Genomic DNA, 144,179 nt, shown 5'->3' with positions numbered 1-144,179 from the left:
ATTAAAAAGAAGCAGACAAGCAGCAGTTCTATAATCAATCCAATACACAAAAAACAGAAGTCAACACCCAAGAACAAAAGAAAAAGAAGCAGAACAATATTTCATTTTCTCTGCAAACTTCAAGATCAAATTTCTAGATTGCAAAGTTAAATCCAATCAACTAGAATTATTTATCTTGTTCTTGTGTAACAATCTAGCGGATCAAAATCCCTAGAACTTAATCTCAAATCGCCTTTAGCATTTGATCTTTTAATTACAAAAATAGAAAAAGTTCATGTCGAATTTATTCTAGATTTGTAATAATTGATTTGAGATTAATACCTTGTAATCGATACAGTTGTTGTAACACCTTTCAAGTTTAATAATATTTTTATTTAACTTGAATTTTGTTTCACATTTTTTATTCCGCATTTATTCGATTATTTGGTACTGTTTGTATTCAACCCCCCCTTCTACAAACAAATTGGGACCTAACAATAAGATTTTCCTTTCAAATTTTTTTATATAAACTAATACATTAAACACTTAATTTATAGGCACTCAACATATAGATCACCCACATTTATAATTCTACACAATTTAAATCTCAATTATAAACACACAATTATATATAGATAAGATTTAGAAATACCGGTCGTAAAAAAATCAAATTTTATTTTGGCTGCATTACAAATTTCTTAGACATGAAAATAATTTAGGAATAATTAAGCATACCTAACTCACTTACCAACCTAGAAAATGTGGACTCATCAAGTGGCTTGGTAAAGATGTCTGCAAGTTTCTTCTCACTTGGAATAAAATGATGTTCCACTGTACCATTCATGACGTTCTCGAATGAAGTGGTGCTTGATGTCAATGTGCTTGGTCCTTGAATGCTGCACATGATTTTCAGTAATAGCAATGACACTTGTGTTGTCACAGAAAATTGGGATCTTGTCCATATATAAACCATAGTCGAATAGTTAATTCTTCATCCATAAAATCTATGCACAACAACTACCAGCAACAATATATCCAGCCTCAGCTGTAGAAGTAGAAACTGAAGTTTATTTCTTACTGAACCAGGACACTAGCTTGTTTCTTAGAAATTGATAGGTTTATGTTGTACTTTTTTTGTCAATTTTATAACCTGCATAATCTGCATCTGAATAACCAATTAGATCAAAACCAGAATCTCTAGGATACCAAATGCCAAGTTTTGGTGTTCTTTTGAGATAAGTGAAAATTCTCTTAATAGTTTCTAAATGAGATTCTATAGGATCAGCTTGAAATAAAGCACAAAGACAAGTAGCAAACATTATATCTGGCCTACTAGCTGTTAAATTTTAAAGTGAGCCAACCATGCCTCTATAAGTTGAAATGTCCACAGACTTTTCAGTAGTGTTCAATTCAAGTTTAGTGGCAGTGGCCATGGGAGTTTTTCAGATGTGCAATCCATTAAGTCAAACTTCTTTAAAAGATCATAAATATATTTGGTTGACTAATGTATATTCCATCACTAACTTGCTTAACTTGTAAACCAAGAAAGTAAGTTAATTCTCCCATCATGCTCATTTCATATTTACTTTGCATCAATTTGGCACACTTTTTGCAAAGTTTCTCATCTATCATCTATATAAATCTGAACAAGTATACTAGAGCCATTAACATTTCTAAAGAAAAGAGTTTTGTCAATAGTACCTCTTATGAAGTGATTTTCTAAAAGAAACTTTGACAAAGTGTCATACCAAGATCTAGGTGCTTGCTTCAAACCACAAAGTGCTTTCAAAAGATAGTAGGCAAAATCTGGAAAGTTGGGGTCTTCAAAAATAAGGAGGCTGACTGACATAGACTTTTTCCTCCAAATCTCCATTCAGAAATGCACTTTTGACTTCCATTTGATAGACCTTAAAATTGGCATGGGCTTCATAGGCTAGAAAGATTCTAATGGTTTCAAGTCCTGTTGAAGGTATCATCAAAATATATTCCTTCTTGTTGACAATAGCCCTTGACAACCAATCTAGCTTTGTTCCTGACTACTATGCCATTTTCATCTATCTTGTTTCTGAATACCCATTTGGTGTCAATAGGACTCTTTCCTTTAGGTTTGGGTACTAGCTTCCCCACCTTATTCCTTTCAAATTGGTTTAGCTCTTCCTGTATAGCTAAAACCCAATCAGGATCCAACAAAGCTTCTTCTACCTTCTTTGGCTCTTCCTGTGACAGGAAACTGCTATATAGACATTCTTCTTGAGTTTCTTTTCTTGTTTGTACTCTTGAAGATGCATCACCAATAATTAGTTCAAATGGGTGATCTCTAGTCCATTTCCTTTATTGTGGTAGATTATCTCTAGATGAAGAGGCCTCAAAGTTATCTTGATGTGTGACTGAGTTTTGATAAGAAGAAAGTCCCCATGAGTTTGTGGATCTTTGACTTGAAGTTGGGGTCCTTTATGTGTGTGATCTATATTGACTTTCAACTCCTATTAATGGCTCAATGGATGTTGAATTTTATCTTTCAATAGATGATGCAGTTTGTCTCTCAATCGATGATGCATCTTGTCCTTCGATGGATGTAGAATTATGTGCTCCATTTGTTGCTGACTTTTCTGCATTATCCTTAGAGATTATTTCTTGATCACTCTCATCACTATCATCACAGTTCATTATAATATTGTCAAATTTGAGACTTTCATGGAAACCTGCATCTTGCAGTCCTTCAATCTTCTTATCATCAAACACAACATGTAATGATTCTATAACAATGTTGGTCCTTAGATTGTAGACTCTGTATGATATTGATAACACATTGATTGGTCCAAATAAGTCCATTTACAATAATTGTAGTGGTTCATCAATTGTAGATTCAAGCTTCCTTTTAAATGATGCCTTGATCTATTTTCCTTTCAGACAGGCATAACACAATCTATATTTTGAGAACTCAACTTGAGGAATGCCTCTTACAAGATCATTCTTGATTAATTCATTCATAGTCTTGAAGTTCAGATGGGACAATTTCTTGTTCCACAACCAACTTTCATCTTGACTTGCTTTGCTGAAAGGATAAGTGATTGAGTTTGCACTTAAAGAGTTGAAGTCATCTAGATACACATTTCCTTTTCTCACTCCAGTGAGAACCACTTTGTTGTTCTTTTTGTCTGTAATAACATAGGCTTTTGAATTGAATGTTAGTGAATTTCCCTTATCATAAAGCTGGATGACACTCAAAAGATTATGTTTGAGTCCATCCAGTAGGGAAACTTCTTCAATTATGAGATTATCTTTAGAAATCAAGCCATATCCCACAGTATAGCCTTTGCTATCATCTCCAAAAGTGATACTTGAGCCATCTCTCTCCTAAAATAATGTGAGCATGGTAGAATCTCTAGTCATGTGCATTGAGCAACCACTATCCAAATACCAAAGATTCTTTCTGTTTCCCTGCACACATCAAAATCAAATCAAGTTGATTTTAGTACCCAAGTTTCCTTGGGTCCTGCCTTATTAGCCTTCTCTTTAGGTTTCTTAGGCTTGTCCTCATTTGACTTAGGTGATTAAGATTCAACCTTGGTCATTAGAGTAGGGCTTTAAAAATCATTCATAATTGCAGAATTATCAGACACAGGTTGGTTAACATGAAATGGCATATTATTTGCAAACATGTTATTCCAGTATGGTATGCTAAATGGTATTTGAGGCATACTGAATGTAGCATAGTAAGGATTTTGTACAAATGGCATGTTAGCAAATTGTGCATTCAAATTTTATGTAGGCATAACATTCATAGGCATTATGGACATGTTGAGAAATGAGGGAGGTGCAGACATGGGTGCAGGCATAGCAGATTTGCAGTTAACAGACAAATGATTAACACTACCACACTTAACACAGATTTTTCTAGGTACATATTTATCATGTGTGTAGTTGTTACATTTGTTAATTCTTACTTTCCCATTCCTATTACTTTTCCTTTTGGAATCTGCCTTGACCTCAATTTTCTTCAATCTGTCACTCAGTTGCTTCATTGACAGATACCCCACATTCACTCTTTTGTTTTCTTTGACTTGACTTGATTCACCTGTAACAAAGTTCTTGGAAACTGATCCATATTTCTCATTGAGTTTGGATAGCCTAGCTTCGCTAATTGGTTTTCTTTCAATCGACGGATGTGGTTCCTTGTCTTTCGATGGATAATTCCTTTTATCTTTCGACGAATAATCTTCATTATCCGTTGAATCCACATCTGTTGAAAGTCATTCTATTAAACCATGATCCAGTTTCTCCTTGCTTTTTTTCCAGGATTCTTCACAGAATAATTATATACCTTGAACTTTAGCAATTTGGGTATGAACATCTCTTGATGACTTCCAGGCCTTGATTACTTCTTGCTCTCGTTCAAACTACTTTCTTAGAATCTCCTCTTTCTTTAAAGATTCATCCAGTTCCTCCTTAGCAATTCTACACTCTATTTTCAGTTTCTCAAACTCAATAAATTGAGTTTCTAACATAGTATTTCTTTCACTTAAAAACACATGATTTTCCTTAATTTTTGTGTTTTCTTTAGTGAGAGATTTAAGTGTAACACGCAAGGGATTTAGTTCTGTTGACATGTCATTTATAGCATCATTATACTCATCTTTAGAAAGGTGTGCTAGATTAGTAGTGATTACCTAATTGGTTGAAGAATTGACCTCTACTTCATCTGATTTGGTTATTAGAGCTAGATTGACATAGCTTATTTCTTCATCTTCATCTTCATCTACCCCATCAGCTGCCCAGTCATTTTCTTGAGTCAAGAAAGCCCTTTCCTTTTGTTTGAGCAATTCAAAGTACTTCTTTTTATAACCCACAGGCTCAAACTTCTTTCTTTCAGAATCAAGCTTTCTGCATTTACTTGCAAAATGACCACTCAAGCCACATTTGAATTTGGATTTATCCACCATGTTTCTATTTAGCTTGGCTGCTCTAAATTTTTTTTGAGTTTGAGCTTGGAAAACCTTCTTGATAGAAAAGCTAGATGTTCATCTATGTCCTTCATTTCATCCTAACTCAGATGATCTTCATGCTCAGCCACTAACCCTTTTCCTTTGCCTTCACAAACCCTAGATTTTGGTGCAGATTCCACAGATTCAACCTTCATCTCTTTCACTCTCTCTTGTTTAGCTACCAAGGCTATAGATCCTCCCTTCTTCCTTCCTTTCTCTATTTTCTCGTCTTGTTCCAACTCATGTTCATAAGTTTTTGGAATGCGATAAAGTCTTTCCAAAGTAAATTCCTTGTAATCTTGAGAATTTTTATGAGAGACAGTCATAGGCTTCCATTCATTTGGTAGAGATCTAAGGAATTTTAGGTTTGAATCTTTTGTCTGATAGACTCTTCTATACAGCTTTAGTGCATTTAGTAGTTTTTGAAATCTACTAAATATGTCACTCAAATATTCACTGTCTTCACAATAAAAGTGCTTATACTGCTGGATTAGAAGTTTGATCTTATTTTCCCTCACTTGTTCAGTTCCATCACATATGATTTGAATTGTATCCCGAATATCTTTAGCACTTTTGCAGTTGATGACATTGTCAAACATATCTCTATCAAGAACATTGAACAGAATGTTCATAGCCTTTTTGTCTTTGTGTACTTGCTCAATGTCTTCATCTGTCCATTCTGATTGTGGCTTTGGAAAAGTTTAGTCATTGCCTACAGCTCCTTCAGTATCTGTAGCAGCTCTTCCAGGAACATGAGGACCTTTCTCAATGTAATTAACATATCTTTCATCTTGAGAGAGAAGATGCAAGTGCATTTTCACCTTCCAATGGTGATAGTTGTCTTTATCCAGAAAGGGGATCTTCAATCCAACATCCTTCCTGCTCATATTGTTAGTTGTTTTGATCTTTAGACTCTTAGTGTGTCAAGAGCTTGCTCTGATACCAATTATTATTCCTAAATAATCTAACAAGTAGAATTACAGAAGGGGGATGAATGTAATTCTTGGTTTCTTTTCAATCATTAAAACTTCTTGAAAATATAAATATAACTGTGTATGAATATGCTAAGTGCGGATAAGAAATATTCAAGTTTTCAAATACAAAGTAAGTAAACAAAGATGTTTAAAAACTTTCTGGTGGATTTTTGTTTCCACCAGAGATATATATAAATGTAGAATATCTATGTGATGCTAGAAGCACAAAGTTGCTTACAAAAGTTTTTACAAACTTTAACTTGAGAGTACTAAAAGATACAGCTTACAAATGCTCTCTCATTCTAGCTTGTCTTTGACAGTGTCAATTAATTAAATAACTCTTTACTACACTTGGTTTACATATCACCAAGTTACATATGAAAAAGTCAAACTAATAAAACAAAGATGTCTAAGTCTAATCGCATTTTACTTCATTTCTCTATCCAATACAATCTAAATAAATATAGCATCTTTGAACGTCTCTGCTTTGTATGAAAATGGAAATGCTCCTTGATCTTCATAATCTTGGTTACAGGCTCCCATATTTCTTTTGTATACAATCTACCCATGTGAATGTCAAGTCACTATCAACTCCTATTTGAATTTATTATATGTCGAGACTCTGCTGGATCATCCGTCGAGACTCTATTGGATCATCCGTTGAATAAGACTTGGGTCATCCGCTGAAACCTTGTAGAAACATCCGTTGAAACTATTTCCATAGCAGTTGACTCAATTTCACTTATGCAAAATTATAAGGCATCTAATATTTATAAATAGCCAACCTATTTTGCATATCATACTAGAAGCCAACATGACTTAGAATATCCTGAAACTTATAATCCTTCAAGACATTATAAGATACATGAATGTTACAAAAACTTATTTAAACATAAGCTACTCTTTCAACGGATGACAAGTAAGATTATCCGTTGAAAGCTACAATTACACTTAATTAAATCTACTATGGTGTTTTGGTAAAATATCATCAAGTCTACAATATATTTCTAACAATGTTATCCTTGGAAGGACCGGTATACACACTCTCAAGGTAATTCCATTCTCTGATCTCTCAAAATTTAAATTTCTAACTTGGACTGGTGTTAGAGAGGAGATATGAGATTAGAAAGTCACTAGAAGTTGCTATGATGTAGAGAAAGTCCTACCTATTGAGGATACGAATGTAAGGATCGACGATGTTACTCGAGGAAAGCTGACTCATGATTTGGTTCCAGTACCGCTCATCCTAAAGCCATAGGAAGGCTCATAAAATGGGCTATTGAGCTCGGAGAATTTGCATTTAGTATAAACCTCAAAATGTAATTAAGGTACATGCACTGGCTGATTTTGCAGGTGAGTGCTCCATCAGCAACTAATAAATTGGGGGCAGGAAAATGAGTCATCTTGAGAAGTTAAGGTAAAGGAACAAGAAATTTCAAAGGAAGAATATTGGGTGCTCTTTTTTGATGGGGAATCAAAAACAAAATCAAGAGGAACTAGTGTTACAACCGGTATTCCATTTAATCTTTAACTGAGTATTTTATAATTGTACTGGAGTCATTTATAAAATTATATAGATATGTCCTTGTGTGATTGTATTGATGCATAATAATTGTGTTAAATTATTTAAGAATTTTGAAAGAGAGAAATGTATTATTTTCTCTTTTATGTGATTATTAGAGTTTATTTCTTATTTTGAGAAAAAATGTTTTAAAATATTTTTATCAATAGATTCCAAAAGTGATCTTATAAAATTTCTAAAAATTCTAAGCTATTTTATAATACCACTTTTATGGATTTATATTTTTATTCATAAAATTTATTCTTGTAATTAATTTGAATATTAATTATCAAATTACTCTATTACCCATGCATGCATTCAACTCTCTATTCAAAGACAATAGCACAATGGGAATTTCTAACCCCCTAACCACTTCTACACTAGCCAAATTACCTAGTTAACCTTGCATGCAATTTTCTACCTTCTTTTAGTGTAATTTCACTTCCTATTCTTAGTTTATTAACTTCCCAGAGATTTTGTGTTGAGAAGTTGATGTTAAATGGTCACATGTTTGTGTTCTTGCTTGACCTCAAGAGAACACCTTTGATTCTTATGAATTCAAAGGTTTCTCCATGAGATATATTACTTATGTGCTAGTAACATGTATTTTTGTAAAGGAAATTTGATAAAACTCTTTGCATGTTAGTGATCATTATTGATATAGCTATTTCTAGTCTTGCATGCTAGTTTTATAATGAGATTTTAATGAAAAACTATGATATTTTACTAGTTCATTCGAAAGCATAGATGTATGGTTTAAACTTTTAAATTTCAAATTTGTTTGTGCATATGAGGAGTTTTTACCATGTTTTTTTGCTAAAATTAGCTAAGGTAAGTTAATATGCATGACCATGATTGTTGGGTAAGTGGTAAAAGTTGAATTTATAAGGAGAAATCTCCCTTGTTTAGTTGAAATGTTGATGATTGATAAATTGCATAATTTTTGGTAATTTATTTGCATGAAGGTGTACTAGGGTATGAATGATCTCCACACTTTTTGAGGCATTATTTGAGGGTATTATTGAAGTAGGGTTTCTTGGTTAAAGGTTGAGTGCTTGGTTTTAAAGTGAGAGTTAAGGTGGAAGGGTTTAGGGTAGGACACTTTGATTTTTCAGATTTGCACACTATTCGTAGGTGAGTTTTGAATGGACATTTCTTAGGCCTTGGTAGGCCCTAGATACATAGAGTTGGGACTTGATATATATTTGAGTCCAGGGGCAATAGATTTAAGAATACCTACCGTTTAGTGAGGTGCACAAGCGGAAATACTAAATCTGCTAAAACAGGGGACATTTTAGGTTGGGTGTAGTTTTGAGGTCATAAAGTGATGTTATGTGTAGGCCCTCATTAGGCCTTTGATTAGTACTGATACTAGTAAGTATAGGGAAGGTTTTTAAGTCAAAATATATTGGTTAAGAGTTGGAGTCAACAATTAAAAGTAAGTCAAAAAATAGGGCAGTTTTTAAGGCACCAAACAGATTTGTGTCAACTTTGAGGGTAGGCTCAAGGAGGCCTAGGTTAGACCTTCAAATCATTACAAGTGCATAAGTTAGATTTAGGTCTTTCGAATCCAGTGGATTAGTTTTGGGAGAAAGACCTAGAGTAGAAGGGTTTCAAAGACCCTAAGTCGCACAAGGCGTCACCAAGGGAATGTAAATGAAAATGCTATGATTAGCATTTAGCTTTGTGAACCCTATGAGCGAAGCCTAGGTAGTCCTTAGTGTTTACAAGTAGAAAGAGGTCATTACAAGTATATGCACTTCGGGTTTTGAGACTAGTAAAGTTGCACTATGCTAGTCAATTGGTGGAGATTAAATGAGTGAGATCATTCAAATGTCCAATGATGCACCAAGTCTAGTTAATAAATTGCATATACTTAAGTGTGATTATGTGCTCCAAAGTATAAAAATGATAATATATAGTAATGTATGTCGATTTGAGGTCTTATACGAAAAAGGACACTAAATGCTACTTGGAGTCGAATTGTACATTAGCATTAGGGTCGATTGTTCTTATAAGAGTCTTTTATAATGAGAGTTATTATTATTATGTACGATCAAGTGAAGATAGGAAGCTTGCCATCAAGGTCGAGTAGTGCTCCCGGTTGCTCCTAAGCCAAGTCGAGTTCTAGATAAAGCCTTCTTTAAGGCAAGTGTCCCTACCTTCACATATCGTTCAAGTGATGGTTTATTTAAACTATATTATACAAGTGTCCTTGAACCTTCTTGTGATATATTGCAAGTTTATTCTGAAATTTTCTTAAGATTTATTGCAAGTGTCTCTCCCTTGTAAAATCTATTTTATGCAAGTACCTTAATCTTAAATTGAGTTGTTACAAATGATATATGCCATGCCTGCGATTATCGTAATTGTTCCTAGTTCATTTATGCACTAATAGAGATCATTCGCTTATCTACGTCTTGCCACAACTTGACTTAGTACCTATAATTGATATTCTTCGATTGCTTGTACCATACCAAAATACCTTTGTAAGCCCCAATATTTCAATTTCCATGATCATAAAACCCCTATTGATTTGATACTATATCCATATACCTCTGATACCATGAGATATCAATAATCCAACTTCATGCTTCTTCATTACTCTTTATTATCATACCCAAACTTTGTAACTAGATATATGCCATGTATTACCCAAAAAAATTGAGATCCCTATCTTGTTGATCATTGTTATGATTATTTTTCAATACTTCCTTCCTTGGTTGATAAACCATTGATAATCATCATTGATGACCCTGCTAGTGAGAAGATAATTCATTTCTGATAAGAGTTCCATAACTCCAATCCTTGACTGATAATATAAACTCTATTGTTTAGAATCTTTGTGATTTCTCCCTAGCATCAATTTTATAAAAGATAATTGCTTTTTAAAAAAAAAGAATGTTTTCTTGAGATTGGTGGATTGGACTAAGGCGCAAGTCCCTTTCAAACTTATTATATTAGGATTAAAAGTGACCTAGGGATCCCAACTAAAATTTGTTAGAACCTAGCGAGGTTCTGGATTACTTTGCGGCTGATCACCGGATGTAATCCGTAGCGTCATAAAATTGTTTTGAGCAATGATTTGGTTAAGAATGTTTTGACTTAAATAATGATGCCATCCACCCCAATTTCGGATTATAAATTGATATGTTGTTAATTTCTGTCTTATGATGATATCTTGCTGAGTGTTTGGCTCACTTCTTGCTATTTATCCATGTTATTACAGCTAGCGAGTATGGTTAGATTCAAGTAGACTGTTCGTAAGTCTACCGGTGGAGATGTTGAGGCTTATGTGAGAGATTAGGTAGTATAGTTGGCGTCTGTGTGAGGACCGGTAGTTATGTAAAAGTTGTAATAGTTGTAGTGTTGGACTGTTCAAACACTGAACCTTTGCGATCTTGGATTTTGTTGTAAACAGCCATTTGTAATGATTTTATATTTATCAGTTGTTATCTGTTAGTTATATTTTCAGGCTGTGACAGGTGTTGGTATCAGATCTAAGGTTTAGAGTCCCTGAACAGTCCACATAGCTTATAGGATATACATATATATAGGAAATACGAGAGTGTAAGTAGATATTGTTCGAGTAAGTCGTTAATATTCCCTTCGTATATATATAGTGTATTTTAGGATGAATGTATCATTCATCCTCATCCTTGGCGCCATCTCACACTATTGCTTTTTCCGTGTACGCTGACTTGAGGCTTCAGTTCGACAGGTTCCCAAGGAAGTACGACCGACTTATGGAGCGACTGGATGTACGTTTTCAAGATGATACTCGACTCAGAGAGGAACCTAAGGAATAGTTGATTGCGAGAATCGAGTCCTTGAGCCAGTTCGTTAACACTAAGCTCGGGGAGATTCCGGCTGACCGCGACCGCAACAGTTAGTATACCATCCAGATGGTAGCAGATGAACTTCAGGGAATTGTGAAGGTACTTCAAGGGGAGCAGTGGGAATAGATCCCGATAGCTCAAGATGATAACGAGGAGACTTAGGAAGATGACCATTAGGCCGAATTAGGAGCCATATTTCCTATTTCCTTTCTAATTGGCTATCCTTTATGTTGTTGTATCTCTTGAACTATGTAGTTTCCTTATTTCCTTTCAGAACTATGATGTTGTTGACTTTAAATTCAATCCTTATTTGGTTGCGTTGTAAGTTAAACTTTGTTTTAATGATTAATGCACTATCATTTCGTTCAATTATGCATCGCCTTTATTGCTAATAATCAAAAATCTGAATGCATGTGATCCCCTTAACTTCGTAACACCTTGACTTTGGAATAATTGCCATATTCATAACTATTTTTGATAAACCTTTTATTTTAGAATCATGCCACCTAAAAAGACGAAGCAAACCATTACTTCTTCTGCAACCGACCCCAATATCCTTTGAATATTGGAAACCCTGCAATAACAAACCAATGTAATTGCGCAATAACAACAAACTCTCCAACAAAAAAAACTTCGAAACGCAGAGAATCATGATCAATACCAACATCAACCAGACCCACCAATACCACCTCAACCAGTTGTCACCTTTAAATCTTTTTAAAATGTGAACCCTCCAGCTTTTCATGATACCACTGATCCAGTTGTAGCCAACACTTAGATAAGAGAAATGGAGAGATCTTTCGAGTTGGTTCGATTAGGGGAGGATTAGAAGACTGTATATGTCACATATTTTCTGAAAGGGGAAGTAATTTATTGGTGGGATTCAGTTAAAGCTTAAGAAGAGGTTCAACAAGTTACTTGGGAAATATTTAAGGAACTATTTTTAGAGAAGTATTATCCCAAGTGTACAGAGAAGAAAATGGAAATGAAGTTCCTAGAGTTGAAGCAAGGGAATATGAAAGTCTTGGAATATGAGAAGAAGTTTACAAAATTATCGAGGTTTGTGACCAAATGTATGGGTACCGAAGAAGAGAAGGCTCAAAGGTTCCAACAAGGGCTTAGATATTAGATCCGAGATAGGGTTTCAATGTTTGAGATTGATACATATGCAAGAGTAGTTCAGAAAATGGCCTCAATTGAAAATAACGGAGTACAATCCAGGAAGGAAAGAGATAACAAGAAGAGGAAAGTGTTCATCAAGGGGAAAGGTCAGAATCAGGGAGTTAGTCAAATAAGAATATAAAGAGAATTGGATTCCAGAAAGGGTGGAATGCATAGAAGAAATGGGAAGTGAATAAGAGGCAAGATAATAGAGGGAGCTATCAACAAAATTAAGGACATGCATGTGAGAATAAGTAGCCAAGAGTTAAATGCAAGCATTGTGAGAAGAAACATGTGGGAATTTGAAACAAGATTAATATGACATGTTATCGATGCAATTAGAAGGGGCACTTGGCAAATGAATGTAAAGCTCAAAAGACGTGTAATATCCCGGAAATATCGTGTAATTATTTTTATCAATAAATGATTGTTATGTGATTTTTTGGAGAATTATTTGATGATTAAAATTGATGTTTGGATGTTTATATTTGATATAATTAGGGTATTTTAATTTTTAATTGTCCAAAATAAAAAATAGATAATTTTGGTATTTTTCTAGTAATTTTTAGGTTGTTATATAATTTTATAAAGAAATATGGATTAATAAATATTTTCTGAGTAATTATAAAAACTATTTTATAAAACTGGGAATCGTCAACTACAACTGTTTTAGCATTTTTACAACACGAAAATCTACGGGAAACTCCTTCCTAACCTAATCTGATTATTCTGAACATTTTTCGTGTTTGGACTTTTTCGATCCGGAGTACGGTTTGACCCCGTACGACTCCTGACACAAAATTTTTGAACGATAGTCATTTCGGTAGATCAGTAAAACTCGTCTTCTCGAGAGACGGGATATTTTACATTATTTTCATATAAGGTATTTTATAAGAAGCTCAGTTTTGATAATTATCCAAATCTGGTATCAAATTATATCATTTTTATAGTTACTTATCGACAAAGTAATCTATTTTTGGATCCGATATATAAGGGTAATTATGAAACCATTAAATAAATAAAATATGTTATGATTCTATTAGCAGAGTGTAGTATTTATTATTAGCTGGGTGTGATTCTGTAGTGTTCGAGGATTAATTGTATTATTAAATGTTGAGTTGTATTGTTTTTTTTTTCACTTTTAAAAGTGATTTTATGGGAAATGTATTTTCATAGATATTGGAATTATCTTCAAAATTATTTTTATGACTTTATAATTTCAATAATTATTTATGGGAATTTATAAAATTTAGAAAACAATATGTCATCGATTATTTAACTCTAAATGATTTACCGATTGTATTTAAGTGTAAATTCAGTATTAAATGCCAGAATATCTCAAAAATCATGAAATTCATATTTCCTTAAGTTTGGAATATTTCGAGAATTTTAAAATTATTTCGGAAATTTTCCGAATTTTATTCACCCGCACGCCTGTTCGTTAAATTGTGAAATGCGGGTATGTTATGCGATTCAAAAACGATTTCAAAATTATGAAAATTTTATTTTACTAGTTTTTAGTTATTTCAAAAATTTTAAAACTCTTCTGATAATTTTTTGAGTTATTTTTACCTGTACATTTCCTCGTTTAATTGTGAATTGCGGAGTAAATTCAGGTTTGGGAAGAGAATAAATACAAATACAAAATAGATATATACAACTAAGTTTATCTCTTTGTTCCCCAATCTACACCCATCTCGTCTCTCGATCGTCTCTCTCATTCTCTTCTCTCTCCCGCTGCTCTCTCTCAATCAATCTTTCTTACCTTATTATCTCCATATTCTTCTCTCTCTCTCTTGTCCTTTCTTTCCCACCCGCCTCTGTTCCCCTTTTTATTCCCCCGTTTCCGTCGCCGCCCTTTCCATTTCCGGCGAGGGAGTTGTGGCACGTGGGGCGTGATATATGTGTGTGTGGGTTGCGTGTGTGCGTATCTGCGTGTTTGTGTGTGTCTTTGCGTGTAGGGAAGTGGGTGGTGTGGATTGTGTTGTTGGTGCCGCCTGTGTTTCCGATTCTGGTTGTTTTTTTTTCCGGCTGTTTCTTTTGTGCTGTTATCTGTTTGGGTCCGTTCGACTACTTTTAGGAATATTTTAATTATTTTCCGCAAAAATTCTCGGATTAATATTTGTGAAATAAAAATAAAACTCATTTTCGTGCGGGAAAAATTGTTTTAAGCGGTGGGATTCGCGTCGGAAACCCGAATTAATCAGGAACCCGCGAATTTTATCGCTGTCGACGATGAGCCATGGCGAATCGACGGTGGACGGTGATGATTTTAATTTGGGTCTTACATTTATAAATTAAATAAATTAGTTCATAAAATTAATTTTGAAATAAAAATGACTTAATTTTTATAGAAGTTATAAGTGGCGTTCGTGTTAGGTCACACACACTGTAGAGGGGGTGAATACAGTGTATAATACAATCAAATCGAACTTTAATATCTTAAGTAACAGAAAACAAACTTTATTGAAACAATAAAGTTTGTTACAGTATGGAACTGTTACCTCTCAGTGATGAACAAATATCACGAGAGCTGCTAGGGTTACAATGAATAATCTTCTTGAATATAATAACACTTATAGTGTAAACCCTATGTCTGTGTTTATATACTACACAGTTACAAGATAATCGCTAATTGATATGGAATATAATTCTGCTTCCTAAAATATATCAATCAGATATCTTTTCTTCCAAGTATTCCATTCTTTACGGAACTCCTTTTTCATGCATATCTCTTCTTATGTTTATCTCGATCTTCTTTCCTTTAATCAGCTATTGTCCTTATCTGAACGTCCTTCAACACTTAAGTTCTGATATCTAACTTCTGATGATTATCTCCTGATAATATAAGTACTGATATCCTTAAGTCCTGACTTCCAGTATAAGTACTGATTAATGGTTAAGTACTGATTTGTCCTGTTAAGTAAGATCTGAAATCTAAACATAAATCATATTAGCCATGACATTATCAAATATATCTAACAATCTCCCCCAACTTGTAAATTAGCTTAATATACAAGTTTAACAGATATTTGATGATGTCAAAAACATTAAGTACAAATGCATGAGAATTAGACCAGATAACTACAACTTACAGTCCTTAAAGCTTTACTAATATTTAACTTCTGATAACAACTTTAGTCTGTACAAATATCGGAATTTAAGCAGTTGTAGATCTTTGACTTGGCTTCATTATCTGATCTATCTGATGTCAGGAGTTGTTCTGAGATAGTTCTTCAACAAACATCTCTCAGCATATCTAAGTTCATCAATCATTCTCCTTTTGGCATCTTTAAGCTCTGCAGTATCTTCACCAATTTGAAAGATTGCAGCTCTGAGATCATTGATCTTTGCTTTTCTTATATCCTGATCCAGTCTGATCAAATAAGCTTTATCAGACTCAAGATTGAATTCCACAGCTTTGTACCCTAGAAAGGTAGTTATAATTTGAGCAGAATTGGGCTTCATTTCAACTATATCACCCTTATGATCTCTGTACTTTGGAACAAATGTGCTGTCAGACTTAACAGAATAAAGCCTTTTTTGTCTCTGAATCTGATCCTTCAAATAGTTTGCAGCAGTCCCTGTCAATCTGTCATCCACTTGAAGTAAGAATAATACATGCTCCAATTCTTCAAAATACTTCAATGGAATGGCATTTTGTCTTATATGATAAACCCTACCATCTGTCTTGAAATACAACAAGATGTATTCTTTCAAGTAGGTATGGTAAACCATTTGTATAGATTCCAGTTGATTCAATCTCTCAGGAGTTGCTCCAATACCTGGTTCACTCAAGGAAGTTGGATCATTGGTAGTGTTCTATATTCTTCTTTCATCAGCACTTCCCAATCCAGTTTTATCTCTTGCTTCCTTTCCAGTAACTATTCTTGCTTCAAAACCACTTGCAGCAGTCTTTAAAGATTGAGTCTGTTTTGCTTTAGTGAATCCTGGTAGGAGTGTCTTTGGTCTATCTTCTGATATCAAGTTAACTTGAGCTATGTCAGAGGTTACTTGCTTCTTCTGAATATCAAAACTTACAATTTCTTGACTCTGAACAACTTGAGCCATGTCAGAGGTTGTTTTAAGAACTTTTCTTGAAGTCAGAGTAAGATTATCCTTTTCATCAGTAATTTCTTCATTCTCAGGAGGCACATAAACCTTGATAGGTTCACCAACCTTTTCTTTACCCTTGGATCTTGGATCTATCTGCGGTTGTGATTTAGCCAATGTTGCTTCAGTATGTGTCCTTTCTTTGATCACAATGCCTTTGAGTTTTGGAAGTGGCTTTTTACCAGAAGCTTCAGATTTAGATGTGACTTTCTCTGATTTAAGTCTGGCTTCTTCTTCCATTAAACTCTCCAAGTCCATTCCTGGATTTTCCTGAAGAAATAACTGTCTTGACATTTCCTCATCAAGATCTAAAAGTTCATCATAACTTATCCTTTTACCAGTAGCAGAACTTATTCTTTTCCCAGTATCAGAACTTGTCCTGTGACTTGTGATTTCAGCTTGTCTTGATGTGAATCCTCTACCTTGACTATGACCTCTACCCATTCCAGGGTTTCCTTGATCATCTTTTCCATCATCCTTCCCTTTCAGTGTCTTGTCAGTCTTGCATTTGGACTTAATTACTTTCTCCCCCTTTTTGGCATCAGCAGGTAATAGAAGAGAGACAAGCAATTCCACTGAAGATTGGATTTCATTAAGTTGTGATTGCTGAGAAGCTTGATTTTTCAGAATATCACTTGTTGATGATCTTGAGTCTTCTCAATAGAAGTAATCCTGTCAAAGGTAGGTTGGAAGAACTTTTTATTATCAATTTTCCAAACTTCTCCTTGCTTAATAAATTCTTCCTGAATCTTGTGGAGCTCTGCACGAGTAGTTGAATGAAGACCTTGTAGATGCTTAGTACTCAATGCAGTGACTCTAAGCTGGGTTTTGAAATCATCAGAATTTAACATTTCATCAGCTTTAGTCAAGTGCTCAACAAGATGAATATCATTTGGAACACATGAAACTGAGTTCCATTCCTTAGTCCACTCCTGTCCTGCAGGAGTTTCACTCCAAGGCACTGGTGCTTCTCTGGTAACAAACTTTTGAACAAGTTCAGACTTAAGAATAGTTTGTTGAGGAGCATGTCCTGAAGGACCTGCTGCATCAGCATCTGCAGTTGGAGCAGCATCACCAGTATCTCCAGCATTTGCAGCATCAGAACTTAAAGAATCAGTATCTTTTGATAAGACAACAGTGTGTGTAGCAATGGAGGCTTCAGCATCCTCTAATTGCTGATCCGGTTCTAAGTTCTGATCAACAGCCATATCCTGATGCTCACCTAAAGTCTGATCATCAGCATCGTGATGCAGAGAAGGTGTTGTAGATAACTCTGGAGTTTGAACACCATCAGTAACAGGTGTTGTTGAAGGATTAGTTGTTGTTGGAGCTTCTAAGAGAATTACTTCAGGCATAACCAAGTTTTAAACATCAATATCAGCACTTGTGCCTGGATCAACAGGAGACACAGATGGTGTGTAGGCCTTTTCAGAAACAGCTTCCTTAGATGAAGTTGATGGAGAAGAAGTGACTGTAGCAAATTCCTTGTCTTGTGAGATCAGAGATTCCTGATCCCCTTCCTTAGCTGCTTCCTCTTCATCATCTGAAACTGGCCTGTTTGCCCTCTGTTTCTTGTAACTCTTTGTTGATTTGGATTCCTTGGGAGTTTCGGGAACTGTCATTTTTCTAAGCCATTTGAGAAGCCTAGATCCCCCAATTCCAGAATCCTTCTGAGAAGTCTCTTTCTCAGCTTCACTTACAACAGGTTCTGAAGAAGGAACCTGGTCCTCAGTATCAGATTCATCTCTCAAGGCAATCTTCCTTTTCTTCTGAAGTGTTTTAGGAACAGTCTTTGTCTTCTTAGATTTAGAAGATGAAGGCTTCACAGTAGGTGTTGAGGGATGAGGTTCTGATGGTTGAACATCAGGAAAAAGTGCAGTGTACTTAACAGGGTCATAGGTGATTAAGGCTTGTTTGACAGATAAAGGTATTAAGAGGGGTCTTAACACAGCCTTCTTATTATCAGTAGATAATAAGTCAGTGAAAGCTCTTTTAGCAATTCTGAAGGATGGAATTAAATCACCAAAATTTTGGGGCTGATTACAACAGAACTTATAAATAAGCTGACAAAATCTGGAAAAATATACAGTATTTCGATCTTCTGTCATCCTATCCCCAATAAAACCTAAGACAACACTTGCATAATCAAAATCAGTTTGATTTATAAGAGCATACCCGATTTGTTGGCTGAATATGGGAATTGCATCGAAATTTGAGCATTTATTGGCGAAAGCCTTGATAATGCAGTCAAAGAAGAAACTCCATTCCCTCCTCATGAAAGATCTCTTCAACTTTCCAAGTTTTGCCAATGTTCCCTCATATCCTAGACTGGCCATCATGTTTTGAAGAACTGGTTCGTCAATCGTAGAATAAACACAGTTCTCAGGTAGCTGCAGTGCTTGTCGAACCGTAGACAAAGTCACAACATACTCATTTTCCCCTGATGAAAAGATAATACTCGGGGACCCTTGAGCACCACCATCATCATATACTCCACTCCTCCAAAACTCCAGTACTTGAACTCCAGAGACTGATTCAGGCTCAGTTAAAGCGTACCCAATATCAGAATTAGTGAGAAAGTCCTGAATGAAATGAAGTTCAGAGGGTACCTCTGACGTGTTGAGTATAGCAGAGAAGTTATTAGGAACAAACTTTGCTCCATGGAAGATTATGTCCTTGGGTACCATTAAAATTTGAGAGAAATACGGTTGCCTGTATTGTGTTTGAAAAAATGTCTATATGAAAAATTGTCAGTAGATGAGAAAGGATGAAAGTAAAGAGAGAGAGATAAAAGAGAAAAGTAAATAAAAGATTTGACAATCTTTTCTCTCTGTTACTTATACACAAAAAGTAACCGTTGGGACACCTGTCAGACATGCAGTAATAACGGATAGTTACTGGGCTCGAGAAAACAGTAATCATTACTTACCCACTTGCCTGTTTTCAAGGAAAAACCGTTCCATTTACCCAGATATTCCATTAATCAAGGTGAAACAGTTTTAATTCAAAATTGAAACCGTTCCCACTTATTTAATTAATTTTCACTGCAACATTAATATTCTGAAAAGAAATCAAGTGAAAATGACCAAGATAAATCATATGAGTAAGTACTGATAAAGGAAAATCAGAACTTAAATTAAAACAGAATTTATATGGTCATCAGAATATGAATATCTATCAGGATTTATCAATGCATTATAAAGTATCTCAGAGACAAAACTTGAAACAAAAACAAATTTCATTAATATATCAAGTGAATACATTCATGAAATTGAAATTACATCAGTACTTGTACAAGATTTCCCTAAGCTACTAAACCTAACGTCAACAGCCTTTGTCCTAGCTCAAGAAGCAGGGCAAGGCTGATGATGAAGAAAAATAGGAAGAAGAAAATAAATCATTTCTTCTTCCTACTCTCGACAAACAGAATGGCGAGTCGGATGATTCACTCTTGCTGGCGGAGAGCTTCCAGCCTTTCCTCCTCCAATCGCTCCAGATGGCGATGGTAATCCATATAGAAGAACAGGAGGTGGGTCAGTACCTCCTGTGGGACAGAGTCCCATATCTCCTCAGGAATGGCCGTGACGTGCCATTCCTGCTGCCATTCAGCACAACTTAGTTCTGTATTAAATGTTTGGTAATTCAAAAACATGTTGTATCTGACCATTATGTTTTTGAAAGAAAAAGTATGAAGGTAAGTTTGTGAGAAAAAATTTGATGGGAAGGCTGATGTGAAGTGGTTGCTTATATAGGCAAGTGAATGCCAGGAGACGCAAAGGAATTTAATGCTTACAGGTAGAATTAATTCTACTTCGTCTCCCCACACTTGGAAAAAGAATAACATTCATTGGAAAGAGAAAACATGGTTTAATGTGCATAAGAAACAAGTAAAAGTAGACTGTTCAAGTACGAATACCATTAACCCTAACCATAGTGACTATTAATCTTCCACTTCAACATATTCTAGTTTGAACCGAGACTGTTATCAAATTTTATCCACAGATAAGTCAAGTAAAGAATTTAAACTGTAATATCAGAACTTAGACTTATATCAGAACTTAACAGTCATCAGAACATAATTTCTTAACTCGAAAAAGGAATGCCCATCTGAGTAAATCCTTATACAAGTTCTGAGTTATACTCTTCAGAACTTAATCTTCAGAATATGCAACCAGAACTTGTCCTCAAAATTAGTGCAAAATGACACAATGATTGGTTATCTAAAACAACATAGACCACCACAGTAATTTTCATCATTTAGATGGAGTGATTAGTCTGTGCATCAAGCTAAATAGCAGACAAAGAGTAAAGTCTGATTCACTTCAGTACATCTTAGAAATAAGGCATAACTAAAATTTTGCTAAAGAGCTGTCATTATCCTGAAACCTACTAATTAATGAGTTCATGCTTGAGTCCACCTCAACTGTTTTGTGTTAATTTTATGCATCTTTTTAAATTCTATTTTACAGTGGCTTCTCAGTGTAAGTGAGTCACGACTGCTTATCAGAATTTATGCTAGTATCAGAGTATTTCTCCAGTAATCATAGAGTGTGAAAAGTCACCAAGAAAATATTTTGCTTTTCTAATGCATATTTACTTAATATCAGCAATGCACTTGGGTCGTCCCTTCCACATTTTTACTCTAGATCTCAAAGGAGTACCTGATTTTATTCTTTGATCCTTTTGCTTTTTCTTTTGATAAGTGAGGTTTATCAGCACTTAGTACATTCAGCAGTTTTACTAGTATAAGAACTTAACAGATGAGTAGCATTATTCTAATTTGTGACTTAGTAATAAGATAAACAAAGTAAACTCAACTAAGCTCAATTATCAGAATTTGCTTGTGTCATAAGATTTCCACAGAAATAATTACTTCTTACATGGGATCATTTGTTTATTGAAGACTACTAGGTCAGTATCTAGCACAGTTATCCTATAGGATTGAATAGTTACTTAAATAGACATATCACTTATCAGAGTTTAGAAACATATATCAAACAACAATCAGTACTTAAATGCATATTTCAATTAATCACAGAATACACAAAGAGATTACATTCTGTAAATACTGATCATAAAGTCTGATGCATCAGAACAAAACTAGGCAGATTTAGAAAAAGAACCTGAAACCATTCCAAGTTCATTTACCAATCTTGTAAAAGTGGCTTCACACAGTGGTTTTGTGAAGATATCTGCTAGTTGTTGATCTATTGGAACAAAGTGCAATTCCACTGTACCTTCATCCACATGTTCCCTTATGAAGTGGTACCTGATGCTGATGTGCTTTGTCATAGAGTGTTGAACTGGATTACCTGTCATAGCAATAGCACTTTGATTATCACAGTAAATAGGGATTTTGAAATATGTTAACCCATAATCCAGTAACTGATTCTTCATCCAAAGAATCTATGCACAACAGCTTCCTGCAGCAATATTCTCTGCTTTTGCAGTTGATGTGGAAATTGACTTTTGTTTCTTGCTGAACCAAGAAACCAATCTGCTTCCAAGGAATTGGCAGCTTCCACTTGTGCTTTTCCTGTCAATTTTGGAACCTGCAAAATCTGCATCTGAGTAACCTATTAGTTTAAAATTTGATTCTCTAGGATACCACAATCCCAGATCAGTTATTCCTTTAAGATACTTAAAAATTCTTTTCACAGCTGTTAAGTGAGGTTCTCTTGGATCTGCTTGAAATCTTGCACAAAGACAGGTAGCATACATGATATCAGGTCTACTAGCAGTTAAATAGAGTAGAGAGCCAATCATACCTCTGTAATCAGTAATATCTACTGATTTACCAGTATCCTTATCCAGTTTTGTTGCAGTGGCCATGGGAGTGGATGCACTTGAACAATCTTGCATTCCAAATTTCTTCAGCAAGTTTCTGGTGTACTTAGTTTGACAAATAAAAGTGCCTTCTTCATTCGGCTTGACTTGAAGGCCCAAAAAATAGCTAAGTTCCCCCATCATATTCATCTGATATCTTGACTGCATCAGTTTGGCAAACTTCTTGCAAAGTCTGTCATTTGTAGACCCAAAAATGATATCATCAACATAAATCTGGACCAGAAGTAAGTCATTTCCATGGTTGAGGTAGAACAGTGTTTTGTCTATTGTTCCTCTGTTGAATCCACTTTCCAGAAGAAACTGAGCTAAAGTCTCATACCATGCTCTAGGAGCTTGCTTAAGTCCATAAAGTGCTTTATCAAGCCTGTACACATAATCTGGATGTTTGGAATCTACAAAACCTGGAGGCTGTTCAATATATACTTCCTCCTCCAATTCTCCATTGAGAAAAGCACTTTTCACATCCATTTGAAAGACAGTAAACTTTTTATGAGCAGCATAAGCCAAAAATATCCTTATGGCTTCTAACCTAGCAACTGGTGCAAATGTTTCATCATAATCAATTCCCTCATGTTGAGAATATCCTTTTGCAACCATCCTTGCCTAATTCCTTGTAATTATGCCATCACTGTCAGTTTTGTTTCTGAATACCCACTTTGTACCAATAACAGATCTATTCTTTGGTCTTGGCACTAGGGTCCAGACTTTGTTTCTTTCAAATTCATTTAACTCTTCCTGCATTGCTTGCACCCAATCAGCATCTTGAAGAGCTTCTTCCACTTTCTTTGGCTCAGTCTGAGAGAGAAAAGAATTGTAAAGACATTCATTTGAAGTACCTGTTCTAGTTCTGACACCTGCATCAGGATTTCCAATTATCAAATCAGGTGTATGTGATTTTGTCCACTTCCTTGCAGATGGAAGGTTTTCTCTAGAACTAGATGCTCCCCCATGATCCATGCTGTCTTCATTTTCATTTTCTGATGCTCCCCCTGAAACTATGCTCTCTGAGTTGGATTCTTCAGAATTTAGATTTTCAGCACTAGCAGAACTTGGCTTATCAGAACTTTGACGAATCAGAACTTGAAGAGCCAGATGTATGTTCTGATGTTTCTTGAGATGTGGTAAGATCTTGAGTATGCTCCCCCTGCATAGGTGCATCTTCCTTTGACGTAGTCACCACAGTTTCAATAACATCAGAGTTTAATCCATCAGAGTTTACAGTATCAGGACTTAGACTGTCAGGATTTTCAGTATCAGAATTTGAGTCTTCATTTTCAAATCTCAGCTGAACATGGTCAATGAAATCTTCAAGACCAGTAATCTTCTTGTCATCAAAAGAGACATTGATAGATTACATGACCACTTTTGTTCTCAAATTATAGACTATGAAGGCTTTTGTGGAAAGTGGATATCCAACAAAGATTCCTTCATCAGCTTTTAGATCAAACTTGGATAGCTGTTCAGGATGAGTCTTGAGAATAAAACACTTGCATCCAAATACATGAAAGTACTTCAGATTTGGCTTCTTTTTCTTCACCGTCTCATATGGTATTTTTCCATGCTTGTTAATGAGTGTTGAATTTTGAGTAAAACAAGCAGTCTGCACAGCTTCAGCCCAGAAATAGGTTGGAAGCTTTGCTTCTTCAAGAATTATACGTGCAGCTTCAATGAGAGTTCTATTCTTCCTTTCAACAACTCCATTTTGCTGTGGAGTTCCAGGAGCAGAAAATTCCTGCTTTATTCCATGATTTTTGCAGAACTCTTCCATTATCAAATTCTTGAACTCAGTGCCATTATCACTCCGTAAGATTTTCACAGAATCTTTGACCAATTTATCCAAATGTTTGACATGATCAATCAAGATAGATGCAGTTTCACTTTTTGTGTGCAAGAAATACACCCATGTGTATCTGGTGAACTCATCCACTATGACCAACGCATATCTCTTCTTTGCAATAGACATGACATTCACTGGACCAAATAGATCAACATGTAGTAGATGATAAGGCTCAAGAATTGATGATTCAGTCTTGCTCTTGAATGAAGATTTTCTTTGTTTGGCCTTCTGACAAGAATCACAAAGGCCATCAGGAGCAAATACTGACTTTGGCAGTCCTCTCACAAGATCTTTCTTGACCAGTTCATTTATATTGTTGAAATTTAAATGAGAGAGTTTCTTGTGCCAATTCCAGCTTTCTTCAATTGATGCTCTACTCATCAGACAGATTGCAGAACCATCAATACTTGTTGAAAGCTTAGCTTCATAAATGTTACCACGCCTGTATCCCTTCAGAACAACTTTGCCTTTAGATTTACTCACAATTTCATAGTGTTCTTCAAAGAAATCAACATGATAACCTCTGTCACAGATTTGACTTATACTCAGCAGATTGTGTTTAAGTCCTGAGACCAGAGCTACTTCTTTAATTATGACATTCCCAAGATTGATATTGCCATATCCCAATGTTTTTCCAATGTTGCCATCTCCATAAGAAATACTTGGGCCAGCTTTCTCCACAAAGTCTGATAGCAGGGACTTATTTCCAGTCATATGTCCTGAACATCCACTGTCCAGAACTAGAATATTTTTCCTGTTGCCCTGCAATCACAAAGAGCACTAATTATTAGTTTTAAGGACCCAGACTTGCTTGGATCCTTTGGTCTTATTAAGTTTGTTAACATTTACAGCGGATTTAGCATTAGAGTTTATGTTAACATTTTTCTTATCAGAACTTACACTATCAGACTTTGACTCATAATTTACACTAGAAGGAACAATGGAAACTTTCTTCAAAGAAGGTTTTATTTGATAATAATCATAGTACAAACTATGATATTCCTTACAAGTATAAATGGAATGCCATAAACTACCACAATGAAAACAAGGATTTTGTGGTTTGTATCTAACAGACTGACTCTTAACTCCTGATTTTGAAGGTAAGGAGTTAATATTCTTATTCTTCCTGCAAAAAGAAGCCAGATGGTTAGAACTTCCATAGTTATGACATGTTTTCCTAGGAGCATCAGGAACAGGTTTATAATCATTGCTTTTATTCACACCTTCCTTTCCATTCCTATTTTTCCTAGGTGATTTTACCTTGTTTGCTTTCTTAACATCTTTCAGCTTATGCTTAAGCTGCTTCTTTGTCATTAAGCCTATGTTTACTTCAGCTGTCTTTTCCTGTTTTAGTTTGTTAGAAGTTGATTCTTCTTTAACTTCTGATTTCTCATTTTCAGACTTTACAGTTACAAACTTAATAGGTTTTAACATTGGATTTTGCTTAACAACAGGCTTAATTTCTTCAGTTCCTTTATCATTCTTATCCTCTCCATAACCTAAGCCCTCTTTCCAGTTTCCACTACTTAGCAAATTTTGAGTTATTTTGCCAGAGTTAGTCCAAGTCCTGATAATCTCTCTTTCCTTTTCTAACTCAATTTTTAGAGATTCATTCATTTTTAGCACTTCATCCCTAACATAAAAAGCATCATCTCTATCCTTCTGAGTTTGATGGAACATGACTAACTCTTTTTCTAAGAAATCATTTCTGTTCTTAAAAGCAAGATTTTCAGAAGTTAATCTTTCACATGTTAAAGTTTGATCTCTATAACTAACAAACATGGTTTTAAGATATCTTCTCAACTCATTAATATCATCAGTATGAAAAGCATAAGTAGTCTGAGGTACCTTTGTTTCAGCAGCTTCAGAACTGCTCTCAGCACTTTCTTTATCAGCATTTGCCATCAATGCATAGTTCTCCTCACTTTCAGAGTCTGAGGTATCTGTCCAGCTTTTCTGCTTTGTGACAAGAGCCTTGCCTTTGTCACCTTTTACCTTCTTGCAATCAGGAGATATGTGGCCTTTCTCACCACAGTTATAGCATTTAACATTGGTATAATCTCCTCTGTCAGACTTTCCTCCTCTACCTTCAGATCTTCTGAAATTCTTCTTATCAGAACTTATGCCTTTCCTGGAAAACTTCTTTCCCTTCCTGAACTTCCTGTATGCAATCTTTGTGATTCCTTTCACCATAAGAGCACACAGCTTCATCATCTCCTCATCAGCATCAGTCTCAGGCAAGCTTTCAGAATCTGAGTCATCATCACTTTCAGAACTTGATGACTCAGTTTCAGACTTTATGAAAAGAGCTTTACCCTTGTCTTTCCTTGAGGAAGCTGCTTTGGGGGATTCTTCTTCAGCCTTAAGAGCAACTGTCCTTGACTTTCCTCCTTTCCTCTTGCTTCTTTGTTCCATCTCAAGTTCATAAGTCTTGAGCATTCCATAGATTTCATCAAGAGTTGTTTCATCAAGATTGTAGTTGTCTCTTATTGTCGTTGCCTTCAAATCCCAGCATTCAGGAAGAGCTAACAGGAATTTAAGGTTTGAATCTTCAAGATCATACTCTTTATCAACCAATGACAAATCATTCAAAAGTTTGACAAATCTATCATATAAATCATTCAATGACTCATTAGTCTTTGAGTCAAAATGTTCATACTCTTGAGTGAGTATTGTCTTCCTGTTCTTCTTAATTGTGTCAGTTCCCTGACACCTTGTTTCCAGAACATCCCATATCTCCTTAGAAGTCTTGCAGTTGATTACCCTGTTTGACATTACATTATCAATGGCACTATGCAGTAAGTGTCGTACCTTAGCATCCTTAGCAATTGATGCTATATCTTCAGCAGTATAATCACTCTTCTCCTTTGGTACGGTCTTTGCTGCTTCACCTGCAACTGCAACAGCGAGCTTGGTTGGTTTATGAGGCCCTTCCTTAATTCTATCAAGGTATTCTGGATCTGTTGCTTCCAGGAACATGGTCATCCTTACCTTCCATATGGGATATTCATATGGTCTCAGTATGGGAACTCTGATAGTCTCATACCGACTTTGAATTTGTGTCTTTGGAGGTTCTTCAATTTTTGTAGGCTTAGTTGGAGTTTCTGTGTCAGACATGATTGTGTTTGGATCTTTAACTGTATGTGTGTTAACAGATTAGCTCTGATACCACTTGTTAGGTCACACACACTGTAGAGGGGGTAAATACAGTGTATAATACAATCAAATCGAACTTTAATATCTTAAGTAACAGAAAATAAACTTTATTGAAACAATAAAATCTGTTACAGTATGGAACTGTTACCTCTCAGTGATGAACAAATATCACGAGAGCTGCTAGGGTTACAATGAATAATCTTCTTGAATATAATAACACTTATAGTGTAAACAATATGTCTGTGTTTATATACTACACAGTTACAAGATAATCGCTAATTGATATGGAATATAATTCTGCTTCCTAAAATATATCAATCAGATTTCTTTTCTTCCAAGTATTCCATTCTTCACGGAACTCCTTTTTCATGCATATCTCTTCTTATGTTTATCTCGATCTTCTTTCCTTTAATCAGCTACTGTCCTTATCTGAACGTCCTTCAGCACTTAAGTTCTGATATCTAACTTCTGATGATTATCACCTGATAATATAAGTACTGATATCCTTAAGTCCTGACTTCCAGTATAAGTACTGATTAATGGTTAAGTACTGATTTGTCCTGTTAAGTAAGATCTGAAATCTAAACATAAATCATATTAGCCATGACATTATCAAATATATCTAACAGTTTGAATTATGAAATTGGTGTGGATTGTGAATTGATTGCGATTATTGGGTTGATGACGTCGATTATGTTTCGACGGGATAGTCCGATAAACAGAGGAAACGCTACCCGATTTCCGAGAAATTAATCCCGAAAATTCGGGAACGTAACCTATAATTATCGGAAATGTCGAACTAGAATATATAAATACATTATATGAAATATGGTCGTGTGTCATGATCAAATATTTTACACATGTTCGACAAACCTATTTTCTAAAGCAATAATTGTACGTATTTTCTGGAAACAAGTACCAAACCAAGTTTCGAAGATGTGAACCTTAATTGTTATGTGTATTTCAATAAGACATATAAATACGAGCCGGGTTATGAAATCGTATGGGTAGAAATGATAATGAGGTTATGTTAATCATAAGCGACCACCTAATTAAGGGTATTTTGATTATGTAGAATTCAAACAAAAGACTCAAGTCCTGAAGTCGGTTTAAAAGTAACCTAGCATTCGGTAGGAAAGGCCCTGCAATATGCGAATTATTCAAGATGATAAGAACCAGACGTTGGATAAGAATGTAATAGAGTAGTATCGAGTACCTAGCTTCTAGCAATTGAGGGAGCAGCATATTGAAATCGAAGGATAGTAAGATCATAAGACATCAGATTAAGATGACCGTGTAATTGCTAAATACCAAAGGCAAGTATTCCTAAACTTTCTTATGATATACTACAAGTATTTCTTTCCTATTCTATGTTCAGAATAGTTAAATGTTTTATATTTCGCTATAAGTACTCTTAATTATGCTAGTACCCTTCATTATTGTTCCTTTATTATTGATTGATCTCTTGAGCAAATACCTATTATTTTGGGTATTTGCGAACCCTGAATCGGGATGTTTTGAAATCAAAATGATTTGATTTCAAAATACTCTACGAACTAGATGGTTACGATGAGGGTAGGAATGAGCTGGACCCTAAGGGCCAGAGATGGCTGGACCCTTTATTTATATAGGCCATAGTGCCTGGGTACCTTGACATACGTAGGTCTATGCAGATGGGCATACATGCGTACTATACCTGACAGATCAGCAGGTGATAGTATTGTGTTAATTCTAGTGTCCAACCTAATTTATTGTTAATCTCCATTAACGACATTCCTTCTTGAAAAGTTTTATGATTACAAAATCGGACAAAACCCTGATTCAAGAGATGAATCTGGGAATTGCTCGTCACTTTTGATTTATGATTAAGGGCTAATAACGACTAATGTTTTATTCGCTCAACTACTTCAAATAAATGAAATGTTTATAAATTATTTAGAAATTATGTCCAAAAATTTCTTCTGATATTGATACCTGGAAATTAGTTATGATACTTGATGGGCATTTTTGGATCACTCTTGCTTTGTGAATTCTTATTTCTTTCGGAATTAAATGAGGATAAAGGCGAATAGCTCTTAATAGAAAACAAAAATTAGAGAGATTTCATCTACAAAAGGATGGAGATGTTATAATGAATAAGACAAGGGAGTTATTACAGATGTAATAAACTTGTATTTTAGTTGTTACAGATGTAATAAACTTGTATTGAGGGGTCACTTTTCGGGCGTCGCGCAAGGAATGACAACTACCATATTAAGTATACTTAAGACTAACAAAAAGATACGACCTTATCTACGAACAGAACGTCGAATGACATTAAGTGGATATAACTATGGCATCAAGGACGATGATGAGAATATCAAAAATAGTACTAGATGTCAACATTATAGATAGAGTTACGAATAAAATAGTATGCAACGGTAAATGTAGATTTCGTCGACTAATAAATGCGAAAAGAACCCAAGGAGGATAGAAGATGTACCGAAATGGAGGGACCCTTATGTGGTCATTTCTTTAATTAGGTACCTCATTAGCAGATTATGAGAATAACAACCAACTCATATAGTAATGACGACCATGTGTGCGATATTCAAAATTTTAAAACAAGTTTTCGAAATAGATTTCCTTAATAAAATTTTAAAATATCTTTACATAAAATGAGTTTCAAAATTTGGTTGTCGAATTACTACTTGAGTTCTTGTTATGATAATCAGAGAATTACCTAAAAGAATAATGGACCTAAATTCGGTAGTGTTGTTTCAGAAGGTCATGTAAACCCGTTAATACGGAGAAATTTGAAATTTCTCACAAAAAGAATGCAACCCTTGTTTAATAGTATTAATAATCAAATCAATATACGAGAACATTATTTACCCAATTCATGAAATTATTAAAGTTTAAAGTGGTTTGTTGAGCTAAACGAAGCCCGAGGATGATTGAAGAAAATGGGGAATCTTCCAGATGATTGGAGAAGAATAATATTCCTATCGACGAAGTTGAGATGTTGCATGATCGATGGTTATTATATGCGGCATATACAAAATTAGAAGCTATGACTTGAAATTTTTTAAAAAAGTGATTATGGTCGAACTATAAAAGTGATGAACGTGGATGGTGAGCAATGATATCAATCTTTTCTATAAATGACAGCGTATACTCTTCTTGATTTATGAATATGAATGAGCTTTTCTCAATAATAAATTATGTGAGGCAAGAAAGAAAGAAAACTTATTGTATCCCTTTCAAGTCATTCTTTCTTCAAAATGTTGCTCTCTAATTGAGACAAGCAGTGTTATGATGTGATACTTTGTCGAAACGATGAAGAGTCTGGTGGGACGCCACCAAATCATGTGTTGTATGCAATATAGTGCGAAAGACTAGACATCTTGAGTATAAATATGGTTGTTTCATTCATATCCAAATCATCACTCATTCTTCCTTCTTCAATTATAATTTGTAATATCCCATATTTTCAGATATTATTATTATTATTTGACATTGTTTATGTGATTTATATGTCAATTTTGGTAAATTATCTGATGACTGATATTTATATTTGGGTGTTTATATGTGATAAAGTGTAAGTATTTTGATTTTTATATGTACATAATAAAATATAGATAATTATGATATTTTTCCGGTAATTTTTGGACTGTTATATGATTTTATAATGATTTATGGATTTATTAATTATTTTCTGAGTATTTATAAAACTATTTTATAAAGCCGGGTATCGTCCAACTTCAACCGTTTTTGCGTTTTTACAACCCGAAACTCTTTGGAAAACTCCCTCCTAACCTAATTTGATTATTCTGAGCATTTTCCGTGTTTTAACTTTTTCGATCCGGAGTACGGTGACCCGTACGAGTCCCAGCATAAAATTTTCGATACGATAATCATTTCGGTAGATCAATAAAACCCGTATTCTCGAGAGATGGGATATTTTTACATTATTTTCTCATGGGATGTTTTATAAGAAGCCGGTTTTGATAATTATTCAAATTTGATATTAAATTGTATTGTTTCTATAATTACTTACAGGCTATGTAATGTATTTTCGGATCCGATATGACCCGATAGAATACTCGTTACGTGTTTAAACTGCATTTATATGAACCGATCTGCAATCTAGACTCGTATTTATGTGTGTCTTTATCAAGGTACTCGATTTATCTCATTTTATGTGCATTTAAATGCATTTTATGTGTTTTCGGGGCTTTCCGTTAATTTAGGAGTCGTTTCTGTTTTTCAAAAATAAACGGACCGGGACCCCACCGGGACGTCAAAGCCCACAAAATTCATGTTTTTATTTTTATAAAACCATCCGTACTTCAAATACCCAATATTTATGCATTTTTGCATTATTCACAATTTTTGGGAAATTTTGATACAAATTTTATATTTTATTGTTTTTAAAATTATTCCCGTAATTACTATTTTGGGGTTTAATTATTTTAATTAGGGAATAAAAAAACACCCTTATTTGATTTTTGGGTATTGATTTTTCAGTTAGTATAAATAGCAGATTTTACTACTTTATTTTATTTTTATTTCATTTTATTTTCAAAAAATAGATAAATCAAGAACTTGTTCTTGTGGGTGAAATTCTTTCTCAAACCTTTGATTGATGATTTTGGAGTAACCAGGAAACCAAATCAAACATTCTGTATATCAAATTAATCCTTGTTTCAAGCTCTATCCACCCATACCAATTTCAAAATCTGAGAGTAAGTATTACGAAAAATCGATTTTTGTATTCTTGTTCATGAATTCTTTTTTGAAATAGGTTGATTGTTGAATGATTCTGGGTTTACAAATGGTTTTAAAAAGTTAATTAGAGTCGATTTGTGTATTTAGTTGATGCGTTTGAGTCCAGGAAGTGTTAAATCGAGTTTTGGGCTTTGAACCAAGTTTGAATTGATTTTCTGAATTGTTCTTGAATATGAGATAGTGTTTGATGATATGGTTAGCTTACAAATGATCCCAGCTTTATTTTGATGCCTGTAACGTCGTTTTTGGTTACGAGTTGATCGAATTCGAAGTTTTCCGATTTGTTTATCGGAAAATCCGGGCTATTGGCCGGAGAAATCACTCTGATGACTGTTGTGTATGGTTGTAGCTGCTGAAACGTTTCTGGGGAGATGTGGAATTAGTTGAGGGTCGAAACAAGGCGATTTGGGTTGGATTTTAGCTTTGTTAGAGGCTGACCAGAATAGGGTGACGGTCGCCGGTTTCAGGGTTCATCCCCAAATTCCGGCCACCTTCATCTGACTCTGGCAGCTCCCCCACCAGCCAAGTCCGTCGTTTGATCCAAACTCTAGCTATTCCTAGTCTAATTACATGTTTCTGTAATTTCTGTTTTAATTTTAATCAAAATTCATTTCTGTTTTTTTAAATATCATTTATTTTATTTTATTTTCAAAAATCATTTACTTATTATTTATAATTCCAAAAATTATTTTGTTATTATTTTAAATTCCAAGAATTATTTCTGTTATTATTTTCAAAAATGCATATTTGTTTTAATTATTTATAATTTATTTTAATTAATTATTTATAGATTTATTTAATTGGTTAAAATATTTAATCAATTAATTTTATTTATAAATAGTGAAATAAAATATAATTATTTATAATTAATTCAAATAAATCCTAAAAAAATTGTTTTTTTAAACTTTTTAAATTTTTATTTTGGTATTTTAAAATAAATTAATATTATTATTAATTGATGTATACCCATTTAAATCTTATTTTATTCGTAATAAATGAACCGTTCGTCCGTTTAATACAAAATGAACCGTTCGTCCGTTTAATACAAAAGGAACGCGTATAGACTCAGAAAAACATTACGCTTTCAATAAAAATACTTTTGAGACCCAAATTCTTTTGTTTCGAAATGTCGCTTGATTTGAAAATTGATTGTGAGTCGCATATTGATTAAAAAGTTGTATTTTGACCTGATTTTGGTTTTAAACGAACTGAGTCATCTGTGATATGAATTATATGATACGTGAGTTATGTGCTTATGTGCTATGTGAATTACGTGTGTACGTGGGTCAAAATTCTTGTGTTGACTGTGGTAATTATGCGTGGGCTATCGTATGGGTAGACAATATGGTTTTGACGCGCAGTTCGTCGAGTAATTATCGTTTAGATGATTAAACTTATATCTTTTAATTATAGATGCAGATCATTCGAGTTGATCAGGACAAGACGTTGTATAAAGAATGAGATGGAATGGTCTTGGATATCTGGCTTCTAGCAATCGCAGGAGCATCATATCAGTAAAGTGTTGGAAAGAAGGACGGTGATGTTTTGAGACAGAATGTTAGAATAGATGCGTCATTGCGAGTGTGACTAACTGCTAAATCTCAAAGGCAAGTATCCATATCATCACTTATTGTTAAAGTAATATATATTTTGAATCCTATTATGCAAGTATTGTTTTCCCTATTCTCAATTCTGAATAGATAAATATTTTACACATCGCTGAGATAAATGATTTTATTTATGCAAGTACTTATCTGCTATTCTATGTTCAGAATAGTCAAGTGTTTTACTTATCCAACTATCAGATTTAAAAAAATTTTGGATTTCGGGAAAGTTGTTTTGGGTTTTTTGCCCAAGTAAATAGGCGAATAAAATTTATAAGGGTGTCGAGTATTATGACCCCCCTCAATAAAACATTTTAAGATTGGATGATCACAAATTGCATAAGAGGCCGTGGTGGCGGTCCAACGGATATTTAGGTATTATACATGATATAATACCTTTAAGCCGATATGTGCCTTGGGTGCCCCATTTGTTTAGTTGGATATGCTTTGGCATACCGGTGTTGCTCCGCGGCTGATCACCGGCGGCAACACACCGGCGTTCGAGAATTCCAATCTAAATTATTATATTGTTTTTGATAATCATAGAAGGAATGGTTTATCAACTGTTTTGGTGTTGAATAAAAGGTGAAATATAGTTTTGATTCAGTTTCTGCTTGATGTGGATATTTAGTTTGTTGTTAGATATCAAAGGTGGTATTAGTATAGATGATTGATGTTGACTTCAGTATGGGATGTTGTGAGCATCAAAATTCGTATTGATATCTAATTTGATATGACAACAAAATGAGTTTAATGTCAAGAGTTCGGTTTTGAATAAAGTTTATGATTCAATCCATATTCATAGTTTCATATTATTGTTGTTTACGATATCTCCGTTAACACAGTTTTACGAGTTTTATTCTCGTCAAGATTTAAAATATTGTTGAATCATTTCGCTCGAAAATATCAAAATGAGTTTTGAATGTAGAAACAATTATCCGATCCTTTAATAAATTTTCTGATGCAGCAATTATGATTTCAAATGTTCTTCTATAATGCAGATGTCAGTTTTATATTAAAACGACAATCTATATGTTATACTGAACTTGCTGAGCATTTCTTTCGCTCAAACTTGCCTGTTTTCAAATTTAACCTCCAGTGAGGATTAGTTTGCGCTGTTTAGCCGCGTAATTCGAGGAAATAAAGAGAAAGCTTTTGAAAGGTGGTTGGTCCAGGGTTTGCAGACTAGTATAAGTTCTGTTATGTAAAGTTGTTTATATTATATTATACTATAGTTGTGTATTATATTTGGGCCTAGTATACTTCTTTTCGAATTTATACTAGCGGGTTTAGTATTGAGTTGGTATTTATTGAAAAGAGTTTGAAAAGAAAGTGAAAAAAATAATTTGTGGAATTTAAAATTCTTGTTTCTAGAACTGTAACCTGAAAAGATCATGGGTATAGTTTGGGGTCACAGATGCTAAATATCGTCTGCTGGCATTTATTTATGGATTTAATAGATTAATTTGGATTGAGGTTTCATCATGACGACCAAATCCTCTGACCCCAGATTTGGGGGCGTTATATAATTTATTGACTTATGGATTCTTCCAATTTTTTTCGTTGCACTATTTTTCTTTACAAAACTGTCCAATCAAAATCATATACACAAATTATCTTCTCATGTAAGGTCTATTCTTTGAAGATTTTAAAAGAAGTGGAATAGTCTTGTGTGGCAGATGGAATCACATGTTGAATATAGATATGATTGCAAGGCGATAAATGGTGGACATTTATTTGTAAGGAAGAATTGATACACAGATAACGTGGTTGTTACAAAGACATCAATTCAGAAATGGGTATCTGTTAAACATGATTATTCTTGTTACGAGGATTTCATCAGTTGGTAGATTGTATTAACGCGATACACTTCAAGTTAGAAGATTCTAACATGAAATGGATGGGTTAACAAACCGGGTTAGGTAAATTGACCATAAAAATAAGAAAATTAATGTTCCATAACCCAGATATGGCAAATGGACAACAGAAGAAGACTAAGGAAATGCTTGTCACGAGAAATTTTAAATTGCGAATGAATTTTGAGTGTGTTCTTCAAGGAGTTGTTAGGTTCTCTAAACTTAAGTAAATGAGTTATGGTGAATTTGTCACTCATAGCTGAGCCAACGACAAAGGTTCTGTATGGGGACATAAGTGGAGATAAAGGAATGGTAATTCAACTGTAAAATCTTTTAAGAAGTAATGTTTTAAAACCAATTGAATTTTCACCAGATTATGATAGTGTTGGTTGAGACCATGTGTTAGTTATCAGAAGTTAAACAAATTAACTAATGAAAATAAGTGTATATCGTCAAGGATAGTGGATTTGTGTGCTTAGTTAAAGGATGCAATATAATTCTCAAAAATTAGCCATATACAAATATTAATGGTGAGAAATAAGATTAACGAATATCCTTAAGACGGATTTATGAACATGCATAAGTGATATGAACCAGTAATTAGAGAGCTTGGATTTAAAGATAAGTTAGAAAAATCGTGGAATAAAGTTTTTGAGAAACAACAAGATAATTTTAAGTTCATTAATAATATTATGTGATTTTCTGAAAGAAGTGAGGAAAGGTATGGATACAATAATTAATTGTTGTTTATGCCTTTAATTCGATTAAAAGATGTATGCTATGTCAACTAATAGTATACGTGGTTATCAACATGATATCTTCTGAAGTATGATGAAATGATGAGATTTGGAGGATGATGGTGGATTAATATGGTTGTTGATTGTTTGGTTGATTGTTGGTGTCGGTTTGAGTCAGACTTGTAGTCCATAATATTAGGGAGATGCTGCCCAAATTTTCAGAAAATACCCTAATTTTACAGGTAGAAAGTATGTGGCGCCTCCAAACCCGGGTCGCAAGTTTGGGGTCCACAACACATACAATATATAAACATGTATATGAAATATTATTTGCAATGACCCTGCTTTACACAACCATGGATCGCCACAGGTTAAAGAATGAAAACAAGCCACAACCTTAACTTTTATTACAACGTACCAAATCCCAACTAATTTAATTTACAACTGATAATGAAATTATTCGCACAATCTTGCTAACTAACTAACATATAAAGCTCCTGCTAGCTTGATCCAACTCAATCTGGAATCCTAGCTCGTACACTGGGCTGAGGAAACCTCGCTATCAACCATATCCTTTTTAACTGTAGAATGCATAAAAAGATTCGTAAGAGTGAGCTAACTAGGTCAGCAAATCGTAATAATGATAACTGAGGTTAAACAATGTTCAAATGGGATGATTCAGAAGAATCAAGTTTTTTGTTAAACAATCATTAGAATTGGATATTCATTTTTTAATTTTAAAACCAAGGTTAGGCTGCTGATCAGTCACGCACTAACACCGAGAAAGGCACACACCTTTGCTCTATAAAATGGATCCAAGGCACACATTGGCCTAATTCGACCACGAATCTTGTATGACCACGAATCTGGTCCACATAAAGAAAACTATCCAATTTTAAAGCATTTCAGTATGATAAACAATATAACTCAATAAAACAAGATCATAATCATCAGTGATAAACATTTGTATAAAATCATGATGCAATTCATGAGTATCACGAGGGTATATCAAGGTATGTATAAGAAATGGCCTTCAGCCTGTAGGAGAATCATGTATTTGCTGAACAATGGTTTTTCAAGGTTTAGTTCTTTGATGTTAAAAAGAATGGTTGGGGTTTAAAAGTTACTGTATGTTCAAATAATTCTGTTCCAGTGTTTGGTGTTTGGTGGTTATATATTTGTGGAGTAGCATCATATTTGTGTGGTTTAGTATCTGGAAATCAACAAGGAATAAGGCTTACGGCTCAAAGATCAGATGATGTGATTCGGGTTCAAGGCTGAATGATTTAAAGTACTCGCAATACAAAAAAGAGCTATTTTGAATATTACCAATATGTCACGAGAGATTGTAAAAATATTTGCAATATATCTCGAGGAAGGTTCACAAGTAATTGCCTTATCTCAATTGATTCCAACTTCACTTGTACTCGTCTAATGATTCTACTCAACAACCACTTGTCTACTTTTCTTATGCCTCGGTTTTATGCACTGATCATTTGCTTTATTTTCTAAGCGTCGATTCCATTTTCTGATCACCTGCTTCCTTTTTCTACGCCTCGCTTACTCTTCTAGGTATCATAAGTATCTACCAATATTCATCTCACATTATTCTAATCGTCATATAGACGTCATAAGGTTTTATCTACCCTTCGTTTCACCCAAATCCGATTTATGGATTGAAAGTTATGGCTAAAACAGTCCAACAATAAACACATAGGCATATAACACATCAATCATATAGCACGTAGCACATAACACGCAAGATATTTAATTTAAATAATTTTTCAAAGAAGATCCGGGGTTAAAATGATTTTCCAGGTATTTAATACAAATTTTTAAACATTTTTCAGAATTAAAACGGGACTCTGAACCATTTTATAATTAAATAATAGAGTTCTAACAACCGAATCTGACCTTAAAATAATTTTATAATAATTATCGAGCCTTGAAACCAATTTAAAATAATATTTTAAAGCTCGAAAATATTTTTCGAAATTTTTTAATCAAGAGAAATAATTAAATCTAATTAAATAATTAATTAAAATTAATTAATAACTAATTAAAGTAATTAATCAATTAATATTTGAATTAATTGACCAATTAAATAATTAATTATTAATTAAAATGAATTAACTAATTAATTCAGATTTATTTTTGAATTAAAAATAATTTTAAAAATTAAAATATTGATTTTAAAATATTTTAAATAATTTTTGAAAATAAATTATAACAAAAAATATCATTTTTATAAATTTGGAAAACAGAAATCAGGTTTTCGTAAGTTTTTAAAACAGAAGTGCACGATTTGCAAACTTTGCAAACTAGTGGGGGTCAAAATGCAATTCGACCACCTTCCCCGCTCAACCTCGCCGGCGGTCGGCATTAACAGCGACCCCGAGCTTTTTCGGCGACACCCCAACAACCCAGAAATCAACCAAAGTCACTGGAAATTAAGTTAAAACCTCCAAGAACACGAATATATGATCAGAGTCGACAACCACTTAACGAAACAGTCGGAATCTTAATCGGAAAATTCCTCCGCCGGTTTGAATTATTTTCCGACGAGCCACATATAGTTATCCTCTGTTAGTCACATATATACCAATCAAATCCTTGTTTCACGATCTATCTATTGATGTAAACAATTTAATCTAATAACCCCTAATGAATAAACGCCTAAAAATCGATTGGAAACATTCATAATATACATAAACCCTAATTTACAATTTCGAAAATCAAACCCAATTTTGAGCATGTTATTGAATACCAAATTAGTCATATAATATAACAAAATCACCACGAAGAAAAGCTCTACAACAAGCAATCATCAAATCATACGAACAATCCCTCGAACAAAAATTCATATTTTAAATCAAATTAATTCAAAAATAAATAAAAAAATAGGAAAATACCCTTTGATTCTGCACAAAAACCAGATCTGGAATCTGATAGTATGATTCAAGAGCTTCATTTTGAGTACTCGAGCTTCCTAAACGGATTCCGATAATACCTCCAAAAGCTTGTTTGATTCTTGAAAGTTTATATGAATATATAGATTTTCTCTGTAAATTATATAATTACTATCTACAAATGATTTTCTGTGCGAAATAAAATACGGTAAGGGCTATTAATAATTACGAAATATTGGTACCCCGTTGGATCATACCGGATATAAAATATATTACGTTTATTTGAGAAAACAGATCCAAAACAGTACCGGTTTCGGGATAATTATCCAAATCTGTACATTTTGTACTACGGTCTTGGTCTCAGCGCTTTGGTTACACGTACTACGAGATGATAATTATAATAGTTTAATAAAAAGATCCCGTTTATCGAAAATACGAGTTTTATCGATTTACAAAAACAAATTTTGTATCAAAAATAATACGCCGAGACCCGCATGGGGAAAACCGTACGCCCGATCGAAAAAGTCAAAACATGGAAAATGCTCAGAATATTGCAATTAGGTTAGGAAGGAGTTTCCAGAAGAGTTTCGGGTTGTAAAAATGTAAAAACGGTTGAAGTCGGTTGGTTCCCGATTATACAAAATAATTTATAAATACTCGGAAAATAATTTATTAAATCCATAAATCATTTATAAAATCATATAACAACATAAAAATTGATAGAAAAATATCACAATTATCTATACTTTATTTTCGACTTATAAAAATTAAAATACTCAAATTATATCATATTTATATATCCAAATACAGATACCATTTCACATATAATTCACCAAACAATTTCATATAATAATCACATAATATTTATTGATTAACAATAATAATTACACGTCATATCCCGGATATTACATCCTTCCCCCCTTAAAGGGATTCTGTCCTCGAAATCACTTAAGCAATAACTCAGGGCACTATTTCACGTATATCACTTTCTGAACCTTAGATTATCCTTTCAACCCTTGGGTTTCCACAATAATCTTACTAACTTTATAAGTTTCTTTCTTAACACTTTCTCTTTCTTTTCTATAATCCCTATTGGATTCTCAGCATAGAACAATTCTGCCTGAAGTTCTATCGGCTCATATTCTATCGCATGTCTAGAATTCTATATTATACTTTTCTAACCTTGCCACATAGAAACATTATGAATATGCTACCCATGCGGGGTAACGCTAATTCGTATGCTATTTTACCGACACATTTCAAAATTTCAAAAGGTCCAACATTTCTCAGACTCAACTTTCTTTTCTTTTCCGATCTTGGATGATCCCTTTTCACGTTAACACTGTTAACAAAATTACATCTCCTTCTTCAAATTCCATACTCATTTTAGCTTGATTTACCCATTTCCTTTTCTAAATAATCTCGATAGCTTCCTTTGTCTGTTGTAGCAACTCTAGTCCAAGTATTTCACGTTCGCCGACTTCATCTTAATATACTGGTGATCGACATTTGCGTTTATAAAGAGCTTCGTAGAGAGGCATTCCGATACCGGCATGATAACAGTCATTGTAAGCAAATTCCACTAAGGACAAATGCTCGTCTCAATTTCCTTTGAAATCAATGGCACAAACATGTAACATGTCTTCAATTGTTTGGATCGTTTTTTTGCTCTAGGCCGTCAGTCTGCGGACGATAAGTTGTACTCATATTTGACTTGGTGCCTAAAATTCTTGAAAACTTATGCAAAATCTTGAATTGAATCGTGGATCTTCATTTGATATAATAGACGCAGGGACCCCATGACAAACTACTATTTCCTTCAAATATATGTGAACCAACTTATCTAGTGAATATCTTTCATTAATAGGCAAGAAATGAGCTGATTTTGCCAACTTGTTCACCATAACTCAATTAGCATCGTGGTTTGCTTTCGTTCTTGGTAATCTGACTATAAAATCCAGAGTAATATACTCCTATTTCCATTCTATATTTTTAATAGTTGCAATAACCCGCTAGGCCTCTGACACTTGCCTTACTTCTTTGATATGCCTAACATCTCCTGATCCGTTTTGAAATTTCCTTTTCGTACCGGCTATCAATATTCTTCTTTAAACTTTTGTATATTTTGGCATTTCTTGAACGGATTAAATACTTAGGATTGTGAATTCCCTTAGGATCTCATTCCTTAATTCTGCCACTCGTATCATCCAAGTTCTGAAAGAAAAATCTGAGGATACCGTGATCATTCTTTTAAGTGCATAAATTTCCTTTCACTAAACTGTTAACATCCTGATCCATTTTCTCCTCTTGACATCTCTTTATCTTTTCTTAACAATTCTGACTGAAAGGTCATACTATCCATCCTTGCTTCCTTTGGATTATATATCTGACTTCCAACTCTAACTTCTGAAATTCCATAGGTAATTCCTTCGGTGCAGTCTCTATGTTTACTTTTTCCTTTCTGCTTATCGCTTGCCACTACATTTGCTTTTCCTTGTGAATACATACTTCAAACTCTTATGGTTCGTATAGATCTTACACCTTTCTCCATACATGTAATGTTTCCCAATCTTTTAAAGCAAGTATTATTACTGCTAGTTCCAAATTATGAGTAGGGTACTTCTGCTCATAAGGTTTCGGTTGTCTAGATGCATATACAATAACTTTATTGTACTGCATCAACACACATCATATTCCCTTAAGAGAAGTATCACTATAGATTACAAAATCTCCTTGATCCTCTCAAAGTGATAAACAAGTGATGTGACCATTCTGTCCTTTATCTCCACAAAACTTTCTTCACACTTTTCTATTTCATATAAACTTCTCGCTATTCCTAGTAAGCTTCGTCAAAGGTGTTGCAACCTTCAAGAAATCTTGAACAAATTTTCGATAATAACCGGCCAATAATAAAACTTCTTACTTTTGTTGGTGCTTTTGGTCTTTCTTCATTCATAGTAACTTTAATCCCCGTTGGACCCCTTTGGTCTTCTCCTCACTAACTATTTATGCTAAGAATTATACTTTTTGCCATCAAAGCTCTCCACTTGTAAACTTTACATACAACTTCTTTCTTCTCCGACTCCCCAATTATCATTAAATACTTTGCATGATCCTCTGTTGATTTCAGGTAACACAAATACAACTTAACCAGATATTCCTTAAAGATTCTGTTCATCAAGTTTAAATATTACTGGTATATTGGTTAATCTAGATGACATTACTAGAATTTTATAACAACAGAGTACTTAGTTCTGAAAATTATCTTTGATATGTCCATAGGTCCAATCTTCAATTGGTAATACCCAAATCTTAAATCAATCTTAGAAAATACTCTGCTTCTTTCATCTGATCAAACAAATCATTAGTTTGAGGTAACAAATACTTGCTCTTGATAGTAAACTTGTTGAGTTTTCTCTAGTCGACACATAATCTCATACTTCCATCTTTCTTATTAACAAATAATACCTGTGCACCATATGGGGTACACTAGGTCTAATCGCTCCTTCTTCTAACATCTCTTGCATTTGCTTTGCTAACTCCTTCATTTTAACTGGTGCCATTCGGTGCGGGGCCTTGGACACTTGTTTCATTTCCGGTGCTAAGTCAATCACGAACTTAATTTCTCTATCTGGAGGAAATGTTGGTAAATCGTCTGGAAACATATCTTGAAACTCATTAATTACTATAAAATCTTCAACTTCTGTTTACTTCTGACTTTTATTTATCACATGATCACCATAGTGCTTACATCTTGGTCACCGTAACCTTTTAGCTTCAATCATCGTTAATAAATTCTTTACCTTCCTTCATCCTCTAAACCTCATCATATTCTCATTTAGTGTCTTCATAATTATATTTTCATCACGACAGTCTATCCAGATATCTTAAATAATTAGTCCAATTCCTAGAATAATGTCAAATTCTCCTATCTTAAATGATATCAAATCCTCATAAACTTATTGCCAGAAATCTCAATTCCACTATTGATACTTACTTATTTAACAATTACACATTCTTGATTTGCTAGCCCTTTAATCACAATCTTATCAATTCCACAGGGTAATTCATCTCATTAACAAAACCTTGAGAAATAAACAATCAAGTTTCTCCCACATCTTCAATACTTTAACGCATAAGGTATTCACAATAATCATTCACGTCATCACATCCGTATTCTGAATAACATATTTCACAGACAAATCATAAACTCTCGTCCTTGGAGACATATTCCTTGTTGGAGTAAATTCCCTTGATTCTTAGTGCTTCCCTGACTGGGGCTGGTGATTTTAAATCCTCGCCATATGCCCTTATTTTATCGTCATGCGCAAGAGGTAGCTGGAACTTTTCCCGCTTGATTCATGATGAAAAATTTTCGTAAAAAGAGTAGCAGTGCAACAAAATAACTAGGAGGATCCATAATTCAATAAACTTAGAGTTGAAAAGTTAGAAGAAGTAATGATGTGGATATGAATGAGACAACCACATTGGTACTTAAGATGGCCAGTCTTTCATACCATATGGCATACAACACATGATTAGGTGGCGTCCCACCCGACTCTTCGTCATTCTGACAAAGCATCTCACCATAACACTGCTTGTCCCAATAAGAAAACAAAACTTGAAGGAAAAATTAAATTTGAAAGGATTGCAATATTCTTCTTTTTCTTATTACCATACAGATTTTTATTAATGAAGGAAATTTATACATATCCAGGAATCAAAAGAATGTACGCCGTAGTATTGTAGAAAAGAATGATCCCATTGGTCACCATCCACATTTCACTTGTATTCATCTTTCGAGCTTGTTCGATCATATCCCATTTGTGTTATATAACAACTTCCAAAAGTCCGCTGAAATGCCTTCGTAAATTAAGCATTATGGTAGATTCTTACTTGTTAAGTCTTGTGTCTTTAACATCGCACCTACACGTATTATACTTTAACAACTCGATCATAGTGGCATTCTTATCGGATAACCTCGAGTTTCCTCTTTTTAATTTAGAATAACCACTAATCATTCAACACATCGATCCTTTTGTTAATAATATTCTTCTTTTAGAAAAATCTGGAAATCTTCCCAATCTTCTTCGGCCATACTCAGGCTTCTGTTAAATCAATGAATTATTTGAACTCTGGTAATCCTAGTAATTGGATGAATAGTTTCTCCGTACGCTGATTCTGTTGTTAATCCTATCGAACAATATTTGCACCTTTCTGTTAGAAATAATCAACTTCTTCATAATCGCGGGTTACTTTGTTTCTTGGAATTAACAATACTAAGTTTGAAACAAGTATCCTTCAATGTAATCCGGGTCTTTAACAAACAAGAAACTCAAGTAGTAATTTGACAACCAAGGTTTAAAACTTATATTATTAAAAAGGGCTTTTGGAAATTTGCTAAGAAAATCTCTTTCGAGAACTTCTAAAAAAATATAATAAATTGAAAATCGCATATCTGGTTGTCCTTACCATATGAGTTAGTTGTTGTCCTTCTGACCTATAACAATATACCAAGTTAAGGAAACAATCACATAAAGATCCATTCACTTCAATCTACCTTCTTCCCTTTATTGGATTTATTTATCTTACTTAATCGACGAAAACCTCAGCTGTCGTAGCATACTATTTTATTCGTGGCTTCACTTCAAAGCTTCCATACTAGCAATATTCCCATCATCATCTTTACAGTCGCTAAGGGGGACAAGTCTATCCAACAGTCAATAAGTCTAATTCATAGAACACCGTCTGCTGATATCACATCGCATCACTACTATTTCAAAATCCATCTAATTGGTTCCACAAGCTAGTCATAGGTGGCCTAGTCACTAATGGCTTTTTTTAACCTGGTAGCAGCTACTGTCCAAAATACATGAATTCTATTTCTAAACTCGTTTTCACATTTATTAATAGCTCATGCACTCACCATTTACTGTAGCTCCCGAATCCATCCTCGAAGATACTGTTGCTTCATAAGACAGGTTTTAAACTGAGGGTATAGAACAGGGTGTAGGGTAAATTGAAAAGATACACTAACAATTAAAGGTCCAGTGAACAAGAATAAGCAAATGAAGGTTCTTAAATAGGTGGTCTCACATCAGAAGGGGTAGAATAGCGTAGAATAGCTTGAAGGGGTGCAGCTGTTATAACAGGAGGTAATTCAGTTAATACTGGTGGAAGAAAAATGTGCAATTCAAATCTGAGTGAAGATGACCATCCTCGAACGGAAGGCTCCAAATGATCAGATGATATAGGGAAAACAGGATCTGCCATTGCCGTTATCTGGAAATAACATCGCACTCAACCTCATGACGTCTTATCTTTCTATTTCATATTCCTAATCCTAACCCTCTACCTAATCCTGACAATCTAGGCTTGTTTCAGTTACTTATAACCTGTAGCTTTGAAACCAACCTGTGGCGCCCTCCAAACCCGGGTCGGAAGTTTGGGGTCCACAACACACACAATATATAAACCTGCATATGAAATATTATTTGCAATGACCCTGCTTTACACAACCATGGATTGCAACAGGTTAAAGTATGAAAACAAGCCACAACCTTAACTTTTATTACAACGTACCAAATCCCAACTAATTTAATTTACAACTGGTAATGAAATTATTCGCACAATCTTGCTAACTCACTACCATATAAAGCTCTTGCTAGCTTGATCCAACTCAATCTGGAATACTAGCTCGTACACTGGGCTGAGGAAACCTCGTTATCTACCATATCCTTTTAAACTATAGAATACATAAAAAGATTTAACCTCGCTATCTAACTAGCTCAGCAAGTCGTAATAATGATAACTTAGGTTAAACAATGTTCAAATGGGATGATTCAGAAGAATCAAGTTTCTTGTTAAACAATCATTAGAATTGGATATTCATTTTTAAATTTTTAAAACCAAGGTTAGGCTGCTGATCAAACACGCACTAACCCCGAGCAAGGCACACGGCTCTGCTCTACAAAATGGATCCAAGGCACACATTGGCCTAATTCGACCACGAATCTTGTCTGACCACGAATATGGTCCAAATAAAGAAAACTATCCAATTCTAAAGCAGTTCAGTATGATAAATAATAAAACTAAATAAAACAAGAACATAATCAACAATGATAAACATTTGTATAAAAGCATAATGCAATTCATGAGTATCACGAGGGTAAAAGTATGTATAAGAAATGGCCTTCAGCCTGTAGGAGAATCATGTATTTGCTGAACAATGGTTTTTCAAGGTTTAGTTCTTTGATGTTAAAAAGAATGGTTGGGGTTTAAAAGTTACTGTATGTTCAAACAATTCTGTTCCAGTGTTTGGTGTTTGGTGGTTATATATTTGTGGAGTAGCATCATATTTGTGTGGTTTAGTATCTGAAAGTCAACAAGGAATGGTTTATAAAGAATAAGACTTACGGCTCAAAGATCAGATTATGTGATATGGGTTCAAGGCTGAATGATTTAAAGTACTCGTAATATAAAACAGAGATATTTTGAATATTAACAATATGTCACGAGAGAATGTAAAAATATTTGTAATATATCTCGAGGAAGGTTCAGAAGTACTTGCCTTATCTCAATTGATTCCAACTTCACTTGTACTCGTCTAATGATTCTACTCAACTACCACTTGTCTACTTTTCCTATGCCTCGCTTCTATGCACTGATCACTTGCTTTATTTTCTACGCGTTGATTCCATTTTCTGATCACCTGCTTCCTTTTTCTACGCCTCGCTTACTCTTCTAGGTATCATAAGTATCTATCAATATTCATCTCACATTATTCTAATCGTCATATAGACGTCATAAGGTTTTATCTACCTTTCGTTTCACCCAAATCCGATTTACGAATTAAAAGTTATGGCTAAAACACTCCAACAATAAACATATAGGCATATAACATATCAATCAGATAGCACGTAGCACATAACATGCAAGATATTTAATTTAAATAATATTTCAAAGAAAATTCGGGGTTAAAATGATTTTCCAAGTATTTAATACAAATTTTTAAACATTTTTCGGAATTAAAACGGGACTCTGAACTATTTTATAATTAAATAATAGAGTTCGAACACCCAAATCTGGCCTTAAAATAATTTTATAATAATTATCGAGCCTTGAAACCAATTTAAAATAATATTTTAAAGCTTGAAACTATTTTTCAAAATTTTTAAATCAAGAAAAATAATTAAATATAATTAAATAAATAATTAAAATTAATTAATAACTAATAAAAGTAATTAATCAATTAATATTTGAATTAATTGACCAAATAAATAAATAATTATTAATTAAAATTAATGAACTAATTAATTCATATTTATTTTTGAATTAAAAATAATTTTCAGAATTAAAATATTGATTTTCAAAATTTAAAATAATTTTTGAAAATGAAATATCATTTTTATAAATTTTGAAAACAGAAATCAGGTTTTCGTAAGTTTTTAAAACAGAAGTGCACGATTTGCAAACTTTCGAAACTAGGGGGGTCGAAATGCAATTCGACCACCTTCCCCGCTCAACCTCGCCAGCGGTCGCCATTAACGGCGACCCCGGGCTTTTCCGGCGACACCCCGACAACCCAGAAATCATCCAAAGTCACAGGAAATTAAGTTAAAACCTCCAAGAACACGAATATATGATCCGAGTCGACAACCACTTAACGAAACGGCCGGAATCTTAATCGGAAAATTCCGCCGCCGGTTTGAATTATTTTCCGACGAGCCATATATAGTTATCCTCTGTTAGTCACGTATATACAAATCAAATCCATGTTTCACGATCTATTTATTGATGTAAATAATTTAATCTAATAACCCCTGACGAATAAACGCTTAAAAATCGATTGGAAACATTCATAATATACATAAACCCTAATTTACAATTTCAAAAATTAAACCCAATTTTGAGCATGTTATTGAACTCCAAATTAGTCATATAATATATCAAAATCATCAGGAAGAAAAGCTCTACAACATGCAATCATCAAATCACACCAACAATCTCTCGAACAAAAATTCATATTTTAAATCAAATTAATTCGAAAATTAATAAAATTATAGGAAAATACCCTTTGATTCTGCACAAAAACCAGATCTGGAATCTGATGGTATGATTCAAGAGCTTCGTTTTGAGTACTCGAGCTTCCCAAACGGATTCCGATAACACCTCCAAAAGCTTGTTTGATTCTTGAAAGTTTATATGAATATATAGATTTTCTCTGTAAAATTATATAATAACTGCGTGCAAATGATTTTTGGTGCGAAAAAAATACGGTAAGGGCTATTAATAATTACGGAATATTGGTACCCCGTTGGATCATACCGGATATAAAATATTATGTTTATTTGAGAAAACAGATCCAAAACGGTACCGGTTTCGGGATAATTATCCAAATCTATACATTTTGTACTACGGTCTTCGTCTCAGCGCTTTGGTTACACGTACTACGAGATGATAATTATAATAGTTTAATAAAAAGATCTCGTTTATCGAAAATACAGGTTTTATGGATTTACCGAAACAAATTTTGTATCGAAAATAATGCGCCGGGACCCGCACGGGGAAAACCGTACACCGGATCGAAAAAGTCAAAACATGGAAAATGCTCGGAATATTGTAATTAGGTTAGGAAAGAGTTTTCGAAAGAGTTTCGGGTTGTAAGAACGTAACAACGGTTGAAGTCGGTTGGTTCCGGATTATACAAAATAATTTATAAATACTCGGAAAATAATTTTTTAAATCCACCAATCATTTATAAAATCATATAACAACATAAAAATTGATAGAAAAATATCATAATTATTTATACTTTATTTTGGACTTATGAAAATTAAAATACTCAAATTATATCATATTTATATATCCAAATACAGGTAGCATTTCACTGATAATTCACCAAAAAAATTCATATAATAATCACATAATATTTATTTATTAACAACAATAATTACACGTCATATCCCGGATATTACAAAGTACACCTCCGTGTGTTATTGATATTCCTGTTGATACTCCAAATGATTGCGATCTCGGTTCTTGAAGAAGGTTGTTATGACCAAACTAACTTTATATAATTGGATTTTTTATTTCATTTAGCTAGTCATCACTTGGTTGAATTGATCAATTAAAAGAGTTGATTGGTTATTTTACCAACTTATGATCAGTTAGGTGGAAATCGGTTCTAAATAGATTAAGTCAAATTCTGACATGATTCTCAGATCCGAAATCAAAGCAATTAGGAATTTGGAGGTAGTAAAGACAGCAATAGAATTCGGAAGTTTAGTAGAATTAACGCGATGTTACTGCAAGTTTGTGCGAGGTTTTATCTAGAAGAATATACCCTTTTATAATAAACAAGAAAAGTAGAAAGTTATTTATCCATGCAAATGAGAAGAACATTTTCAAGAACTGGAGGTTCAAGATAGAGCAAAGAGAAGAAAGAAGGAATAAGGAAGGAGTTGGTAACAATACCAAAGTGGATATTGTTAGAAAATCAAAGAGATTTTATCATTTGTAATAAGTTTCCATGAAGGACATAAATGTATACCATGTAGAATGACAATGTAATGGAAGTTACCCTAAAATATTGGAGAACTCGCGAATACCAGTATCCGATGTATGGTAAGAGTTGGTAGTGCTAACATGTGAACTAGATATGAGAAGGTAATGTCTATACAGGAAAAAAGGAAAATAAATTGCACAACCCCAATAATGTGAAGCATATTTTCAACCCGGGAAGGCAATATGAGACAGAGGATAGTTGGAGTTGTTAGAAATGGTAGTTGCGCGATTAGCGATTATTCGAGCAAGGCTAATGAGATAGCTGCTAATTCAGTGAAAAGAAAAAAAATAGGATCTCGGTAATTTTATTAGTAAAAATAATAAAAGAGTTCAAATATTTATAAGTTGAAAGCTTTCATTCTAGTGTTAGCCACATAAATAGCTTATTTAATGTTGAACAAATCAATACTATTAAGAAGAAGAAATCACTTATGTTAAGAAGAGACAATAATTCATGAGAATAGAGAACTTAACTAGGGAAGGAAGTGGAATCGAAAGGATGATAAAGGAATTTTATAAGATGGTCCAGGATATAAGTAAGTTGTGAACGTTATGTGTGCCAGAACTGAAGTAAGGATGAAGTGAAACGCCAATAACTGGAGATAGGAAATTCATTCCGAGGATACGATTAAATATGGAGAGTTAAACAAAGGTATTGATTGACATGGAATAAAAATAGAAATGAAAGAACTTGTAAGTAAATGTCATATCTACCGAAGAATCAATGCTAGCATCAAAGTTCGAGCATACTATTGTAATTGTATCAAAAAAATGAGTATAGTTTATTAAGGGGCGATATAGTATAATCCCTTGAAAACGAAAGCGGATGAAGCATTATTTGAATTATTAGGGATAGATTAACCAAACCTAATCATTCTTTTATTAATGATTATTTTACCCAAGTAATAAGTTCGATACTCCTTCAAGGAGATGGTGGCATGTTATCAGATTCAAGTATAGATTGGAATTGATCGATATTATCATTTGATTTAATATGTTGGTAGAAGTATGGGAAACAATATGAACTGAAATAAGATATACCAGTCTTGAATAAATAGGTACACGGTAAGGAAGAATTAAGAGATTGGAGTTGGCTAAATCTCGACAACTCAAGAGATTCAAGATACCCCAAGAATATGATACAAGACTTACATGTAAAAAAGAAGAATTTCTAATAATATGACGTGAAGATATGAGTAAGCATTATAGGTGGCTGAACGTCAGAAAAGAGCATTGTAATTAATTTTTATATCGGGACTCCATAGAACCAAATAAATGATAATATGGGTTATAGTATATGGGATTTGTATCCAAATTAGTATATTTCTTCTAAATAGTAAAAGATTTTTGCTCAATGAAAATATTCGATTGTAATTCAAAGAAATTAAGGCTTAATAATAGGTTGTGAGTCAAATGCATCTGTTGAGATTTTTATTTTAATTCTAAACTCTGGAATTGATTTTAGACGTTTAGAAACTGAAGGCGCCATGAGCCCAGTATATCATTCGCAGATGGACAAAAGGTATAGGAGAAAGATTAAAGAGCCTCGAATATAATTGAAAGTGATTACAAGCTAGGCTAATTGATCGAAGAAATACGTGGAAAATGAAGTAGAACAATCACTGAAGGTTGGAAGCGTTCCCGAGCAGGAATTATTAGAATTAGAAAGAAAAGAAGGTTAGTATAAATTAAGTTGGTCCTTTTGAAACAATAAGATAGGCATAAAGATTATGAGTGAATTGGCTTTACTGCCACACGTATAGCAAGATCATAGGATGTTTATATGTATACCCGAAAAGATTAAGTTAGCTCCAAAGTGGAGACTAAAGTTAGATTGCATGAGTAACTGGTAGAATATGATATCAGCAAGAGGCTGTTGAGTAATGATTGAGATTGCAAGTTAAAGTTTATGAAAAAGTTGTACGAGTAAGAAATTAACATGAGAAATTATAAGTGAGATACTTGAAAGGCATAATCATATGTTCGTTAGTATGATTCTGAGGACAAAATTATTTGAAGGGAGGGGGAAGATGATGTAATATCCGGGAAATATCGTGTAATTAGTTTTATCAATAAATAATTGTTATGTGATTTTATGTGAATTTTTGGAGAATTATTTTATGATTGAAATTGATGTTTGGATGTTTATATATGATATAATTAGGGTATTTTAATTTTTAATTGTCCGAAATAAATTATAGATAATTTTGGTATTTTTCTTGTAATTTTTAGGTTGTTATATGATTTTATAAAGATTTATGGATTAATAATTATTTTCTGAGTAATTATAAAAACTATTTTATAAAACCGGGAATCGTCCAACTTCAACCGATTTAGCATTTTTACAACCAGAAACTCTTCGGGAAACTCCTTCCTAACCTAATCTGATTATTCTAAACATTTTTCGTGTTTTGACTTTTTCGATCCCGGGTACGGTTTTACCCGTACGAGTCCTGGCACAAAATTTTTTGATATGATAGTCATTTCGGTAGATCATTAAAACCCGAGAGACGGGATATTTTACATTATTTTCGCAATAGGATGTTTTATAAGAAGCTCAGTTTTGATAATTATCCAAATCTTGTATCAAATTGTATCATTTTTATAGATACTTAGTGGCTAGGTAATCTATTTTCGAATCTGATATATAAGGGTAATTATGAAATCATTAAATAAATAAAATATATTATGGTTCTGTCAGCAGAGTGTGGTATTTGTTATTAGTTGAGTGTGACTCTGTAGTGTTCGAGGATTAATTGTTTTATTAAATGCTAAGTTGTATTGTTTTGTTTTCACTTTTATAAGTAATGTTATGGGAAAATTATTTTCATAGATATTGGAATTATCTTTAAAATGATTTTTATGACTATAATTTCAATAATTATTTATGGGAATTTATAAAATTTAGAAAACAATATTTCGTCGATTAGTTATTTTTAAATGATTTATTGATTGTATTTAAGTGTGAATTCAGTATTAAATGCCAGAATGTCTAAAAAATTATGAAATTCATATTTCCTTATGTTTGGAATATTTCGAGAATTTTAAAATTATATCAGTAATTTTCCGGATTTTATTCACCCGCACGTCTGTTCGTTAAATTGTGAAATGCGGGTATGTTATGCGATTCAAAAATTATTTAAAAATTATGAAAATTTTATTTTACTAGTTTTTAATTATTTTTAAAATTTAAAACTTTTCTGATAATTTTTTGAGTTATTTTACCCGTACATTTGCTCGTTTAATTGTGAATTGCGGAGTAAATTCAGGTTTAGGAAGAGAATAAATACATATATAAAACATATATTTACAACCGAGTTTATCTTTTTGTTCCCCAATCTACACCCTTGTCATCTTTCAATCGTCTCTCTCACTCTCCTCTCTCTCCCGTTGCTCTCTCGATCAATCTCTCTCGCCTTATTATCTCCCTATTCTTCTCTCTCCTTTCTTTCCCACCCGCCTCTATTCCCCTGTTTATTCCCCCATTTCCGTCGTTGTCCTCTCCGTTTCCGGCGAGGGAGTGGTGGTGCGTGGGCCGTGTTATATGTGTGTGTGGGTTGCGTGTGTGCGTATCTGTGTGTTTGTGTGTGTCTTTGCGTGTAGAGAAGTCGGTGGTGTGGACTGTATTGTTGGTGCCGCCTGTGTTTCCGATTCCGGTTGGTTTTTTTCCGGCTGTTTCTTTTGTGTTGTTATCTGTTTGGGTCCGTTCGACTATTTTTGGGAGTATTTTAATTATTTTCTGCAGAAATTCTCTGATTAATATTTGTGAAATAAAAATAAAATTCATTTTCATGCGGGAAAAATTATTTTAATCGGTGGGGTTCGCGTCGGAAACCCGAATTAATCGGGTATCCGCGAATTTTACCGCCGTCGAAGATGAGTCGTGGCGAGTCGACGGAGGACGGTGATGATTTTAATCTGAGTCTTACATTTATAAATTAAATAAATTAGTTCATAAAATTAATTTCGAAACGAAAATGAGTTAATTATTTTAGAAGTTGTAGGTGGCGTTCGGATTATGAAATTTGTGTGGATTATGAATTGATTGTGATTATTAAGTTGATAACGTCGATTATGTTTCGACCGGATAGTCCGATTAATAGAGGAAATGCTGCCCGATTTCCGGGAAATTAATTCCGAAAATACGGGAACGTAACCTATAATTATCGGAAATGTCGAACGAGAATATATAATTACATTATACGAAATCTGGTTGTGTGTCATAATGAAATATTTTACATATGTTCGACAACCCTATTTTCTGAAGCAATAATTGTACGTATTTTCTGAAAACAAGTACGGAACCGAGTTTCGAAGACGTGAACCTTAACTGTAATGTGTATTTCAATAATACATATAAATACAAGACGGGTTATGAAATTGTATGGGTAGGATTGATAGTGAGGTTATGTTAATCATAAGCGACCGCCCAATTACGGGTATTTGGATTATGTAGGATTCAGACGAAAGAACCAAGTACTGAAGTCGGTTTAAAAGTAACCTAGCATTCGGTAGGAAAAGCCCTGCAAGATGCGAATTGTTTAAGACGATAAGAACCAGACATTGGATAAAAATGGAATAGATTAGTATCGAGTATCTAGCTTCTAGCAATTGCGGGAGAAGCATATTAAAATAGAAGGATCGTAAGATCATGAGACCTTAAACTAAGATGACTGTGCTATTGCTAAATACCAAAGGCAAGTATTCCTGAACTTTCTTATAATATACTGCAAGTATTTCTTTCCTATTCTAAGTTCATAATAGTTAAATGTTTTATATTTCGCTGCAATTACTCTTAATTATTCAAGTAACCTTTATTACTGTTCCTTTATTATTGATTGATCTCTTGAGCAAATACCTATTATTCCGGGTTATTTGCGAACCCTGAATCGGGATGTTTTGAAATCATAATGATTTGATATCAAAATACTCTACAGACTGGATGGTTATGATGAGGGCCAGGAATGAGCTAGAACCTATGGGCCAGAGATGGATGGACCCTTTATTTACAGAAGCCATAGTGCCTGGGTACTATAATATACGTGGGTCTATGTAGATGTGCATAGGTCCGTACTATACCTGACTGACCAGCAGGTGATAGTACTGTGTTGATTCTAGTGTCAATTCTAATTTATTGCTGATCGCCATTAACGGCATTCCTTCTTGAAAAGTTTTATGATTACAAAATTGGACAAAACCCTTATTCAAGATATGAATCTAGGAATTGCTCGTCACTTTTGATTTCTGATTACGAGCTAATAACGGCCAATATTTTATTCGCTCAACTACTTCAAATAAATGAAATCTTTATAAATTATTAAGAAATTGTGTCCGGAAATTTCTTCTGATATTGATACCTGAAAATTAGTTATGATACTTGCGGGGCATTTTTAGCTCACTCTTGCTTTGTGAATTCTTATTTCTTTCAGAATCAAATGAGGATAAAGGTGAATAGCTCTTAATAGACAGCTAAAATTAGAGAGATCCCAGCTACAAAAGGATGGAGATGTTAGAATGAATAAGACAATGGAGTTAGTACAGAGGTAATAAACTAGTATTTTAGTTGTAGATTTTAGAAGGTTAGATTCTTGTTTCATACTATAACCTGTAACGATCCGGAATTTAGGGGTCATCTGTATATTATTTTATATTATGTAAAGATTGTTTAGTGACACCCAATCCTGACCCCAGATTTGGGGATGTTACAAGACAGGAGTTACGTGTTTCAAGTGTGGGAAGCCATGACACATGGCTAGAGAGTATTGGCAGGACCCACCAGGAGTAGGATGAGCGTAGCAATGACCAGTTCGACTATACCAGTTGAGGTATTAGCTTTACCTCCACCATCGAGACCAGTTCCACAAGCATCGGCAAGAACTTTTAATTTGAAAATGAAGGACGTTGTTCAGAATTCAGAGGTGATAAGAAGTAAGCTTTCTGTGAACAATGTTGAAGCTAAAGTATTAATTGATTCAAGAGCTACGAGATTTTTTATATCAGAAACTTTTGCTGGTAGACTAAATTGTGATAAGAAGAGTATGAGTGAAGTAATGAACATAGTAATTGCTAACCAAGAAAAGGTACCTGTGAGTCAATTCTGCACAGAGTGTGAGATTGATACCTCCAAGCACAAGTTCCCAGTTGACTTGATATTCTTCAAGCTAGGAGAGTTTGACATAATCTTATGGATGGATTGGTTAGGGAAGAATAATTCTCAGATAGATTGTAGATCTTAGAGAGTTTATTTAAGGACAAGGAATGGGAGGAAGATGATGTTTAAAGGTCAAAAACAAGGATAAATATTTCTTTAAGCTGTCTAGGATAACAAGTTACTTAGGAAGGGTTATGAGGAATTCCTAGCTTATGTAGTGAATAAGGAAAAGGAAGTTCCTAGTATAGAGGAGATTCCGGTGGTGAAAGAGTTTCCAGGTATATTTCCAGAAGAACTACCAGGACTACCGCCAGACCGACAGATTATGCTTGAGATTAACCTTGCTCCAAGAGCCAAACCTGTTTCGAAGGCACCATACAGAATAGAACCAGCAGAGATTAAGGAGTTAGTGAGTCAGTTACAAGAACTTTTGGACAAAGGAGTCATAAGGCCAAGTACGTCACCATGGGGAGCTCCAGTTCTGTTCATAAAGAAGAAGGACGGAAGCATGAGACTCTTTATAGATTATCGGGAGCTGAACAAGTTGACGATAAAGAATAGATATCCGGTACCAAGGATAGATGATCTATTCAACCAATTAAAAGGAGCTAAGTGTTTCTTAAAGATTGATTTGAGGTCAGGATACCATCAGTTGAAGATCAAACCAGAGAATATTTCAAAGACGACCTTTAAGACAAGATACAGACATTATGAGTTTTTAGTAATGCCATTTGGGTTAACGAACACCCCTGCAACTTTCATGGATCTAATGAATAGAGTTTCCAAGAAATATTTGGACAAGTTCGTCATGGTATTCATTAATGACATTCTGATATTTTCAAAGTCAGAAGAAGAACATGAGAAACATTTATGGATAGCATTGGAAATTCTTAGACAAGAGAAGTTGTAGGCTAAATTTTCAAAGTGCGAGTTTTTGTTGCAAGAACTTTAATTTTTGGGGCATATAATCGGGAGTGAAGGAATTAGAGTGGACCCTGCAAAGATTGAAGCAGTTATGAGTTAGGAAAGACCAAAGACTCCTACGAAAATAAGAAGTTTTCTAGGATTTTCTGGATACTACAAAAGATTTGTGTAGGATTTCCCAAAGATTGCCACACCACTGACCAAGCTGACAAGAAAGAATCACAAGTTTGAATGGAATGAGGAATGTGAAGAAAGTTTCCAAGAGTTAAAGCAGAAATTGGTTACCACCCAAGTGTTGGTATTATCAGATGATAAAGGAAAACTTGTGATATACAGCGACGCTTCACATAAAGGATTGAGGTGTGTGCTAATGCAACACAATAAGGTGATTACATATGCATCCAGACAGCTTAAACCTCATGAACTGAAATATCCGACTCATGATCTGGAACTAGCTGCCATAGTGTTCGCACTCAAGATATGGAGACATTACTTATACAGAGAGAAGTGTGAATTCTACATGGGTCATAAGAGTTTGAAGTATATATTTACCCAGAAAGAACTCAACATGAGAGAACGAAGATGGTTGGAGCTAATCAAGGATTACGACTGTTCAATACATTACCATCCAGGGAAGGCGAATGTAGTGGCCGATACCCTCAGTAGAAAGGAAAGAATGAATATGATCATGTTGTCAAGGGATTGTCTGAAGAGATTGAAAGATTCGACTTAGAACTTTGTGTTCACGGAAGGTTAGAATAGATTTGTCATGCTATGACCTTTCAGCCAGAACTGATAGAGAAGATAAGGAAATGTCAAGAAGAAGTGATGAGTCAGGAGAATAACCAACTGACAGGAGAGGAAATATGTATGCAAAGAGACGAACAAGGTATATTAAGGTTTTCATCAAGAATTTGGATTCCTCAAGTAACTGAACTGAAAAATGAGATACTGCAAGAAGCCCACAACTCGAGACTTTCAATCCATCCGGGAATCACTAAAATGTACAGAGATTTGAGAAAGATGTTTTGGTGGCTGAACATGAAAAGAGAAATTGCAGAATGGGTCGCAAAATGCTATACATGTCAACGGGTAAAAGAGGAACACCAAAGACCAAGCGGTTTGATCCAACCATTAAAGATTCCATAATGGAAGTGGGAAAATATTGCCATGGATTTTATAGTGGGTTTACCTCGAATAAAATTCGGACACGACGCCATATAGGTTGTAGTTGATCACCTTACAAAATCGGCACATTTTCTACCAATCAACGAGAGGACTTCATTAGATAGGTTGGTTCATATGTATGTGCGTGAAATCGTGTTACGTCACGACTTACCTGTATCGATAGTTTCAGACCGAGATCCTCAATTCAACTCAAGATTTTGGAGACAATTCCAAGGAAGTCTTGACACCAAGTTGAACATGAGCACGGCATATCATCCGCAAACAGACGGTCAAAGCGAGCAGACTATACAAAAAATTGAAGACATGTTATGAAGTTGTGCTATCGATTTTGCGGGAAGTTGGGATGATCATTTACCACTGGTGGAATTATCCTATAACAATAGGCATCACTCTAGTATTGGCATGCCGCCGTACGAAGCCTTATATGGAAGAAAATGCAGATCACCAACAAGTTGGGATGAAGTCGGAGAAGGAAAGATTCTAGGTCCCGAATTGGTCCAACAAATGAAAGAGATAGTCAAACTGATCCAGAAAAGATTGCTTGTTGCTCAGGATAGGCAACAGAAGTACGCAAACCCTTCTCGGAAGGATATGAGTTTCCAAGTAGGTGAAGCTCTATTGTTAAAAGTGTCACCATGAAAAGGGTTGACTAGGTTTGGGAAGAAAGGGAAACTAGCACCTCGATATATAGGTCCTTTTGAAATTTTGAATCAAGTCGGAAAGGTGGCTTACTAATCAGCTCTGCTGCCTTAGTATCAGCATATTCATAATGTATTCCATGTATCTTTCCTTAAGAAGTATAATCCGAATATCAATCATGTGGTAGAGTATGAGCTGATAGAAGTTCAGGAAGATTTGTCATATGTAGAGCAACCTGTTAAAATACGCGACCGGCAAGAAAAGAGTCTTAGAAATAAGTTAGTAAGGTTGGTAAGAGTGATATGGAGGAATCCCAAAGTTGAAGAGTCAACATGGGAGCTAGAGTCTGAAATGCATTCTGAGGACAGAATCCTTTAAGGGGGAGAGGATGTTATGACCTTTATTCAATTTAATATTTAATTGAGTATTTTATATTTGTAATGGAGTCATTTATAAAATTATATAGATATGTGCTTGTTTGATTGTATTGATGCATAAGAATTATGTTAAATTATTTAAAGAATTTTAAAAGAGAGAAATGTATTATTTGCTCTTTTATGTGATTATTAGAGTGTATTTCTTATTTTAAAAATATTTTTATCAATAAATTCCAAAAGTGATCTTATAAAATTTCTAAAAATTTGAAGCTATTTTATGATACCACTCTCGTAATTTATGGATTTATATTTTTATTTATAAAATTTATTCTTGTAATTAATTTGAATAAATTTGAATATTAATTAGCAAATTACTATATTACCCACGCATGCATTCAACTCTCAATCAAAGACATGGGCATAATGGGAATTTTTAACCTCACTAACTACTTCTACACTAGCCAAATTACCTAGTTAACCTTGCATGCAAATCTTGTTTTTAAGTGGGAGAGGGGTAAATTGGTAAAAGCAAAGTCCACTCACTCTTGCATTTGTATAAAAGTAAAAAGAGATGATTAAACCCACTCCAACACTCAAACACTCCACACCACTCAACTCTCTCCTCTTCTATCCCACCCTCTCGGCCGAAACCACCACCCCCATTTCTCCAATTTTTTCATCCAATTTTCTACCTTCTTTTAGTGTTATTTCACTTCATATGCTTAATTTATTCACTTCCCAAAGATTTTGTGTTGAGAAGTTGATGCTAAATGGTTGCATGCTTGTATTTTTGCTTGAACTCAAGAGAACACCTTTGATTCTTGTGAATCCAAGGGTTTCTCCATGAGATACATTACTTATGTGCTAGTAACATGTATTTTTGTAAAGGAAACTTGATAAAACTGTTTGCATGTTAGTGAACATTCTTGATATAGCTATTTCTAGCCTTGCATGCTAGTTTTATAATGAGATTTTGATGAAAAATTATGATATTTTACTAGTTCATTCGAAAGCATGCATGTATGGTTTAAACTTTTAAATTTTGTAATTGTTTGTGCATATTATGAGTTTTTACCATGTTTTTTTGCTAAAATTAGCTAAGTTAATGTGCATGACCATGATTGTTGGGTAAGTGTTAAAAGTCGAATTTATAAGGAGGAATCTCCCTTGTTTAGTCGAAATGTTGATGATTGATAACTTGCATTATTTTTGGTAATTTATTTGCATGAAGGTGCACTAGGGTATGAATGATCTCCACACTTGTTGATGCATTAGTTGAGGGTAATAGTGTAGTAGGGTTTCTTGGTTAAAGGTTGAGTGCTTGGTTTTAAAGTGAGAGTTAAGGTGGAAGGGTTTAAAGTAGGACACTTTGATTTTTCAGATTTGCACACTAGTTGTAGGTGAGTTTTGAATGGGAATTTCTTAGGCCTTGGTAGGACCGAGCTACAGAGAGTTGGTACTTGATATATATTTGAGTCTAGGGGCTATATATTTAACAAAACCTACCGTTTAGTGAGGTACACAAGCGGAAATGTTAAATCTGCCAAAACAGGGGACAGTTTAGGTTGGGTGTAGTTTTGAGGTCATAAAATGATGTTATGTGTAGGCCCTCATTAGGCCTTAATTAGTACTGATACTAGGAAGTCTAGGGAAGGTTTTCAAGTCGAAATATTTTGATTTAGAGTTAGAGACAATGGTTAAAAATAAGTCAGAAATAGGGCAGTTTTTAAGGCACCGAGAAGATTTGTGTCAAATTTGAGGATAGGCCCAGGGGGGCCTAGGTTAGACCTTGATGTAATTCCAAGTGCATAAGTTAGAATTTGGTCTTAATAATCCATTGGGTTAGTTTTGGTAGAAATAATTAGAGTGGAAGGGTGTCAAAGACCCTAAGTCGCACAAGGTGTCACCAAGGGAATGCAAATGAAAACGCTATGACTAAGCGTTTAGTTTTGTGAACCCAATGAGTGAAGCCTAGGTAGTTCTTAGTGTTTACAAGTAGATAGAGGTCAGTAGAAGGTAAGGCCATAGGTATGGTCAAGAGAAATGATATTACCAAGCTTAGGCACTTCGGGTTTTGAGACTAGTAAAGTTGCACTATGTTAGTCAATTGGTGGAGATTAGATAAGTGAGATCATTCAAATGCCCAATGATGCACCAAGTCTAGTTAATAAATTGCATATACTTAACTGTGATTATGTGCTCCAAGGTGTAAAAATGATAATATATAGTAATGTATGTTGATTTAAGGCCTTATACGAAATAGGACACTAAATGCTACTTGAAATCGAATTGTGCATTAGCATTATGGTCGATTATTCTTATAAGAGTCTTTTATAATGAGAGTTATTATTATTTTGTAGGATCAAGTGAATATGGGAAGGTTTCCATCAAGGTCGAGTAGTGCTCCCGGTTGCTCCTAAGCCAAGTCGAGTTCTAGATAAAGCCTTCTTTAAGGCAAGTGTCCCTACCTTCACATATCGTTCAAGTGATATTTTCTTTAAACTATATTATGCAAGTGTCCTTGAACCTTATTGTGATATGTTGCAAGTTTATTATGAACTTTTCTTAAGATATATTGCAATTATCTCTCCCTTTTCAAACCTATTTTTATGCAAATACCTTAATTTTAAATTGAGTTGTTACAATGTTATGCCATGCCTGCGATTATCGCAATTGTTCCAAGTTCATTTATGCACTAATACAGATCATTTGATTATCTATGTCATGCCACAACTTGAATTAGTACCTATAATTGATATACTTCGATTGCTTGTACCATACCAAAATACCTTTGTAAGCCCCAATATTTCAATTTCCATGATCATAAAACCCCTATTGATTTGATACTATATCCCTATACCCCTGATACCTTGAGATATCAATAATCCAACTTCATACTTCATTACTCTTTATTATCACTACTAGAAAAATGTCAATAGACATCGGTTTTTGGCTGATGTCTATGTTGTTTAGCAACCGATGTTGATGTCGGTGATGTATATTCTAGACATCGGTTAAAACCCGATGTCTTTACTCGATTAGACATCGTTTCTGGAAAAAAAGCTGATGTCCATGCATTGTTTTTTTACAAAAAATATTAGAAATAAATAATTTTATAAATAAAATACACCTATTACAACATATTAAACATATAATGAGTTATGTTTTTTTCCACATAGACATCGAATAATTTCATTTCTGTGATGTAAAATAAGATATTAAACATCAATTTCTTAAGTAAAGGGTGATGTCTATAGTGGAACTTAGACATCGGTTTTATCCTAATCAAAGTGATGTCTATGTACCATTTAGACTTGAAAATGTCAGACTTTGACATCAATATTTTTTAAAAAAGCGATGTACGTTAACTTTTTTAACATCACTTTTTCTTTTTTAAAAGTGATGTACAATTGCTTTTGAGATATCAGTATTTATTCATTAAAAATGATGTACAATTATTTTTTTGATATGAATATTAATTTATTAAAATACGTGTTTGCATCTAAGTATTTCAGCACTATTTCCATTTTTGAATAGGATGCTGCAATGGGAAGATCTGAGAATAATATATATTTAAAATTCTACACTGCCAGTGCAAATTACAAGGATTCTTTGATGAAATATTTACAGGATTTTTAGCAAGATCGGATCAACCAAATCATGAGTCACACTAGTTCCCCCTATTATGATACAAAGTTGTTTGCACTAGTAAGCTGTTTTTGCAACACATTACAAACCTTAGTACATGTGCAATCCATATATAAAGTCTATTGTTAAGAAACCTCAGTAGGAAGACAGACTAGATTAGTACATTTTGAAACTGATGAGCAGTATGTTTAACCTTCTGGAGATTCTTTTTCTTCCTCTATGTTGCAGGGTTTGCAAGCTCTTTAGCAGGAGCGGCTGGTACTATGTTTTGGGGCTGCATGCATCAAAATAAATTAGTAAATTAAAACAATGCGGATTCCCAGGTGTATGCTTCTTTCAACTGATTAGACTGATTGTATTAAACATGGGTTTGGAACGGCGTAGAGCATAAAATGATATGCATGCGTAATTACCAGTGTTGCCTAGTTATGTACAATCCTGACTCCCGACTCGAAATCAAATAGCAATTACAAATAAGGAGATAGAACCATAAGAACAAACACAGAACCCAGAAAAATAATGAAAAGTAAAGGTAATTCTAACTTTGCCCGCAACATTAGAGTTAGCTTTAAAACTCCATTTAAATCAGCACTTTTAGCAAATATTTCAAAGAAGTATGAATTTTAGATGATCAAGATTAATTATAAACAACAAACAGATCCTAAACAACAAAACCCCAATAAAACATAATCAAAGAAAAACCCATTTGTAACATCATCATCACAAATACATTAGCATAAATCATATTAGATGATCACGATTAATTATAAGAACTCAATATTAATGAATAAGGATAGAGACAGTGACTGTGTAAGTAAAAAAAAAAGACAAACAAGACATACTATTATACAGAGACTTACAAGAGACCAAGTAAAAAAAAGACAAACAAGACATACTATTATACAGAGACTTACAAGAGACTTACACAGAGACAAACAAGACATACTTACTATTTGCTTAATATGCCTAAATCCAGGGGAGCTCTGTCCAACAAGCCCATTACTGATATAAAGGCACAAGAACTGTTAGTTTAGGTACTTGGGATGATTAATGTCTACAAATCATCTCAACACCAAGAATATCTAATGAAGCACATATAAGATATAACCATGTCGTGCCAAAACTTTTGAATGGATGAGCTCTAGCAGTATACATATATATATATATATTAAGTCATTAATAAATCAGGGATGATTCAAAGCTTAGATATGATCAAAGGCAAATGACTATGTGCATTTGATGCGTGTATCATCCTCATTGAACTTTGTCACATCCACATATCAATAGATTTGGTATTCTTCACAGTTCAATGGCTCATTCAAAAATATTTGTTTTAAATTATAAGGTCAGAAGAAAGTACAAAAAAATCCTGAATTTTTGTGAAAAACAAACTATAATTATAACTGACTTAGTCGATCTCTCCTTGAATATGCACATCGCGTTAATAAACGTCCCTTCAATTTAGCCCAAAATGCATGCATTATAACACAAACATATTCTAAAACTGATATGACTTTTATAGTAGTCGACTCGAATTCTGTCAAATAACTTTTCATTATATCAGAATATAACACAACACAATCTATACCATGTACTATATACACAAGGAGAATGCAAGGCAAAAGTAATAATATATTTGTAATGAGAAATAATGGAGTTTGCTTATTACATACCACATGCCAGTCTACCTCCTGTATTGCTAGTGGAAAGGCTAAGCTCATGACCACCTAAATAGATAAACAAATGCAAGTGAGAACATGGAATAAACAAATCTTTGCACACAGAAGATATATTGAATCCATTCCTAATTTCCTATACATAACATTCACATATCATTATATCAGGCATGCAAGGCAGAAGTTCAAAATGAGAAAAATAAAATATTACCCTTTCTGAGGTCATCCTCAAGTTCATGAACAACCAAGGCTCTTCCAATTACTGCATTTGGCCCACTAAGTTCCCATTCAAGTATAACTAAGAATGAATTAGAACATAGCAAAGTGTAAAATTACCAAGGTCTAGAGAAATACCTATGTATTGACAATTGTTGCTTCTGCCACACCTGTATTTATTACATAGAAGGAAAATGTATCAGTAAGGATAAGTTTATAAACAATAATTTGATTGGAACCCATAATATGGACCCTAATTAGTGCTCAAAGTTAATCATGAGCATAATTCTCATCATCTCAGTTTCACACAATAGAGAGCCCTGGAAAGATTCTTATCATTTGTTTCGAGGAATAAAGAGCAATGTTGGAATACTAATTAAGGCACGTAATTGACTTCCTCAAAGCTATTTCAAGGTTAAATACACTAATCTGTCAAATTTATATTATAAATACTAGCCCGTAATAACCAATCTAACCAGAGTAATAGAATAGTCCATTACCATCGGCATTAACAATAAAGTTTCCCAGGTCACCCGCATGACGGACTTCATCTTCAGGAGCACCGTGTGTGAATCCTTCTGGATTGAAATGTGGTCCTGCAGTTCCACATCACATTCAACCAAAATTACAACAAAATCATATAATTAGCCAACAGAAAAACACAAAAATGCCTATCAAAGCTACAAAAACATAAAAAATCCAACCTTTGGACATACACCCATTCGTAGTATCCCCAAATTGACAAACATAATTTAACTTAAAAATTAAATCATATAACATACAAATACAAAAGCATAAACCAATGAGTAACACAACGCAACTTCTAATCCAACTTAATCAAGTGAATACCTAAAGATTAAATCCACTACCATATGCAAAAAACGGTCATGTATATATACAAAAAATTAAAAAGAATTAATAACTCCAAAATACATTGAATTAAATAAAAGCACCATACACAGGACATATAATCAAATTAGGGTTTCGATTTGAAAAAACCCAATTTAACTAATTAGGGTTTTGAATAAAAAAATCCCAGTTTATAATTTTTTCTTCATGTGGAGAACACTAGTTCGATTTGAGAATAAAGATGAGATAAGCTTACAAAGCTTAACAACCGAGCTTTAGCTGAATTGAGATGATGTACACAGAGAGATGGTGAGCGAAGGTGAAATGGTGAGAAGAGGTGAGATGAGTGGAATTCCGATGGTGAAGTGAGCTGTCGAGGTGAAAGTGAATGGGGTAGAGGAGTGTTTAGTCGAGAGAGATGGTGAGGAATTTTTATGTTCGAAGAGGGAAAATAATGGGGGAACCAAAATATTGGCTAATGAGCGGGGTGAAATTTTAGGATAATGGGGGAAAATTTTGACTAAGGGGGGAAATATAAAGATGGGCGTGAATTGAAATTTTTTTAGGTAACATTAGACATCGGTTTTAAAATAACTGTTGTCTTCGAATTATAATGACATCAGAAAAATACGGGATGATGTTATAAATTCTTTTAACATCAGTGGCAAACATAACCGATGTCTAATGTGTGATGTCTATTAACATTTTTCTTGTAGTGTATCATACCCAAACTTTGTAACTAGATATATGCCATGTATTACCCTCAAAATTTGAGATCCCTATCTTGTTGATTATTGTTATGACTCTTTTTCAATACTTCCTTCCTTGGTTGATAAACCATTGATATTCATCATTGATGACCCTGCTAGTGAGAAGATAATGCATTTCTGATAAGAGTTCCATAACTCCAATCCTAGACTAATAATTTAAACTCTATTGTTTAGAATCCTTGTGATTTCTCTCTGACATCAGTTTTATAAATGATAATTGCTTTTCAAACAAAAGAATGTTTTCTTGAGATTGATGGACTGAACTAAGACACAAGTCCCTTTCACACTTATTTTATTAGGCTTAAAAGTTGCCTAGGGATCCCAACTAAAATTTGTTGGAACCCAGCGAGGTTCGGGATTACTTCGCGGCTGATCACCGGCTGTAATCCGTAGCGTAATAAAATGATTTGAGCAATGATTTGGTTAAGAATGTTTTGACTTAAATAATGATGCCATCCACCCCAAATTCGAATTATGAATTGCTATGCTGTTAATTTCTGTCTTATGATATATCTTGCTAAGCGTTTCACTCACTTCTTTCTATTTATCCATGTTATTACAGCTAGCAAGTTTGGTTAGATTCAAGCAGACTACTTGTAAGTCTACCGGTGGAGATGCTGAGGCTTATGTAAGAGCTCAGGTAGTATAGTTAGAGTCTTTGTGAGGACTGGTAGTTCTGTAAAAGTTATAATAGTTGTAGTGTTCGACCGTTCAAATACTAAACCTTTGTGATCTTGGACTTTTTTAAACAGTCATTTGTAATGAATTTATATTTATTAATTCTTATCTGTTAGTTATATTTTTGGGCTGTGGCAACTGGATGACACAGTTTGATGATTGCATTGTTGAGTACATTCCAATGGAACAAAATACGAAGGCTAATGTACTATCAAAGTTTGCTTCATTAGAAGTAGAACCAAACTCTGAAAGTTTATACTTTAGAATCTTGAATACTCCAAGTGTAGATGCCAAGTTGGTAGCAAGTATTGCTTTGGGATGGATGCTGGATTGACCCCATAAAATCCCATATTGAAATATTGTAATATCCGGGAAATATCGTGTAATTATTTTGATCAATAAATAATTATTATGTGACTATTATGTTAATTTTGGTGAATTATTCTAAGATTGATATTGATATTTGGATTGTTATATTATTTTATAAGGATTTATAAATTTAATAATTATTTTCAAAGTAATTATAAAACTACTTTATAAATCAGGAATCGTCCAACTTCAACCGTTTTTGCGTTTTTACAAATCGGAACTCTTCGGAAAACTCCTTACAAACCCAATTTGATTATTCAAAACATTTTCCATGTTTTGACTTTTTCGATCTGGGGTACGGTTTGCCTAATACGAGTCCCGGCATAAATTTTTTGATATGATAGTCATTTCAGTAGATCAATAAAACCCGTCTTCTTGAAAGTGATAAGTGGATTTTATATTCACTTGCAACGCTTTATTACAAGCTTAAATTGGCGTTTTGGACTCAAGTTGTTGGTATTTTGATGTATTTTTGTGTTATTGCATTTCAGGTATTAGTTATATGAAGAAAAGAGCTTTTAAAGGAAATATGATAAAAAGTGATCAGAATTGGAAGCCAAGGCCATTATGAAGTTTTAAAGAATCTCGTTAGCTTCGCATGGGCAGTTGAATCGCCTAATTCTGACGAGTAGAACTCAAGTTATGGCCAAAACAAGATTCATCAGAATTTATTCCAGAAGCTGTCTGAGCGCCCGCTCAGGAGAGCTGAGCGGCCGCTCAGGGCGCGGCTGATTTTGCTGAAAAAGCATTTTTTGAGTGGAATTTGACGATTTTAAGGGTCCAGGTCCACTAGGGGCGTATATATACTTAAAAAAAAGGGTTTTCATCATCCGGCAAGATTGGGATACCAAGGAGAAGACCTAGAAGCACAGAACAACTCTGAAAAAGAAGATCTTGTTTTCAACTTGTGATTCTTTGAATTAGTTGTAACTTTGGATGCTCGTTTTTGTTCTTGTTGAACCTAGATCTCGTTTATTCGTACTTTAATCATTATTCAGTTTATTAAGACCTTGTTTTATACCATGCTTTCATTGAAACCCATGGTGATGATGAGTACAATTATGGGCTAATCGTTATCATAGGATTTCAGCGGATTTAATTATGGATTTCAATAATTAATTTGTTTCGATATCTTGGTGTGTGGTGATTTATTGATATCCTGGTATTGATTGTGATTATTCGTCTTATGTGCGTAGCTAACATATAAGATAACGTGTTAATCTTTATTGAAGTGACAGTGAATATAGAGGTTTAGAACTTGCCATGCTAGCATAGGTTCTTGTATGTGTATGCATGATTAGTGGGTAACTCTAACCATTTTACTTGCCCTGTATAATCAAGATAGATAACTTGTGCTTAAACTGTTATGTTGTCAAATTCTATAGACATATAGGGTCTCAATATAATTGGTGCCTATTCAGCTTCTATCTCTTTTGTAGATGTCTGGTAGAATGGTACTCGTGCAACGAAAGTTGGCGTTTATCAGTTTCGTGTTATCTGATTAGTGTCATCACCGTCACATGCTAAGGTTAAGAACAATAAGGCTATTGAATGAAGTAGTAATAAAGTTAGGATTCCATGTTTGTCATATATAATAATTTAACCTCAATTCTCTTAGTTAATGTTATTTAGTATAATCTCTTAGTTTAATAAAAACCCAATTTGTTATTTGTCTTAGCATTGAGCGATAGCCATACATTGTTGCATAGGTGCATAAATTGAACTAAATTTAAACCAGTCTCTGTGGGAACGAATCTGATTTATATCTAATACTACTTGCGAACGCGTATACTTGCGTGTATTTTAGCGCGTGTTTTTGCCCTAACAACTTTTTGCCGCCGCTGCCGGGGACTTGGTGTTAATTTGTAGTTTATGTGCTTGTCATCAGTGGTCGTTAAAGTTCACTGACTCGGATTCTTTTACTTTCACGGTTTATTTGTTTGTGTTTCAGGTACTAATTACAATGGGAGATCCAACAACACAATCGAGAGCCTTGATGGATTTTTCTCAACCCAAGATTAATGACATTCAATCTAGCATTGTTCGGCCAGCTATCACAGCTAATACCTTTGAGATCAAGCCTGGCATAATTCAATGGGTGCAGAATTCAATCCAGTTTGGGGGTTCTCCAACGGAGGTTCCCAATACACACATTAGGGATTTCATAGAAATCTATGACACCTTCAGGTTCAACGGTGTTTCTGAAGATGCTATTAAGCTGAGACTTTTCCCATTCTCTCTGAGGGACAAGGCTAAGAGCTGTTTACACTCTCTACCAGCTGGTTCGATTACTAATTGGGAAGATCTTGCTCAGAAGTTTCTTACTAAATTCTTCCCTATGGCGAAGACAACTGCAATCAGGAATGCTCTTACTCAATTTGCGTAGCAATCAGGAGAATATTTATATAAAGCTTGGGAGCGCTACAAGGAGATGCTTAGGAAGTATCCTCATCATGGAATGCCTGATTGGATGATCATCAATTATTTTTACAATGGGTTAGGAGCACAGTCCAGACCCATGCTCGATACAGCAGCAGGTGGAACATTATGGGCAAAGAGCTATGAGGAAGCTTATGATCTAATTGAACTGATGGCTACTAATAAATATTAATATCCAACCCAGAGATTGCCACAGGGCAAGGTAGCAGGAGTTCTTGAAGTGGATACAGCTACAGTTATGACTGCTCAACTAAAGGCGTTGTCTATGAAGATCGATTCTCTGGCTAACTATGGTGTTAAGCAGATAACTAGTGTTTGTGAGCTGTGTGCAGGTCCGCATGCGACAGAGCAATGCGCTATATCTAGTGAATCAGCTCAGTTTGTGAGCAACTTTCAGAGATCGCAGCAACCAGTTACAGACACTTATCATCCTGACAATTGGAATCATCCTAACTTCAGCTGGAGCAATAATCAAAATGCGATGCAACAGTCATTCCAGCAGTTTGGAAATAAGATATTCAACCCTCCTGGTTTTCAGCAACAATTTGCACCAAGACAAAAACTCCAACTTCAACAACAAACTCATGATGCAGATCTATCTTCGAATGAAAAATCTGAATTGGAGGAGTTGAGGCTTATGTGTAAAAACCAGGCTCTTATATGCCAAAGCCAAGCTATTTCTATCAAGACTCTGGAGAACTAAATAGGGAAAATTGTTAATGCCTTATTGAATCGACCACCAGGAACGCTTCCGAGTGATACAGAAACAAATCCAGGCAAGAGGGAAGTTGAAGAACAGCTGAACGCCATCACCTTAAGGTCTGGAAAGGTCGCAAGCCCCCAAATTCAACAAGACAGAGAGCCTGAAAAATCTCAAGTTTCAGAAAATACAGTTGTGGCTGAAGAAGAAGTGTTGAAGGAAGCAGAGGTGGAATCAAGGAAGGCTACTGTGGAACACACTCCTCCTGAGGGTAATACAGGGGAGAAACAGATCTATCCTCCACCTCCTTTTCCTAAGACGCTGCAGAAGAAAAAGCTGAATAAGCAGTTTGAGAAGTTTTTGGAGGTGTTCAAGAAACTTCATATCAACATACCTTTCGCTGAAGCTCTTGAACAGATGCCTAGCTATACGAGGTTTATGAAAGGTATTCTCTCTTGGAAAGTGAAGCTCGATGACTTAGAGACCATTGCTCTAACGGAGGAATGCAGTGCTGTGCTGCAACAGAAGTTGCCTCCGAAGCTTAAAGATCCTGGAAGCTTCACTATTCCTTGCACCATCGGAAACTTGTCGTTCGACAAATGTTTATGTGATTTAGGAGCTAGCATCAATATGATGCCCTTATCTATCTTCAAGAAGCTTGGTCTGCCTAATCCAAAACCAACATACATGTCATTGCAACTAGCTGATCGTTCCATCGCTTATCCACGAGGTATAGTGGAGGATGTCTTGGTCAAGGTGGATAAACTCTTCTTCCCTGCTGACTTTGTAATTCTTAATTTCGAGGAAGATAAGAAGATTCCCATTATCTTGGGAAGACCATTCTTGTCTACAAGCCAAACTATGATCGATGTGCAAAAAGGAGAGCTTACGATGAAGGTTCATGATCAGAAGGTCACTTTTAATGTGTTCAAGGAAATAAAGTTACCCACAGCTAAAGAGGAGTGCTTTAAAGTAGAGCAACTGCGGGTTTTGAATGCACCTCCGTGGAAGAGGAAGTTGGATATGCCATTCAATTCTCTTGGGTTAGTAGAGCTGAAAATTTCTCAGGAGCGTTTTGAACCATTTATTCAATAAGCTCCCATACTTGAGCTCAACCGAAAGCCAGATCACTTGAGTTATTCATTCTTAGGTGCACCCCCTGACAAGGGGTTGGGATATATCTTTGATAATATAGAGGGTAGCCGAACGGATCCTCCAGTGCCTACAGAGGGTTCTTCTCATATGCAGCAGATAGTTGATAGGACTGGTGTTGGTGATGAGCAGTACAGGCGAGTAATTAGGCGTATGGAGGCCATGCACGACATTCACCGTCGTTTTGCTGCAGATTTGACACAGGCTTTGGGTACTGTTGTTCGAGACACTGGTGGCGAGGTTGATTGGCCACCTGATCCTCCACCCGAAGAGGGTGACTCTCCCGCTAATTAGGTATGCCTGAAATCCTTATTATTACCTTCAATGAGGACATTGAAAATTTTAAGTTTGGGGGTGATAATGTAAGGATTAGTAGTGTGTATGCCCATATAGATTCATATTGCATGTTTAGTTGTAGTTTATTCATATTTTTGTATGATTGTTCATTTAGGACATATTTGTTTATTTTTATGTGATTTTATATAGTTGCATTTGCATGCATATTTAGCATGATCCCTTAAGATGAACTATGATATTTGATAAGTTGATGTTGATTTCAGTGTGGTGATGATGAATAGAGGGATGTTTAAGTTTTAATGAATTGATTTGCATGTCAGAAAAACAAATATTTTCACAAAGTCTTATAGGGTTGCTTTTGATCTAGATCATGATCATATTTGTTTGTTGTTGAGATTTAATCACTTGGTTATATTTAGAATTTGTGATATTCTCGTAATGACGTAAAAACACTGATTTTTTTTATCTGGAGAAAAACTTGGATTTCATTGCTGGTTGTTGTAAGGTTAGGCGTCAAATGGCTAGTAGTCGGCTCATATTTTTATGAGTAGTCTAGGGTTGAATGAGATGGAGCGAAACGCACTCATTCAGAAATTATTGAAAAAAAAGAAAAAAAGAAAGAAAAAAGTATGTGTTTATGCATAATTGATCAAGAGTGAGCTCTTTAATACTCGAGTTATTAAGTTCCAGGGGACTTTGTGCCTAGTGACCTAAGGCTTTTATAGTCTGGGATCCGCTAACCTAACGTTCGCTACATGGGTATTATTGCATAAGTCTTTTGGGACCTCATTCATTGCACGGTCAAATAAGCATCTTTGCTATGTGTTCAATAATAGTGTGAATCTTTGTATAACTCTAGTAGAAAGGAGGTGTTGTGAGTCATAATGCGTTTATTGTCTATTCTGTTTATAAACTTTTAATTGTTTCGATGATAGATAAGTTATGGTGATTGATCTAGTTTCGAAGCATATCTGTTAAGCATTCCACACACGCACGTTTCTGGCTTGTGAGTTGGTTTGTGGGATTTATTCGAACTCTGTTTTAAGTCATTTCATTCTTAGAGGCATTGGCTTATTTATTTGGTTATGGTTATTCTGAGGGGATCGATTGCATTATCATTTAGTTGCATTCACGTAGTTGCATTTATGCATTAGGTTTGTTTTGTAATTTTGAGTCTGTTTATGCTTGAGGACAAGCATCGATTCAAGTTTGGGGGTGTGATAAGTGGATTTTATATCCACTTGGAACGCTTTATTACAAGCTTAAATTGGTGTTTTGGACTCAAGTTGTTGGTATTTTGATGTGTTTTTGTGTTATTGCATTTCAGGTATCAGTTATATAAAGAAAAGAGCTTTTAAAGGAAATATGATAAAAAGTGATCAGAACTGGAAGCCAAGGCCATTGTCAAGTTGTAGAGAATCTCGTTAGCTTCGCGTGGGCAGTTGAATCGCCTAATTCTGATGAGTAGAACTCAAGTTATGGCCAAAACAAGATTCATCAGAATTTTTTCCAGAAGCTGTCTAAGCGCCCGCTCAGGAGAGCTGAGCGGCCGCTCAGGGCGCGGCTGGTCGCTGATTTCGCTGAAAAAGCCTTTTTGAGTGGAATTTGATGATTTTAAGGGTCCAGGTCCACTAGGGGCGTATATATACTTAAAAAAGGGTTTTCATCATCCGGGAAGATTGGGATACCAAGGAGAAGACCTAGAAGCATAGAACAACTCCGAAAAAGAAGATCTTGTTTTCAACTTGTGATTCTTTGAATTAGTTATAACTTTGGATGCTCGTTTTCGTTCTTGTTGAACCTAGATCTTGTTTATTCGTACTTTAATCATTATTTAATTTATTAAGACCTTGTTTTATACCATGCTTTCATTGGAACCCATGGTGAAGATGAGTTCAATTATGGGATAATCATTATCATGGGATTCTAGCGGATTTACTTATGGATATCAATAATTAATTTGTTTCGATATCTTGATGTGTGGTGATTGATTGATATCCTAGTATTGATTGTGCTTATTCATCTTATGTGCGTAGCTAACATATAAGATAGCGTGTTAATCTCTATTGAAGTAACAGTGAATATAGAGGTTTAGAACTTGCCATGCTAGCATAGGTTCATGTATGTGTATGCATGATTAGTGGGTAACTCTAACCGTTTTACTTGCCCTGTGTAATCAAGATAGATAACTTGTGCTTAAACCGTTATGTTGTCAAATTCTATAGACATATAGGGTCTCAATATAATTGGTGCCTATTCAGCTTCTATCTCTTTTGTGGATGTCTGGTAGAATGGTACTCGTGCAACGAAAGTTGGCGTTTATCAGTTTCGTGTTTTCTGATTAGTGTCATCACCATTACATGCTAAGGTTAAGAATAATAGGGCTATTGAATGAAGTAGTAAAGAAGTTAGGATCCCATGTTTGTCATATATAGTAATTTAACCTCAATTCTCTTAGTTAATGTTATTTAGTATAATCTCTTAGTTTAATAAAAACCCAATTTGTTATTTGTCTTAGCATTGAGCGATATCCATACATTGTTGCATAGGTGCATAAATTGAACTTAACCTAAACCAGTCTCTGTGGGAACGAATCTGATTTATATCTTATACTACTTGCAAACGCGTATACTTTCGTGTATTTTAGCGCGTGTTTTCGCCCTAACAGAGAGACAGGATATTTTATATTATTTTCTCATAGGATGTTTTATAAGAAACTCTGTTTTGATAATTATCCAAATCTGGTATCTAATTGTAATTTTTTTTAAAGTGATTTTATGGAAATTTATTTCCATGAATATTGGAATTATCTTTAAAATTAGTTTATGGCTTTATTTCAATAATTATTTATGGGAATTTATAAAATTTAAAAAACAATATTTCATCAATTATTTATCCCAAAATGATTTTTTTAATTATATTTAAGTGTAAATTCAGTATTAAATTCCGGAATATTTCAAAAATCATGAAATTCATATTTTCTTAATTTTTAATATTTTGAGAATTTTAAAATTATTTCAGAAATTTTCCGGATTAAATTCACCCACACGTTTGTCCGTGTTATCGTTAAATGTGGGTCTGATGTGCGATTCAAAAATGTTTTAGAAATTATGAAAATTTTATTTTATTAGTTTCTAATTATTCTGAGAATTTTAAAAGTAGTTTGGTAATTTGTTGGGTTTTATTTACCCGCGCGTTATTCGTTAAATTGTAAACGGACGGGACAAAATCAGGCCTGCAATTGGGAATTCAGGATACGTGGTTGATTTTCAACTCTTATATTGCTAAGTGTTTCGCTGTGGTCGATGAAAAAAATACCACAAAAAAACAACCAGATAAACATAAAACACAAAAACACACACACAGAAGCTTCACTTCTGTTCATCTCCTTCCTCTCGTCTCTCTGTAACACCCCCAGATCCGGGGTCGGGGATCCGGGTCGTCACGGTCTTTCTTTCCACAATATCACTTCACTTAATTAATAATAATAACCTTATGCTGTGACCCCACACTAACACACACCACAACCCGTTATAGTCTCAGAGATGAAATTTAAATAAGTACAAGTCTTTGAATCCACAATTTAAAAGTTATTACAACCCAAAATGATTACTTGATAAATTTACAGTTAATTGCCATTATCTGCCACAAGTTATAATTATACATAATTTGATTCTCAAAAATAGAATGCCTGATCTACCAATAGATCTACCTCTGCATCTATAGCAGCCACAACATCATCGGGAAGACGCGGGACGCTTCCCACGCGCTTGCGCTGGGTCTGCTGGAGTCTGGCCATCTTTCCTAACTGTTGTTGTGTGATGAAGAAATAAAGCAAGAGTGAGCCTTACAGCTCGCAAGATAATATATAGTGATAACAATAATATAAGTATCTAAATGGATACTTACTAGAATCTTTTATCATGAGTAAGATAATTACTTACTAGATATAAGTAAAAACAAGGGATGGAGTTACCAAATACTTCACTATACTTATATCATTTATAAAGCTACTTGAACTACCACTGTTCAAAGTATAATGAGCTTTCAACAGTTCATCACATAGATGAGACTATAAGACCAGATTTGAATAGATTAAATCTTTAAAATATCATCAAAATAAAATGAAGTTACGAGATACTTCATTTGATGCAAACATCATTTTTGAAAACTTGACCCTGCCAACACTCAACAATCGCCCAACCATAGCCTTTCTATCGAAGTGCTCTGGGTAGTGTTGCAGAAATATCCAATTGGATGATGAACTCATTACGGGAGTTTACCGCGCCAGGAAGACCACTTACGATGATCAGTCGTAGTAGTACAATCCCACCATTTTCTACATGTAGAGGAGAACCTGTCGGATTTACTTGTCAACCGAACACTGAACTCCTAAGGAATGGACCGCCTTAGCGGAACTTCCAGGCCATTTGGGCCAATATAATAAGGCTGGGCCGGCGCCACTCGACCACTTACGCCACTCCTAGTTCAGATGAAATCCATGACTCTGAAACGTAAAGCTCGTTCCCCCTTTCCCCAAGTAGAAACTTGTTGATACGGCTCCACCAAGAAGTCGTATCTAGTTGGAAAGGAAAACTCACCGATATTTCCCAGGCGATGCCTGTTAATGGATTAACTTGTTCCAAGAATTTTACTTCCCGAGTGTTGGGTAAGTAATCAATTCATTTATCAAAGCAGCAACCTTGTTGCGAATATAAAACACACCACAGAGCCGGATCCCTCAGGTTTTGAGCGAGTATTTAAATCCCCTTAAAAAGGAAGATCTTAAATATAAAAATGAGTTTTGGGATCCGCTCTAACTTTTAAAAATTATTTTGAAGACTCGAAAACACTTTATAGAGTGTTTGGAGTAAAGCTGATTTAATGAAGTAAATCAGTCCCCAGAATATTTAGAAAATGACTGAATATTATTATTTAAATAATATTCCCATAAAGAATAATCTTTATAAAAATAATTGAAGTAGAAGTATTAAAACTTATACTTGAAATGGATATCAAATAACCAAAGATATACTTATATGAAAGTACTATCTTTATTTGAATAATCGAAAATAAGTTTGATTATTGACACCTTATTCTTTAATAAAATAAAGAATATATCTCAGCAAATAATCGGAGTCATAGATCCTCAAATGAATATTCAAATAATATTCATTAAATAATATAAACTGAGTCATAAGCCCTCGAATGAATATTCAAAATAATATTCATTAAATAATAAGCTGAGTCATAATACCTCGAATGAATATTATAAATAATATTCATTAAATAAAATAAAGGAGTCATACATCCTCAAATGAATATCCAAGTAATATTCAATAAATAATATAAAGGAGTCATAAGTCCTCGAATGAATATTCAAGATAATATTCATTAATAAAATAAAGCTAAAGTTATCGAATAAACCTTATTCGATTAATAGTTTTGAAAACTATGACCATATATATATAAGTATATATATATATATATTTATATCCATATATACAAAACCTACTCGGGATCCTCGACTCCCGGTTTTAGAAAATATTTTCACCTTTGGGTCCCTATACTAAGGGTATATGCAAATTACCGCTATCCTCTAGCATAGGTATTATCAACTGAATCAATTGAATCGACAGATATATATCAAGATTACGAAACAGACATGCATATATACCATATCAGCATGCTCCAATATATCGCAAGAATTTGCTAATATAATCATCATGCATCTATTACAAGATAATGCATATACAAGTGTATACATCACAACAACAGTATAACGGATAGAAAACTTGCCTGAGCGACTGGGGGTTACGAATGGCTCGGGACGAGTCTGGTAACCTATAAACAACAAGTAAGTTGGAATTAAACCAAAGTCACTTGTAAATCTATACTTTAACTAACTTAGACTCTAACGCTTGTTTTGCGCTTACTAATTCTCTTAAGTCACTCGAGTACCCTCGGCTCCACCATTTTTAATAATTTAACCTTTACGAGTTTTAAGGAGATTCCTTCGCGAGTGTCTTACCAACTGCCTAACACTCTTACCATAATTGTTTCATACATTAATTAACCCTTTTTGGTCTTTAACCTATGTTTCAAAGTAAGGCGAGGGGAAAAGTTTCGTTCGCGAAACGCCGTTACTTGAAATGGTCGTTTCTCCTAAACCGTGCATCGGAATCGAACGAACTACATATCAAAACGAAGCTCGTAACATGAGCTATCTAAACATGGCAATGGTCAAAATATAGCAGGGGGTTCTCGGGTCCTAATGTTGTGCACAAAAACAGTCTAAAGAAAATCGGACGTTACGACGGCTATGTTTACGCGATTTCCCAATTTTAAACCATTCAAAACCAACCACAATTCAACCTCAAATGAAACACACAACCAACATCCATCCAAACCACATCATAACAGCCCCAACAAATCCATATTAACCATTTATACTTATTCCCCACATGAAATAAAAGCTTTACTTAGGTTCTTTAACTAATTATCAAGATTTACCACTCCAACAATACCACAAAACCAACTAATCTCTACAAACTCAACCAAACTTCAAACAATCAAGCATCATGCTTCACATATACTATATCAAACATATTCATTCCTAATTACTCAAAACTAAAGCTAGGGTTTGTAGTTTATACCTTCCTTGGAGAGTGGAGAATCAAGAGAATGGCTTGGAATCACCCTTAAAGTCCTTATCCAAGCTTAATCTAAACAAAACTTCAAGAACACAAATTTTATTTCTTGAAAAACACTATTCACCATCTTCTTCCATGATTTATAGAAAAAGATTGGCTTGGAATTAGAAGCTTAAACTTATAGGAAGTATGTAACTATCCATGGGGAAGCTTAGATAATTACCTTGCTAAATAGTAAGTGGAGGAGCTTGGACTTTCATTTTTTAAGAAAAGCACCCGAGAGCATGAAGAAGAAGAAGAGAGATTTTTGTGTTTTGTTTGGTTAAATGAAATGTTTGCTTGGTTGGTTGATTTTTGTGTTGTTTTTAGTCAATTACCTTGTTGCCCTTGTATTTGTGTGGTTCTCATTCAACCACACCTCCTTCCTTCCCATGTCATGCCTATGTCATGTGGTGATGTCATCCTTCCCTCCTTGTCCTCTTCTCATTGGTTGGGTGACATCACTCTCTCTAATCCCTTTGATTAACTTCCTAATTGTTTGCCTAATGACCGCTGATCTGTTATACGGTTCGCTTAACTTTCGTTTTCGTTTATCGTTTGAGGGATCATACCCGGGATCTTATTACTTAGGTTCCCTTAACCTTTCTCAATACATTATATTCCTTTTTATGATCCTCTATTATAATCCTTTAATTTAAATCCTTTTATCCTGTTACCTTATACTCAATTCTTTCCGTATCTAGTGTATTTCCGGGAAAATCAAAGTGTTCGGATTTGGATTCTGACGATCTTTACATACACTTATATCCCATATAAAGTACTAATAAAATCTCAGAATATCCATATCAGAACCCCTACATAGTGTGGCATGAAAAGTTTTCTCATTCAGTAACAACACTATTCATAAGGGTTTCAAAATTTCTCAAAAATTGGGGTTATTACAGTCTCCCCTCCTTAAAAGGATTCCGTCCCGGAATCAGATAGAATGAATAGGGATACCTTCTTAGTATTGCACTTTCTAACTCTCAAGTCAATTTTCCCACATTGTGGTCCTACCACCAGACTCTGCCTAGTTTAATAACCCTTCTCCTAAGCACTTGTTCCTTTTTACTCTATAACCCTTCCTGGTTGCTCCATATAGGTTACGTCGGGTTGCGCGTCTATGCGCTCGTATGCCCCTATTTATCTGGCATCCGAATTACCCTTTCTTAACATTGATACGTGAAACGCGTTATGACTTGCTACATGTTCTGGGGTAAGGCTAGCTCATATGCTAACTTCCCAATACTTCTTAATATATCCAAGGGTCCAACAATTTGGTGGACTTAGCTTTCCTTTCTTTCCGAATCTCATTAACCCCTTCCAAGGGAATACCTATAACAACACTAGGTCCCCTACTTCCCATTCCTTGTCCTTTCGTTTCAAATCAACATACTTCTTATGTCCTTCCTGGCTACTACCAGTCGTCCTCTGATTAGATCTATTATATCCCTGGTCCTTTGGACTACTGCGGGTCCGAGCATCTTGCGCTCTATAACTTCATCCTAACATAAGGGAAATCGACATTGTCTTCCCTCAAGGATCTCATAAGGCGATATCTCAATACTTACATATGATCTATTGTCGTAAGAAAACTCAATCCGCGTTATGTGATCATTCCAATTTCTTTCAAGTCTATTGCACAGACTCTCATTATAGCTTCTAACATTATAGCTTTTGCTTCTCAATACCCATTCTTTTCCAGTTCGTAATCTCTATCACCTTCCGTTCCTAATATTATACTGGTTATACTTTTGCTCGTTAGCGTTCTATAACCTTTTAATAACCACATCAACCTTAGTATCACGAATGTGTTTCCATTCCGCATACTATCACAATTTTATTATCCTTTTTCAGTTGCTTCTATCTTCGAAAGCTTAATCCTTCATTATAGAAGTAAAAGAATTTATTTAGAGATCACTATGATCATGAACACTTGTTATATCGCATAGTTAGTACAGAAGGTGGCCAGCCTTTAGTACTTGAAAAGCAATTAAACAATAGATGGTATCCTACTAGGCTTCTATCACACAGATAGATAGTCATTCGGCAATACCTCCCCTTTCTGGAAGGGTTGTTCTTCTCAGCTTACATGAAATGAAAAGAAGAGAAAAGAACGAATTGAAGAGAATTGTATATATGAAAAAAAATATACTGCCACAAAATATCTGGCTTGGAACCTACCTCTGAACTATAGAGGTTTGTCATAGGAGAATAAATCATATACGTATATAAATCAACATTAAGCATTATAGCGTCGTATTTCCCATGCCTAAATATTTTCGCTATCCCGTCCATCATTCAATGGACCCACACTCTTCCTCGAGCTTATACACAATCACCTTTGAAACTCCCTCGACATCGAAAATCGAATCTGGGATCTCATTCTATACATCATCGTTACTAGAATTCTATGCTTGCACCGCAACCTTCCTCGTATAATAATACGACTCTCTATTGATAAGAAAGAATAATAATTCACTAGGTAGATACTCTACTTAATTAGTTTATCAATGATAACTTATACACTACCACGACCCGATTAGTGGTACTTAAACTCAACACCCATTCCAATACAACTCTCACGGTTGTATTCAGCTCAATACTCGCAGAATCATTGCTGCCTTACTATGGTCCACCACTGACCTACTGTAGTCATTCATTTTCCATGAAGTCTTAATATCTAACCATACGGAGTCCATACATGTCGTATCAAATCCTTCTAAGGAGGTAACATAATCACCATTCATGATTCATGGAGTACACTCCTGATTCTGACATACATACATGACATGAAGCAGATAAAATTGCAGAAGAGTTTCGCTCAAAGCAACGATAGCAGGTTAATACCATTCGTAATCTTATGCCTTCAATAGAAGACTTATCTCAAAGGTTTGTTTAGTCCTTTTTGAAACATGATCCTGGCTTATCTCAAGATAGGACCTTCTAAGATAGATAGCCCGTTCATGGCGATTACACGAATTAAACCTTTACCAACTACTATTACGGTTGGGTATTGCACAATCATCAGAAGGAATGTCAATCTTCCAAACCATAATACAACCTTCACAGCTTTAACCATCATCACTGTATTCTTTTGGCACAAGCGCCTATAATTATCCTCTTACCTTTAAAGTGTCGGCCACCTCTTTGGCCTTTCCTGATAGTACAATTTCCTTACAGTCAATGTCATTTTAACCACCTCCAAATAATTTTCTACCTCATTTCAATCACAGCTTATGTGAAGATGTTTTCCTTAAAATCTGATGAGTAAAAAAAAAATCACCATTTTTTTTCCATAAGTTATTGCCTCAGTCTTTAGAGGTTAATCACTGTCACGACTGACTCTCAATTTATACTTAGAACATCTTATCTTAAGTCCTAATTGCCCTGAACAATTTCGACCATTACTGGTTCGATCCATACCTTCTCGTGGTTTAACACGTGCCTCACTTGGCATCAATATAATTACGTCATATTTCCTTTATCAACATTTCTATTCTTGAAAATTTTGAATATTACCTTTCTCCTTGTAAAACCTCTAGGGTCATCCTTGAATCGTTCCTCCCGTATTCCCTAGATACAGGGCATATCAAGATACCATTTATTAATACCAGAATCATTGTCTATATACTTCTGAAGAATTTCTCCACTGATTCTTAAAGGTTGTTGTTACCTTAACCCTTTCCAAATCCTACTGTCAAACTCATACTATCCATACTAAGGGTGAAATGCCAACCTTTATGCATTCCCCTAGGATTCATTTTAAGTTACCAATGTTCTATCCTTAATTCCACCTTTAAAATGTACCTGCATCCTTCCATGGATAAATCAAGTCATATATCCCTGATAAGGGTGTCTTATTCAATCATTCCCACCTCGATAGTATATGTCTAATTTCACAATAACATCTGTATTCAAGATGGGGTCAATCAATATGGCCTCCATAAGATAACAATGGTTATCCGCTTTTCTTGCCTAATTTGGTAATGATAACAAGGATGTTCTGGAAGATATCGGTCGTGTTCAACGTGAACCTCTTCTTAATAATTCCTTATTTACTTTTGTTGTTTATCTCAACAGTCACCTCAATATTGGGATATCTTTCATATCTGGCGTCTCCCTTTCTGGGTATCATGCCACCGGTCTTACACTTCACCTTCTTGAAGGTCACTTCCTTCATCCAATTTTCTTAATTTCTTACTTTCTTGTCTCCTCAGTCTATCCGCGTCTCATTATTTATCCTTCGAATTATCTCAAGGTTTCCTCGAATCCTCCCAACTTACAGGGGATAAAATGTACATAACTCGTATGCCTTCAACCATCAACTTTAACTCATGGTGAATCACCCTCATACCAATGATTACATACTTTCCTATTTCTATTGCTACGAGTCTTTAGGGTTTCCTCATACCCAACTCCCTTATCATTTCTCAAACTCTATTGCCTTTATATTCCTTTCCACTTCAGTTTCTTTTTATTTTCCTTTCTCTTATCATTATTTCACGAACCAATCACAACATAAGCATTGATTTCAAACATCCCGTCATTCCGGATTCGTGTCCTCAAAACGAATCTTGATAACTTTTACAACTTAGATTCCTAATTCATCATACTCTTCTGCCTTTGTTCTGGCTCTAAAGCTTTTACGCTATCTCCATAACCTTGGGAATTACTTTCTCGAAACAATTGATTGAACTTTAATCAGTTTATTATAATCTCTTGCTTCGTGCCTTCCTTGGCCTTTCACCAACGGGTGGTCTCTCTCTTAGGAGGGTAAGTGATAAAAACAGTTTTTTTTTGTGATTCGTCAATCATTTAGAATCTCAAATGATTCCTATATTTCCTTTAGCCAGGCTCTTGCTTCGACTGGGTCAGCTTGTTCCTTAGAACTCTAAGAGCTTAGCGACTTAAAGGTCATGAAAGAATTTCCTACCGCATTGTTTCCTCAAGGTGGTGGTTGGGGATAATAGTCTAAGTTCTGTCTAGACAGGTCCATGAATTACCGTATAGGAGTACCGTCTCGGGTCTCCTTTCCTTACTCGACTTTCTGTTTCCTTAGTATGAAATGTTTCATCCTACTCCCCATAATTGGGGTCATTTTTTTTTTAATTTAAAATCCTCATTTTCCACTCCATTATGTCATGGGTTCCTTCTATCTTGATGGCGACCTCCCTGACTATCACGTTCAGGGTTTGCTCTAAATCTTATTCCTCAAACTATGGCTCTCATCTAAGTTCTCATCCTTACGCTCTTGAACTTTCGGAACCCAAATTCTATAGGGATACCTCATTATTCCCTTATCATCTTTCTCGGTATTAATCTCATATCTATTTGTTGGCTCTCTGCCTTCATTCATCACTTTTTCTGGCACAATATGTTATTTTCCGATAATTCGGTCTGTATTGCAATCTCAAACAGCTTTTCGGTACCGGCTCCGGTTACCTTCACTTCTATTTCCATTTTCTCAAAATCTCTTATAAACTCTCTCAAAGACATTATCATCTTGAGTCTCTCCTTTTTTACTAAGGGCATCAGCCACCACATTGGCTTTCCCCCGAATGATAAAGAATCTCATAATCGTAATCCTTGATTAGCTCTAACCACCTTCTCTGGCGCATGTTGAGCTCTTTCTACGCGAAAATGCACTAGAGCACTTATGGCTTGTGTAAATCTCGCACTTCTCTCAATACAAGTAGTGCTTCCAATCTTTAGGGCAAAACTATTGCCACGAGCCTAAGCTCATGGATGGGGATATCGAATTTTATATTCCCTTAATTGTCTTGACATGTACGCGATTACCTTACCGTGCTGCATAAGCACGCACCCTAAGCCCTTGTGCGAAGCGTCACTACACTTCATAGAATCTCCTTTTCCATCCGGCAACGCCAGCATAGGGGCCGTCACCAACCTTTGCTTCAGTTCTTGAAAGCTGTTCTCGCATTTCTCTGTCCATTCGAACTTCTCAGTCTTACGAGTAAGCCGCGTTAAAGGGGGCTACTATCTTTACAAACTTGAACGAACCTCCGGTAGTGACCGACCAATCCTACCTCTGGTAGTTTCCCTAACCATGGTCATCAATTCCTGAGTGGTCCTTTATTCATTCTTGTCAGGATCCTCCACGGGATCCTCCTCAACAACTATCCCTTCTAGGACAACATCCTCAACCGCTACATCCTCAATATCAACATCATCCGGTCCTGCATTAGGACACTCTATCGGATCCACAATCCGATCTCCAATTAGTAATAAAACATCATCGCGCTGTTGCTCCTCAACCTCAGGGTTCGGAGTCCCGCTACCATATACGATAACGAACTACGCTCCTATCACGATATTTATAAGGGTTCCCATAAGGGTTTTAACTGTCAGTACTACGTTAGGTAGCCCGACTATGAACTTGGCAAGAGTTCTTATTATCTTTGTGAACTTATTATCTTAACGCCACATCATCTCTGAGGTTTATAACGCTTAGCTCTGATACCATTTCTGTAACACCCCCAGATCCGGGGTCGGGGATCCGGGTCATCACGGTCTTTCTTTCCACAATATCACTTCACTTAATTAATAATAATAACCTTATGCTGTGACCCCACACTAACACACACCACAACCCGTTATAGTCTCAGAGATGAAATTTAAATAAGTACAAGTCTTTGAATCCACAATTTAAAAGTTATTACAACCCAAAATGATTACTTGATAAATTTACAGTTAATTGCCATTATCTGCCACAAGTTATAATTATACATAATTTGATTCTCAAAAATAGAATGCCTGATCTACCAATAGATCTACCTCTACAGCTATAGCAGCCACAACATCATCGGGAAGACGCGGGACGCTTCCCACGCGCTTGCGCTGGGTCTGCTGGAGTCTGGCCATCTTTCCTAACTGTTGTTGTGTGATGAAGAAATAAAGCAAGAGTGAGCCTTACAGCTCGCAAGATAATATATAGTGATAACAATAATATAAGTATCTAAATGGATACTTACTAGAATCTTTTATCATGAGTAAGATAATTACTTACTAGATATAAGTAAAAACAAGGGATGAAGTTACCAAATACTTCACTATACTTATATCATTTATAAAGCTACTTGAACTACCACTGTTCAAAGTATAATGAGCTTTCAACAGTTCATCACATAGATGAGACTACAAGACCAGATTTGAATAGATTAAATCTTTAAAATATCATCAAAATAAAATAAAGTTACGAGATACTTCATTTGATGCAAACATCATTTTTGAAAACTTGACCCTGCCAACACTCAACAATCGCCCAACCGTAGCCTTTCTATCGAAGTGCTCTGGGTAGTGTTGCAGAAATATCCAATTGGATGATGAACTCATTACGGGAGTTTGCCGCGCCAGGAAGACCACTTACGATAATCAGTCGTAGTAGTACAACCCCACCATTTTCTACATGTAGAGGAGAACCTGTCGGATTTACTTGTCAACCGAACACTGAACTCCTAAGGAATGGACCGCCTTAGCGGAACTTCCAGGCCATTTGGGCCAATATAATAAGGCTGGGCCGGCGCCACTCGACCACTTACGCCACTCCTAGTTCAGATGAAATCGATGACTCTGAAACGTAAAGCTCGTTCCCCCTTTCCCCAAGTAGAAACTTGTTGATACGGCTCCACCAAGAAGTCGTATCTAGTTGGAAAAGAAAACTCACCGATATTTCCCAGGCGATGCCTGTTAATGGATTAACTTGTTCCAAGAATTTTACTTCCCGAGTGTTGGGTAAGTAATCAATTCATTTATCAAAGCAGCAACCTTGTTGCGAATATAAAACACACCACAGAGCCGGATCCCTCAGGTTTTGAGCGAGTATTTAAATCCCCTTAAAAAGGAAGATCTTAAATATAAAAATGAGTTTTGGGATCCGCTCTAACTTTTAAAAATCATTTTTGAAGACTCGAAAACACTTTATAGAGTGTTTGGAGTAAAGCTGATTTAATGAAGTAAATCAGTCCCCAGAATATTTAGAAAATGACTGAATATTATTATTTAAATAATATTCCCATAAAGAATAATCTTTATAAAAATAATTGAAGTAGAAGTATTAAAACTTATACTTGAAATGGATATCAAATAACCAAAGATATACTTATATGAAAGTACTATCTTTATTTGAATAATCGAAAATAAGTTTGATTATTGACAACTTATTCTTTAGTAAAATAAAGAATATATCTCAGCAAATAATCGGAGTCATAGATCCTCAAATGAATATTCAAATAATATTCATTAAATAATATAAACTGAGTCATAAGCCCTCGAATGAATATTCAAAATAATATTCATTAAATAATAAGCTGAGTCATAATACCTCGAATGAATATTATAAATAATATTCATTAAATAAAATAAAGGAGTTATACATCCTCAAATGAATATCCAAGTAATATTCAATAAATAATATAAAGGAGTCATAAGTCCTCGAATGAATATTCAAGATAATATTCATTAATAAAATAAAGCTAAAGTTATCGAATAAACCTTATTCGATTAATAGTTTTGAAAACTATGACCATATATATATAAGTATATATATATATATATTTATATCCATATATACAAAACCTACTCGGGATCCTCGACTCCCGGTTTTAGAAAATATTTTCACCTTTGGGTCCCTATACTAAGGGTATATGCAAATTACCGCTATCCTCTAGCATAGGTATTATCAACTGAATCAATTGAATCGACAGATATATATCAAGATTACGAAACAGACATGCATATATACCATATCAGCATGCTCCAATATATCGCAAGAATTTGCTAATATAATCATCATGCATCTATTACAAGGTAATGCATATACAAGTGTATACATCACAACAACAGTATAACGGATAGAAAACTTGCCTGAGCGACTGGGGGTTACGAATGGCTCGGGACGAGTCTGGTAACCTATAAACAACAAGTAAGTTGGAATTAAACCAAAGTCACTTGTAAATCTATACTTTAACTAACTTAGACTCTAACGCTTGTTTTGCGCTTACTAATTCTCTTAAGTCACTCGAGTACCCTCGGCTCCACCATTTTTAATAATTTAACCTTTACGAGTTTTAAGGCGATTCCTTCGCGAGTGTCTTACCAACTGCCTAACACTCTTACCATAATTGTTTCATACATTAATTAACCCTTTTTGGTCTTTAACCTATGTTTCAAAGTAAGGCGAGGGGAAAAGTTTCGTTTGCGAAACGCCGTTACTTGAAACGGTCGTTTCTCCTAAACTGTGCATCGGAATCGAACGAACTACATATCAAAACGAAGCTCGTAACATGAGCTATCTAAACATGGCAATGGTCAAAATATAGCAGGGGGTTCTCGGGTCCTAATGTTGTGCACAAAAACAGTCTAAAGAAAATCGGACGTTATGACGGCTATGTTTACGCGATTTCCCAATTTTAAACCATTCAAAACCAACCACAATTCAACCTCAAATGAAACACACAACCAACATCCATCCAAACCACATCATAACAGCCCCAACAAATCCATATTAACCATTTATACTTATTCCCCACATGAACTAAAAGCTTTACTTAGGTTCTTTAACTAATTATCAAGATTTACCACTCCAACAATACCACAAAACCAACTAATCTCTACAAACTCAACCAAACTTCAAACAATCAAGCATCATGCTTCACATATACTATATCAAACATAGTCATTCCTAATTACTCAAAACTAAAGCTAGGGTTTGTAGTTTATACCTTCCTTGGAGAGTGGAGAATCAAGAGAATGGCTTGGAATCACCCTTAAAGTCCTTATCCAAGCTTAATCTAAACAAAACTTCAAGAACACAAATTTTATTTCTTGAAAAACACTATTCACCATCTTCTTCCATGATTTATAGAAAAAGATTGGCTTGGAATTAGAAGCTTAAACTTATAGGAAGTATGTAACTATCCATGGGGAAGCTTAGATAATTACCTTGCTAAATAGTAAGTGGAGGAGCTTGGACTTTCATTTTTTAAGAAAAGCACCCGAGAGCATGAAGAAAAAGAAGAGAGATTTTTGTGTTTTGTTTGGTTAAATGAAATGTTTGTTTGGTTGGTTGATTTTTGTGTTGTTTTTAGTCAATTACCTTGTTGCCCTTGTATTTGTGTGGTTCTCATTCAACCACACCTCCTTCCTTCCCATGTCATGCCTATGTCATGTGGTGATGTCATCCTTCCCTCCTTGTCCTCTTCTCATTGGTTGGGTGACATCACTCTCTCTAATCCCTTTGATTAACTTCCTAATTGTTTGCCTAATGACCGCTGATCTGTTATACGGTTCGCTTAACTTTCGTTTTCGTTTATCGTTTGAGGGATCATACCCGGGATCTTATTACTTAGGTTCCCTTAACCTTTCTCAATACATTATATTCCTTTTTATGATCCTCTATTATAATCCTTTAATTTAAATCCTTTTATCCTGTTACCTTATACTCAATTCTTTCCGTATCTAGTGTATTTCCGGGAAAATCAAAGTGTTCGGATTTGGATTCTGACGATCTTTACATACACTTATATCCCATATAAAGTACTAATAAAATCTCAGAATATCCATATCAGAACCCCTACATAGTGTGGCATGAAAAGTTTTCTCATTCAGCAACAACACTATTCATAAGGGTTTCAAAATTTCCCAAAAATTGGGGTTATTACACTCTCTCTCTCGATTTACTCTCAATCTCTCTGTTACACTCTCATATTCCTCCTTTTTAATATCTCCCTCTGATTCCACTGTTCTCCCACTACGCCATAAATGGGCTACCGTAATGCACGTGTTACAAATAGCATTACATTAGCTAAGATATTTGTATCCTATTGTAACACCTCTCAATTAGTGTTACAATAGCCATAAAGCTAGTGTTGTAGAGAAATGTCAGTGTTGCACAACATGTAACACCATCATCTAGTGTTACATTAGTTATTTTTTTATTTTTAAAGTTATCAAAGTGGAAATATTATCATAAAACTAATATTAAAATTATATTATTGATTACTAATGAATCAAGATGTAATATATAGAATATAATATAAATTAAAAGATGTACTTATGGTACATAAATTTAAAAGTCACCCTTTTATGGTATTATTTAATAAATAATAAATTAATAATTAAAAGGAAAATGAAAAAAATATAAAAATAGAAATTACTACACAGTATACTAGGCGAAAGATGGGCGGGATTTTCCCCCTATAATGAAAACATATCCAGGCTTAACACAAAACAGACTTAAACAAACAGGCTCAAACCCACTATCTCTCTCTCTCACTCATCCCTGGCTCTCTCAGATCACTTTCTCTTAAATCTCAAATGATGAATTGAAGAAGAAAGTGGAGATTTGGTATTTGAATCCAAACACACGCACATATATGGATCTAATTTAATGGCTGTTAATAATTTTTTGATTTATTTTGCAGGTTTTGATGGATTCAAATTGGAGCTTTAGTTCTTTTGCTTTGATTAAATGAAAAATGTGTATATATTTGCTTCAATTTAAACATATTTATCTATTTGCTCTGATTAAATATTATTTATTGTGAAATTACTGAAAATTAGGGCTTTAAAATTGGGGGTTAGGGCTTTTTCTCATATTCTATTGGCTTTTTACATCCTCAGGATGTCAAGTTATTAGTTGAAGACATTGGAGTATTGTTCCTCGAGTTTTAGATAGAATTTATTGAGGTATGATTTTAATATTCAGGGAATTTCAATCAAGGTAATTTTACGGTGTGAAATCGGCTATAGTTTTTGTTGTCTACTTGTTATTTGTAATATAGAGAAAATGCGAATGCCATCTATAACCTGTTTAATTATCAGAAATTACAAATTATAGTTCTTAAGTTTAATGTACCCAAAATGTTTTCTGATTTAGTGCAAGAGTGGTTAATAGATGTGATTAATAGTCGTAACTACATGTGCAAGTGTAGGTCTGAAGCTGAAGATACTTGTAGGCGGTTTCCTGAAGAATGTGTTGTTTAATGTTGCGTACTCATAGTAAGTCAGATCATTATTTGTATACAATCATTGAGGCTTCAAGCTAAACCCTCTTTCAGAATTTCATTGTCATTATTTAGACAACATCATTGTTACCCTCTACAAAATATTAAGATCCTAGAATATGTCTGAACATCAGATAAGATGCTACTTATAGCATATAAATATAAATACTAATATATTGAGATTCAACTATTTTTTAAGTTTCCCATATTAGTTCCTTTTTTAAGTGAGAGTTAAGTCTGTGTTGCTTTTGATAATGATATTCATAATAACATGAACTAATTTAAAATTATATTAGTTTATTATATTTTTATTAATTGGCATTTTGATTCTGGAAAATTTTGAAGCAAATTACGTGGCATGAACAAAGGGAAGAAACTTGACATCTTGTCTTTTGCTGTGGTAAAACATATTCAGTTTTTTTCGGGGGGGGGGGTTACAGAATTTTATATCATCATGCACAAATGCATCGAGTGATAATTGAACAGTAAACCTCCTTCTGCCGGGAGAGGAGAGGTTTGTTGTTTCTATGTTACAATGTTTAGATCCATGGTAATTCTAGTGGCTTACTGGGTTAAGACATTAACATTTGCAGGCTGCATGTAAGAATTCACCTGATAGCACGGAAGCCATTAGAGTTGTTGACCTTCTATATGATACAACACTGATCTCCAGCGGATCCTCTATAAGAGCTCTAAACATTTCCTTGTTTTCTACAATTAAACACAGAGTTGCTAGCATGGGTGTCTGATGTCTAATCCTTATGTTTCTCTATTACCCATGTAGCCTGACAGTCCCGCTGAACTGGGAAACAAGATATACAAGATGATGGCCATTGCCTACGGAGGAAGGTGGGGCAGATTGGAATATGGCGAATCAGAAGCATCATCGGAAGATAATTCTACAGGATTAGATGATAACTCTGTTGATACTATTGAAACTGAAGTTGTAGAACCAACATCAGTTAATACCTTTCTTTTTGATTAATTTTGGAATTCTAGATACATTGCTGATCTCTTTCATTGAACAGGTCGAAGACAATCTCTGTATCCAATTAGCGAATGTCTAACCTCATTAGTGATGCAACTTTTGCTCAAAACTCGGTGAATCTGTTGAAATGCATTATGTCCTAGGTTTATGTCCTAGTCAGGATTATGTCCTAGGTTTGCTGACAAAAAATTATTATATGAGAAGTATTGAGTTTTGAATAGTTTACTTGCCATGCTTTCTGGTTTTCTGGAACTAAAGTTTATTGCTGTGTTTCCATTCATTTCCTATGTTTTCACTATCCATTTATTTTTTGATCCTAGGCTATCAGAAAAATATGGTCATTAAAGGGGCGGTGCAGCAAAACAGCAAGTGAGTGTAGTGTAGTGTATAAAGGCTTAATTAGCTTTGCTCTTTGATATCCTTATTTATCATATGTACCGCAGCTGAATCATGTTTAGCTGTATTGTCTCGGAAGGGAAAATGTTGTAATTATGCATCAAACCTTAGGGAAGTGATTCCAAGTGTTTCGTGATCTGTTTTTTTTATGAATCAGATTTCTCCCGAGGATAGAAATTTATAAGAAAAGGCGGTGAAGCAGATAAAAATGATTATTGGGAGAAGCAAAAGCCAATAATTTGTTATGGGAAGAAGGGGATCAACATAGCTTCAAAGTATTAATAACCTTCATCGTAGTTTGGATATGCTTAGAGTATGGTTAATTGATCGATCCTATTGTTGTAATCTTTTGTGGTGTTTGTAACATTTTGGATATGTATTGTAGATTTTAAACAGAACATGAATTTCAAATTTTAAAATTAAATGTTACATATGCCTATAATAGTGTAATGTATGTTTTATTTAGTGTTAGATTATGAATGCTACTATTACTTAATTAAAAAGATTGGTGTTACAATTGATAGAATAGATTTTTACAATAAGTTATATGGGACCCACAGGTGGTCCCACTTATGCAATCTTGATCAAGCTATTTTATCACTCATTTTGCGTTACATTTGGACCTTTTAGTCTTACAATAGGTGCCTATTACAACGTTTTCTTCTCTATTATAATAGATTAGTGAAATGTAACATTAGGGTGTCTATTGTAATTCTCATATACGTAACACCCCCTGGTGTTATAATAGACCTATTGTAACGCTTTTTGAGCCTATTATAACACCATTTAGGCATTACAATAGCCCACTTATGGCGTAGTGTCTCTATTACCCTTTCCCCATTTTTTTCCCTGTTTTGTGTTTCCTCGTCGCTATTTTCCGGCGAGCTCTATGACTTTGTCTTTTTCGGTATCCTGTTTACTCGGTTCTTGTCATCTCAGTTGTGTATATATTTATACATATGTGTGTGTTGTTATATGTGTCTGTGTGTGTTTGTGTGTGTTTTGTTTCTCTGTGTGTTTTCAGTCCGGGTATATGGCTGCGTAGTTTTACGGCCATTTCTGTGCTTCTGTTTATGTTGTGGTATTAGTGTGTGTGATTTCACGCAGTTGACTGGGGTTCTTTTAATTATTTTATTTTCTGCAGGAATAATTTTGATTAATCTTCGTGATATAATTTTCATGCGGGAAATTATTTAATCGGTGAAATACGCGTTGGAAACCTGAATTAATCGGGTACCCGTGAATTTTACCGCCGTCGACGATGAGCCTTGGCGAGTCGACGGTGGAAGGCTCATCGTCGACAGTGGAAGGTGATGATTTTAATCTGAGTCCAACATTTATAAATTAAACAAATTAGTTTGTAAAATTATTTTCGAAACGAAAATGAGTTAATTATTTTAGAAGTCGTAATGGCGTTCGGGTTATGAAATTGGTTTGTATTGTGAATTGTGGATTATTGTTGGTTGTGACGTCGATTATCGTCATACCGCAACTTTAACAATGGATATTATACAAATTATTACAATAGTTAACAAAAGGAAATAAATACATCCGAATCCAAGATCTTACAGTTTAGGGTTTGGAACAACCCAATACTATTAACTACTACAACCTGATTTTTAATATCAAGTCCTCACACAAAATGATCACTAATCTACCTGAGCTCGAACATACGAATCAGCATCAAAAGTCTTATGCGCTGTTTGCTTGAATCTAACCATATCTGCTAGCTGTAACATCAGGGTGAAAGCAAGTAGTGAGCCAAATGCTCAACAAGCGCTATAATATACATAAACAAGAATAAAGGAATAACAAAGGAAATGAGAAATTCAACAATATAGTATCAAGAGATAAACTCTCAGGGTGATGGCATCTTTTCTTGTAATAAAACAATTCAAAAACATTTATTTATCAAAAACCATTTTATGACGCTACGGATTACAGCCGGTGATCAGCCGCGAAGTAATCCCGAACCTCACTGGGTTCTAGAACAATAATGGGATCCCTAGGCAACCTTTAAGCCTACAAATTAAGAGCGGAAAGGACTTGCGTTTCACTCCAGATCCACTATTTAAAGAAAATATTTGTCCCCCTTTGGAACTGAAAATCCACTTTTTAAGTTTTATTATAAAAATTGAATTGATGCCAAGTGATGGTTAATCTATTAAACAATGAACATCTTTATCAAGGGTTCTAGATCAACTTTAAAGCCATGATCAACTAGACTGATACCTTATCTAATGGAATCGCAAAGTTTCTATTCACAAGGAATCTGACAATGAGGTTTCGCAGGGTTGTTGGATAGTATAAAGGAACTAAGTCAAACTAAGTTCAAGGTAATGGTTCCAGATAAGACATAGGTATTAAAAAATAAAGAAGGTGAGCATCAGTTCAAAGTATAACAGGGTATCATGTTTTAGGGGTAAGGATAGGGTTATCAAGCAATCATGAACAACTTTAAGGAATAACTGACTTTTAGGTATCAAGATAAGGTTACTGAGTATAACTTGCACAGGGTTCAACATCACAATTACTTTGGTATACTAGCATGGTATGACTTTTGATTTACTTGCATAGAATTCTTCAAGTAAAGTTAAACTACTTGCAATAAATACTTGAGGGTTCATGGCACTTGCATAGAATACGAAAGATAGATTTGGAACCACTTGGATCATATATATCAAGGTGAATTAGAACACTCGCATCATATATAAGAACTGGTTATCACACACTTGCAGTGTAAAGAAAAAGGTAGGTTGAAACACTTGCCTTGAGAAAGGCTTGACTTGACTGGAAGGTGGGAGCAACTGGAGATTCACTCGACTTTAATGGAAATTTTACCCTCGTCTCGAGAGCCTACATAAAATAATAATAACCTCATTATAATATATACTCACTAACTCAACCTAATTGTAAACCGAAATTACGCACATTGGCACTTAGGCTTATATACACATACACCCTTACAATTACCTTATAAGCATAATAATTCACATAGCCACATATGCGCACATAACACATTTAAGTATATAATAATATATCAACTCACTATATTGCATCAATAAGTTTGGATGATCCCACTCCACTTACTCAAGTCACTTAGTTATGCTAAACTAGTCAAAACTCCTAATATCGACCATATAAGTTGAAGTGCCTTTTCTAAACCATCAAGTTCTTATGGACCCTGACTTAGGCCTTAAACTCTACGGACCTCATACTATCTTACAACTATGATGGTCAACCTAGGCCTCACTCATAAGTGCCCTAAAACTAAAGGTTAAGTGATTGGGCTCATTATAGTGATTTCAGGATGACATCAATGGGTTTTTGAGTGCAATTGACACCCTTACACTTCAAGTTTACCTCCCAAACTTTTACACTAGACTCTTCTGATAATAAGGCAACTCCCAAACTTGGTGTGGCTCAAGGGCCTAGCTTGGGCCTACCTGGCCCTAAATTTAAAGTCCAATGTTCCCCTATTTTCTGGACAGAAAAGTGTCCTGATTTATACTAAATTGTGACACAAGATTCTAACTCAATTCCTATGAACTATAGCTGGAAAAACTCTTCTGACACTCCCTCTAACTAGGGCTAACCGAGGCCTAGTGAGGGCGTACCCATGACATGGTCAAAACTCCCCATTTCTAAGTTGTAACAAAATTATCCCCTGTTGTACATATTTAGTGTTTTCACTCGTGCACCTAACCAAAAAACCTACAAACTTCTAAGAAACACCTTAAATATATAGTATATTCCTAGTTCTAACTTCTGGTGTCTTGGGCCTCAAAGTGAATTACAATAACATGGTCAAATCTCACTCTAAACCTCATGGAACCAAACTGAAATTCTGCAGAATCTAATGTACCCCTTTTCACCATGTTTCCCACTTGACAAACCAAACCAAACATCAACCAAAACTCAAACCAAACCCCAACTAAGGAAACCTACTTAACTAACACTCCCATACACAACAATGGCTTATTGGAGATCATCCTTACCTAAGGTGCAATATAGAAAAATAATAGTTAACCAAATACACTAATTATAAGTCATCTCAAATTCGAAAGTAACACTTAAATCCTTCAAATATATACGGATCAAAAACACTTAACAAGGAGCACAAATCATATTTGATATCTTAACTCAACTGAAATTAGAGATTACTAACAAAAATCAAACCAAATGATCAAGAACTTTTGAAAATCATGAGTTGAACCTATGCATGCATACTTTCGAGTTTACAAGCCAAAAACAATATGGTTTCCAAAATAATTTCATAATAAAATCAACATGAAAGCCTAGAATTAACCATAACTATGTGATCACTTAGCATGCAAAGAGTTTTATCAAGTTTTTATTTCCAAAACCAAGCTATTATCACATAAACATTCAAAAATCAACAAAGCAACAAAGAAACACCATTAAGAACCATTCATTCCGCTCCCATATAATCATGGCCAAATGAAATGGAAGGAAAATGACCATATAAGCAAGAGCTTCACTCTCATGACTTGGAATTCACCATTCCTTGTAGTTCTCTCAATAATACAACCTTAAATCCATGAGGATCAAGATTATATTTTGAGTTCTAGTTAAAACTATGATATGCAAGATCAAAACATAAACTTTCACCCTAAACTCTTTGGATTATTAAAGAACAAGATATGGTGGGTGAGATTACTTAAATGGAAGATGGATGTTTGAATAAAAATGAAGAAGAGGAGGGGGATGGGCTTCGGCTAAGGGAAAGGCCGAGAGGGGGGGGGGGTTTGCCGAGAGAGAGAGTGGAGAGGGAGGAGAGAGTGAGGTGAGGGTGGAGTGTGGAGTGAAGTGAGATGATAATAACATCTTGTAATTGATTTTTATTATTTTGATTTGACTAAAAGAAGTGAGTGGAATTGAGAATTGACAAGAGTAACCTTCAAGCAAACTTGTGCTATTTTGCATGCAAGGATAAGGTAGTAATTTGGCTAGTGAATTAGTAGTTAGTGGGGTTGGAAATTCCAAGTTTGCCCTTAACTTATATTGGGATCAAAATGCATGCATGGACAATTAAGTAAATTATAAATTAAAATCCAACTAATTTATGTTAAATATAAATGCACTTCCATAAATCACAAAATATATATCATAAAATAGCTTATGTTTTTAGAAATTTAATGATATAAGATTTGAAAATTTATTGTTAAAAGATTTTTAAAATCTATTTTTCATATAAAATGAAGTACTTTTGATTATCATTTAAAAATACTAAATGATAAGATTTTCTTTCAAATTTTTTTATATAAACTAATACATTAAACACTTAATTTATAGGCACTCAACATATAGATCATCCACATTTATAATTTACCATAATTTAAATCTCAATTATAAACACAAAATTATATATAGATAGGGTTTAGAAATACCGGTTGTAACATCCTCTCCCCCTTAAAGGATTCTGTCCTCAGAATCTAGGAGAATAAGTGAGGATATCGGCTATGCATATCCGACTCTAGTTCCCACGTTGACTCTTCAACCTTGGGATTCCTCCAAAGTACGCTTACCAACTTGACCAACTTATTTCTAAGACTCTTCTCTTGCCAGTCTAGTATTTTGATAGGTTGCTCCACAAATGACAGGTCTGCCTGAATCTCTATAGGTTCATACTCTATCACATGGTTGGCATCAGGATTATACTTCTTAAGTAATAACACATGAAACACATTATGCACATGCTGATACTGAGATGGCAAAGCTAATTCATAGGCCACCTTTCCCACTTGACCCAAAGCTTCAAAAGGACCAATATATCTAGATGCTAACTTCCCTTTCTTGCCAAATCTAGACAATCCTTTTCTTGGTGATACTTTCAGCAATACGGCTTCACCTTCTTGGAATCTGATATCCCTCCGTTCTGGGTCTGCATACTTTCTTTGCCTATCTTGAGCAGCAAGTAATCTCTTCTGAATCAATTTGACTGTCTCATGCATTTGTTGCACCAATTCCGGGCCTAGAATATTTCTTTCTCCCACTTCATCCCAGCTGGTTGGCAATATGCACTTCCGTCCGTAGAAATCTTTGTATGGTGGCATGCCAATACTGTTATGATAGCTGTTGTTATAAGAGAATTCTACCAATGACAAGTGGTCATCCCAACTTCCTGCAAAATCAATCGCACGGCTATGCAACATGTCTTTGATTATTTGATTTGTCCTCTCGCTTTGTCCATCAGTCTACGGATGGTACGCCGTACTCATGTTTAACTTTGTGCCAAGACTTTCTTGAAACTGCTTCTAGAATCTCGAGTTAAATTGGCGATCTCTGTCTGAAACTATCGATACGGGCACACCATGTCATAATACAATTTCACGCACATACAGATGGATCAATCTGTCCAATGAAGACTTCTCATTAATTCGAAGAAAATGTGCCGACTTCGTAAGGCAATCAACTATAACCCATATAGCGTCATGTCCGGATTTCGTTCGTGGTAATCCTACTATAAAGTCCATGGAAATGTTTTCCCATTTCCATTCAGGAATCTTTAAGGGCTGAATTAATCCGCTTGGTCTTTGATATTCTGCCTTCACTTTCTGACAAGTATAGCACTTTGCAACCCATTCTGCTACTTCTCGCTTCATGTTTGGCCACCAAAAGTTCTGCTTCAAGTCCTGGTACATCTTTGTGCTTCCCGGGTGGATTGAAAATCTAGAGTTGTGAGCTTCTTGCAATATCTCATTCTTCAATTTAGTCATATGAGGAATCCAAATTCTTGAGGAAAACCTTAATATACCTTGTTCATCCCTTTGAGTACAAATCTCTTCTCCGGTCAGTTGATTATTCTCCTAATTTATCAATTCTTCCTGACATTTCTTTATCTTTTCCAATAATGTTGGCTGAAATGTCATAGTATGACAAATCTCTTCAACTTTTCCGCATCCACAAAGTTTTAATTCAAATCTCCTAATTTCTTCAGATAATTCCTTTGGTATTGCTATCATATTCACCTCTCCTTCCTACTCAAACCATCATCTACCACGTTCGCCTTTCCCGGATGATAATTTATCGAGCAATCAAAGTCCTTAATCAATTCCAACCATCTCCTTTGTCTCATGTTGAGCTCCTTCTGAGTGAAAATATACTTTAAACTCTTGTGATCCGTGTAGATCTCACACCTTTCTCCGTAAAGGTAATTTCTCCAAATTTTAAGTGCAAATACTATAGCTGCTAATTCCAAGTCATGTGTAGGATACTTCACTTCATGTGGTTTTAGCTGTCTCAACGCATACGCAATCACCTTATTGTGTTGCATTAGCACGAACCCCAGACCCTTGTTTGAAGCATCACTTAAAATCACAAAGTCTCCTTGATTGTCTGGTAATACTAACACCAGAGCTGTAACTAACCTCTGTTTCAATTCTTGAAAACTATCTTTACATTCTACATTCCATTCAACATTCTAATTCTTCATGGTCAACTTAGTCAATGGTGTGGCGATTTTCGAGAAATCTTTAACAAACCATCTATAATATCCTGCCAATCCTAGAAAACTTCGCACTTCCGTAGGTGTCTTTGGTCTCTCCCAACTCATAACTGCCTCAATCTTTGCTGGATCCACTTTGACTCCTTCACTTCCAATAACATGTCCCAAAAATTGAACTTCCTTTAACCAAAACTCACATTTGGAAAACTTGGCATACAACTTCTCTTATCGGAGTATCTCCAATGCTATCCATAGATGCTGCATGTGTTCTTCTTCTGACTTTGAGTATATAAGAATATCATCAATGAATACCACTACAAACTTGTCCAAATACTTTTTAAATACCCGGTTCATCAAATCCATAAATGCTGCAGGAGCATTAGTCAACCCAAAAGGCATTACTAAGAATTCATAATGTCCGTATCTTGTCCTGAATGCTGTATTCGGGATGTCGTCTTCTTTGATCTTCAGTTGATGGTATCCTGATCTCAAATCAATCTTGGAAAAGCACTTAGCTCCTTTCAGCTGATCAAATAAATCATCTATTCTTGGTAGTGGGTAATGGTTCTTAATCGTCATCTTGTTCAACTCTCGATAGTCTATACATAACTTCATGCTTCCATCCTTCTTCTTTAAAAAAAGAACAGGTGCTCCCCATGGCGACGTACTTGGCCGTATCACTCCTTTGTCCAACAATTCTTATAGCTGGCTCGCCAAATCTTTCATTTTTGCTGGTGCCATTCTATAAGGTGCTTTCAAAACTGGTTCCGTGCCTGGAGCAAGGTTAATCTCAAACTCGATTTGTCGATCAGGCGGTAAGCCTGGTAGTTCATCTGGAAATACATCTGGAAATTCGTTGACTACGGAAATATCTTCCATGCTGAGGCTCTTTATAACACCCTCCAAATCCGGGGTATAGATTTGGGGCATTATTAACAACAATTACCAACTATACCTGCACAAGCGGAATATTAATATAATAATTACCCCGAACTATCACTACTCAGGATCTTTTAAGGTTTGAGGTTGGAAACAAGAATCATACACTACCCTTTATTACAAACCCAACTAAATAAAACCTGTTTCAAGAACTCTCTTTATTACAAAACTTTATTCTATCTACAGTTTCACTACGCAATCTTTTATTCAAACTACACAAAACTCTTATTCAACCCAACATTACTACTTATCCTGCTACACCTGATCTGGCAATTCAAAGCTCTCTTCGGGAATAGGAAGGAACACTCTTGGTATAAGAGGGTCCCGCTGCTTGACTCGCTTCTTGACTACGCGGGTCCTGATGGGTTTCATTCTCTACCTTAACTGTAAAACAATAGGAGTGACAATAAAAGAAATGAGCCAAAATTGCTCAACAAGCCTGCAAAAGTATATATATATGGTATAGAGAAAGAGACATAAGAGAAACAATAAGCTGTTGGTTGTAACAACCATCTGTATCTGTATATGATAATAATTTGCCAATGATGGCGAGTGCCAAATGAATAAGACTGGAAACAAGAACCAACATATGCACTATAATCTGCTGATCAGTCAGAATATAGTGCGGATCTATACCCAACTGCATAGACCCAACCAACATAAGGAGTACTCAGGCAACTATGGCCTATTAATTAATGGTCTGGGAAAAAAAACCCAGCCTTTATAGTAACCATCCAGTCCAAGGCTGAGCATCCGGAACAATCGGTATGCTATTGATATATCCCAACACCAGGATATACCAGAATATATATAGGGTAAAGGAATTGAAATATGAACAGGAATTCAATAAATTGGGTAAATCAAGAATTGAAATGAAATGGAACAAGTGATATAAATGGGTAATAGTGTATATGAACAATAATTATCAAAGAGAATTGATACGATAGAAAGGAAATATAAATCACTATTCTGAATTTAGAATAGGGGAAAAACTTGCCTTGCGCGTACTTAACCTGGTTTAACTTACTGCCTTCTGACCCTAGCTTGCTCTGCCTTGCTAACACTGAACAAATCATAGAAAGATAGGTGTTTAGATAATTTAGTACATACGTGTATCTTGAATTGAAATCACGCAACCTTATCAGTCTACCCACGCGTTTCTATCTGACTCGTATATATATATACATATATTTACACAACACATTTATACACATAATCACATATAACACGTAACACGTAAAGCACACAATTAATTTCTAGATTTATAATTATTTTTAGAATCAATTCTGGACTTATATCTGCATTACTAGTCGTATCTGATTTTATTATAATTTTTCGGGATTTATTCGGCTTAATTATATCCCTACTAGGACCTTCGAACTATCAATTATCACCAACCACTCTTTTTCAAAAGAAATTATAACTTACAACTATTTTTATTGGATTCGTCTCATTTTTCTGAGTCTAGGGGTCTTCGTTTCACTCAAATCGGACTAACGGTTGAATTGTTATGAATTAAACACTGATAATTCAATTTATTATTCAATATAAATAATTATTATAACCTTTTAAATCCTAAAATAATTTTTAAATAATTATTTAAGAAAAATCAAAGTCAAAAATAATTTTTTTATAATTTTTGGAGTTAAAACGAAGAAGTTACGATTTATTGAAAATTATGTGATTAATTATCGAAATAATTAATCACTGTTTAAATATTTAATAAATAAATAATTAATAAATAATTAATAATTACTTATTTAATAATTTAAAATAATAAATCCCTAATTATTAGGATTAATCACAATTTATTATAATATTTATAACTTATCGATATTTATTCGATTAGATCGATTATTTACAAATAATCAATCAACTTAATTAACTGATACGCTATTTATCGAATAGCTACGAATTATTCGAATTATAGATTACTTAACGATTAATCACTCGTATCTTCATGAGCCACTCGCAATTCCCGCATAATTATCGATCTATTAGATTATTATTGAAACTCGTACGATTCGTTAATTAATTAATTACGGATATCTAATTATACGATACGAATAATTATTACAATATTATTCAAATAACTAACGCTCGAATAATAATTCAATTATCGAATCATTACTCGTAATAATAACTAATTATCGAATTATTAATCATATTATTTAATTATTTCTAATCTTTATTTATTAATTAATTACCTAATTATTAATTAATTACCCAATTATTAATTAATTAGATAATTAATAAATAATTAGATAAGTAATTAAATAATTAATTAAATAAATAAATTCGAATTTATAATTTAATAAAATAATTTAGAAATTAATAATATTAATTTTCAGAATTCAAAACTAATTTTTATTTAATTTTTTTAGAATTACTAAAAACTAATTTTAATATACTAAAATATAATAAATAATTAATTTCCCAAAAACGCAATCAGGGAACTGGATTTGGGTTCTGAAGGATCAAACCCGGGTCGTTTCCGGGTTGGAAACCGGGTCGTCTTCGACCCAATCGGGTCACGAAGAACACCGGCCCCTTTCCCCAGAATCCGACACCGGCGGAAACTTCCGGCGAGACGAAACGTCAATTCCAACTTGCTTCTTCTACGTTTTCGACATACAGCAACAAAACGATGCTCCCCTTCTGCTTCCTGGCCTTTCCCCGTCCTTCTTCCTCGTCGAACACAGCCGGAGATTAAGAACGACGGCGGCGACGTCAAAATCCGGCGAGCTCGCAAACCACAACCAAAATCGACGAAACCGGTGTCGTTCGACTCCAAAATCGACGATCTAATCGTCTCTAACAACCATAACATCAAACAACAACTAGAAATTCAAACCCGAATTCAAAATTAAAACCCGAAAATACTAATCAAAAATCAACTCAATAATCAATGAAAATAAGTACATGAACAGAAAGTACAGATCACAAGCTTCAAAACGAGTACTCACACGTTCGATTTGGATGCCGGAATCACGATCAAAATTGCCTTTGATCCTCCTGCTCTGTTCTTCACAAACCCTAACCCTAATTCCCTTTCTTTTTCTTTTTCTTTTTTTCTGATTTTTAATTGTAATTAACTGATTTAATTAATAATAATTCAGGTATTTATATTTATGAAAATAATACCCCTAAGTAAAATTAAGGGGCTAATTACACTCTTAATAAAAATATTTGGCCCCAATTTTTATAATTTTTGGGTATTAATAATGAATTTTTAAATATCCAATAATTACAAAATAAATACTAAAAATTCCCAAAAATTGTGAAAAATACAAAAATACAAAGAAAAATGATATATGATAATTTCATAATCATATAAAAATAAAAATGTGATTTTTGTGGGGTTTTTGGTACCCGAAGGGGTCCGGAAAAATCGTTTTTTCACGAAAAAGGTCAGTTTGTAAAACGTCTAGGGGTTCAGAATAGCTATACGGTATAGGACATTTTTAATAAAACAGAGCCAATGATTTTGTTTGAAATACGGGCTTTTAAAATACTGTTTGAGCTGTACGGGTTTTGATATAATATATATAACTGACGATAGAACGCTCAATAAATATCCAAAACACGTTTGGATCAAAAGAACCAACACATAACACATAACAGTTAGGGTTCAACGACTTAACACATTTAATCACATAATAATACACATAATTTATTATTATTATAACATAATACAAGCGTAATTCCTCGGTCGTTACATTCTCCCCCCCTTAACAAGATTCTGTCCTCAGAATCTAATTATGCAAATAACTGAGGATACTTTTCTAGCATTTCACTTTCAAGCTCCCAGGTTGATTCTTCAACCACTGGGTTTCTCCATAAAACTCTCACTAATGACACAGACTTATTTCTTAATACCCTCTCTTGCCTATCTAGAATTCTTATTGGCTGTTCTACATATGACAAATCTGCCTGAAGTTCTACTGGTTCATACTCTATTACATGCTTTGTATCAGGATTATACCTCTTAAGCATAGATACATGAAATACGTTGTGAATGTGCTGCATATGGGGTGGTAGAGCTAACTCGTACGCAACCTTCCCAATTTTCTTCAAAATCTCAAATGGCCCAACGTATCGTGGCTTCAATTTCCCTTTATTGCCAAATCTGGTCAATCCTTTCCATGGCGATATTTTAAGCAATACATGTTCTCCTTCCTGATAGTCCATATCCTTCCTGGCTTGGTTGGCATATCTGCTTTGTCTGTTTTGTGCTGCCTCGATTCGTTTTCGAATAAGATTAATCTTTTCTTTTGTCTGCTGAATTAATTCTGGACCCAAAATCTTGCGTTCTCCAACTTCATCCCAGTGCACGGGTGATCTGCATTTCCTCCCATATAATGCTTCATACGGTGGCATTCCAATACTGGCGTGATAGCTATTATTATAAGAAAATTCCACTAGGGGTAAATGTTCATCCCAACTGCCTTCAAAATCGATTGCACAAACTCGTAGCATGTCTTCAATTGTTTGAATTGTCCTTTCACTTTGGCCGTCAGTTTGCGGATGATAAGCTGTACTCATATTTAACTTCGTTCCTAGACATTCTTGAAATTGTCTCCAAAATCTTGAATTGAAACGAGGATCTCGATCCGATACAATTGATACTGGTACTCCATGACGCATCACAATTTCTTTGAGATATATGTGCACTAATTTGTCGAGCGAAAATCTTTCATTAATTGGTAGAAAATGTGCCGACTTCGTAAGTCTGTCAATGATTACCCATATCGCATCATGATTTGCCCTAGTCTTCGGTAGACCTACCACAAAATCCATCGCTAGATGTTCCCATTTCCATTCTGGAATGTCTAATGGTTGCAATAACCCACTCGGACGTTGGTGTTCTGCTTTAACTCGCTGGCATGTGTAACATTTACTCACCCATTCTGCTATCTCCTTCTTCATATTCGGCCACCAAAAGTTTTCCTTCAAATCGCGATACATTTTCGTGCTTCCTGGATGAATGGAATACTTCGAATTGTGCGCATCTTGCATAATTTCTTCTTTTAATTCTGTCACGTTAGGGATCCAGATTCTTGACGCAAAACGTAAAATTCCTTCATTATCTTTCTGAGTTGTAATCTCTTCTCCTGTTAAGTTGTCGTCTTGACTCATCACTTCTTCTTGACAACGGCGAATCTTTTCCAGCAATTCTGGTTGAAAAGTCATAGCGTAGATAGTTTCTGCAGATTCATCGGAAATATGAATTTCGATTTCCAATTTATCGAATTCCCTGGCCAATTCTTCGCATGAAGTTAACCGATTTAATCTTTCTTTTCTGCTTAGCGCATCCGCTACAACATTTGCTTTTCCTGGATGATAGCTAATTGTAACATCGTAATCTTTAATCAATTCCAGCCATCGACGTTGTCGCATGTTTAGTTCCTTTTGCGTGAAGATATACTTCAGACTTTTATGATCCGTGTAGATTTCACATTTTTCACCGTACAGATAATGTCTCCAAAGCTTCAATGCAAAAACAATTGCTGCTAATTCCAGATCATGCGTAGGATATTTCTGTTCATGGGGTTTAAGTTGTCTCGACGCATAGGCAATGACATTACCATGTTGCATCAATACACATCCTAAACCACGATATGAAGCGTCACTGTAGATAACAAAATTTCCTTGCTCGTCTGGCAATACTAATACTGGTGCCGTCACCAACCGATTCTTCAATTCTTGAAAACTTTCTTCACACTTACTATTCCATTCGAACTTTTCACTTTGTCGAGTTAACTTGGTCAGCGGTGTAGCTATCTTCGCAAAATCTTTGACAAATCTTCGATAATATCCTGCCAAACCTAAGAAACTTCGAACCTCTGTCGGCGTCTTTGGTCTTTCCCAATTCAACACGGCTTCAATCTTTGCTGGATCAACTTGAATACCTTCTCTGCTGATGATGTGCCCTAAAAACTGCACTTCTTTCAACCAAAATTCGCACTTGGAAAATTTTGCATAAAGCTGCTCCTTCCGTAATATTTCCAATGTCGTTCTTAAATGCGCTGCATGCTCTTCTTCCGTCTTTGAATAGATCAAGATGTCATCAATAAATATAATAATAAACTTATCCAAATACTTCTTGAATATTCGATTCATCAAATCCATAAACGCTGCAGGTGCATTCGTCAATCCAAAAGCCATCACAAGAAATTCATAGTGTCCGTACCTTGTTCTAAACGCTGTTTTTGGAATATCTTCGGCCTTGATCTTTAACTGATGATAGCCTGATCGTAAGTCGATTTTCGAAAACCATGCTGCTCCTTTTAATTGATCAAATAAATCATCAATGCGAGGTAAAGGATATTTATTCTTGATAGTTAACTTGTTCAGCTCACGATAATCGATACACAATCGCATACTACCATCCTTCTTTTTCACGAACAATACTGGCGCACCCCATGGGGATACACTTAGCCTTATAATTCCTTTGTCAAGAAGTTCTTGCAACTGCTTTGCTAATTCCCTCATTTCAACAGGTGCCATTCTATATGGAGCTTTCGAAATTGGTTCAGTCCCTGGCGGCAAATCAATAGTGAACTCGATTTCTCGATCTGGTGGAAGTCCTGGTAATTCGTCCGGAAAAACATCAAGAAATTCACAAACTACAGGAATATCTTCAATCTTCAAATCTCCCTTATCAACATCCCGTACATAGGCTAAATAAGCTTGACATCCTTGACGTAGCAATCTTCTCGTCTGCATTATTGATAGGAATTTCTGCTGTTGCTTCTCACCTTTAAATATTACTGTTTCATTTTCTTCAGTTTGCAATTTCACTCTCTTATTCGCACAGTCAATTTGAGCATTATTACTAGACAGCCAATCCATTCCTAAAATAATATCAAACTCCCCTAACCTAAAAGGTATCAAATCAACTGAAAAATGACATCTCCCTATCTCAATATCACAGCTCGGACATACTCGATCTACTGCAACCTGATCATTATTTGCTAATTTTATGACTAACACTTCATCCAACCACTGAATCTCACAATCTATCTTAGAGATAAAAGCTTCAGAAATAAAAGATCTAGTAGCTCCTGAATCAATCAATACTAAAGCATTTACGGAATTTACAGGAAGTGTACCTGCAACCACATTCGGACTCTGTACCGCTTCCTTCATTGACATGTTGAAAGTCCTTGCTCTGGGCTGATTTTGCTGTGGTAGTGGAGGTGGAGGTAATGCTAAAACTCTTGGAATACTGGCAGCCATTGCAATTCCTCTGCAGTCTTTGGCGATATGTCCTTTTCTCCCACATTGAAAACAAGTAACTTCTGCCTTTCCCATTGGACATTCTCCAGAATAGTGTCCCCTTTGCTTGCACTTGAAACACGTAACATTTAGCTTGTTGCAAACTCCTGTATGCTTTCTACCACACGTTCTGCAATCAGGTATAGGCGGTCGAATAAGCCTTTGCTGAGTTGGGGCAGGTAGTCGATTACCCATCCTCTGGTTGTTTTGCTCTGGCCTTTTGAAATTAACTTTTCCCCGAGCTTGAAATCCCGGCCTTTTGTTGAAACGATTCTGAAAATTCCCTGGTCCTTTCTCTTTCTGAGCTGCTTCGCTTTCTCCTTCAATAATCATAGCTTTCTGAACAACAGCCGTATAAGCTGTCAATTCAAACACAGCTACCCTGCTACGAATCCATGGTTTTAATCCTTGCTGAAATCTCTTGGCCCGCTTCTCGTCCGTATCCACCTGCTCTGGAACAAACCTTGCCAATTCAGTAAACTTGGTTTCATAATCCGCAACCGATAAGTTATCTTGTTTCAGCTCCAGGAACTTGATCTCCATCTGGTTCTTCATAAAACGAGGAAAATATTTCTCCAAGAAAAGATCAGTGAATCTGTTCCAGTTCACCACACCTTCCTCCAAAGCTTTCTTTGATTCCCACCAGTAATTAGCTTCGCCTTTTAGGAAATAGCTAGCGAAATCTGTCTTCTGCTCTTCCTCGACCTTTGCCAACGAAAAAGCCTTTTCCATCTCTTTCAGCCAAGCTCTCGCTTTTGTAGGATCTGTGGAACCCATAAATTCCGGTGGCTTCACCGACTGAAATTGCTTGAAAGTAGTCGTAGGTGCTGCTGGTGGTATTTGATGTCCTGGATGAGCGGCTTGCTGTAACATCTGTTGCTGGAACTGCTGTTGCTGCTGCTGCATTTGTTGTTGCATCATCAACATCTGCTGTTGCATGAGATTAAACATCTGATCCATCTGTATATTATTGTTTTGGCCCTCGGTGTTTCCATTCGATGAGTCGGGCTGCGCTTTTCTCTTAGGTGCCATTTTTCTGATAAATAAATAATGGATCTTATTTAATAACAGTATATTAAACATATATTAAAACAGTCGATTCGAGAAATAGAAATAAAAATAACTTATTAAATAACTGAATAAATAAAACAGTATGATATGTTAATTTTTTTTTTTTTTTTTTTTTTTTTTACAACAACATGATCGTGAATAAAACTACATTTGTAAATATGTAATGGTACTGAAATAAATGTAAATGCTTAAATGACTGGAAATAAAATAAAGAAAACATGCAAAAGATTATCTCATATATATATATAGGTAGGACACCAGCTACAGGTGTCAGTGCTTGATACAAAACCCTATAATATAACAGTCGTACTGCTACTACTATCAGTCAGAGTCAGTAGCTATACTCATACAAACTAGTCATACAATACTATGCTGCCTCTATCTACAAAATATACATAATACAACACTCATCGATCTGCTGGTCTCAAAATCCTGGTGGTACGTGGCTCAACTCCTCCCGCACTGCCTCTAGCACTGCCTCGGTAAGTCCCAATGCTCTGCGATATGCTGTCTCCGCACTAAGATCCTGCTGTCTCAACTCAGTAAGCTGCTGCGAACTAACCCGGTGAATATGATGTAGTCTCTCTCTCAGTATATAATCCGGTCGTAATGCTCTGACAGGACCATCCGTCTGTGTCTCATACAATCCAAGAATCTCTCTACACTGGTTCTGCCATCTAATCCTCTCCTCCCTCTCTGCCTGAAAGCGCTGGTAAGTCACGGTATGATGCTCCTGAAGATCAGTGCTGGAACCTCGAGAAGGTAATGGTCCATCTACTACGATCTCATCCATAAACTCTGGCTGAGGAAACTGATACACTCCTGGGACAGGTGCATAAATGGCTAATGGGGCAGGAAATAAGACAGGCTGCTCCATAGGCGCATACACAGGCGGCTCTGCCTCTGGCTCCATCGGTGGCATCTCTGGAATCTCAACTGGTGGCATAGGAATCTGAGGCTCTAAATCCTCCCACTGCGGAAGATTAACCATATCAGGAATATCAAACATCGGAAACTCTAATGGTGGAATATCTGGTATCTCTGGCTCAACATATGGAAAATAATCTGCAAAACCTGGTACCTCCGGGGGAAGTGGTATCTCTGGTGCTGGCTCAGGTGGTAATGGAGGTAAGATCTGTCCTGACACTGGGGCTACTACCTGTGCATCCACTGGATCTGTCTCGGTCCTCTCCGTAGATGATGATAAAGAAGCCATCTAATATACATAAAAATAATAACACAAAACAATCAAATCACAATCCTATAACTCATAACTTCTAATCACATAGACAAACAGTCCTAACACTCTCAATCTCATTCTATCTTATTTTCCTATCTTATCTTAACCCTAACATTCTTGTTTTCCAAGGTCAAACCTAAGCTCGGATACCAACTATAACACCCTCCAAATCCGGGGTATAGATTTGGGGCATTATTAACAACAATTACCAACTATACCTGCACAAGCGGAATATTAATATAATAATTACCCCGAACTATCACTACTCAGGATCTTTTAAGGTTTGAGGTTGGAAACAAGAATCATACACTACCCTTTATTACAAACCCAACTAAATAAAACCTGTTTCAAGAACTCTCTTTATTACAAAACTTTATTCTATCTACAGTTTCACTACGCAATCTTTTATTCAAACTACACAAAACTCTTATTCAACCCAACATTACTACTTATCCTGCTACACCTGATCTGGCAATTCAAAGCTCTCTTCGGGAATAGGAAGGAACACTCTTGGTATAAGAGGGTCCCGCTGCTTGACTCGCTTCTTGACTACGCGGGTCCTGATGGGTTTCATTCTCTACCTTAACTATAAAACAATAGGAGTGACAATAAAAGAAATGAGCCAAAATTGCTCAACAAGCCTGCAAAAGTATATATATATGGTATAGAGAAAGAGACATAAGAGAAACAATAAGCTGTTGGTTGTAACAACCATCTGTATCTGTATATGATAATAATTTGCCAATGATGGCGAGTGCCAAATGAATAAGACTGGAAACAAGAACCAACATATGCACTATAATCTGCTGATCAGTCAGAATATAGTGCGGATCTATACCCAACTGCATAGACCCAACCAACATAAGGAGTACTCAGGCAACTATGGCCTATTAATTAATGGTCTGGGAAAAAAAACCCAGCCTTTATAGTAACCATCCAGTCCAAGGCTGAGCATCCTGAACAATCGGTATGCTATTGATATATCCCAACACCAGGATATACCAGAATATATATAGGGTAAAGGAATTGAAATATGAACAGGAATTCAATAAATTGGGTAAATCAAGAATTGAAATGAAATGGAACAAGTGATATAAATGGGTAACAATGTATATGAACAATAATTATCAAAGAGAATTGATACGATAGAAAGGAAATATAAATCACTATTCTGAATTTAGAATAGGGGAAAAACTTGCCTTGCGCGTACTTAACCTGGTTTAACTTACTGCCTTCTGACCCTAGCTTGCTCTGCCTTGCTAACACTGAACAAATCATAGAAAGATAGGTGTTTAGATAATTTACTACATACGTGTATCTTGAATTGATATCACGCAACCTTATCAGTCTACCCACGCGTTTCTATCTGACTCGTATATATATATACATATATTTACACAACACATTTATACACATAATCACATATAACACGTAACACGTAAAGCACACAATTAATTTCTAGATTTATAATTATTTTTAGAATCAATTCTGGACTTATATCTGCATTACTAGTCGTATCTGATTTTATTATAATTTTTCGGGATTTATTCGGCTTAATTATATCCCTACTAGGACCTTCGAACTATCAATTATCACCAACCACTCTTTTTCAAAAGAAATTATAACTTACAACTATTTTTATTGGATTCGTCTCATTTTTCTGAGTCTAGGGGTCTTCGTTTCACTCAAATCGGACTAACGGTTGAATTGTTATGAATTAAACACTGATAATTCAATTTATTATTCAATATAAATAATTATTATAACCTTTTAAATCCTAAAATAATTTTTAAATAATTATTTAAGAAAAATCAAAGTCAAAAATAATTTTTTTATAATTTTTGGAGTTAAAACGAAGAAGTTACGATTTATTGAAAATTATGTGATTAATTATCGAAATAATTAATCACTGTTTAAATATTTAATAAATAAATAATTAATAAATAATTAATAATTACTTATTTAATAATTTAAAATAATAAATCCCTAATTATTAGGATTAATCACAATTTATTATAATATTTATAACTTATCGATATTTATTCGATTAGATCGATTATTTACAAATAATCAATCAACTTAATTAACTGATACGCTATTTATCGAATAGCTACGAATTATTCGAATTATAGATTACTTAACGATTAATCACTCGTATCTTCACGAGCCACTCGCAATTCCCGCATAATTATCGATCTATTAGATTATTATTGAAACTCGTACGATTCGTTAATTAATTAATTACGGATATCTAATTATACGATACGAATAATTATTACAATATTATTCAAATAACTAACGCTCGAATAATAATTCAATTATCGAATCATTACTCGTAATAATAACTAATTATCGAATTATTAATCATATTATTTAATTATTTCTAATCTTTATTTATTAATTAATTACCTAATTATTAATTAATTACCCAATTATTAATTAATTAGATAATTAATAAATAATTAGATAAGTAATTAAATAATTAATTAAATAAATAAATTCGAATTTATAATTTAATAAAATAATTTAGAAATTAATAATATTAATTTTCAGAATTCAAAACTAATTTTTATTTAATTTTTTTAGAATTACTAAAAACTAATTTTAATATACTAAAATATAATAAATAATTAATTTCCCAAAAACGCAATCAGGGAACTGGATTTGGGTTCTGAAGGATCAAACCCGGGTCGTTTCCGGGTTGGAAACCGGGTCGTCTTCGACCCAATCGGGTCACGAAGAACACCGGCCCCTTTCCCCAGAATCCGACACCGGCGGAAACTTCCGGCGAGACGAAACGTCAATTCCAACTTGCTTCTTCTACGTTTTCGACATACAGCAACAAAACGATGCTCCCCTTCTGCTTCCTGGCCTTTCCCCGTCCTTCTTCCTCGTCGAACATAGCCGGAGATTAAGAACGACGGCGGCGACGTCAAAATCCGGCGAGCTCGCAAACCACAACCAAAATCGACGAAACCGGTGTCGTTCGACTCCAAAATCGACGATCTAATCGTCTCTAACAACCATAACATCAAACAACAACTAGAAATTCAAACCCGAATTCAAAATTAAAACCCGAAAATACTAATCAAAAATCAACTCAATAATCAATGAAAATAAGTACATGAACAGAAAGTACAGATCACAAGCTTCAAAACGAGTACTCACACGTTCGATTTGGATGCCGGAATCACGATCAAAATTGCCTTTGATCCTCCTGCTCTGTTCTTCACAAACCCTAACCCTAATTCCCTTTCTTTTTCTTTTTCTTTTTTTCTGATTTTTAATTGTAATTAACTGATTTAATTAATAATAATTCAGGTATTTATATTTATGAAAATAATACCCCTAAGTAAAATTAAGGGGCTAATTACACTCTTAATAAAAATATTTGGCCCCAATTTTTATAATTTTTGGGTATTAATAATGAATTTTTAAATATCCAATAATTACAAAATAAATACTAAAAATTCCCAAAAATTGTGAAAAATACAAAAATACAAAGAAAAATGATATATGATAATTTCATAATCATATAAAAATAAAAATGTGATTTTTGTGGGGTTTTTGGTACCCGAAGGGGTCCGGAAAAATCGTTTTTTCACGAAAAAGGTCAGTTTGTAAAACGTCTAGGGGTTCAGAATAGCTATACGGTATAGGGCATTTTTAATAAAACAGAGCCAATGATTTTGTTTGAAATACGGGCTTTTAAAATACTGTTTGAGCTGTACGGGTTTTGATATAATATATATAACTGACGATAGAACGCTCAATAAATATCCAAAACACGTTTGGATCAAAACAACCAACACATAACACATAACAGTTAGGGTTCAACGACTTAACACATTTAATCACATAATAATACACATAATTTATTATTATTATAACATAATACAAGCGTAATTCCTCGGTCGTTACACTCTTTCTTTCTGAATCTACTACATAGGCTAGGAACGATTCACAACCTTTCCTAAGCAATTTCTTAGCCTGGACGATTGTAAGAAACAATCGCTCTTGCCTCTTACCCTTAAATACCACTTTCTCTCCATTTTCCGTCCTTAAATACACTTTCTTAGATTTACAATTTATCTGAGCGTTATTCTCTCCTAAACCAATCCATGCCTAAGATTATGTTAAACTCCCTTAACTTGAAAAGTATCAAGTCCGCTGAAAATTTATGCCCTGAAATATCAATCTCGCACTTAGGACAGAATTGACTTACAAGAATCTTCTATTGGTTCGCAATTACCACATCTATTACCTCGTTTAGGGTCATTTTATCACATTTAAGTTTATCAACGAAAGTTTCTGATATAAAAGATCTAGCAGCTCCAGAATCAATTAATACCTTAGCTTCAACATTATTCATTAAAAGTTTACCTACTATCACCTCAGAATTCTGAACAGCATCCTTCATCTTTAGATCAAATATCCTTGTTGTTGCATGTGGAGCTGTTGTAGACGGTGGAGGTAATGCCAATACCTCAGTTGGCATGTGAGCACTAGTACTTGCCACGTTCATCAAAGCCTTGACTGGTCCAGTTGACTTGCATTCCCTAGCTATGTGTCCAGCCTTTCCACACTTATAGCATGTAACTCCCGGCTTTGGTATCTTACACTCGTTAGCCAAGTGCCCCTTCTGGTTGCATCTATAGCATGTCATGTTCAGCTTATTACACATTCCTGAATGTCTTTTTCCATAATGCTTGCACTCTGGTCTCTGAAATCTATTTTCTCCAACTTGTCCTTGGCTTGACTGGTTGTTCCCCTTAGGATCTTTTCTCTTATTCAAATTTTCCTTCTTCTGAAAATTTCTTCCTTTGTGGAACTCAATCCTTTTTCACACTCCTATCTTGTGAGCTTCCGGTTTCAGACTTCTCTCCATAAAATGGAACCTTTCTCTTCTTGTTATCCTTTTCTTTCCTTGACTGAATCCCATTACTCTCAATTAGAGAAGCTTTATGTACTACTCCAACATAAGTATCAAGCTCAAACATAGCCACTCTATCTCTGATCCAAGGTTCTAATCCTTGTTGGAATCTTTTTGCCTTCTCTTCCTCAGTGTTGGTATATTTCGTCACAAACCTTGACAACTCCGTAAACTTCTTCTCGTACTCCAATACAGACATACTTCCTTGCTTCAATTCAAGAAATTTAAGCTCCATCTGATTCTGCATGTACTTAGGGTAATACTTTTCCTGGAATAACCTCTTAAACCTTTCCCAAGAAACTGGCTGATTTGCTTCCATAGCCCTCACTGAATCCCACCAATAGATGACTTCCCCTTTCAGAAAATAAGTAGCATATGGCGTCTTCTGATCTTCCCCTAGTTGAACCAATTCAAAAGCTCTTTCCATTTCCCTAATCCATGTGTTAGCAATTCACATTCTGAAATACAGGTGGATTCACATTCTGAAAAGCTTTGAAAGTGACAATTTGTCGAGGTGGTACTGGTGGATCGGGTGGTTGGTGTGGTTCACGATTATCTTGGTTTTCAAATTGTTTTTGAAGAGTTCTTTGTTGTTGAGCTATAGCATTTGTTTGTTGTTGTAAGGTTTCCAGTAATCGAAGAATATTAGGATCTGTGGTAGAAGTTGTTGTCGGGTTCTTCTTTTTAGGTGGCATGATCCTGAAATTGAAGTTATATCAAAACAGGTATGAACAATACAGAAAATTTCAAGGTTAAGGTGTCACAAGTCATTATATTCATTCAACCGAGTTTTAAATTAAACGATAAGGATGGTGCATATAAAGGCATGAGAACAATTGAAAGCAAATAGAAAGATAGTGCATAATTATTAAAATTAAGGTCAAGGTACATCAAGATCGGAATAGAGTCTGAACTTAGGGATAACATGCTTAAGTAAAGGAAAACAACATGGAATTCTACAAAGTCCAACAATATAATGACATGAGAAGTAGATAATGGAAAGAACTAAGGCTCCGCTCCATCAGATCGGGCTCCGGTAGTCTTCTCCTCACGAAGTGTCTTCACAATACTCTGGAGCTCATCCGCAATCATCTGGATAGTATACTGGCTGGAACGGTCTCGGTGCGATGGCATCTCGTCAAGCTTGGTGTTAACGTACTGAACCAAGGTCTCAAGTCTCGCAGTCATCTGCTCCTTAAGCTTTCCTCCATAATTTTGACTATTCGGATACACGTTCTTCAATCGCTCTAACAGTCGATCGTACTTGCCTTGAAGCCTGTCGAACTCACGCCTCAACTCAGCATACACGGAGAAAGCAATTGTGTCCGACGGTTCAGAGGATGATGAGGAATACACCCTTTGCTGCCAAACAATGCATAGATATATATATATATATATATATATATATATAAGAGAATAATTAGCCGATGACTCGAATAACCTATACCTACACTTTCGTATAATATTATAAACCTATATACATATATAACATATTTGGGCTATCCATGGTCTCTAAACCATAGCTGTGATACCAAAACCTGTCACACCCCAACTTTAACAATAGATATTATACAAATTATTACAATAGTTAATAAAAGGAAATAAATACATCCGAATACAAGATCTTACTGTTTAGGGTTTCGAATAGCCCAATACTATTAACTACTACAACCTGATTTTTAACATCGAGTCCTCACACAAAATGATCACTAATCTACCTGAGCTCGAACATACGAATCGGCATCACAAGTCTTACGCGCTGTCTACTTGAATCTAACCATATCTGATAGCTATAATATCAGGATGAAAGTAAGTAGTGAGCCGAATGCTCAACAAGCGCTATAATATACATAAGCAAGAATAAAGGAATAACAAAGGAAATGAAAAATTCAACAATATAGTATCAAGAGATAAACTCTCAGGGTGATGGCATCTTTTCTTGTAATAAAACAATTCAAAACCATTTCTTTATCAAAAACCATTTTATGATGCTACGGATTACAGCCGATGATCATCCGCGAAGTAATCCCGAACCTCGCTGGGTTCTAGAACATTAATGGGATCCCTAGGCAACCTTTAAGCCTACAAATTAAGAGCGTAAAGGACTTGCGTCTCAGTCCAGATCCACTATTTAAAGAAAATATTTGTCCCCCTTTGGAACTGAAAATCCACTTTTTAAGTTTTATTATAAAAATTGAATTGATGCCAAGTGATGGTTAATCTATTAAACAATGAACATCTTTATCAAGGGTTCTAGATCAACTTTAAAGCCATGATCAACTAGACTGATACCTTATCAAATGGAATCACAAAGTTTCTATTCACAAGGAATTTGACAATGAGGTTTCACAGGGTTTTTGGATAGTATAAAGGAACTCAGTCAAACTAGGTTCAAGGTAATGGTTCCAGATAAGACATAGGTATTAAAATATAAAGAAGGTGAGCATCAGTTCAAAGTATAACAGGGTATCATGTTTTAGGGGTAAGGATATAGTTATCAAGCAATCATGAACAACTTTAAGGAATAACCGACTTTTAGGTATCAAGATAAGGTTACTGAGTATAACTTGCACATGGTTCATCATCACAATTACTTTGGTATACTAGCATGGTATGACTTTTGATTTCTTGCATAGAATTCTTCAAGTAAAGTTAAACTACTTGCAATAAATACTTGAGGGTTCATGGAACTTGCATATAATATGAAAGATAGATTTGGAACCACTTGGATTATATATATCAAGGTGAATTAGAACACTCGCATCATATATAAGAACTGGGTTATCACACACTTGCAGTGTAAACAAAAAGGTAGGTTGAAACACCTGCCTTGAGAAACGCTTGACTTGACTGGCAGGTGGGAGCAACTGGAACTTCACTCGACTTTAATGGCAAGCTTACCCTCATCTCGAGAGCCTACACAAAATAATAATAACCTCATTATAATATATACTAACTAACTGAACCTAATTATAAACCAAAATTATGCACATTGGCACTTAGGCCTATATACACATACACACTTACAATTACCTTATAAGCATAATAATTCACATAGCCACATATGCTTACATAACACATTTAAGTACATAATAATATATTAACACACTATATTGCATTACTAAGTTTGGATGATCCCACTCCACTTACTCAAGTCACTTAGTTATGCTAAACTAGTCAAAACTCCTAATATCGACCTCATAACTCGAAGTACCTTTTCTAACCATCAAGTTCTTATAGACCCTTAATTAGGCCTTACACTCTACTGACCTCATAATATCTTATAACTATGATGGTCAACCTAGGCCTCACTCATAAGTGCCCTAAAACTAAAGGTTAAGTGATTGGGCTCATTATAGTGATTTCAGGATGACACCAATGGGTTTTTGAGTGCAATTGACACCCTTACACTTCAATTTTACCTCCCAAACTTTTACACTAGACTCTTCTGATCATAAGGCTACTCCCAAACTTGGTGTGGCTCAAGGGCCTAGCTTGGGCCTACCTGGCCCTAAGCTTAAAGTCCAATGTTTCCCTATTTTCTGGACAGAAAAGTGTCCTGATTTATACTAACTTGTGACACAAGATTCTAACTCAATTCCTATGAACTATGGCTGGAAAAACTCCTCTGAAACTCCCTCTAACTAGGGCTAACCGAGGCATAGTGAGGGCCTACCCATGACATGGTCAAAACTCCCCATTTCTAAGTTGCAACAAAACTATCCCCTACTGGACATATTTAGTGTTTTCACTCGTGCACCTAACCAAACAACCTACAAACCTCTAATAAACGCCTGAAATCTAAAGTATATTCCTAGTTCTAACTTCTGGTGTCTTGGGCCTCAAAGTTCATTACAATAATATGGCCAAATCTCACTCTAAACCTCATGGAACCAAACTGAAATTCTGCAGAATCTAATGTACCCCTTTTCACCATGTTTCCCACTTGACAAACCAAACCAAACATCAACCAAAACTCAAACCAAACCCCAACTAAGGCAATTTAATGAACTAAAACTCCCACACACAAAAATGGCTTAGTGGAGATCATCATTTCCTAAGGTGCAATATAGCAAAACAATAATTAACACAATACACTAATTACAAGTCATCTCAAATTCGAAAGTAACACTTAAATCCTTCAAATATATATGAATCAAAAACACATAGCAAGGAGCACAAATAATATTTGATATCTTAACTCAACTGAAATTAGAGATTATTAACAAAAATCAAACCAAATGATCAAGAACTTTCGAAAATCATGAGTTGGACCTATGCATTGATGCTTTCGAGTTTACAAGCCAAAAATAATATGGTTTCCAAAATAATTTTATAATAAAATCAACGTGCAAGCCTAGAATTAACCATAACTATGTGATCACTTAGCATGCAAAGAGTTTTATCAAGTTTTTATTTCCAAAACCAAGCTATTATCACATAAACATTCAAAAATCAACAAAGCAACAAAGAAACACCATTAAGAATCATTCATTCGGCACCCTTATGGTCATGGCCGAATGAAATGGAAGGGAAATGACCATATAAGCAACAGTTTCACTCTCATGACTTGGCATTCACCATTCCTTGTAGTTCTCTTAATAATACAACCTTAAATCCATGAGGATCAAGATTATATTTTGAGTTCTAGTTAAAACTATGACATGCAAGATCAAAATATAAACTTTTCACCCTAAAATATTTGGATTATTAAAGAACAAGATATGGGGGTGATATTAATTAAATGGAAGGTGTATGTTTAAATAAAAAATGAAGAAACGGAGGGGGGTGGGCTTCGGCTAAGGGAAAGGCCGAGGGGGGGGGGTTTTGTCGAGAGAGAGTGGAGAGGGATGAGATAGTGAGGTGAGGGTGGAGTGAAGTGAGATGATTATAACATCTTGTACTTGATTTTTATTATTTTTATTTGACTAAAAGAAGTGAGTGGAATTGAGAATTGACAAGAGTAACCTTCAAGCAAACTTGTGCTATTTTGCATGCAAGGATAAGGTAGTACTTTGGATAGTGAATTAGTAGTTAGTGGGGTTGGAAATTCCAAGTTTGCCCTTAACTTGTATTGGGATCAAAATGCATGCATGGGAAATTAAGTAAATTGCAAATTAAAATCCAACTAATTTATGTAAAACAATTTCTATAAATATAAATGCACTTCCATAAATCACAAAATATATATCATAAAATAGCTTATAATTTTAGAAATTTAATGATATAAGATTTGAAAATTTGTTGTTAAAAGATTTTTAAAATCGATTTTTCATATAAAATGAAGTACTTTTGATTATCATTTAAAATACTAAATGATAAGATTTTCCTTTCAAAATTTTTTATATAAACTAATACATTAAACACTTAATTTGTAGGCACTCAACATATAGATCATCCACATTTATAATTTAACATAATTTAAATCTCAATTATAAACACATAATTATATATAGATAGGGTTTAGAAATACCGGTTGTAATAATTATCTTTCGACGAGATAGTCTGATAAATAGAGGAGACGCTGTCCGATCTTTGAGAAATGGATTTCGAAAATATGAAAACGTATCCTGTAATGATCGGGGATATTAGTTGAATATGTAATATTATATTATATTTATAAAATATTTTACGAAAACTATTTTCGTATCATGATAAAATATTTTTAAAATTTATTGTGTGTAGTAAATTAATAAGGGATGTCATTCGGTGAAATATTTTGCCAAAAAGAGTCCAATAACCCTATTTCATGTAATAGCGGTTATACAAATTTTCTAAAAATTACTACCAAACCAAATTTCGAGTATGTGAGCTTTATCTGTTTGGGTGTTGAGATAGTTCGTATAAATATGAGATACATTATGGAATCGTACGGGTAGAATTGATAGTGATATTATGTCAAGCATAAGTGACCGTCTAATTGAGGGTATTTCGATTCTGTAGGATCTAGACAAAAGACCCACGTCTCGAAGTCGGTTTAAAGATAACCTAGCGTTCGGTAGGAAAAGCTCCGCTAGATGCGGATTGTTTAAGACGATAAGAACCAAGCGTTGGATAAAAATGGAATGGAATAGTATCGAGTATCTAGCTTCTAGCAATGGCAGGAGTAACATATTAAAATAGAAAGATAATAATATGTCAGACTAAGATGGCCGTTTTATTGCTAAAGGCCAAAGACAAGTATTCCTGAAATTTCTTATGATATACTGCAAGTATTTCTTTCATATTCTAAGTTTAGAATAGTTAAATATTTTATAATTCGCTGCAATTATACTTAATTATGCAAGTCCCCTTCATTATTGTTCCTTTATTATTGATTGATCTCTTGAGCAAATAATATTATTCTGGGTTATTTGTAAACCCTGAATCGGGATGTTTTGAAATCAAAATGATTTGATATCAAAATACTCTACGGACTGGATGGTTACAATATAGCCAGGGATGGACTGGACCCTAAGGGCCGGGGATGGACCGGACCTCTGATATTAGGCCATAGTGCATAGGTACCCGAATGGATCTATACAGGTAGGTACAGGTCTACACTATATTCTGATTGATCAACAGGGTATGAGTGTGAACGTTGATCTAGTGTCCAGTCTAATGTATTGTTGATCGCCATTGACGACATTCCTTCTTGAAAGGTTCTATGATTACAAAACCGGACAAAGACCTGATTTAAAAGATGAATCAGTAAATTACTCGTTGCTTTTTATTTATAATTGAGGGCTAATAAAGGCCAATGTTTTATTCGCTCAACTACCATAAATAAATAAAAATGCTTATAAATTACTTAAAGATTATGTTACTTGTTGGGCATTTTGGCTCACTCTTGCTTTATGAATTATTATTTCTTTCAGTTTCAAATGAGGATTACAGTGAATAGCTCTTAATGGACAGCAAAAAAATAGAGAGATCTCAACTGCAAGACGATGGAGATGTTAGAGTGAAAAAGACAAGGGAGTTAGTACAGAGGTAATAAACTTTTATTTAGTTGTTATAGATTTTAAAAGGTTAGATTTTTGTTTCATACCATAACCTGTAAACGATCCGGAATTGAGGGGTCATCTGTATATTATTGTTTAGTGGCACCCTATCCTGACCCTAGATTTGGGGATGTTACAAATATAGTGGCTCTCAAGCGATGCTATGGGAGCACGAAAACTCTATGCGAGGATGCTAAGATGTTCCTTGATTGATGGGATTTTGTACAAAAGAACATTTGTCATCCTGTATCTATATTGGCTTAGGCCCGATGAAGCATAGTTAGATTTGGCAAAAGTTTATGAAGGTATTTGCAAACATCACTTGGGGGGAAAACCTTTGGATAACGATTACTCAATCGGAATTTTACTGGCTAGAGATGATGGTTGATTCCAAAATCTACTTTCAGAGTTGTGAATGATGCCAAAAGAATGCCCCCATCATGAGGCAACCCCAAAAAATGATGACCTCGATTAGTTGCCCCATACCTTTTGCAATGTGGGGGATGGATACTCTAGGTTTATTTCCCGTGGCATTTGCACAAAAAAAGTTTCTCATAATATTTATTGAATACTTCACCAAATGGATAAAAGTCAATCCATTAGTCAAGATAACTACAAAGAAAGTGGCCCAGTTCCTTTGGGATAATGTCATGTGCATATATGAAATTCTTCATATCTTGATAACCGATGATGAAAGGTAGTTCAATAATGAAAAGTTTAAAAAATATTATGATGAAAATGAAATTCAATTGCGATTTACATCTGTGACTCATCCCCGGGCTAATAGAAAACCTAAAGTAGCCAATCGAATTATCCTTGATGGACTAACGGAAAGAGTGGAGCAATCTTGAAACAACTGGGTGGATAAAGTACTACCAATACTTTGAGCTTACAGAACCACTTGTAAGGTCACGACAAGAGCAACCCCGTTTATGTTGGCTTATGGAGCTTTTCCTAGGATTAAGGAGTATGAACTGAAAGTTAATGAAGAGGGCCAAAGGTTGTCTCTGGATCTGATTGATGAGGCACAAGATGAAGCACGCGCTAAAATAGTGGCTCATCATAAAAAGCAGTCTCTTATTATAACCTTCGAGTCAAAAAAAGGTTCTTTCGACAATGACATCTCATTTTTAGGAAAATTGAAGCCTGAGGTGTTGGATAGAAGGAGAAGCTTTAACCCAATTGAGAATGACTTTATAGGGTAAAGACTAGTTCAGGCCAGAGTTCTTATATATTGGAGACGGTCAAGAAAACGAGACTCCCCGAGATTAGCTGTGACGGACCCACACTACTAACTAGCAAAAATAAGCATAATATTAATTATATAGTAAAGTACTACAAAAGATAGAATATTAAAGCTACAACCCTTAACCACAATCCCCGAATACACAGGAATGAGTTTGAACAACATCTAACATCTTTATTATTACAGACCAAATATATCTTAAGTCAAATTACTACCAAATTTTAAACCTAAAGTTTATAAACATTAGGCAACTACTAGTTCCCTACCTGCTCCAACATCTGACGGTAGGCATACACCGAGACCCCCAAAGTCTTACACGCGGTTTGCTTGAAACAAACCATCTTTGGGTTTCACTGAAGGGATAACATCAATAACAATATTAATGAGCAAAACGCTCAGCAAGTGAATAACAGCGAATTACAATGCATCATATACTCAATAAAACAATAATAGAAGATAATCAACATTATGAAATCTCAAATAAAAGATCAAGTTTTTAATAAGTGAATGGAATTGGAAATCTCAAGGTGCTATGAGCGATGAGGGTTGATCAGCCCACATTAAAGCTCTGAACCACATAACAAGTGATTCACAACTATTGAGGATCCTCGGTACACATTGGCCATATAAAACCATCAGGCTCCGTGCTACTGAGGTTTTAATAGTGGCTGGCGCCTTAGTCTTACCAGAATATACCATCCAATTCCTTTTAATCAATTCATTTTAATTTCAAAGGGTTCTTGATCAAGGACAGGATAACAAGGGTTGGTATTGTCAAAGTTCAAATGAGGGAATGTTATTAGTATTTGGGTTCCTAAAAGAAATGATTCTAGTTTATAAGGGGTTTATGATTCACTTGATATATTAAGGAACTATTGTAGGGTATTCACATGGGTATGCGGTAATATGTGATGAAAATGGGTCAATTCAAGTATGAAAGAGGTTAACAAAATCCAAGATCTGATCATTAGGTGATGTCAGGGACTATTTAATTCTATTAGAACTGTAGTCATGCATTAACAGGGTATTTAATCACAAGAAACAGAATTATAGAGGTAAGTTGAGAGTTCACTTGCCTGAGCTACGCTTACTGAGTTCTCGAATGCAATCTTCTATGGGCTCCTTTCTTGGCCTCCTACTTGAACCTATAATAAATAGTATCCTCATTACAACTCTTGCAACTGCCCTTTCGCGTATACTATAAATAAATAAATAGATATATATATGTATACATATACACACACACACACACATATATATATATACTTAAATTCTACTAATTACAAGTAATATATGCATCACATAAACCACATAACATATAGCAAGAAATGGCATGGCAATTTATCACTTAATTAATAGTACATACCTAGACTCTATTTACGACCTTAGCCACTTAAGCAATTAACCATATAACATACAATTATCATGACCAATACTCCTAATCCTCCTTTACAGACCACAACTCAACCTAAATTTAGTAAGGCACACTTATACCTCACTTCAAATGACTCACAAATGCAATGCACAATACTTAACTTACCCGAATGTACAACTTGGCACCAATTGTGTGTCTTGGCAAAAATATGAATTTCTACCTTGGGCCTTTGCTATATTCTGACTCCTATGAATTTTTATGACTTTAAGCTAACTTTAGAAATTGGTTTGACATCAAGGCCCCATTTAAAAGACACACAAATGCAATACACTTCTCTAAAGTTTTCAAAGGCAACTTTAATGGTGACTCTCAGGTGTTTTGGTGGAAATAAGGTATCTCCACCTTGGGCCTTCATTCCAAACCAAATCTCAAAGGTTATTAAGACTCTAAAATGACTCTCAAAGTTGGAATGACTCAAAGGCCTTACTCAGGCCTCCCTAGGCCTTAACTGGAAGTTGACACAAAACTACCTCCCCTGATTACCACACTGTCCTATTTTTACCAACTATAAACTCATTTATCCAATTCAATTATTGATTTTAATGACTTGTTAAGCTTCCTAAGACTTCATTATATCTATTTAGTCCAAGGCCCCATGAAGGCCTAACCTATGACATAATGATAATTAATCAAAAGTCAAGTTTACTCAAATCTGCCTTGTTCTGAGCTTCTCTAAGGTTTGTGAGTGTGCACCTAACCAAATGCAAGTTTTTATTCAATCTAAAGCTACTGGACTCAAGTATGAACCAAGTCTTAACTCCCTTGAGATCCGGCCTACCAAGGCCTTGCTAAAACTCACCTAAAATGACCTAAACTTCTAGTACAAAAATCTATCCAGGACCAAGTGACTCCTTCCACCTTAACTCCTTACATTACTCCAAAAACAATCAACAACCAACCAAGGTAAGTCTTATCATACACTTACACCTACTGATTATCAACATATAAGTTTCATTTACAATTCCTTAAGCATGAAAACCAAATATAAAGACAAGCAAAGTAACACATCACAAGTCGAGCCATCACTTGACATTTTAAAGCAAATATTCGAAGTAAACATGCATGGTAACTTCATGAAACCTACTGACCTTAAGCTCATTTCATCATATATAACCTAAACTAGCATTTTATCAGAGGAATCATGGCATGCAACTCACAAAAATCATTTATCAAGAGGTTAAAACAACAACTATATTGGCAATATCATATCTTCGAGTTTTAAGCAAAAATTTGAACCATATATCCAAAATAATCACTTGATATCGACTGAATATAATCAATTATCATCATGGAATACTTCATCAAGCATTTTTATAATAAAGACCATAGCATGCATTTCACACAAGTCAAGTACCAAGGCAAATAATCAACAAGTATGGTTTCTACTTTGAAAATAACTTGTAAATCGGCATGCAAGTACTATATCCAACATGCAAGTGCTAAAATCATCATGCAAGTACTAAACTTAAGATATCTTGAAGGAAAAATAGCATGCAAGAGTTTAATCTTAACAAAACAACATTTATAAAGAGCAAGACTTTGAAAATCAACATGCATGGTCATTTTTCATAAAAACTTCCCAAAATCAACACTTTACATCGGCTTTTAAGAAATCATTGCCAAATGTTTATGAACAAGATTATGACTTGAAAAAATAGAAGTGTAACACCTCTCCAAGATCACATCTTGATCATTTCTATAAGCCACCATGGTTGCAACCTTGAGTTCACAAGAACCAAGGCCTGAACTTCGGCTTCTTCAACATGCATGCACAAAACTCACCTCAAAATGAAGCTACTCCACTAAATGAAGAAGATCTTGGCTTGAATAACTTGAGAAGTGAAAGAAAATGAAAAGAGGTGAACAAAAATGGCAAGAGTGTGGTGGGGGTGAGCTTCGGCCGAGAGGGAGAGATGAGAGGAGAGGGTGAGGTGTGTGAGTGGGTGTGTGATGAAAATGAGAGTATCCTCTTGATTGTTTTACTAAAATATGGCAGTGGAATGGAGAATTTACTCTAGTAACCCTCTTTCTAGTTGCAACAAAATTGCATGCAAGGTTAAAGAAGTAAACTAGCAAGTTTGTGGGGTTCGAATTGACGGTCTTAGCCTTGGACCCTTTTATAAACCAAAATGCATACAAGGGTATACTAGTAATCTATTAATAAATAAAAGTATGATTAAAAAGAATGGATTTTAGTAAATAAAATACAACTCCATAAATCACAAAATTAATACCATAAATACTATGAGATTTTAGAAGTTTTATAAAATTGTTTTCAAAAATTTTGAACAAGAATATATTTTAAAAGAATTTTTTAGGATTAATACTCTAATATACAAGCCACATAAAAATATGATTAACAACTCTAAGTCACATAAGAAAATTCAAATAATTTAATTCTAAGCCGCTATTATACGAATTATAATCTATCGTCTAATCGCAACTATTACAATTATTATCTAATCGTGTTAAACTCAAATATTATTTAATCACGTAACAAAATTTGCTTACGTACAATTAATCAAACGCTTATAGATCATCTAACAATATTCGCAATGCCACACAACGAAGAATATATACGAACACATTGGATTCTCATAATTTCTGACATCTAATACACATAAAAATTATATAGCACAAAACAAAATATTATATTATATTTATATCAAATATTTACAAGCATTACAACCTCCCCCCCTCAAAGGATTCTATCCCCAGAATCTAAGCAAACAGATGAGGATACTTATCTAACATATCACTTTCTAATTCCCATGTTGACTCTTCAACTTTGGGATTTCTCCACAAAACTTTCACTAAAGGAACTATTATATTCCTTAACATTTTATCTTTTCAATCTAGAATGCTAACCGGCTGCTCGACATAAGACAAATCTGGCTCAATCTTCACTGGTTCATTCTCTATGATACATTTGGCGTCAGGGTTGAACTTTTTAAGCAATGATACATGAAAAATGTTGTGAATGTGCTGCATTTGAGGCGGTAAGGCCAACTCGTATGCCACCTTCCCAACTTTACCAAAAATCTCAAAAGTTCCGATAAATCTTGGACTCAACTTTCCTTTCTTGCCAAATCTAACTGTCCCCTTCCAGGGAGACACTTTCAACAGAACGATTTCTCCTATTTCTTACTCTACATCCTTTCTGTGTGGATAACATACTTTCGTTGTCTATCCTGAGCCGCGATCAATCGATTCCGAATCAATTCTACTGCTTCTTTCATTTGTTGAATCAGTTCAGGGCCAATTACCTTTCGCTCTCCAACTTCATCCCAATAAATTGGTGATCTACACTTCCTTCCATAAAGAGCTTCCTATGGGGGCATTCCAATACTTGCATGAAAGCTATTGTTATACGAAAACTCTAGCAGAGGCAAATGTTCATCTCAATTTCCTTTGAAGTCCAAAGCATAAAATCTCAACATGTCTTCTATGGTCTGAATTATGCGCTCACTTTGTCCATCTGTCTGTGGGTGATAGGTAGTGCTCATCTTGAGTCGAGATCCCAAATGTTCTTGAAATTGCTTCCAAAATCTGGAGTTGAAACGAGGGTCTCTATCCGACATAATAGATACTGGAACTCCACGGCGAGTAATAATTTCCTTTAAATACATATGAATCAGCTTGTCCATTGGGAATCTCTCATTGATTGGTAGAAAATGAGCCGACTTAGTCAATCGATCAATTATTACCCAAATAGTGTCGTGATTATATTTTGTCCTTGGTAATCCAACTATAAAGTCCATTGCAATGTGCTCCCACTTCCATTCAGGTATCTCTAAGGGTTGAATTAGTCCACTCGGTTTCTGATGTTCAGCTTTTACCCTTTGGCAAGTTTAACATCTACTAATCCATTATGCAATCTCCTTCTTTATATCCGGCCACCAAAAGTTCAGTTTCAAATCTTGGTACATTTTTGTGCTTCCCGGGTGAATAGAAAATTCTGAGTTGTGAGCATCCTTCAAAATCTCATTCTTCAATTCTTCCACATTCGGTATCCAAATTCTGGAGGAGAATCTTAGAATTCCTTGGTTGTCTTTTTGAGTGCAAATCTCATCTCCGATCAACTCATTCATCCTTTGATTCATCACTTCTTCTTGGCACTTCTTAATCTTTTGTAATAATTCTGGTTGAAATGTTATCGTACAAATCATTTCTATAGGTGTACTTGGAGCTCGAATCTCAATTCCCATTTTCTCAAATTCCTTCGATAAATCTTGCGCCATAGTCAACATATTCAATCTCTCCTTACGAGTTAAAGCATCCTCTACTACATTTGCTTTACTATAATGATAATTGATCGTGCAATCGTAGTCCTTAATCAACTCCAACCATCTTCGTTGCCTCATGTTTAAATCCTTTTGAATGAAAATTTACTTCAGGCTCTTGTGATCCGTATATATCTCGCATTTCTCTCCATATAGGTAATGTCTCCACAGCTTCAAAGCAAATACAATTGCAGCCAATTCCAAGTCATGAGTTGGGTACCTTTTTTCGTGAGGCTTAAGTTATCTTGATGCATAGGCTATCACATTCCCGTGTTGCATAAAACATATCCCAATCCTTTGTGTGACGCATCGCTGAATATTAAAAGTCTCCTTAATCATCTGGCAGGGCTAATCTTGGAGCGGTGACTAACTTCTACTTCAATTCTTGAAGACTCTTCTCACAACTCTCCGTCCATTCAAACTTCTCATTCTTTCGGGTCAATTTTGTCAATGGTACTGCAATCTTTGAGAAATCCTTCACAAATCTTTGATAATATCCGGCCAATCCCATAAAACTTCTAACTTCAGTCGGGGTCTTCGGCCTTTCCAAATTCATTACAGCTTCTATCTTCGGGGGATCAACTTGAATTCCTCCACTTCCGATAATATGTCCTAGAAATTGAACTCCTCGCAGCCATAATTCACACTTCGAAAACTTGGCATATAACTTATCCTCTCTTAAGGTCTCCAAAGCTATTCTCAGATTTTTAACATGTTCTTCCTCGGTCTTTGAGTATATTATAATGTCGTCGATAAACATAATGAAAAACTTGTCCAAATACTCCTTGAATACTCGGTTCATCAAATCTATAAAGGCGGTTGGCGCATTTGTCAATCCGAATGCCATAACTAAAAACTCATAATGTCCATATCTGGTTTCGAAAGCAGTCTTTGGTATGTCTTCTGACTTAATCTTCAACTGATGGTATCCCGATCGTAAGTCAATCTTCGAGAAGTAAGATGTTCCCTGAAGTTGATCAAACAAATCATCAATACGAGGTAAAGGGTAACTATTCTTAATTGTCAATTTGTTCAACTCTCTATAGTCGATGCACAGTCTCATACTTCCATCTTTCTCTTTCATAAACAAATCTGGAGCACCCGACGGAGATACACTCGACCTTATAACTCCTTTATCCAATAACTCTTGTAGTTGCTTGGCCAATTCCTTCATTTATGCTGGTGCCATACAATAAGGTGCCTTTGATACAGGTTGCACGCCGGGTTCTAAGTCGATAAAAAACTCAATTTAACGATCAAGCGGCAATCCAGGAAGTTCGTCCGGAAATACATCAGGAAATTCGCTAACTATCGGGATACTTTCTATATTCGGCGTCTCCTTAGATCTATCAATTACATGAGCCAAATACCCTTCACACCCTTGTTTTAACAACTTTTTAGCTTGAATCATCGTCAAAAATGTTTTAAATTTTTTCTGTCCTTTAAACTCTACTTTCTTTCCTTGAGGGGACATAAGAATCACTTTCTTCTTCTTACAATCTATTTGAGCACCATGCTCTGCTAACCAATCCATTCATAATATAACATCAAACTCTCCTAGTTGACAAGGTATAAGGGAAGCAGGGAAACTATAGCCTGGAATCTCTATTTACACCGAAGCAAATACTTTTAATAGATACTTGTTCTTGATTAGCCACAATGATAGATAGAGGTTTAACTAACTGTTCAATTTCAAAATTTAACTTGCCAACAAAAGATTCAGATATAAAAGATCTAGTAGGTCCGGAATCAAATAGCACTTTAGCATTGAGGTTGTTGACAGAAAGCGTACCTGCCACAACTTCAGAACTCTGAACAGCATCCTTGATATTCATGTTGAATGTCCGGGCCTGAGCAGGATAGGAGGGAGGAAACACTGGAGTTGTAGATTCAGAAGGTTTATTTGAAGGTAGTTGAAGAATTGGAACAGAAGATGTCATTGCTTGATTGTTAGGGGCGGCCATCAATTGCATCAACTTGTTATTTTCGGGGGTCTTGTAATCCCTCGACATGTGACCGGTATTTCCACACTTGAAGCATGTAACAGGAGGCTTCAGGTTCCGGCACTCATTCGCATAAGGACCATTTGAATTTCATTTGTAACAAACGATGTCAGGCTTATTGCACCCCATGTGTCTCTTGTTGCAAAATTTACACTCCTGATTTGTTTCTTGCTGGGATCTTTGTCCACTTTGCCCTTGAATCCTATTCTTCTGACTCTTATTATCACCCTTCTTAAAGCTTCGGAGTCCTCCTTGATTCTGGTATCCAAACTTCTTGAAATTCCTTCCACTTTGGCTCCCTTGAGCCGATCCTTCACTATTGCTTCCAAACTTTCTTTTCTTACTCTCTTTCCCCTTCAAGTTTTGATCGATTTCTCCTTCAATTACCATCGCCTTCTGAACCACTTCAGCATATATGGTCAATTCAAAGGCAACCACTCTGCTTCGTAGCCAAGGCTTCAATCCTTGATGAAATCTCTCCGCTCTCTTTTCATCTGTGTCCACATAAACTCCAACAAACCTACCCACCTCAGTGAATTTCTTCTCATACTCTCCTACAGTCATTCTTTCTTGCTTCAATTCAAAGAACTTCAATTCCATTTGAGTCTGCATATACCTCGGGAAATACTTGTCTAAGAAAATCTTCTTGAATCTATCCCAAGTGATAACTTCCTCTTCTTCTAAAGCACGGGCGGACTCCCACCAATAGTTCGCTTCGTCTTTCAGGAAATAAGACACATAGTCGACCTTCTTTTCTTCACTTACAAAAGCTAGCGTGAAAGCTTTCTCCATCTCTATAAGCCAAGATTGGGCCTCTACAGGGTCTTGAGTTCCACGGAACTCAGATGGTTTCATAGCTTGAAATGATTTGAAAGTTGTAGGGGTTGGTGGTGGTGGAGGTGGTTGTTGTTTTTGTTGAAATTGTTGCTGAAGAAGTTGTTGTTGTTGAGCAAGGGTAACAGATTGTTGGTGAAGTATTTGCATGAGTTGAGCCAAGTTGGGTGGTGGATCTCCATGATCCCCGGTATTGGTGTTGCGAACTCTACGAGGAGGCATGGTTCTAAATATAGACAAGAAATGTTTATTCATATTTCAAATTTGCATACAAAAGTTATAATAGGGGTAAATATTAAGTAATAAGTTCTTATTCAAGGGAGATCTTAGGGAAATATTAAACATGATGAAGTTCTAAAGGGATCAACAGAATTTAAACAACAAAATTCTATCTAAGCAAGTATATAGCATGGTAATGAGATGGCAATATTATAGAGATAATCAAAGTACGAATTAACATTAGTTCGAATGAAAAGTGCGAATAAAGTACGAACAAGAAATAAAGTGCAAATAGAGTCTTCCCGAAATAATCCGGGTACAAGGTATAAATGGAAATTAAAGTAATAATCAATAACGAAGCTGGAGATAGGTAGACTATATGATAGTCTAAGAGGATGGTGGTGGGGGAACAGGGGCACGGAGACGGCTAATCACTCGGCGGAGCTCGTCAGCAATGGCGGTAAGAGTGATCTGACTTTCTCTCTCATGGTGTGGAATCATCAATGCCAATCAGTCCTCAGGCATCTGGATGATCTCCTCAAGCTTGGCTATCAATCGGGGTTGGTTGGGCTCGTCATCAAAGTTTTTGCGCTACAACTAGTCCAGCCAACGTCGAAGATTTGCGTTCTCGCCCTCCAGTCGATCAACCATCATTACCATCTTCTCGTAAAGAGGGAATGGCATAGTAGAAGGGAAACCGGGAGTCGATGAGGATGATGCCTTTCAAATAGTTATATATATATATATATATATATACGCGATTATAATTAAAAGGGTCAGAAAACCTATAGATTCTAACGTCCCAAAACTCAAATGTTCTAAGTTCATCCTATCCTCTAAATTCCTATCTCATATTTATTTATCCTATGTTGTCTAGTGACTCAAACATGTGGCTCTTATACCAAAACTGTGACAGACCCACACTACTACCTAGCAAAAATATGCATAATATTAATTAAACAGTAAAGTACTACAAAAGATAAAATATTAAAGCTACAACCTTTAGCCACAATCCCCGAATACACAGGAATGAGTTTGAATAACATCTAACCTCTTTATTATTAAAGACCAAAAATATCTTAAGTCAAATTAAAGTTTATAAACATTAGGGAACTGCTAGTTCCCTACCTGTTCCAACATCTGACGGTAGGCATACCCCGAATCCCCAGAAGTCGTACGCGCGGTTTGCTTGAAACGAACCATCTTCGGGTTTTACTGAACGAATAACATTAATAACAATATTAATGAACAAAACGCTTAGCAAGTGAATAAAAGTGAATAACAATGCATCATATACTCAATAAAATAATAACAAAAGATAATCAACAATATGAAATCTCAAATAAAAGATCAAGTTTTTAATAAGTGAATGGAATTGGAAATCTCACGGTGCTATAAGCGATGAGGGGTGATCAGCCCACATCAAAAATCTTAACCACATAACAAGTGATTCACAACTATTGAGGATCGTCGACACACATTGGCCATATAAAACCATCAGGCTCCCTGCTATTGAGGTTTTAACAGTGACTGGCGCCTCAGTCTTACCAGAACATACCATCTAATTCCTTTTAATTAATTCATTTTAATTTCAAAGGGTTCTTGATCAAGGACAGGATAACAAGGGTTGGTATTGTCAAAGTTCAAATGAGGGAATGTTATTAGTATTTGGGTTTCCAAAAGAAATGATTGTAGTTTATGAGGGGTTTAGGATTTACTTGATATATTAAGGAACTATTGTAGGGTATTCACATGGGTATGAGGTAATATGTGATAAAAGGGGTCAATTTAAGTATGAAAGCGGTTAATAAAATCCAAGATCTGATCATTAGGTGATGTCAGAGACTATTTAATTCTTTTAGAACTGTAGTCATGCATTCACAGGGTATTTAATCACAAGAAACAGAATTATAGAGGTAAGTTGAGAGTTCACTTTCCTGAGCTACGCTTACTGAGTACTCGAACGGAATCATCTATGGGCTCCTTTCTTGGCCTCCTACTTGAACCTATAATAAATAGTATCCTCATTACAACTCTTGCAACTACCCTTTTGCGTATACTATAAATATATATATACATATATACACATATATACACATATATATACACTTAAATTTTACTAATTACAAGTATATATGCATCACATAAACCACCTAACACATAGCAAGAAATGGCATGGCAATTTATCACTTAATTAATAGTACATACCTAAATTCTATTTACGACCTTAGTCATTTAAGCAATTAACCATATAACATACAATTATCATGACCAATACTCCTAATCCTCCTTTACAAACCTCAACTCAGCCTAAATTTAGTAAGGCACACTTATGCCTCACTTCAAATGGCTCACAAATTCAATGCACACTACTTAACTTACCCGAATGTACACCTTGGCACCAATTGTGTGCCTTGGCAAAAATATGAATTTCTACCTTGGGCCTTTGCTATATTATGACTCCTATGACTTTTTATGACTTTAATCTAAATTTATCAATTGGTTTGACATCAAGGCCTCACATAAAAGACACACAAATGCAATGCACTTCTCTAAAGTTTCAAAAGGTAACTTTAATAGTGACTCTTGGGTGTTTTGGTGGAAATAAGGTATCTCCACCTTGAGATTTCACTCCAAACAACCTCTCAGAGGTTATGAAGACTCTAAACTGGCTCTCAAAGTTGGAATGACTCAAAGGCCTCACTCAGGCCTCCCTAGGCCTTAAGTAGAAGTTGACACAAAACTGCCTCCCCTGATTACCACACTGCCCAATTTTTACCAACTTAAAACTCATTTATCCAATTCAATTACTGGTTTAAATGGCTTGTTAAGCTTCCTAAGACTTCATTATATCTATTTAGTCCAATTCCCCATGAAGGCCTAACCCATGACATGATGATAATCAATCATAAGTCAAGTTTACTCAAATCTGCCCTATTCTGAGCTGCTCTCGGGTTTGTGAGTGTGCACCTAACCAAATATAAGTTTTTAATCAATATAAAGCTACTGGACTCAAGTATGAACCAAGTCCCAACTCCATTGATCTCAGGCCTACTAAGGCCTTGCTAAAACCCACCTAAAATGACTTAAACTTCTAGTACAAAAATCTACTCAGCTATGACCAAGTGACTTATTCCACCTTAACTCCCTACATTACTCCAAAAATAATCAAAAACCAACCAAGGGAAGTCTTAACATATAATTACACCTACTGATTATCAACATATAAGGTTCATTTACAATTCCTTAAGCATGAAAACCAAATATAAAGACAAGAAAAGTAACACATCACAAGTCGAGCCATCACTTAGCAATTTAAAGCAAAAAATCGAAGTAAACATGCATGGTAACTTCATGAAACCTACTGACCTTAAGTTCATTTCATCATATATAACCTAATCTAGCCTTTTATCAAAGGAATCATGGCATGCAACTCACAAAAATCAGTTATCAAGAGGTTAAAAGAAAAACTATATTGGCAATATCACATCTTCGAGTTTTAAGCAAAAATTCGAACCATATATTCAAAATAATCACTTGATATCCACTGAATATAATAACTTATCATCATGGAATACTTCATCTAGAATTTTTATAACAAAGACCATAGAATGCATTTCAAACAAGTCAAGTACCAAGGCACAAAATCAATAAATATGGTTTTTACTTTGAAAATCACTTATAAATCGGCATGCAAGTACTATATCCAACATGCAACTGCTAAAATCAACATGCAAGTAATAAAACTTAAGATATCTTGAAGGAAAAATAGCATGCAAAAGTTTAATCTTGATAAAACAACATTTATAAAGAGCAAGACTTTAAAAATCAACATGCATGGTCATTTTTCATAAAAACTTCCCAAAATCAACACTTCACATTCGGCTCTTAAGAAATCATTGCCAAATGTTTAAGAACAAGTTTATGACTTGACAAAATAGAAGTGTAACACCTCTCTAAGATCACATCTTGCTCATTTCTATAAGCTACCATGGTTTCAACCTTGAGTTCACAAGAACCAAGGCCTCAACTTTGGCTTCTTCAACATGCATGCACAAAACTAACCTCAAAATGAAGCTACTCCACTAAATGAAGAAGATCTTGGCTTGACTAACTTGAGAAGTGAAAGAAAATGAAAAGAGGAGAAGAAAAATGGCAAGAGTGGGGTGGGGGTGAGCTTCGGCCGAGAGGGAGAGAAGAGAGGAGAGGGTGAGGTGTGTGAGTGGGTGTGTGATGTAAATGAGAGTATCCTCTTGATTTTGTTACTAAAATGTGGTAGTGGAATGGAAACTTTACTCTAATAAACCTCTTGATAGTTGTAACAAAATTGCATACAAGGTTAAAGAAGTAAACTAGCAAGTTAGCGGGGTTGGAATTGACGGTGTTAGCCTTGGACCCTTTTATAAACCAAAACGCATGCAAGGGTATACTAGTAATCTATTAATTAATAAAAGTATGATTAAAAAGAATGGATTTTAGTAAATAAAATACAACTCCATAAATCAAAAAATTAATACCATAAATACTATGAGAGTTTAGAAGTTTTATAAAATTGTTTTCAAAAATTTAGAACAAGAATATATTTTAAAAGAATTTTTCTAGGATTAATACTCTAAAATACAAGCCACATAAAAATATGATTAACAACTTTAAGTCACATAAGAAAATGCAAATAATTTGATTCTAAGCCGCTATTATACGAATTATAATCTATCGTCTAATTGCAACTATTACAATTATTATCTAATCAAGTAACGAAATTTGCTTGCGTACAATTAATCATACGCTTATAGATCATCCAACAATATCCGCAATGCCACACAACGAAGAATTTATACGAACACATTGGATTCTCATAATTTCTGACATCTAATACACAAAAAAATTATATAGCACAAAACATGATGTTATATTGCATTCATATCAAATATTTACAGGCGTTACATTAGCACGCTTCTAACTTTATATATTATGTTTGATTAGGATCTTTTCCTAGTATATTCTGAAATTTTAGCTTAAAAATAAAGTTTTGTTACCGAAAATATTTTTACCCTTAATTGGGAGGCATTACATTAAGAATAAGGCAATTTTCAACGATGAGAAATTATAGCTCCGGATATGATATTGGCTTGTTATTAAATAAAAATATGAGCTGCAGTTCTTTCTTGTTATTTACATAAATATTTGATTGTGCTAAGGCACCGATAAAGAAATCACTTTACAACTAGAAGGAATTTAGTGAAAAAGAAAATGAAAAGCTGAGGATCATCTTTTGAGGTCTCAGACTCCGAATCCTCCTTGGATTCATCTTCAGACATCTCACCAGATGTCCCTTCAGTTGGACCCTCAGACATCTCTTCAGAGACTTCATGTTATGGATTTTTTGAAGGGTCTTATACCCTTGCCTTCTTAGTTTCCAGATGCTCTTACTACTATGATTCAAATTCTAACTGTAACACCCTCCAAATATGGGGTATAGATGTAACAACCCAAATCCAGGGTCAAGATTTGGTGTCACGAAAACAATCTTTACATAAAATAAAAGAATATTCAATTAACCCCTTGAATCCGGATTTGGGTTATTAGAAGTTGGTATCAGAGCTACAGGTTGTTGGTCACTCAAATAAGAATAGGTGAGAGTAAGATAGGAATGATAGGTCGTACAAGATAGGAAAGACCCTAGGCATACTCAGGATAAATTGAGTTGAGTGTGAATTAGGGTTAGTAGATCCGAGATGGAGTTGCTAAGATAGGATCGCTGAGAAAGTGTAAGGCGAATATCAAAAGATTATAGGTATATTGAGTTCTCAGATCATATAATAATGAGGAACCAACGGATTGACCGAGACTGGGTATGTTACCCTATTTTTCATGTGGTTTTGAAGAACATGCGATCGATTCTCGTGAGAATTTGTATAAGAGAAGCTACGATTTAACTTAGAATTAGGTAGTAGGACGAGCTTCACGCCGGAGGCAACCAGTTGATGGAAGCCGATGAAGAACCAACGTTGCGCGTTTCGAAGGCACCACCATTGCGAGAAGATTATTATCACTTATCGGGAGCTGCGCAAGAAATGATATCTACCTTACTAGGTATAGGTAAGACTAGCAAGAAGATGTGACCCTATCTATAGACAGAATGTCGAATCGCGTACGCGGTTGTAAGCATAATGTCAAGGACGACGACGAGAATGTCAAAGATAATACTAAATGTCAGCGTTGCGGTAGAATTGCGAATAAAATGATATATGACGGTAAATGAAGTTTCGTGGACTAATAAGTGCGAGCAGAATCCAAGGAAAAGTGGAAGAAGTATCAAAGTGAAAAGACCCTTATATGGGCATTCTTTTAATTAGACGTTTCATTGGTAAATCATAAAAATAGCAAATAACTTATATAGTAATGACGACCAAATATTTAAGTTTCAAAACTTTAAAATAAAATTTTGAAAAAGATTTTATTAATTAGATTTCAGAGGATTTTTGGCATGAAATAAGCTTTACAATTTGGTTGTCGAATTACTATTTATGTTCTCGTTATTATAAACAGAAATTGACCTAAAAAGAAGAATGGAATTAGACTCAGTGTTGTTAATTCAAAGGGCCAAGTAGACCCACCAGCAGGGAGAATGTTTAAAGTTTTCTGTGAAAGACGAAAGTAAACGTTGTTTAATAAAATCAATAATTAAATCAACATATTAAGATATTATTTACCCAATTTATAAAATTATTAAAATTTAACGAGATTCGTGATTCGAATGGATGGAGGATGATTGAAGGAAATGGCAGAATCTTCTAGATGGTGGAAGAAGAATCACATTTTTTTTCGACGAAATTGAGGCGTTGCGTGATCGATGGTTATTTTATGCGGCATAAATGGAATCTGAAGCAGTGGTTATAAATTTTGCAAGGAGGCAATTATGGTCAAACAATTAAAATATTGGATATGGAGGCATTTCCAAATGAAATTCCGGAATTATAATGTGACCTAAACGGTGAATCTCTCATTCGAATGGTTTCTGAAGGCATACGTAAGTGAAGCGTGGAAGGTGATCAACATTGACATTCTTTCTTCTAATACGATTGTATATGTTTTCTTGATTCTTGAATATGTATGAGCTTCTTCTATTGATAAATTATATGAGGCGAGAGCGAAAGAAAAATTCCTGTATTTCTTTTGAATTGTTTCTCTTCTCAAATTCTTGATTGAGACAACAGTGTTGTGATATGATGCTTTGTCAAAATGACGAAGAGTCGGGTGGGATGCCACCTAATCATGTGCTGTATGCCATATAGTATGAAAGACTGGCCATCTTGAGTATGAATATGGTTCTCTCATTCACATCTAAATCTTCACTCATTCTTCTTCCTTCAATTTACTGATTTACAGATTCTCCCAATCGTTTGTTGCATTGTTATTCCTTATCCTCCTTTTTATTTGAAATCCTATTCACACACTCTCCTCTTGCGTAGAGTCTGTTCTCTGATGATTTCAAAAGAAATAAAATAGTGTGATACGTGGAATCATACAACGAACATAGATACGACTGTAAATCGATAAATGGTGGACATCTACGAGAAAGGAAAAATGGATGCACCGAAAAATGTGGGCATAGAGAAGATATCAAGTCAGACAGTTGTTCTTAATACAGGGATCTCATCAATATGGTAGATTATGTTAACGTGACGCACTTCAAATCGCAAGATTTCAACGAAAAATGAATTTTTAGTGAGCCGTAATAAATAAATTAATTACAAAATAGGGAAGTAAAGTTGTGTGCGTCAGGCAAAGCAAGCGTGTGTCGGAATGACAATTGAAGATCAAGGGTATTCTGAACAATAACTCAGACATGAAATTAATACGTAAAATATCCCTTCGTCGTGGGAAGATATTTGCCGTGAAGATTCAGGATGGAAGAAATCTTAAATGTAATCGAACTTCGAACGTGTTCTTCAAGAAATTATAAAGTTCCCTAACTTGAGTAAATGAGTTATGATGAATTTAATACCCCTAACTGGACCAGTAACGAAAGTTTGGTATGGAACCATAAGTGGAGATGAAGCAATGGTGGTTCGACTGTGAACCCTTATAAGAAATAATGATATAACAATTGAGTTTCCACCAAATTGAGACGATAATAATGAAAACCATGTGTGGTTATTAAAAGATAAACAAATTAGTTAATAAAATTGAGGGTGTATCGTCAACATCAGAGGATTAATGTGATTAGTAGAAGGATGTAGTACAATTTTTCTGAGTAACTGTACACAATTAGTAATGACAAGAAATAAGCTAAAATACTTGCGAAATAAAATTTTGAGAAACAACAAGATAAATTTTAAGATCACCAATAATATTTTGTAATATCCTGAAAGATCTGAGAAAGGTATAGTTATATTAATCATTGTTGTTGTAAGACCCAATTATAATTAAAAAAGATATATGTTATGCCAATTAATAATACATATGCTGATCAAAACGATATAACCTGAATTGTGTTGAATGGATGAATTTGGTTGATTGAAGTGGACGGATATGATTATGGACGATTTGGTTGATTGATGGTGTCGGCTTGAGTCCGACTGGTAGTCGATGATATAGGGGAAGTGCTGCCAAAATTTTCAGAAATTACCCTATATTTAAGGAAAAAGAAGTATATTGTCGTTCTCATCAGTACTCCAAATGATTGCGATCTCGGTTCTTGAGAAAGTTGTTATGACCAAACCGACTTTATATAATTGGTCTTTGATTCTAGTTAGCTAGTCATCACTTGGTTTAATTGATCAGTTAGAAGAGTTAATTGATCAACTTTACCAACTAATGGTTAGTTAAATGGAGATCGATTTCAATTAGATCGATTCAAGCTCTAACATGATTTCAAGGTCCGAAATCAAAGCGATTAGGGATTTAGGGGAAGGGATGGCATTAGAAGAAATCAAAAGTTTAGTACAATTAGCGAAATGTTACTGTAAACTGTTGGGAACCACGGACTTGGGGTGTTACTACGTTTTACGATAAAGATTACGAAAAAAAAATCACCTTGTTAATGTTTGATTCCACGCTCTTCTATTGTATTCCCAAATTCCCTTGAGCGAAGTGTGGCCTCCGTCTTCTCAAGTTATCCTCTCTTCTTGCTCCTTAGTGGCTACAATATGTTTTCACACACTACCAAGCAAGAAGAGAATAAGAATATATATAGGCTACAATAGGGACCATGGATAATTAGGTTGGGCCTTCTAATTACATCTTGAGCCTAGCCCAATGTAATTAAATATTAATTCAATCCACTAACGAATTAATATTTGCACTACCTTTCCTAATACCGCAATTTAATTAATTCGGTTCCAATATTATTTGCTTATTAAATTCCCCATGTTTAAAATATTACATGTCCATTAATTAAATAAATTACTGATAATTTATTTAATTAATATCTTTTATCCTTGATCATCCACTCAACCTTTATTTAATTATGCTAGAAGAAATTCCACCTGCAGGGTTTCACATAATTAAATCTTTTTGAGCTTTCAAGGGGACATCATTAACCTGGATATTATCAGGACATGGATTCCTTCAATAAATAATATCCACCATGTATATAATTCCATCACCCAAAATATAATGATATAATTCAAAAGAATTACTTCATATATAAATCAAAGCATGTAAATAATATACACGTGTTAATTATTATTTCCGGATTAAGAACCTAAGCATTAATAATAACATAGAATCTTAGTTCTCCTTCTTAATCAGTATTAAGGGAACAATTCTAAATTTGATCATGTTCAATATACACAAAGTATACTAGTATTATTTATTAGTCAATATAAATTAATCTAAATAATACTACAGCCATACCAGTGGATTGTCCAACACCACCTGTGTTGTGAACCTTATTATATTATATAACTGTATTTAACAATCTAATATTCTGTATCCCATTTGATACTAGATTGTTCACAATATATAATATTAGACAACATGTAAACATTCAAATGATTCTCAATTAAACTGGCCAGAAATAAATGTATATACTTCAAATAAATATTTTCAGTATACACTAATAATCTCCCACTTATATTCAAAATATTCTATGTGTACATCAATGTTTATTTAATCCACTATTACATAAAAATCTATGTGTCCATCCATCTGACTCCTATCGCTTCCACATGCTTGTCAAAAATCTTGGCTGGCAAGCTCTTTGTGAAAGGATCTGCCCGGTTGTCTTCTGATGATATGTGAGCCACAACTATATCCCCTCGCTTTACGATTCCTCGTATGAGATGATATTTACGTTCAATATGTTTAGCTGCTTTGTGGTCTCGCGGTTCCTTTGAATTTTCCACAGCACCAGTGTTATCACAATACACTGTCAAGCTCCTAGGAAAATTAGGTACCACATCTAAGTCCAAAAGGAAGTTCCTGAACCATACAGCCTCCTTGGCAGCCTCAGAGGCCGCCACGTACTCGGCCTCCATGGTGGAGTTTGTAATGCATTTCTGCTTTACACTCCTCCATATAACGGCTCCACCTCCCAAAGTAAAAACATATCCCGAGGTTGATTTCCTCTTATCCCTATCTGATTGGAAATCTGAATCAGTATATCCCAAAGGAAATAGATCTGAGGCCTTGTAAATTAACATATACTCCTTATTCCTTCTCAGGTACTTGAGTATAGTTTTTACTGCACTCCAATGTTCCTGACCTGGGTTCGACTGATATCTACTAACCATGCCTACAGCAAAACAGATGTCAGGCCTCGTACATAACATAGCATACATTAAGCTTCCACATGCTAAAGCATAAGGAACTACTTTCATGCTCTCTATATCCTTAGGTGTCGAAGGACACTGCTTCTTAGATAGAGCAACTCCATGCTTAAAAGGTAGAAAACCTTTATTGGAGTTCTGCATGTTAAAACGAGCTAATACTTCATCAATGTAGGGCTCTTGAGATAAAGCCAACATCCTTTTCTTGCGATCCCTTATAACTTTGATCCCAAGGATGTATGCCGCTTCACCTAAGTCCTTCATGTCAAATTGTTCGAACAACCATGCCTTTACTGATGACAACATCTCAACATTATTTCCAATGAGTAAAATGTCATCTACATATAGTACTAGAAAAACCACTGCATTACCTTCACTTCTCTTATACACGCACGATTCGCTTGGACTTTGATCAAATCCATATGACTGGACTGCCTGATCAAAATGAATATTCCGGTCTCTAGAAGCTTGTTTAAGTCCATAAATAGACCTCTTAAGCTTACATACCAGATGCTCTTGGCCTTCCTTAATGTATCCTTTTGGTTGCTGCATATAGATGGTTTCTTCAAGACTTCCATTAAGAAAAGCTGTCTTGACATCCATTTGCCAAATCTCATAATCGAGATGAGCTGCTATAGAGAAAAGAATACGGATTGACTTAAGCATGACTACCGGTGAAAAGGTTTCCTCATAATCGATACCTTCTTTCTGAGTATACCCTTTCGCAACAAGTCTTGCTTTCCAGGCTTTCACCTTTTTATCTAATCCCCTCTTCTTCTTGTAGATCCACTTACATCCAATAGGTTTTATACCTTTGGGTGGTTCCACGAGCTCCCAGACCTGATTAGAATACATTGATTCTATCTCAGATTCCATCATCTTTTGCCAAAGATCCGCATCTTTGTCTTGTACTGCCTCTTCGTATGTACGGGGATCATCATCATGTTCACCAGAGACCAAGTCTGAAGACTCTCCGAAAAACATGAATCTATCAGGCTGTTGAACAACCCTCCCACTACGACGAGGCACTATTAGTGACAGGTTGTACATTTTGTTGTGGTTGTTCTACTTGTACTACAGCTTCATGGGTATTACCTGTCCCTCCCACTAGTTCCTCTAAAACGACACTACTCATGGGTTTGTGATTCATTATATATTCCTCCTCTAAGAATCTTGCATTGGTGCTAACAATGACATCCTGATTCTTCGGACTATAAAATAAATATCCTTTCGTTCCCATGGGGTAGCCTACAAACAACTTTACTTCTGTACGAGATTCTAACTTAGTCACGTTCTTGTTCAGCACATGTGTTGGACAACCCCATATTCAAATATGTCTTAGACTCGGTTTATCCCCGGTCCACAATTCTAAGGGGGTTTTAGGAACCGACTTAGAAGGT

The 144,179-nt window shown here is 34.9% G+C and overlaps 2 protein-coding genes, 1 long non-coding RNA gene and 1 other non-coding gene across 7 annotated transcripts; 1 reads left to right on the top strand and 3 right to left on the bottom strand.

Annotated features, from left to right (window-relative positions):
* Positions 1–63,038: 63,038 nt before the first annotated feature.
* LOC141685741 (superoxide dismutase [Cu-Zn], chloroplastic-like) lies at positions 63,039–65,493 on the bottom strand. The gene is made up of 7 exons (XM_074490828.1): positions 65,418–65,493; positions 65,214–65,309; positions 64,856–64,883; positions 64,709–64,788; positions 64,495–64,548; positions 63,623–63,627; positions 63,039–63,095 (listed from the first exon to the last, which is right to left on the bottom strand). The coding sequence occupies exons 1-7, from the start codon at positions 65,491–65,493 to the stop codon at positions 63,039–63,041; spliced, it is 396 nt and encodes a 131-aa protein (XP_074346929.1).
* Positions 65,494–69,732: 4,239 nt separating this feature from the next.
* Positions 69,733–69,839, bottom strand: LOC141688693 (small nucleolar RNA R71). Its single transcript, XR_012562126.1, has one exon. It is a non-coding gene; the product is annotated as a small nucleolar RNA R71 (small nucleolar RNA).
* A 20,035-nt stretch (positions 69,840–89,874) lies between these two features.
* On the top strand, positions 89,875–92,511 carry LOC141684722 (uncharacterized). Of its 4 annotated transcripts, none has more exons than XR_012560666.1 (4): positions 89,875–90,027; positions 90,104–90,680; positions 91,279–92,042; positions 92,227–92,511. It is a non-coding gene; the product is annotated as an uncharacterized LOC141684722 (long non-coding RNA). The 4 variants fall into 4 exon arrangements; XR_012560668.1 differs by having other exon boundaries at positions 89,885–90,161; positions 90,303–90,680; XR_012560667.1 differs by having other exon boundaries at positions 89,887–90,368; positions 90,614–90,680; positions 92,227–92,507.
* A 3,536-nt stretch (positions 92,512–96,047) lies between these two features.
* On the bottom strand, positions 96,048–129,795 carry LOC141685740 (uncharacterized). Its single transcript, XM_074490826.1, has 7 exons — positions 129,465–129,795; positions 112,815–113,084; positions 106,914–107,066; positions 105,808–106,697; positions 104,925–105,039; positions 103,021–103,290; positions 96,048–96,067 (listed from the first exon to the last, which is right to left on the bottom strand). Exons 1-7 carry the CDS (start codon positions 129,793–129,795, stop codon positions 96,048–96,050), a joined length of 2,049 nt encoding a protein of 682 aa, XP_074346927.1.
* Positions 129,796–144,179: the final 14,384 nt, after the last annotated feature.

This window comes from Apium graveolens, chromosome 9 (genome assembly GCF_009905375.1).
Source record: "Apium graveolens cultivar Ventura chromosome 9, ASM990537v1, whole genome shotgun sequence".
NCBI lineage: Eukaryota > Viridiplantae > Streptophyta > Magnoliopsida > Apiales > Apiaceae > Apium > Apium graveolens.
The sequence above is the reverse complement of the archived record's forward strand: the minus strand, read 5'-3'. Positions and strand labels throughout refer to the sequence as shown.

What these genes read in the sequence shown, in the direction of transcription:
- LOC141685741 (XM_074490828.1), bottom strand. Translation starts at nt 65,493, where the DNA reads ATGTTATATGATTTAATTTTTAAGTTAAATTATGTTTGTCAATTTGGG. An exon ending in CTTTATTGTTAATGCCGATG is followed by an intron (nt 64,884 to 65,213) that starts GTAATGGACTAT and finishes TAATAAATACAG; the next exon opens with GTGTGGCAGAAGCAACAATT. An exon ending in GAAGCAACAATTGTCAATAC is followed by an intron (nt 64,789 to 64,855) that starts ATAGGTATTTCT and finishes CTTAGTTATACT; the next exon opens with TGAATGGGAACTTAGTGGGC.
- LOC141685740 (XM_074490826.1), bottom strand. Translation starts at nt 129,795, where the DNA reads ATGGCATTCGGATTGACAAATGCGCCAACCGCCTTTATAGATTTGATG. An exon ending in GATTCTGGGGAAAGGGGCCG is followed by an intron (nt 107,067 to 112,814) that starts GTGTTCTTCGTG and finishes ACGAATTACCAG; the next exon opens with GACTTCCACCAGATCGAGAA. An exon ending in TTAGCTATCATCCAGGAAAA is followed by an intron (nt 105,040 to 105,807) that starts GCAAATGTTGTA and finishes TTTCAAGAATGT; the next exon opens with CTAGGAACGAAGTTAAATAT.